Source organism: Vombatus ursinus, unplaced genomic scaffold (assembly GCF_900497805.2).
Source record: "Vombatus ursinus unplaced genomic scaffold, bare-nosed wombat genome assembly UNPS02014945.1, whole genome shotgun sequence".
Classification (NCBI taxonomy): Eukaryota; Metazoa; Chordata; class Mammalia; order Diprotodontia; family Vombatidae; genus Vombatus; species Vombatus ursinus.
Window position 1 is genome coordinate 2,250,287 of NW_020954723.1, and position 134,286 is coordinate 2,384,572.

Here is a 134,286-nt window from a genome sequence, read left to right on the forward strand (position 1 = left end):
GACAGCCCCTCCATTTCCAATTCTTTGCCAAAGTGGTCTTTTAAACCAGACCACAGGTAATGGCAGATGATTAACGCAACTGTCAATCAATTAATTTCTCACATTATTCCTGACTTATTTTGATACACAAAGAAAACCTAATGAATGTATTCTCTCTGCCCAGGGAAGTTGTAAAAATGAATCAATCCATTAATTCTGAGCCCCTGATCAGAAATATCACTCTGGCAGACACAGCAGTTTTAAATCTCTCTTCAGATTATCCCCAATGGTTCCCTTTCAATGCTGCATTCAAACAGTAGTACACACTGGTTAACAAGTCTTTTGATCAACAACTTTATCACATTTGCCAGTTTTAAATACCAAACTTTGAGGGAGGCATCAAGTTCAAAGGAAGTGCATTCACTCTTCTGAGAGTGAGAGTAAATGAAGACTACAGGCCTTAGTCAGCATCATAAACAAATCTTAAGAGAGCCGGTAGATGATGCTTCAGTAGTGCAGCAAGGACATGACTCATGCATACTCTTTCCTGACTCAGGAGAGTCCCTATGGCCACTATTGACCTACCATCTACTCCTCAGGCTGGCAGTTCCCACCATTCCTTCTGCTCCTTGTTCTCACAAGTCTGTTCAACCTCAAGGTCAGGCAAAATTCTGAGGGGTGGGGGGTGAGGAGCAGGAGAATGGAAATACTGACTCACAGGCAAACATGCAGTATTCTAGCATCCTTGGTGATGCATACTTCTTTTTATTAATTAATTGGTTGATTATTTTTTAGTTTTCATCATTCACTTTTATAGGATTTTGAGTTCTAAATTTTCCCCCTCCTTCCCTTCCACCCTCCCCAAGACAGCTTGCAATCTGATATAAGCTATACATGTACAATCATATTAAACGTATTTCCACATTAGTCATGTTGCGAAAGAAGAATCAGAACAAAAGGGAAAAGCCACAAGAAAGAAAAAGCAAAAAATTTTAAAAAGGAGAAAATAATGTGCTTTGATCTGCATTCAGATTCCATAGTTAATTCTCTGGATATGCATAATGTTTCCCATCATGAATCTTTTGGAATTGTTCTAGATCATTACATTGCTAAGAGGAGCTAAGTCTATCAAAGTTGGTCATCGTACAATGTTTCTGTTACTATGTACAATGTTCTTCTGGTCCTGTGATGCATACTTGTTCTCCTTCCCTCACCAGTGAGAGAAGATGTCCTAAACTTCACCAGAAATAATAAAAACAGCTTAGGTACGGTTTTCAGGGTCAGAAAGTACGTTTGCCCACAACAACACTATAAAGTAAGGAGTACGAGTATTATTTTACAGATGAAACAATTGAAGGTCATAAAGGTAAAGTAACTTGACCAACCACATAGTTTAAGTGGCACAGTCTGATTTTGAATCTGGATCTTTCAATTCTAAGTGCAATGTGACGCCACATAGGACTCAAATGAAGGAACTGGCTGAGGCAAATCAATTTCCTCCGGCTCCCTGCTGAAATCTGAGAGTAGCAATGTTGAGGTTTAGAGTTGGGACAGCTGGCACAGGTGTGAAAAAATTCACTTAGATCTTCTCTGTAACCATCGGGAGCTTTATTGATGCAAAAGCAGCAGGCTAGCCTGGAAGGAGGACTAGCAACTTAAAGGGGGATGGGGGCTTGTTTTATAAGGACAGGATGAGGAACATAGTTGCTTATAAGATAGTTTTAGAAGACAGGTCAAGAAAGGATTTTATGACATTGGATGAAAGAGACAAAGGGAATTATTTATGGTTTGAGGATTTAAGGACAGGGCATGAGGGCGCAGGTTAAAAATTAAAGGACAGAGGGAACAAAGGCTAAGGGACACGAAAGCAGTTCTTTTGGTACCAGTTCAAGATAAGGGGGAAAGGACTTTAGGACACCTTTCAAGTTATAGAATAAGCTGGGGTTTCACAAAGTACTGGAAAAGCAACGTTAATATTCTCTAACCCCTTGGGGCACTATTTGTATCCACATCAGCAAGAGAATGATAGGAAAATGATCTATGTCCATCAAGCTATAGCATCACCCACTTTGCTGCCTCAAATTCTAACTTGTCCTCCTCCAACCTCCCCCCATCTCTTATTGGAGAGGAAGCAATAGGTCAATTGCCCCTGATTCTTCACTTTCTGAGACCCTAATGGTACTAGCAGTGCCCTTTAATAATGGCTTTGATGCTCTTGAGCTGAAAATGGGGGAAAAAAAGGGACCTAAAATAGGGTTTCCAGAGCAGCAGGGACATGGGAAGGAAGCTGACAGAAGAAGCAAGAAAGCCATTTTTCCCACTTTGAGTATTCCCTTGGAGGATCAGAACAGGGTTGGGAACCATTATTCCAATGCAGACAAACATGGCTGGTAGGGCTGCTAAGCTTCTTTGTATTTCCTGTTCTCTTCAGGCACAAATAGCACCAAGCAGAGTTTCAGCCTCAGTGAGCCTGGTAATGCTCTGGAAAGTGTTAAAAAAAAAGAATCTCAAAGACAGCTCTTGGCAGATTTAGCTCAGTAATTTTTCTTCCTAATGAACCAACCTAAAACTGGTTCCATGGGGTATATTAGTCACCCCTTACCCAGCAGGCAATTCATCAATTCCAGGGCAGTGTGGTTCCCCCTGAGGCTTCAGGAACCAGCAGTTTGCAAGAATGCTGTTCCTGGATTGGCCAGTCACAACTTGTTCGTCAGGAAGGGAGCAGCCTCTCACAGCTCCAATCAGTGGCCCCCAGCAATGGTTGTTCCTAGCCATGTCTGAACTCCACAATATCTCCTCTTCTTTTTTCCCTTTTGGTTGATGAAATGGAGCTGGGATTCATTAGGGAGGCATGGGAAGAGGAATTTTTCATTGGGTTTGTGCCCGTATCTTGCCCTTTAACTTGAGAGTTTAGGGAGGGTAGCTTATCAGACTTCCTTGGGTGGCTGCAGGGCTGATGGTATAATGGACAATGAGTAGACAGCATGACTTAGTGGAAAGATCACTGGACTGAGAGTAAAGAGAATTAAGTTTTAATCCTAGCTCTGTCATTGACCAGTTATGTTACCATGGGTCAGTCCCTTGACTTCTCTGGGCCACATTTTCTTCACCTGTAAAATTGAAGGTGTTGAACTCAACCTCTAAACTGCATTCTAGTATTAAAATTCTGTGATTCAGGGGCGTGGCGGGGTGGGGGAAGTAAAATAAAGGAGAACTAGGAATCAGTGCTTCCTTCTGAGTAAGTGTCTTCTTAAAGGAGTGATTTCTAAAACCTTGGAAAGGAGAACCCCATCTCGGGTGCTCAGAGTTGAAAGATATCTTAGAAGTCATTTAGGCTAACTCTTATCTAAATAGGAAATCCCTTTTCTAGAGTCTTAATCAGGCAACAAGAATTTATAAGTACCTACTATGTCCCAGGCACTATGGTAAGTGCTGGGGTTACAAGAACAAAGAATAAAATCATCCTTACTTGCAAGAAGTACATTGTAATTGGGGAGAAAATAAGAACATACATGTTACCAAAGGCTCAAAGTTCATTTGCATGAGACTCTTCTCATTGGTGGAGATTGATTACTCAGTGTTCCAAGCCTGCATGAGAGTGATAGAGTTGGTAAGAGCTTGGGAGAGGAGTGATCTTGGTTTCTAGGTGCCAGATTTGGGAGAATACATGCAGTTTCAGACTCTCTTCAAGGAAAAGTCTCTGAAGAGAAAGATTCTGGGAAGAAGGTACCATGTAGAAGGCCAAGCAGCTCAATCATGACTCTATTCCCAGCCAAAGATTTTTCAGAATTATCACTTGGGGTGAGATCAGGCACCCTCTCTCTTAGCTGAGCAGAGCTATCTCACTCCCAGTGGGACAGCTCATTCACTCTGTATTGTCCACTATATTCTCATCTGTGCAACTTCTCTGATTTCTCTTTGCTATTTGCTTTGATGTTATTTGCTGTTTACTATGTGTGGTCTTTGTGTAACTGGCATTTAGTGAGAAGGGAGTCAAAACTTGACTATCTAGCTTGAGGTACTCTTTCTCCATCAAAAGATAGTGACCAAGGACTTAGCTTAAACCTCATAATTATTTCACCTAGACTAAAAACATATGGGGGAGTGGATAGATATAATGCTAGTCCAATACTTCCTCTCTGAGGAGAGCAGAATGGCCAGGTTTGTGGCCCCAATATCTAGCTTCCCTCTTGGCAAGAATCAAAGTCTCCCTTGAAGAAGGGTAGATGGAGGAAACTCTAGAGATATCTGTTCATACTTCCCTACTAGTCACCTATAAGATAGACCCAAGTGGATACCTATATTGGCAACACACATGAGACCCTCCATGTACATATATGTACACATGCACACACATTTATGTGTATGTGTGTATATATATGTTTATATGTACATATATACAATATGTGTATTGTGTGTATGTATATATATATACATACATATATATATATATACATATGCATGTATAGAGAGACAGAGAGACCGAAACAGAGAGAGACACACATAAAGAATATACATAAAGTCAACACACACACAAACATATCCATCTACAAAGCAGTTAATTACAAGGTTCTTCAGAAAGGAGGGCACTAGCAGTTGAGAAGAATCAAGAAAGACTTAGTGTAGAAGACAGTGATTGAGTTATATGTTAAAGGAAGAGAGGAACTCTGGGAGGCATAGGTTAAAGAGGGAGTGCATTTCAGGAATATGAGAGAGCCAACACAAAGTCACAGAAATAAGAGATCACCCAGCTGCTACTTACCACCTGTGTGATCCTGGACAAATGATTTAACATCTTTGGACCTCAGTTTTCTCATCTGTAAAATGAGGGATTGGAGAAGGGATATATAAGGTCTCTTCTAGTGCTAAATCCTATGATACTTTGCTCAAAGTCTTGCAGTGAGGAGGAACTCACTATCTTCCAAAGCAGTCCATTCTCTTTACGGATAGCTTTCATAATTAACAAGTTTTTCCTTTGAAAATCTGCCTTTCTACAACTTTGATTCATTAATATTTATCTTCTGGGACCAAGAAGAACAATTCTAGAAAGGGATCTTTTGTTAAATAGAGTTGGTATAGATAGGGGTCCACTGGAGTGAATACCTGGATTTCTGAAAAAGAGTCAAGTCATCACTTTTAGGTTGTTAGCATAGGAAGGAGGGGACAAGGGCAAGATATCTCCAAGAGATCTAACCTAAGTTCAAACCCCAATCAATATTTTCACTAATGACTTGAAAGATGGAGTACAGAATATGCTAATTAAATTGGTAAAGTGTCTAAACCTGGGAAGGACAGCAAACATTTAGGAAGACAGCATTAGAATGCAAGCCCCGCTTGACAAATTGGATTTGTCAAAATGCTATCTAATCAATCAAGTAATAAATCAAATCAGTGAAACGAAATTGAGCAGCAATGGGTTTCAGGTGGTCCACTGTTCTTGAGCAATTGTCTGGGTTGACCCTTCTTTTCTCTGGGTTTCATAGGATACAATTGCAGTTTGTATAGGATTGAGTGCTAATACAGCATAGGAACTTTCATTTGACATTTATCAATCATTTGGACCTTCATTTGGGGTTAGTAGCCCCAGGGTAGAGTCATTTACTAGCTATGCGATCTTGGGAAAGTCGCTTCATTTTTCTGAGTCTCAGTTTCTTCACCTATAAAATGGAGATAATAATACTTGCACCATGAAATCATCATTATGGATCTAGGTCTCAGTGAATGAAAGAAGATGGAAGGAATGAGAAAGGAAAAGGTTTAAGATGAAAGAACAACCTTTCTCTCACCCCCACAGAAAGTGCAGAAGACATAAAGGACTCAGAGGAACCCAAGAATAAATATAGAAAGCACAAATAATCCATTAGACTTGCTTGGAATATTAATTACACACTAGGATAAACAACCCCACCTTCACCTTGGACTTGGATGGTGCCCTTATTAAAATGTGGCACCTGGAAGGGAGCACAGTTATGTACCAAACTCCAGATGTGGTCTGATCATGGAAGAATCTAGCAGGATATCACTTTGCTCATCCTGGCTACTATCCTCTGATTAGCCCAGACTTAATTCTCATGAGACTTTTGACTACAACCTGACATCAGACTATTGATTCACACTGGATCTTGAAATCCATTAAAATTCCCAGGTATTTTTCATATAGTCAATTTTCTAACCTAGTGTCTCCACCCACATCATTAATCTTTTGAGCTCAAAATGCAGGATTTCACATGTATCCAACTAAATTCCTATTTATTAATTTCAGCCCATTAAGTCTAGCCTGCTGAGCTCTTACTAGATACTGAGTCCATCATCTGTTGGCTTAGCTATGCTTCTGAAAAGCTGATCAGTTCAACCTTGCCCCCAACCCATTTTACAGATGAGAAAACTGAGGCTGGAGAAAGTTAAGTGACTTGCCCAACATCATATAGATGGCAGGATGGCAAAGCAGGGATTCAAACTCAGTAAATCTGGTGATACTAAGTTTAGCCCTCCAAGTTTAGGCCTTCTCAAACTGTACAGTGCTGCACCATTCTCCAGTAAACAGATATCCACTTTGTTTCCAGTTCCTTGCTATCACAAAAAGTGCTGCTATGACTATTTTTATTCTGTTGAAGCATGGGACATTAATGCTGAAAGGGATCTGAGAGATCATCTCGTCCAAGACCCACATGTTACGACTGAGGAAACTGAGTCTCAGAGAAGTGAACTGATTTTTCTTTGAACCTATATCAGTGGTAGAGAACAGGTTAGACTGTGAGTTTCTTGATACAAGTCTAAGGTTGTTTGTTTCTACCCTCTTATCATGCTGTCCTGTTATATTCCAGTTGGCATTTGGCTCTCCTCTGTCTGTGTGTGCATTTTTAAAAGGATTTTAATTTTTTTTACATTATTAAAAATCATTATTTAGGTTTAGTCTGTTTTCTTATTCAATTGTTTGGGGTTTTCTTGGAAAAGATACTGGAGTGGTCTGCCATTTCCTTCTCCAGTTCATCTTACAGATGAGGAAACTGAGGCAAACAGGGTTAAGTGACTTGCCCAGGGTCACCCATCTAGTCAGTGTCTGATGCTATATCTGAATTCATGAAGATGAGTCTTCCTGACTCCAGGCCCAGCTACCCACTGTGCCACCTAACTGTCCAGTTTGGTCAGCAGAGCCAAGATATTTTGCAGTCACAGAGCAATTTGCATTAACAGAATACGACAGTTCATTAAAAGTGAATAACTATGCACACAATTCTTAAACATTCAGTCACCTAAGGAGAAAATTCACAGGTGTATGGTAGAAAAAAAACCTGTAATTGACACTGAAACTACTGTGGGACTCATCAATAATCCACCTTTCAATGATTAAAAAAAAAAAAACTACTGTGCTGGTCAAACTGGGCAGTCAAAAATCCACAACTACTATGACAAGTCTAAATGTTGCATAAGGAAAGAACAATATGAGTAAAAATCCCCTTACACAATATGGATTTGTACACACACCACTGTGTTATTACAGAAATTATTTCCATTTTCAATTTCATATTAATTCATGTAAAAATAACTTGAGCCCACACAAACAACCTTTTAAAAGTAATTAACTGTTACAATTTCTAAAGTATCAGATGTATTGAAGCAAAACAAACAAAAAAGGCAAATTGTAACAGGAGGGTATGCATAAAATATATTTTTTTCTGGACAGCAGCCTCTCCCAAATTACATGATACTGTATAAAAATGTTGCTGGAAGAATGTTACAAAATTGAGCCCTCTACATTTCACATGAGTCAAAACCATTCTGACCATGACAGGAACCCAGAGTTCTGTTATCTTTCCCGGTCTCTGCTTTCTCCCCTTGAGGATCATGATTGGAGTCTGTGTCAGCTGGGCTGCGTGTGCAAGTTTTCAATGCCTGGGGGAGAATCATCTCTTTCATCTGCCATGCTGAGTTGATTTATGTAATTACTACCTCTTCTGCCAGTCCTTTCTTCAGAGTTGTTGGAGACCTTATTACCATTCCCTGAAGATGTAGAAAGTCACATCGATTGTGTTACCTTCCCTAAAAAACCCAGGCTCAGATGTCCTCTGATGCAAGGAGCTGTTGTTACTTGGTCTGTTAGCCAGCTGGCTGCAGTCTTTACCCATGATCTCTCTCTGGTCTAAAGAGTAAGAAAATGGAGTCCTGCTGATACCTAGGGCTAATGCCTTAGATGGGTACTGCCTCTATTTAGCTAACTGATGGTGAGTCTCCTTCATTTGTGGCTAAAAAACCTAGAATGGTCCTCTACATTCCCTCTACCTCTTCATCAAGCTGAATAATGAAGTCATTGAGTTTATCCGGACTGCTCTTAAGTCCTCCACTGTATTTCTTCTGTAAAGCCAACTCTCCTTCAAGCTCTGCAGTTCATCTCTGAGACAGTTTCCCTCCAAGCTCTTGATTCTCCTGATTTAGCATTTGATATTTCGTCATTGACTTCTTGCCTATTGGGTAAATTTCCAGGCACTTGGGTCATTGTAGAGTTGTTCCTGTTTTTAGTTCAGTTCCAGTTCACCTTTCATTTTTAGGAAAAAACACGTCGATTGCTGATTCACCAATACTGATCTCATTTGGGCAACACTAGGCTGCTGTTCAAGGTCCTGGATTTCTCTTCCCTCTCTTGTTCCTGAGTTGCCAGTCTCATATGAATAGTTTCTCTTCTTGCAGACTCTTGTTGCTGTTTTAGCTTTCCTTCAGACTTGCTCAAGCCAGTTACATCATTAGCGTCAAGTGTATGTCCTTCCTTTCCAACATTTATTCATATTGCTTCCATCCTAGGATTACTTCATCTTTTGCCAGAGCTTTGAAGCTTGTTTCACTGAGTCAAAATGTTTTGGGGAGAGGGTCTTCATCCATCATTTTGCTTTTTCTCCACATTGAGGCTGCTGCTGCTGCTGCTGCTGCTACTGCCAGTTTATCACATAGACTGACCAAGGTGCTGATCTCCTCATGGACCAGTTTTGGTTGACCCCACCACTCCAAACCACCTATATCCCTTCAACCTTATGGAGACATGCTCTCCCCTTTATTTATGGGACTCACTGCTACAAAATAGCTCTGGAAGAAGAAATCAAAGATTTCAGTTTTTAAAAAATTATACACATAAAAGCCATTCCTCTCCTACCCTGTCCTTCAGTTCATTATGATTTATTCTCCATTTTTATCTCAGGTCTTTTGAAAAAGTTGTATTACCACCTTTTGTTTTCACATCACTTTCATTTCCCAATATATTTCCTTCCCCTCCTTCAATCTCTCCCCAACTATGAGAGGTCTTCTGAAAGAATAAAATCCAATTTTGAGCCACTTTTCCTCCCTCTTCTCTTCTTCTCTGTTTGGGATAAAATATATGTTACTTGAGGACTAGTCTAGATAATTAAGCTCATAAATGTCCATCATCTGGTTGCTTGTAGGGTAAAAAGAAATTGGGGGTCATGTCAACTCTTTTTTTGGGGGGGATAGATAAAGCCCTTAACAAAGCATTTTACAGGGGTGGGGAACCTGCAACCTCAAGGCCACATGTGGCCTTCTAGGTCCTTGGGTGAGGCCTTTTGATTGAGACCAAGTTTACAGAATAAATCCTTTTATTAAAGGGAGGCTGCAGGTTCCCCACCACTGATTTAGGAGATCTGCTTCTGACTAACACTGTTTCCCTTTTCCTAGATTCAGCACAATATACACAAACTCATGTTACCACATTTAGTGGAGTCCGTGGGTACCAGAAGGGAATCCTGGTTAATATTGCAAGCCTTAATTTCAGTTCTTTTCCTCAACTGGTGGCAGTTCTGTGATAATCTTGTAGCCTTCAGGGGTTTCCTTCTTTAGGTCCATTCCTAACCTTAATCTTAACTGGCTGCCATGCAATATGTTCCTTGGCCATAACAACTCTTAGTAAGTTGTAGAAGGATTGTGATGTACGTTGGGGAGACAAAATCATGGATCCTTGAAATATTGAATTACTCTCTCCTCTTAGTGTTAATCAGATGCCCTTTATCGGTGTCTTACATTTTCCCTGTGCCATCATCTTCTGTTGAGGAAACTTAAAAGGAAAGGGGTCTTGGAGAGAAGAGACCTCAATGTGCACATGAATTGACATTCAAAGAGGATGGATGTTGCATTCTAGCTGGCAGGGTCCAGCAGGTCACTGGAAGCCCAGGAGACTGAGGCAGCTAATGTTACGTGGATCAGTGAACTAAGTCAGAAATGTATGATTCATGGGTCAGGAGTAATGGATGGGAAAGGGCTGTGGCCAGTGAACAATGCTGAATGTCAGGAACCAAAAACTCACCCCCGGAGAGGAAGAAGAAATTATGAGTGCTGAGGTGAGCTGATGTGGATCAATCAGACAGAACCGGGAGCTGAAAACAGAAAGCCAAATCCCAGAATCATCATCACAAGAGGAGGGGTCATTGAAACTAAAAGTACATAAAGCATCTAAGTGGAGAGCAGCCAAAAATGGATAGACATTTTCAGTGTGTTCTATGCACACACTGGCAGTATGGCCTCTAGAGATTAGCTTGCTCGTGCCCATCATGTTATGAAATGCTGGTGCTTGAATATGGGAGAACAGTCCAAAACCTGGCCTTCACAAATAGTAATAGCTGATATTTATAGAGTGCTTAAAATTTGAACAGCACATTACACATATTATCTAGTCTGATCTTTACAACAGCCTTGTAAAGTAGGTGCTATTATTATCTTCATTGTAACAAGGTTAAATGAGTGGCCCAGAGACACAAAGCTAGCTAGTGGCTGAGGCAGAATTTAGACTCAGGTCTTCCTGACCCCAGATCCAGTGTTCTATCACTCTCCAATACTTCTAACTTTCTTCCCAACCCCAGGAAGAAAGCCCAAGTAAGCCAACAAGCAAATAAGGAGCATTTTTAGGCACCCACTATATACTGGCCACTTTGCTTGGTGGTGGGGATACAATGACATAAATGAAATAGTCCCTACCTCAAAGGGACTTACCTTCTATAGAGAAGGTAACATATACTCATTTACTATGAACAAAATCTGTACCATTGGTTGAGAGCTGATTTTTCCCCTCCTCATCATCTCACATCACTCAGACATCTTCCCCTACCATCTCTTCCTTCATTCCCATCTGACATGAAGAAGTGGCTTTTTTCTTTTACGTGCACCCTTGATCCCACCCCCACCATCTTTTCTAGGAGATTGTTTCCACAATCATTCCCTCTAATCTTCAATTTCTCTCTAGCCATGAGCCCCTTCCTTAATATCTATAAATATGTTCACGTCCTTAAAGAAAAACTTCTTATTTGATCTGACTATCCCTACTAGCTATTGTCCTATATCTTTCTCCTCCTCTTTTTGGCTGAACTCCTTGAGAAAGTCATATACAACTGATGCCTCCTCTTCATCTCTTCTCACTTGATTCTAAACCCTTTGCAATCTGTCTTCCAATCTCATCATTCCACTGAAACCGCTCTTTCAAAGTTACCAGGGATTTCCTATGACAAATAGAAGGGCCTCTTCTCAATCCTCAACTTCTTGACCTCTCTGTAACCTCTGCTACTGTTGTACATTCTCTTTTCCTCTTTCGGTTTTCATGACACTGCTCCTTCCTGATTCTTCTTCTACCTGTTTGATCCTTCCTTGGTCTCCTTTTCTGGATCTTCAACCAGGGAAAGCTCACTAACTGGTTTAGCTAGCTGCCCTTGGCCATCTTCTCTTTTCCTTCTATACCATTTCTCTTGGTGATCTCATCAGCTCCCATGATTTCAATTATCATCTTTATGTAGATGATCCCAAATCTACATATCCAGCCTTAACCTCTTGGACATCTCAAACTGGATCACCCACAGACATCTCAAATTCAACATGTCCAGAAAAGAACTCATTGTCTTTCTGCCCAAACCCTCCCCTCTTCTGAAACTTCTCTATTACTGGGTGTATAGGGTGTTCAGGGAGAACTAATATTTTTGGTGAGGGCTTGCCAAGTCCTTTTCAAGGCTGCTCATTCACCTTTGGTGTCCACCTGATTCACCTGTCTCTCACCCGTGGCTCCAAGAAACTGTAGCATGTGCAGTGGCCACACCCCAGTACACTGTCTTGGCAGATGGGCTAAACCAGGTTGAGGGTAACTGACAGGCCTCAAACCTGTGGGTGAATTAAGGGGATGTCTATCTCAAGCAAATGAAGACTTTCCCTAGTGGAAAGGGTAGATGAGAACAATTTGTTCCAGTGGCTATGAAGGTGCTTTGGGGTGCTTAGAGCTTGGTCAGACATCAAAGATGACAAGATCATCTGCTACATCCCAGGCCATCTCCAGTTGTCTTGAATTTTGTCTTGTCACTGGACTTTAATGACTGAGGAAGAGAGAGTGAGGCTGATGGTTTGTGCCACTCTGCTTCATTTAAATTCAATTCAAGCACAAGTCAAGACATTACCTGTGATGTTACTGGTCCTCTTTGAAAATGAAGGACAAACAACAATTACTGTTGAGGCTACTACCATCTTCCCATTCATCCAGGTTTGAAACATCAGTATCATCCTCACCCCCTTATTCACAATCACTTCACATATCCAAACTATTGCCAAGTCTTGTTATTTCTATCCTTATGGCATTTCTCGTATATCTCCCCTTCTCTCTATCAATTGTCACCAACTTGTTTCAGGCCCTCCATTAGCTCTCATCTGGGCTATTGTAATAGTTTTCAAATTGGTCTGCCTGCTTTGAGTCTCCCCTTACTCCAATCCATCCCCCACTTAGCTTCCAAAGTAATTTTCCTAAAGCACACATCTTACCAAACCTTTCTCCCTTATCAATAAACCTTAGTGGCTCCCTATTACCTCCAGGATCAAATACAAATTCCACTGTTTGGCTTTTAAGGCTCTTTGCAATTTGATTCCTTCCTACTTTTACAATTTTTTAATAGTTTACTCCCCTCTGTGCTTTCTACAATCCTACAAAATCTACAACCTACAATTCTACAAAACTTTGCTGTTTTTCAGTCTTTTCCAACTATTTGTGATTTTCTTGGCAAAGATATTGAAGTGGTTGACCATTTCCTTATCCAGCTCATTTTACAGAAACTGAGACAAACAGGGTTAAGTGGCTTGCCCAGGATCACGCAACTAGTGAGTGCCTTGAAACCAGATTTAAATCAGGCAGATGAGTCTTCCTGGCTCCAGGCCCAGCACTCTATCCACTGTACCACCTAGCAGCTCCACAATTCAACTACACTGGCCCATTCACTACTTTTCACACATTACCCTCCACCATTTGTCTCTGTGCCTTTTTATTGGTCTCTCATATCTGGATTGCTCTCTTGTCTCACTTCCAACTCTTAGTTGCCCTGGCTTCTTTCAAGAATCAACTCAAATTCCTTCTGCATGAAGCCTTTCCCGGTCCCACTAATTGCTAGTGCCTTCCCTCTGAGATTATCTTCCATTTATGCTGCGTATATCTACTATGTACAATGTTTTACTTGTTGTCTCCCCCATTAAAATGTAAACTCCTTGAGTATAAGGACCGTGTTTTTGCCTTTCTTCATATCCCCAGCACTGTGGCTGGCACTTAGTAGCTACTCAATAAATGTTGTTGACTGACTAAAATTTAGTTGGATTGTAGAGTGCAAGAAGGGAAGTAATGTATAATTCTAGAATGAAAGGTTGAGGTCAGGTTGGGAAGAGCTTTAAGTGCCAATCAGAGAATTTTGTATTTGATTCTAGAGACAATGGGAAGCTGCTGAGGTTTATTGAGTGATATGGTCAGATCTCTCTTTAGGGATATAACTTCGGCAGCTATGTGAAGGATAGATTCCACAGGGAATCAACTCGAGAAAGGGAGGTCTACTAGGAGGTTATTGAGATAGTCCAAATGAGTGGTGATCAAGGTCTGAACTAATGAGGTAGCTATGTGAATGGAGATACCAAGAGACAATTGCTAGGTTGCATTGGGAAACCTGCAATTCCAGTATTTGAGAAACTTTGCAAATTGAGGATAATTGCTTACCTGAAGATAGAGATCATATTCTAAGATTCCGGAACATTGTCCCACCACCATTGGAATTGTAAGCTCCTCATGAGATTGTTTCATTCTTCCTACAAGCTCTTCATCACCTTTCATAGTGCCTGGCACATAGTAGGCACTTGACAAATACTTGCTGATTGATTGATCAGATATAGTTTTAAATGATTTCTCTTGGCACCTTTGAGTAACCTATATTCTATTCCTGGTCAGAGACTACAAAGGTATAAGTAGACTGGACAGAGAATGGTTGTATATTTGTGTGTGAGTGCTTATGTGTGTGTGTGTGTGTGTGTGTATGTGTGTTATGTGCCAATAGAATTATCTGCATGTTAATAGAAAGCTTAAATTAGGAACAATACTGAAGGTACCTTATACCTAGTTGATACATCATAAATATTTGATAGATAAAGGAACAAGTAAGTGAATCAAAGTGATTGATCAAAGTAATAAAGTAAGTTTAAAAACGGATCTCATTTAGGACAATAGGGCAACTTCTGTATGATCTATCTATACCCAAACCATTTCACCACTTCATTTTGGAAAGCTGTTCTGCATCTATCATACCTGATTCTTGGGCATCGACTCAAACTTAAAGGGGCGTTTTTACATGATTCAGATTAAGGGCATGGGAGACAAATGTATAAATGAACTTTTAAAATTATGTACTTTATTTGCTTTCACTATTTTAGGAATTTGTCAAATCTCTGGTTTGGAAGGTCATGCCTGGAGCTCAGGGACTAATACCTGAGAACTTGTTGTTGTTGTTCAGTTGTGTTCAACCCTTCATGACCCCATTTGGGGTTTTCTTGGTAGAGATACTGGAGTGGTTTGCCAGCTCATTTTACAGATGAAGAACTGAGGCAAATAGGGTTAAATGACTTGCCCAGAGTCACACAGCTAATAAATGTTTGAGGCCGCATTTGAACTCATGGAGACGAGTCTTCCTGATCCCAAGCCCAGTGCTCTATCCACTGTGCCACCTACCCGCCCAACCCATCATTAAAGAGGAATGCAAATACTAGAACTAAGATGTGGAGGAAATTGACCCTCACAGAGTTTCATTTCCTTGTTTCAACCAGAGCTCAGTGTTCTTATCTTCACATTTCTATTGAATCTTTGTTTTGTCTTTTTTTTTTCTAGAGCAAATGAGCCTTTTTTATTTCATTCAAGACAGGTGCCAAAGCAGAGAATCATTTCTACTCTTGACACAGATATAGCTATTTGCTTTGTGCTCACTGGGTCACTCTTCCACAATCATTTCACCTCAATTCAATTCAACAGGCTACTATTCAAGCACTTAATTCTTAAGTGCTACTATGTGTAAAGCACTGTGTTAAGTACTAGGTGACAAAGAAACAAATAAAATAGTCCCTTAAAGAGCTTACATTCTGCTTTTCTCTGTAGCAGCCCTGTCTGTGTGAGAATATAAACAAATAAAAGCAAAAAAAAAAAAGGCAGATAGGAAGGGGCATTGCTATCTTTGCAGTGTGGCCACCAAGTCAGGGTCCAGAAAAGACTCAGCTCTTTTTGTTGGCATTTGATTAGGCAAGGTTAACTCTGCCTGTAGGCCAATGTGACAAAGAAGAATGAATAGCTATATCTGACTTCTCTTGCCACTAATTACTTGATGTCCATTGGACCCTCAAAGCTTCTTCAGCCTTTCCTTCTCTCTTCTACTGCTACCAATCTTTGCCAGTCCTCTAAAGATTTCTAATTCATGACAGCATGGCATGTAGTCTTTGCCAGGAGATTTTCCGATGGTCTTGGGGGGTCACTGCTAGGTGTCTGTTTCATGAGTATAGATCTTCTCTCCGCTATAGAATGTAGGCTTTAGCTGTAGTCCTCAGAACTACCTACTGACTACCTTACCTCCCGTTTGCTAGGCTGTAGTGACTAGGAAGCTTCTCCTCGATGAAGGATATGTGGTAACTCTTGGTCACAACCAAAGACTATGAGCCACTATACCAGGCAAAGAGGGATGCTGAACAAGGGCTGGATGAGTACTCCTACTCTAAGATTAAGTCTATTAATTTCCTATGTCTAGGACTGAATGGTAGTCCTTTGTCCCAGACAACTCTCTGACTTAGGGTTTGAAATTCCCAAGATCTTCACCAGCTTGGTTATGCAAATGAATTTGAGCTATAAAAAGGTGACAAAGTCATTGTCCTTTACCTACCTGGCCCACATTCCTCCTTTTACATGTATATGTCCTGACAACAAGCTCCCAGGTTTTTTTGCTATCCTACATATTTATTAAAATTTGCTTACTATGTACAAGGCTATGGACCAGGTACTTGCGACATAAAGACAATTTTAAAAAAGTTCTTGTTCTCAGGGAGCTTACATTCCACTGGTTGTACATAATGGATAAAATAAATATAAGACAATTTGATTAAGAGAAAGAGTACTAAAAATGAGGGGCATCAGAGAATCAAGAGAGAACCTTGGAGAAATATCTACGTAAGGGGCTTTTGCAATAGTTCATGTCAGAAGTAATGAAGGCCTGAACTAGGATGTTTGCTATGTGAGTAGAAAAAAAGGGACAGATGAGACAGATGTGGAGATAGAATCAACTGGACTTGGCAATTGATTAAAAGTGTAGGATGAATGAAGAGTGGAAAACCTAAGTTTTGAACCTAAATGACTAGAAGAACCTTCAATGGAAGTAAGCAAGTTTAAAGGAAGGATGTGTTTGGAAGGGAAGGGGAGAAGATGAGGTGAAGATGTTCTGGACGTGTTGAGTTTGATATGGGGGAAAACAACAACAAAAGGAAGCTGAAAAGTGTGGAGGTTGGTGCAGAAGAAGGTATCCTGAGTGGGAAGATGATGGAAAAGTCCAAAGGAATGCAGTTAGATAGGAATAAAGAGATGGCCGGACTGGCCTCACTCCTTAAATGGAGAGAGGAAAAAAGAGAATAAAGAGCGTAAATTTTTATTTCCTTTAAAGTCCACTGAGTGGGAGGCTTTTCCTCCTCAGTAACTTTTCTTCTATACAGCCCTGTTTCCAGAGGCGAGAGGCACTCTTTAGCAAGAAGCCAGGGCATATGTGTCATCTCAAGTGGCTTCACCATGGCATCACAGGACAGGGTCAGGGAGCATTCTCTGCTCCATGGGAAGCAACCAAGACAGAACAGACTGGCCAGGTTACTTCTATTACTCCTGTTACACGATTGCAGTTAGTGTGCACTTGATTCCACCTTTTAAAAATTTGCATTTCACAAAAGTCCTTCCAGATTTCTTTATATTTCTCATCCTTGTCTCTTAATTGCACTATAGTATTCCATTACATTAATATACCACAATTTATGTAAGCATTTCATTGTTCTTGGACATCTTAGGTTGTCTTGTTTTTCTTTTCAATTACAAACAGCACTAGTTCTGCTATGATAGTTTTTGAACAGTTAGCCCCTTTTTTTGTTTGGTTTTGATAACACTTTCAAAACAAAGGAAATCTGGGGTCAAAGGTCATGTTTTCATTAACTTTCATTGTTTATACTGCCAGATTACTTTCCAAAAACATTTTCCAGTCTATAATTCCACTGGCATTGAGTGAGCATACCAGTTTCTCTGCAACCCTGCCAACATTGTTTCATGGGTTTCCATTATTTTTGCCAATTTGAGGGAGGGAAGTGGTATTTCAGCTGTTTTAGTTTTTATCCCTTTGACTATTAATGAGGTTGAGCATTTTTCAACTGATCATGAATAATTTTTTAAAAAAAATTATGCTGTCTTCCAATTTTGCCAAGGCTAGAAATGAAGAGGTTATTCATAGTCCTAATCCTTTGGGTGATCAATATGGGAACTTTAACTTGTTCCATTTTTGACCTGGACCAGTTCATCTTCTCTTCGACAACCTGGTTCCTTACTGCTAACCCTTTCCAGGCATTGACCATGACACTAGACATAATAAAAGACATTGAAGTGACTTGTAGGATCTGAACTTGGGGTCTGAAAGATCTTTGTTCGAATTCTACTTTAGATATTTAATAGCTATGCAATCCTGGACAAATCACTTGACTTCTATCTGCCTCAATTTCCTCATCTGTAAAATGGGGATAATAATAGCACTTACCTCATAGGGTGGTTATGAGGATCAAATGAGATAATAAATATCTAAAACACTTTATAAAGTTTTAAGCACTATATAAATGGTAGTTATTGTTTCTAGTTCTTTGATATAACACCTATATTTTAATGTCAAACATATCTTTGCCATAAATATTTCCCAGTCTTTTCTTTTTATATTCATATTTTTTATTCTGTAGAACATTTTCCTTTTAACGTAACCAAGCACACCTCTCTTTTCCTAATAATCTTTCTATTTCTTGAATGAGAAAAAAAATTCTCTGTCCTCCATGATCCACATAAATACCCTATTCTTTATTAACTCATTTTTCAATTGTTTTTTTTTTTTAAAATGTTTAAATCTGTCATCTCACTGGAATTCGTTGAGGTATACAGCTTAAGATGTGGATCTAAATCCATGTCACTCCAAGTTGCTGTCAATTCTTTCAACATACATTTGTTAAGTAATAAATCCTTTCCCCAGTTTTTATTTTCCTACAGTTTAAGAGTAATTTTTTGTGTAGATTTATGGTTAGATGTTTCATGTATCTTATTTGTTTCTCTCTTTTTCCCCATTACCATATTGTTTTGTTGATAACTGCTTTGTATATGTTTTAAAATCTTGGAGTGAAAGATCACCTTTATCAGCACTGTCTGTATTTGGCGCCTAATATATGCCTGTTATTCTTCTCTGGTTGTTTTTCATTTAAGTTTTGCTATCATTTTATCCAGTTTGATAAAGAAATCTCTTGATAGCTTGCTTGGTATTGCATTAAATATATACACTGGGTGGGGGAATATTCTCATTTAATTAATACGCTATTATTCTAACCCATCCACGCACACTGAATGCCCCTGCTTCATTTCCTTCTGTCATTATAGTCTTACAGGTTTACCGTTATCGTGTGTATTTTAGGTAAGTTAATTTATAAATAAACATCTGGTGTTTTTTAGTATTGTTTTCAATGGGCTCTCCTTTGAATATTTTCTTGAAATTGATTGCTGGTAAATAAGAATGCCTTCCCACAAAGATAGACCCAGAGCATACAAAAAATTAAAACCTTGGATGAATCCCTCAAGAAGCTTTTGATTCTCATAATGAAAGAACCTAGTCACCTCTGCCTACTTCTCAATACTGGAAAGAGGTGACAGAAAAACAGAGAAATACTCTCTCTGTGAAGTATTGGAAAAAACTGAGAAATCACATTTGAACAAAAGGACAGTTAAATAGCCCACTTAAAAGGAGAGAATAAAAGACTGCCAGAAACAGCAGGACATATGCACTATGTAGCACATGTGATAGGAAGGCATCTGTCATAGAGATAAAGGCTGCCTGGGCAGTCAGCCTTCAGATAGCTTTGAACCATTGATCTAGCCTTTGAGGAAACTGATTCTGGTGAGGAGGAATCGGGCAGAGAAATGCTTCTTCAACAACAAAGGGATGACTCTGTGTGTGTGTGTGTGTGTGTGTGTATGTGTATATATACATGTGTGTGTATGTATATGTGTATGTGTGTATATATGTATGCTATAAATAATGTATTTAATTATAGATTCAATATATTCCATAGAATATATGTAATTATATATTGTACATAATATATATTTAGTTATATGTTATATATCATTTTTTTTTAGGCAGTTGGGGTTAAGTGACTTGCCCAGGGGTTACACAGCTAGTAAGTGTCAAGTGTTTGGTCTGAGGCCGGATTTGAACTCAGGTCCTCCTGACTTCAGGGCTGGTGCTCTATCCACTGTGCCATCTAGCTGCCCCTATGTTATATATCATATATTTAATTACATGTTATATATTTATTATACATAATATATATTTTAAATTATATGTTATTTAATTTTTGGCTGTTGGGAAATACACTACCAAAGTTTACTCTGACTTTAGTTATTTGTCTTTGGGTTTCTTTCCTTTTCTTAAATTATATTTTTTTTTTTTTCAATGAGCAAAAATCCAAGCCCACCACCCTCCTCTACCCCATCCCATTGAGAACAAAAGAAAAATCAAACTTTGGATTCCTTTTAACCATTGGTGAAAGCCTGGAACATCAGACATTTTTTTTTAAACTGGTACTTGGTGGCAGTTTGCTTTTGGACATTTGCATTAAAATACAAATGTAGTAGAAGCAATCCTATTGCAGAATGTGCTTTGGCCCAGCACTCAGCACAACGCCTCAGTGCTTAGCTATTTCAGGCACACAGCAGGCACTTCATACAGTTTTGTTTGTTGACTGATTGGCTCTGTAAGGGATGGAATAGAAGTTTCTGCCCCTTGCTAAAGAACACGCTCAACCAGAGGCTTCTGGTTGCTCATTCAGTTGCTCCCTACCTTGCCCTCCCTCTCCCCCTCCCCCTGCAGTGGGGAGGAGGGAGGAACTACAGAACTAGGATTGACCGTGGAGTCAAGTAGCAGTGAGTGAATATACCCGCTGTGGAATTCCACAAGCAACCTCTCTTTCTGTTTTGGGAGCCTCTCTCTTGAACTTTTCATGGGTAATGAGTACACGTGCTGCCCAGGTGAGCCTCAGTCTATATCTTAGGCCTCTAACTGTTTCTTCATCAAACAATTCATCTTGTCCCAGTTAGATGTCTGCCAGCTCTGTAGATGGCCTGCTGTGTACCCGACCCACACCTCCACGGTCGTCCTCAGGACAGCAAGAATAATCTCCTGAGAAAGTTCCCATCTTGGACTTATTGTGTGAACACAGATTTAGAATTGGAAGGGACCTTAGAGGTCACTGAGTCCAATCCCCCCATTTTATAGATGAAATAGTTGAGGCACATAGAGAGGTTAAAGTGATTTGGCCGGTGTCACAGAGCTAGTAAGCGCTCGAGGCAGGATTTGAACGCAGTGCTCTACTCACTGTGTGGTCCTAGCTGTCTTACATCCGTTAGTGGGGAAGGAGTGCCCCAAACTATTTTTCCAGGGCTTGACGCCCATTCGGCTAAAAGCTACTTACACAAAGACCACGTGTAGAGAACGACAAATGAACTCATTTATCCAAACTAGCAGTAAATAGAAATCAAAGAAGCTAAACAGATGAGAATGTAGGGACAATGCACAGAGTGAATGAATTCTCCCACTGGGAGTGTGTGTGTGTGTGTGTGTGTGTGTATGTGTGTGTGTGTGTGTGTGTGTGTGTGTGTGTGTGAGAGAGACAGAGACAGAGACAGAGAGAGACAGAGACAGAGACAGAGGCAGAGACAGAAACAGAAACAAAAATAGAGACAGAGACAATGACAAAGGGACAGAGATAGAGAGACAGAGAGAGACAGACAGAGAGACACACACACACAGAGGGACAGATATACATATATATATATATAGAGAGAGAGAGAGAGAGAGAGAGAGAGAGAGAGAAAGAAAGAGAGAGAGAGACAAAGAGAGAGAGAGGGAGAGAGGGAATTTCCAGTTCTCACCCAAGGGGAAATTCCCAGAAGTCTTTAGTGTGGGACACTAAGGATAGTGGTATGATGGAAATGCAGGTTTTTCTACACGTTAGCTTCTTCCTGGAGTCTTTCTTTCCTCTCAGAGATCTCTCCATGAAGAAAATTTGGAACTGTGTGTCTTCTTTCTCAGAGGGGAAGCCGGAAGACAAGAATCTTTCTTCTCTCAAGCTTGCCAACTCCACACCTCATGCTGGTTTGGAGCACTGAGTAATCAATCTCTACCAACAAGGAGAGTCTTATCGAAGCCCCTGGTTACATATACTTAAGTATATGTGCTTAAGCCCCTGGTTACAAATATACAGTTCAGCACTCTTCGAGGACTTCTTGTCATTTGTAGGATCTATAGCACCATCGCCCCTCTTCCTCTCTTCTTTCTTATTATTCTCCACATCTCCACTCATTTTGCTACCTTTGAGCACTAGAGGAAAGAAGAAATAGAATTCAAACAGGCCCAAATTCAAACTGACCTAGAGTTGAACAAATGCATACCCTTTGAGGGCATTTTCATATTTTTATTTGTATGCCTAATATCTAGCAGAGTACTTAGTGGGCGATTTTTAAATGTTGACTGAAGATGAGTTGAATTCATAGGATCATATATTTAGAGCTAAAAGGGACCTCAGAGGCCATTGGGCAGCTAGGTGGTACAGTTGGATAGAGTGCTGGGCTGGGAGTCAGGAAGGCTCATCTTCCTGAGTTCAAATCCAGCTTCATACACGTACTAGCTGTGCGACCCTGGGCACACTTAAACCTTTTTGCCTCAGTTTCCTCATCTGCAAAATGATCTGGAGAAGGAAATGGCAAACCACTCCAGTATCTTTGCCAAGAAAACCCCAAATGGGGTCATGAAGAGTTGGACACAATTGAACAACAATAACACTCCATCTAGACCAGCCCCCTCTTCTAAAAATGAGGAAACTGAAGTACACAGAGTGACATGTAACATCCCACACATGGTAAATATCAGAGGTAAAATCTGAACCTCATTTGAGAACAAAAGTTTTTTTCCCCCTTACCGAACCACATTTCTCTGATGAATATGAGATGTTCACAGAAGCGTGGGAAGACATACTAATTGATCCTGCGTACTAAAAACAACCAGGAAAATGAGAAAGCCAATGATTGCAATAATATAAATGGACAGCATAACAAAAAAATGGAATTGAATGTTGAATAATTATAATGAGCCATTTTTATAATGTCTCTGAATAAGAAATGAGAAAACGGAATCCCTCCTTTCACTAGAGAGATGGGGGACAATGCGTATAAAACATTGTTTGTACTGTCAGACTCAGTTGATATGTTGGTTAATTTTGCTGAACTGCCTTCTCCTCTTCTCTTTATTAATTTTTTTGTTACAAAGGATGCTTACTGGGGAGGGGGAACGGAAGAGAGGGGAGAAAGATATATTTGGAAATGAAAGTGATGTAAGAATCAAAGGTATCAAGAAAAAATATTTTTTTAACAAGAGAAAAGATTTTACTTCTCTTCAAAGGCCATGTACAAACAATATGAGAAGAGCCAAATCAAAAATATTTATAGAATACTTATCCTGCATCTGACACAGTGACAGACACCACGGGGCTTGGGGTAGGTGGTAAGAAGTAGTAGAACATATGTCTCTGCACTCAAGGAGAAGCTTATAATGCTTTTGGTCAAGCAAGATTTACTTGTAACAACCAATTAGAGAATAAGTACATGGTAATAAGTAATTTCAAGCTGACACCTGTTGTGCATTCTTGCAGCGCTGGAAGAGTACAAGATAAGGGGGTTAGCACTCTGTACTAACTGCTAAGTTCAGGCTAACTCAAGTGCTCTGGGCTGTTAAAAACAGGTGCAAGGATTTTTTTCCCCTTCACAATCCCTGGTAACTATTTAGAAATGCCCCTGGCCTCTTGAAGGGGACTAAGTAGCAAGGATAAGAGGCTGTGTGGTGTATTGTAGAGGTGTCAAACAGAGTTTGAACCTGATTAAAATGTAATTGGGAAATATTTAATAAAATACATAAAAATACAATAGATTATGGATAATGTTAGTAGGCAGTTTTCTAAATCAATATGCCACCCTTAGAGATCCTGAGGTACAGTTTAGGGGCCTCCATTTCTATTGGAGTTTGACACCATTGGATCATTGGACCATTGGAAAGTCAAAAGGCCTGGGTTACAGAAACGAGACTGTCCGGGTTGGAAGAGGATTTGTTCTGTGAAGTTTGGATTCAGTCAAAGGGCCATACTTGAGGACCTAGAAGGCCACATGTGGCCTCGAGGCCGCAGTCTCCCCATCCTTGAATCAACTTATTTCTGAACAAGGATTCCTGCTACAAAATGACCAACAAATAGGCCTCTAGCTTTTGATTGAGTTTGATTTGCCCTCCAGGGATGCGGGAAGAAATTCTTCCAGGTCCAAATCTAACGCTTTGCATGACCTTTAGCATCCTTCCTATTCTAAATCCTATGGTGCTATGAAATATTATCTGGCCATAGGTCAGGAAGAGATCAAGTCCGATTCAGCTTCCAGTCTCCAAACATCTAGATGGCTTCCTTTGACATTCCCTTTGGTCAACTTGCCCTGAAGCATCCTGGGAGCTTACTCCTTTTGAGCAGGAGCCATGACAGTGTGAAATGAGGGTCTCCACTGTAGTGTGAAGGTGGGGGCTCCATTTTTCTACCCTTTACAATCACACAGCAGGACCCCAGATCTAGGGTCAAAGTCCTGCTGGCTATTGGTGTGTTGATGACAGAAAATGCAAGATCCTACTGGACTTCTTATTTTTTGATTGTTGAAAAAGCATCCAACTTGGTAATGATAATAATGGCTATCATAAGTTTAGTGCTTTAAGGTTTATAAAATACTTTATATACATTATCTCATTGGATTCCCCACAATAACCCTGTGAGATAGGTGCTATTGCTATCCACATTTTATAGAGAAGTTAACTGAGGCAGACAGAGAGGTTAAATAACTTGCTCAGGGTCATACAGCTAGCAAATTTCTCAGGCAAGATTTGAACTCATGCCTTGTTGATTCCAATTCCAGCACTCTATCCATTGTGCCACTTAGCTGCCTCATAATAGCTAGCATTTATATAACACATTAAGGTTTGCAAAGTACTTTACCAATATTGTCTCATTCTATGCTCACAACAACCCTGGGAAGTAAATGCTATTATTATCTCCATTTTACACGTGAGATAATTGAGGAACAGAGAGATCAAGCAATTTGACCAGGGTCACACAATGATCTTGAGTCAGAGGCTGGATTTGAATTCAGGACTATACCACCTAGCTGCAGAGCAAAACCCCCCCTAAAAGTTTCTCTTCCAAAAAGGTTCCATATGTATGTCAAAGTTATTCAAGATTCCTTGAAAGAAGCAGAGATAATCTTGCTAAACAACTCTCTGATATAAATAACAGGTGAGATATAAAACAGAGACATGTGTTGCCAAAAGTTTTCAACACTGCTAAGGTGATGACATGATCCAGCACAGACTCCAAAGTTATCATGTATTTTCTAGGGATGGTGATTTCCTCCAGATCCTTCCCTTTCTGGATGATCATGCTAGCTGCATCAAGCCCTACTAGAAAAGATCTGTAACCATTCAAAAGAATTTGGCCTAACCATCCACACATGAAAAAAAACAAGTGTACGGGGAATGTATCTATTGTGCAGATAATGGCATGTAGTTAATTGGACAACATATAGAGTTTGTCTATGAGTGGGCACACATTAAAAAATAGATAGTAAATTGAGTTCAGGACTAAACAGGAGCAGGAAATCAGGCTGGATTGCCTTCAGGAAATACCAAAGTTACTTTAATGATCCCAAACTTCTCCCAGAAACTTAAGTCCATCTTCTTAATACCAATATTCTACTGCTATTGTACTATAACTGAGGATCATGGAAAATTATGATCTCTTAGGAATTGTAAATGAATATCACACAGAGCAACGGAGAAGCATGTGATAAGTGTGAGCAGGCTGCAATATGTAACAAAAAAGGAACTCGGAGGAGGAAAGGATGTCATCAGGGAATTATATGACTGAAAAATATGGGCAAGAGTGGTTTCATGGAGAAAAAGGAAGGTGATGTTCTGCTTACATACCTGTAGTATCAGGAAAAGGTGAATAAAGCCCCGAGGAAACTCGGTTGGGGTAGAAAGGAGGGGGAAACCTGTGGCAAAAGTGATGGAAAACATAGTCAAGAGTCACACTGGATGGGCAGGCGAGTATGGGTTATGATAAGCATCACAGTGAAAGAGTATCCAAATAGGGGAGGTCTCAGATCCACTTGAATACCTATGGCACGGTCTCAGTTCATCAAATCCAACTCTAAAACAGAGGTGTAATATAGAGGCAGCTGTATTCTGGACAGGAACTCTGATCTAAACCCTATAATATGCCTGGAAGAGCTCTCCAGTCTAAATAAATCTGTGGCTTCTCGCTGTGCCTGGAATCCTCACCATTAGAATGACTTTTTTGGACTATACTGTCCATAGACAGCCATTGTTAAGATGCATGTAATTCATTTCCTGGATCATTAAACTTTCAACAGCAATTATTAATTTTTTAGGTCTCTGAGGGAATGGGACATAGGACAGGTATGTTTTAATACAGGCTGAAGGGTGCAGAAGAGTGTATGGAAAAGTACAAAGGAAAAATCAATTATTTGTCATAATTGTGTGTGCTGCCTAAAGTGTTGCATAATCAGGGATCCTAGGGACAACTTTACCTCAAATTGCCAAGGAATTGGGCATAGAAACACATAGAGAAATGAGAAAATCTTTCCGAAAGATATAAAGAGGCTACAGTTAAAAAACATTTTGTACTTTTAAGAAAAGATTATAGAAATTTTGAAAGAGCTATGTGTGCATTTTTCACATAGTTGTAATGAGTAATTTCAGAGTAGGTAATGTTTATCTACTGGGTCCATTTGTCATTTCACCCATGGTTAATGAAGTCTATTGGTCTTTCTTCCTGTCTAGATTAATGGAGTTCCAGACTAAGCAAAATTCATAGATATTAAACTATTATTTTTTTCTGACTTGTTTTGGAAGGTTACCTACTTTTCCTCAGAGCCAACTCTTCATCAGATTAATTTTTTTTTCATTTATGTAGAGTTTCAGGCTAGGTGAAACCCATAAATTTTAATATGGATAGTCTATGTGGGAATGAAAATGCCCACTTGAGAGGAAGAGTGCTGTAGCAGGCTGGAATCTTCCTTAAAGTAGGGAAGATCAAGATTCATGTCTTGTCTCTGCTATAAACTAATTGTGTGACCATGATCAAGTCACTTAACTTCCCACTGTCCAAGGCATCTTTCTAAGACTGTAAGTTACAGACAAATTGCTGATTTGCCTTGGGGGTGGGAGTTTCCACACCATACTTCCTCATATAATGATATCACAAGTCTAGAGGGAAAAAAAAGGCACTCATTCCTTCAGAATGCAACTGAGCACGAAGGCATGATATGGACAAAACAGAAGGAGCTGGTTGAACCACCAGACCCAACATTATTCAACCAGATCAACGCTGTTACCACAATCAGGTATTAAAGCAATTGATCTGTGATGCAGGAACATAGCAATTACTGCCAATAACTTTAACAAGGGAATTAGCGTTTCTTGCTCTCTGAGACACCTAGGCAGCCAGATGGCAGATAGAATGCTGAATGTGGAATCAGGAAAACCTGAGTTCATATCTGGACTCAGATGTTGTTGAGTCTTTTCAGTGGTGTCCAACTCTTCCTGAACCCATTTGAAGTGTCTTGGCAAAAATACTGGAGTTGTTTGCCATTTCCTCCCACAGCTCATTTGTCAGGTGAGGAAACTGAGGCAAATAGGGTTAAGTGATTTGCCCAGGGTCACACAGCTAGGAAATGTCTGAGGCTGAATTTGAACTCACGTCCTCCTGACTCCAGGGCTGGTGCTCTATCCACTGCACCACCTAGCCGCCCCTTTACAACCTTTTTTATTTTCCAGCCTCATGATACATTAGTAAATTACCTCTCCTTCTCTTCCCTTCAGAACTATGACCAAAATGGCCTTCTCTCAACTTCTCACACTTGGCACCCCATCTGCTATCTCTGTGCCTTTCCAGTGGCTGTTCCCCATGCCTGGTATACCCTCCCTCCTAATCCTTGCCTCATAGAATCCCTCTTTTTCACCAAGATGAAGCTTAAGCACTATGTTCTCCATGAAGTCTTTCCTGATTCCCTCAATTGTTAGTGCCTTCCCTCTCAAATCACCTAGTAATAAACTACTTTGTTTTTAACCCTTTTTAATATATTCTCTCTATATAATACATATATTTGTATTTGTTCTGTGTCTTTATATTAATCTTGTTGCCTTTCCCATTAGAAAACAAATTCTTTGCATATAGGGTTTATTTCACTTACTGTATTAGTGTCCTTAGTACCTAACACAGATCCTAGCTCAGAATAGGAGCTTAATCAATGCTTGTTCTTGATTGATTGATCATGAGGGCGTCCCCAGAAAGCTACCCTAGATTCAAGATACTTTGCGAACCAATAACCACTCAAAATCCTAGCTCAAAGTCTCTTTCTGATGTGTTTACTTTTTACCAACCAAACAGAATACACATTAGTTCAAAGCAAAAGACAATCAAACAGTAGATCAAATAAAAGACCAGAAAAGTTGCTCCCATGCCCACATGAGGTGTACTTTCCCATAGGTTATTGCACACCAGTTAAGGAGACCATGCTTGAAAAGAACAGTTGTTACCATGGAGCATGCAGGGCGAGCACACACGTCAGGGACTCATGTGGCCAGGGCACATATGGAAGGACATATATAACCATAGCACACATGTGGCTGGGACATCACACACTTCAGACTTGGCAAAGCTGCTGATGTCCTCTGGTGATATCATTATACTAATTTCTGCAGCTTTCTGATGGTTATAGTATCTTATTCTATTGCATAATCTGTGTGGCACATCTCCTCTGGTCTTATGGCCACCAAACTGCTCTCTATTATCATTGGCTGGGCCTACCTCATATATTTAGTTTTTTTAGGGCTATCTTCTGCTCTCTCAGGTACCATCTGCCAGGACACATTGGATGTAAAGCTTCTCTCTGGGAGGGAGAGCTATGACTCTTTTTCTTTTAAATAATTTTTTTTCCAGTTACATGTAAAGATAATTTTTAACATTCATTTTTAATAGAGTTTTGAGTTTCAAATTTTCTCCCCCCTCTCTCCCCTCCCTCCTCCCTAAGACAGTAAGCAACTTGACATAGGTTATGTATGTGCAATGGCGTCAAACATATTTCCGCATTAGTCACATTGTAAAAGAAGAAATAGAATAAAAGGAAAAAAAAAACTACAAAAAAGTGAAAATAGTATGCATGGTCTATCTGCATTCAGACTCCATTAGTTCTTTCTCTGGATGTGGATAGCACTTTCCATCATGAGTCTTTTGGAATTGTCTTGGATCACTGTATTGCTGAAAAGAGCTAGGTCAGTCATAGCTGATCATTACATGATGTTACTGTTATTGTGCAATGTTCTAGTTCTGCTCATTTCACTTTGCATCAGTTCATGTAAGTTTTTCCAGGTTTTTCTAAAATCTACCTGCTCGTCATTTCTTATAGCACAATAATATTCCATCACAATCATATACTTGTTCAGCCATTCCCTAATCAATGGGTATTCCCTCAATTTCCAATTCTTTGCCACCACAAAAAGAAGAGCTATGACTTTTTTCAGTGTATTACTGAGAGCTGTGATCTACTACTCACCCAGCAAAAACCAACGGAATAGCCCATGCCAAGATTAAGTCCATTCTTTTGCCTGCCTTTGTATGGTGCTGATTCAAGGTCATTGGTTCCAGACAACGATCTGATTTATGGTTAAGAAAGTCCTCTTAACTCCTATTAATTCCCTGTTTGTGAGTCTTTGTCGCTGAAACAATGTTTTGTGTTCTTGAAACCTCATAGGAGAAGTATGGGGCCTTGGACACTGAGATAAAACCTGTTCCTAAGATCCTCCCTGTTTGGCATACAGATGAACTTAGAGGCAAGAAAGCAAGCAGAGTCAGTCATGATTCTCGACTACTTGGTACATGTTCTTGCCTTTACCACGCCTACTTGCTAGCAACAAGCACCCTGCCTGCCACAAAAACTTCCTTGGTCTTCCTAGATCCAAGTAGTAAATGCCTGGCTTCAAACCCAGGTTTTCTCACTCCATATCAAGCACTTTTTCAACTATACTACAATGCTTATCATAGTCTGCAAAAATGGATAAGGATGGGAAAGGATAAGACAAGATACAAAGGGGGAAAATAATGTGAAATGTAAATGTGAAGTAAGATTGGCAAGGTAAGTTGGGAACATATTATGAGAGACTTTGGATGCCAGGATGAATTGAATTTTATCCCGTAGGTAACGGAGAGTCACTTAAGGTTATTGATCAAGGAAAAGAATGATGTGATCAGACTTATGCATTAGGGTAATTGCTTTTGGAGCAGTGTGAAGAGCATATGGACAAGGGATTGGAGGCTGAGAACCCAGTTAGTTCATCCTGATAGCTCAGGTGAATAGCCTAACCTGGGCAGGAGACAAGGGATTGCAAGGGGAGGGAAAAGAAGGGGGTCAATATAAACAATATTGTGGAAGAGGAAGAGAGAACGTATCACTTATTGAATGTAGGGAAGGAGGAAGAGGGAAGTATCAGCGATGACTCTATGAGTCTATGTAAGTGGGATGATGGTAGTACTATCAATAGGAATCCAGAAGTTATGAGAAAGAGCAGCTTTGGGTAGGAAGATGATGAATTCACTTATGATAAATTTGGAGTATCAGCAGAACATCCAGGAAGATATGTACAGCAGTCAGTTAGAAATGAAGAATTGAGGCTCTGAGGAAGGAAAGAAGGAAACAAGCATCTTAAAAGTGCCTACTATGTGTCAGGCACTGTGCTAAGTGCTTTACAAACATTATCTCATTTGATTCTTATAACAATCCTGGTAGGTAGGTGCTATTATTATGCCTACTTTAATAGCTGAAGAAACTGAGGTACAGAGCAGTTAAGTGATTTGCCCAGGGTCACGCAGATAATAAATGTTTGAGGTCAGAGTTGAACCCAGTTCTTCCTGGATCTAGGCCCAGCATTCTATCCACTGTGCCACTTAACTGCCTCCTGCTTCTGTACATTTTTGAGTTTACCAGATAGAAATGATCATCAAATTTATGGGAGTAGGTGAAGTTACCAAGAGAGAGACTACAAAGGCAGAAAAAAGGGGGTCAAAAATGGAGCAAGAACACCCACACTTAGGGTGGGTAGGAAGTAGGAAGAAAGAAGGAGTGGTTAATAATGCCGAAGGACAAAAAGGAGGAAGAATGAGAAAAGGCCATTATAAACAGTATAGTATAGTGGTTACAGTACTGAACTCAGAGTCAGGAGAACCTAGGTCTGAATCTTGCCCAAGAATATGAATTAGCTAATTGATCCAGAGTAAGTCACCTAACCTCTCAGGCTTAGTTTCTTAATTTGTAAGATGGGGATAATACTTACATCTTAGGGTTGTTGTTGAGGATGAAATGTGTGTAAAATGTTTTGCAAACCTTTAAACACGATATAAATTTGATCTTTAAATATTATATAAATTTAGTAGTTAGGTGGCACAGTAGATAGAGTGACAGCCCTAGTGTCAGGAAGACTCATCTTCTTGAGTTCAAATCTAGCCTCAGGCACTTACTAGTTGTGTGACCCTGGGTAAATCACTTAACCCTGTTTGCCTCAGTTTCCTCATCTGTAAAATGAACTGGAGAAGGAAATGACAAGAAAAGTCCAAATGAGGTCATGAAGAGTGGGACACAACTCAAATGGCTGAACAACCACAAAATTTGATCTATTATTATTAATTAAGAGATTGCTGGAAAGAGAAGTTCAACAGAATGATAGAAACAAACAACACTGCAAAAGGTTTAAGAGTAAGTGGGTGGTGAGGGTGTAGAAATAGCAAGTATAAACTGCTTTTTCTGAAACTTTGGCAGGGAGAGAAGAGGATTATAACTTGAGATGTTAGCTTGGTGAAAGGAATGATCTTCTCTTAAGGAAGAGGTGGAGAGGGGAGACTTACTTGTAGGCTAAGTGGAAAAAACCAGTAGCGAGGGAGAGATGGAAGAATAAACAAAAAATAAATAAATAAGCAAGTTTTTTTTTGTTTTTTTTTTTTTTTTTTAGTGGATGTGAGGAGAGGAAATCAAGGACACCAGTAAAAGGATTAGCTTGGGCAAAGAGGGAGGCCACATCATCCTCTGAGATGGAAAAGAATGAAGACAGAATAAAGATGGAATGAGTCACAACAGAGAGGCTTTGAGGCATGTGTGTGTGGGAGTGGAATATGAGAGAATTTAAGATGGATGTCATCAGTCTTCTTTATAAAGTAGGAGACCGGGTCAGCTGCTAAGAGAGAAGGGTGGATGGTTATAGAATTGGGGGCTTAAAGAGAAGAAGATCGCTTTGGACAGCTGCTGTAAACAGTGTTCTGGTAAGTGAAACAGATGACTGAAAAGATTTCCTGCAGCCACGAGGGCTTAGTTGAAGCCAGCAAGAACAAATTCGTAGTAGACTCAGTCTACACATTTCTTGACTTTTTCTAGAAGCATCTGATTTGGGAGTAAGAAGGGAAGAGGTAGATGGTGGAGATTAGCAAGGGTTGATGTTTATCAGGGAAAGGAAAATAGGAAGAAGAAGGGGTTTGATGGTTGAAAAAATGTGTGCATATATATTATATATATACATACATACATACATATTTGTATCTAATGGTAGCCTTCTCTAGGGTGGAGAAGGGGAAGAGAGGGAAGAAAAAAAGAAATTTACATGATAACTTTGTTGTATATTTGGAGAGAATAGCAGGTTGTATATGGTAGATTAGCAGTTTCATGTGCAATCATCTTTTTTATTGTACTTTATTATGGAAATGCTTGTTTCGTTCCATGAATTGAAAATAAAATAATTTTTAAAAAAATAAATGGTTAACTCTAATATTGACATGGTGAATAGAGGAAGTGAAGTCAGAATGAGGATGATCGATTAGGAAAACAGAGAGAGATGAAAAGACCAGAGGTTCTGAATGGGGCAAAGAACAAGTTTGGGAGAAGTGGGGTCATGGAAGAGGTGGAAAGATTGTAGTGAAAAAAAGGAGAATTTGTTACTTCTTAAAGGAAGTCTTTTCTGATACTCCCAATTGCTAGTGTTCTCTTTGTTCTCAAATTATCTGGCACTTACATATATGTGTGTGTGTTATGTATATACACATATGGCATCCTCCCAGAAAAATGACGGGGACCCTTGGTCAGGGACTGATTCGTTTTTGCCTTTCTATACCTAACTCCTAGCCCAATGCCTTATATTTGGTGGGTGATTAAATGTTTCGACTGAGTAGAATTTCACAGTTCAAGATTTGGAGGTGGAATAGTTTCGATGTTTAAAATGTGATCACCCCATGAATGACTGCGGTAGAGATAGAGATGATGGGAGTTGAAGAGATTGAAGAACCAAGAGACCAAAGTGTTAGAAGGGTTTATCATAAATATTGAAGTCAAGTCCATAAACATTTATTAAATGTACCTACTGTGCACCAGGCACCATGCTAAGTGTTGGAGATACAAAGAAAAGAGAGTCCATGCCTTCGAGGAGCTTACAATCTAATGGGACAAACAACTGTGCATAAACTATATATGGACATATACACATATATACAAACTATATGCACACATATAAACTATATATACACACAAACTATCTATAGAATATATATAGTACATATATATTTACAGATTACATATGTGTAGAAATGTGTGTTTATATATACATATGTGTATGTATATTGGGAGAGAGATTATAAAATGAAGTCAGATATGACTAAACATCAATAACAAGTGGAAAGGGTGAGGTGGTAAAGGGAAGAAGAAAGGAATCAAGAGCAGAGGGCTGAGCTCGAACAGGGTTTGTACCAAGGACAAGAGATTGTTTGGGATTACAGGGATTAGGAGATAGGGAATAGACCCCGGAGAGTACCCAAAAATATTAATCTTGTTCTATTTCAAGGGTTGTATCCCACATATGTAATACATATATATGTATGTATGTATGTATGTATGTATGTATGCACATATGTATGTACAGCACTGGAGCCAAATTTGCAACCCTCGTTAACCATTAATGACCATTAACATTGTTACTGTTTGCTGGAGTCAGAAAGGAGCAATCTCGTGTGACGGGGATTTGGCACATGCCTAGGCTATCTTCGACAACATCATCCACGTGGAAGGGACTGGGGACCAGTCTTCCAGAAATGGGTCCCCAGTGCCTTCCATGTGGATGATGTCATTTAAGGTTTTTTTCCCCTGCATTTAAGTCTGAGGGTGAAAATGACTTTTTCATTCAAGGCCCATGAGAGTATGGAGTAAATGGGAAGGACCCTCATTCTCTACCTTCCCACTTAGGCCATGTGCCCATGAGAAACAGTCCTGGGATTTTGGCTTTTTTCTTTCATTATTTTCTATTCTAAGTCCAGGGAGTGGGGTCTCTGATCCAGCTCAGGAGCACCAACTTCCATGATACATGAGTCCAGAGATTCAGGTGGGGTGTTGTAAAAAACCTAGCAGTGAAACTCTGAGAAACAAATGTCCTGGCTTTGGAATTGAATTTGGTGGGATTAATGGTCTTTAGGAATTGAACTGAAACTGTGAGCTTAATCCCCCACCCCTTCCACAAGATTGAGGTTGGATGTGGGGGATTATGCCCTTTAAGTACTGGGGAGGGAGAAATGTTTGAAATGGGAGACATGTTTAAATGTTTTTTTTGCTATGTCTTTGAAGTAAATATCCCCATGTAAAAGCTAATCCAATGTCTAGTGATTAAATGGAACTAGGGTGCTAGTCACTGGACCCCTAAGAATGAGGGGGACATAAAAGAACAATTCCTCCACCTCTTCAAGATATCAGAGAATCCTTGGGATAGAAGTGGAGGAGACAGGAAGTAGAAGGAGAGAGTGAGGCCAGAGTCAAACACCGTATTCAGGTAACTGGTCTTTCTTTTCTGCTTTTCCATCTCCACTCTTGTTCACCGTTTCTTATACCTAGGATGCTTTCTCTACTATTTCCACTTATTGAAATGGAGTAGAGGGAGATCTTGCAGGCACTAGGTTCTGACATCCCAGGGCAGGGAGGTGGGGCTTTCGGTCCCTTACCCCCTCTCAGATCCAGCCACCCAGACTCTGGCTCATTCCCTTTCCTCAGGGTTACTGTTATTTCAGGCACGCTCCCAGTATGGAAGGGCAGTCTGCTTGATCAGATTCAACACCTAAGACTTACTAAGTGAAAAATGACACTATCCCTACCTTTAAGAAGCTTCCATTGTACTGAGGACATAACAGGTACACAAAGTTAAGTACATACCTTCAAGGCTGAAGGTGATTGGAACAAAGGAAGGGTCAGACAAAATGCTTCAGGAAAATGTATGGAGGGAGAAATAATTTTTACCTGCCAGGAGGAACAGATGTGTTACCTGTTGGGTCCCCATGTACTCACCACCCTCATCCCCACCACCCCACCCCCAAAGCTGCTAGAGACAGTTAGTTGGCACAGGGCTTTGGGCTTGCAGTCAGAAAGACCTGAGTTCAAATCCAGTCCATACTAGCTATGTAACCCTGGCCAAGTCACTTAAACTCTGTCTACTTCAGTTTTCTCAACTGTAAAATGGGGATAATAACAACTTTTACCTCACAGGGCTGTTGTGAGAATCAAATGAGATAATATCTGCAAAGTATTTAGCACAGTGCCTCAGGACCTTCTTTCCTTCCCTTCCCATGTCTGTCTATCTGTCTGTCTCTGCCTTTGTCTCTCTGTCTCTCTCCTTACCCCTCCCTTCTTCCCCTCCTTCACTCTTTTTCTCATTTCCCTCTCCCTCCCCACTTGTGGTTTCACTTATATATGGAACATATGGAACATGGAACAGTCTCTCTCTTCTAATGTCAATTTGCATCTCCTCTGTAACTTCTAGTCTCAAAGACTTTCCTACCAGCATTAGAAATGACTTACTCTAAATCCTGATTCCAATATGTGCCCAAGGCAGGACTTTAACCCAAGAGTTTAGAGCTATCTATTACTCTAACTCTCTAACTACAGTAGTAGTAGCAAAAGCAAAATGACCCAGGGCCAAGGGTCATATAAATCAGTCAAAAGGCTCATGCTGACTTCCACAAACCTATTTCAACTTAGTAGGAAAGGGGCATTTTTATTAACATTTTCTGCTTTGCCTTAGTTTCTCCTGGCCTCAAACTGATCATGCTCTGACACTGTCAAGAAATATATATATATATATATTTTAAAGCAAAAGCACATATAGCAAGGGAAGTTTTCAAATTTGGGTTCGCCCCCAACAGAACAATTCAGCCCCAGCTGCTGGAGGTCTCCAGTCTTTGGCAAGGGTCTCTCCCTTTTTCTCCCTGTAGCAAATATTAATAGCTATGGGCCTCGATGAGTGTGGTTTTTAATAGAATCCAATTCCATTCCATTTAGAGAGGGGGAATATTTTTCTTGCTGACTCTGTATTTTGAGACTGGTCATGCCTGATGGACCAAATGCATTTTCTCTTCCTCTGCTGTCTGGCCTGTGTTTGGGCATGAGTATGGGTTTCAGGGAAGGCTGCCTCAGCTAAATCAAAGCTGTCTGCCAGCCAACTCTTCAGACCCCTTTGTCGTTCTTGATTCTCTGGCACTCAAGGACATTTTTAAGAAAAGCAGAGGGCAATGAAATGTAAGTCTATTTCTAGAATGTGTGATTTTCTTTAGGGGTAAAAACACAAACTGATAGCCTGGAATAAGTGGTTTCTTTAGTGTCGAGAGGAAACATAACACCCTTATGGGATCTAGGCACCTATGTGAGGAGACACAGTGAATAGAGCTCTAACCTTAGGAAAGACCTGAGTTTGAATCCTGCCTCAGGTGCTTACTATCTGTGTGGCCCTGGACAAATTAATTTACCTCTTCATCCTGTTTCCTCATATAAAAAATTGGGATAACAATAACACCTAAATCAAAGGGGTATGAGAAGGATCAAAAGAGGTAGCACGTGTCTAAAACATTTTAAAGCAACTTTCCTCTCTTCTCCTCTCTTTTCTTCTCCTTCTCTTTTCTCCTTCTTCTCTTCTCTCCTCCTCTCTCATCTTTCTCCTTTTCTCCTCTCCTCTCCCCCTCCTGTCCTCCTCTCCTCTTCTCATCTCTGTCTCCTCCTCTCCCCATCCTTCTCCTCTCTTCCTCTCCTCCCCTTCCCTCCTCTTCCTTCTCTTCTCTTCTCCTGTCCTTTCTTCCTGTTTCTTTCTTAGGATGAGCCTAAGCTGTGCCCTGGCTTAGCAGAGGACACAATCCTCGAAGGAGTAGTTCTGCTAATGCATTGCTGAGATGAATGTGAAAGGGCTGGTTAGCAATCCCAGCAAGTAACAATTGACATCTGCTGACCCTGGGAGCTAGGGCACCCTTTCCTACTAGGGATGTCCAGCTTCTGGACTCAATCCTGGAGTAATTTGGCCTCTAAAAACAATGGTCAAGATCTTTTATGTACCGGCCGCGCCGACTTTATGCCGGCCGTGCCGAACACTCCTCCTATAAGGAGCAGGCTGCCAGAGTCATACTTACTCATCAGTCTTCGGTCCTCAACCAGATAAACACACAGACAAGCCATCAGGAGGCGCCAACACCAGAGCTTTATTCAGAGGCCATCACAGCAAGCCATCACAGCAAGGCCAAGCAGGAAGGCCAGAGCAACAGAGCAGGAGCCAAGAGAGCGCAGTGATCTGACCACCTCGTTCCTTAAGTACCTACTTAGCCCCTCCTCCCCAGCCTGCTTACTAGCCAATGATTGTAGGGTCAGATACTGGAAGGGGCTGTCTGAGTTTAGCACACCAAGGGAGAGGGAGTGACGTAGGAGGCTAGGACCGGATACTGGAAGGAGGCGTCTGGGATTAGTGCATAGACAGAGTACATGACCTAGGAAGTCAGGAAGGACACAGGAAGGAGGCTCTGGGGTCAGTGCTACACAAAGGGACCCAGGAAGTCAGGAAGGTCACAGGAAGGAGGCGTCTGGGGTTGACGTTGCATATAGGGAGGGGACTAAGCAAAGGGAACTCGTCCTCTGCCGTCCCACTCCCACGTGGCACCGCCCCTTGCCTCAGGAGCACAAGCTCCGGCTACTTCCTTGCACCCAGCTTATCTCACATAGCACTGCCCACTGCCTCAGGGCTTCTCCGTACCCAGCCCATCCCAGTCCACCACGACTCCGCCTACCACAGCCCCTGCCTCGACTTCCAAATACCCAGATTCTACCCCAATCTTGCCACAACGCCCACCTGGTAGTTGCCAACATCAGACAGTCCCTCACACTTTTACGTTATCTTTTGCTCTTTATGTTCCTTCATAGAGCCCTAGGGAAAAATCACTTAAAAGTTTAGGGTTGGCTTATGTCTAGGGTATCCCCAAAATGGAGTAGAAAGGCACTCAGTGTACAATGTAGATTAGGTATAGTACAGTTATTTATTTCTTCCACACAAAAGAAATGCTTAAAACACAAAAGACTGACTAGCACATATTAACAAAAAGACTTAAATCATGAAATGTTAACCCACAACTACTATTATACTCTCCCTGGAAGCTGCTACTTTAAATACCTGCCTCAGTATCCCAAAGTCCTCCAGGTCTTAACTTATGTATACCTGGAAGTGTCTGGGAAGCCTGGCCATGTGCCAGAGCAGATGGTATGTGTGTGTGAGTGTGTGTGTGTGTGTGGGGGGGATAGGTCTTGATTACCCCCATTATAATACACAAATCAATCAACCAACAATCACTGATTAAGTGTCTACTCTGTGCTAGTTGCTGGGAATGAAAAGAACTGCTAGTCTTCATGGGGTGATGGGACCTGAACCCCTAAAAAGAAAAGACAGATGTCTTTGAAAGCAGCCCAGTCCCTGAATTTTGCCACACATTTTAGCAGCCCAGATAACTGGCGTCTTGCGAGGCATCTGGCCCATCCCAGCCCACCTAGATACTTAACAGTGCTTTCACAGTGGCTCTTGACCCATCCCAGATCACTTGCCTGCTTTCACTGTTGCACCTGGCCCACCCCAGGCTATTTACCACTCCTTAATCCCATCATCAAGAACTTCTCACTGCTTTTTTTAAAAATATAAGTATCAATCTCACTGCTATCAAGTTACAGATTCACTAGGAATCTCAAGTCAGCTCTACTGGCATTACAATAAACCTTGCTACTTTGACTGGAAGAAGGCTTCCAAGGCACTCAAGTGCTTGAATTCTTTCCAGCAGACCTCCCTGTACCTTGACATTTTGGGGTTCCCAGCAACCCCAAACCACATCAGTCTGAGAAAAGTATCATTCCAAAACTATTATATACGTGGTACATAATGCCAGGGTGACCTATCTTGTTAAAATTAAAATTAAGCTTGTTATTCAAAATTCACAAAAGGGAATAAGTGTAAAATAATATTTTAATGATGGTTTTTTGGAATAAATTTGTACTATTTATACTTCTAAAGTTTAATTAAAGCTTAAAATTGCACTACAACTTTTGGGACACCCTGTATAGTTATTTCAGATTTGTAAAAAACTTTCCTCAGGACAACCCCATGAAGTTGGTAGTATGTCTTATTATCTCCATTTTACAGAAAAAGAAACAAAGGTTCTGAGGAATTAAATGACTATAAGTTTCCTGAACTGGGAAACAAATTCATTTGTCTTCTGGGCCTGGAGTTAGGAAGAAATGAGTTCAAATGTGGCCTTAGACACTTATTAACTGGAAGAATTACCCATTCACATCTAAGAGCTCTTTGTTAACAAATTACTCTTCATTCTAGATCTCTTCTTCTCTTATTCCTGCCATTTTCTAGTTCTCATGGAAACCTAGCTTTCCATGTGTTGACAACAACACATTTCTTGGCATCCTCTCTAAGGCTGGCTGCTCCTTAAAACTCAGGGCCAGGAGGAGGAGCTGGCAAGCCGGCATGCCTCTTGGTCTCTATTGTCACTATTACTGGGTCAGAAAAGCTCTTTTTTCCTTCAAGGGGCTGGTCTGAAGGTACCCTGTGAAGGGAGCCTGGGGTTCCTGCAATGCTTGTCAGAAGGTCTAGCCCTTCTCCATCCAGTTCCCAGCTCACAGCTTGTAACCAGCAATTCCCTCTGCTACCATCACTCGGCATGTAAGATCCCTTTGTGATTATTGTTTGTTGATTACAAAAAAGCATTTGGTTCAGGAGAACAAAACCACTGCACAAGACCTGTTACAGCTAGGAGGTCCAGTGGACAGAGTACCAAAATTGGATAAAAGGCATGAATTCAGATCTGACCTCAGACACTTATTAGCTGTGTGACCCTGGACAAGTCACTTAACCTCTGTCTGCCTCAGCTTCCTCATCTTCAAAATGAAGGTGATAATAGCCTGCCTCCCAGGATTGTTATGAGCATAAAATAAGATATTTGTAGACTGCCTTAATATACTCTATAAATTCAATTATTATTATTATTATTAATTATTACATCAAGGTGATCCCTTGGAAGATATAACACTGCTCCTCCTTTAAAGTTCATTTCAGTCCTTGCAACTATCATTAATGAACCTTCAGATAATTCTCCTTCTTCCCCAATAAGTACAATGTCTGTATCAGTCTTCTTTCCATTCATCCCCGACTATATTACCATAATAATTCCTTTTAAGGAAATTCTATCAGAGATCTTTATAGTAAGATTTAGCTCCAAACACCTTGGCTTCCTAGTTTCCCAGCTTCCTAATTAGCCATGATTTCTCTTCATCTCAACCATGCACAGTAATGGTCATCATCTCTTAGACACAATCCTTATTCCCTCCTCCCTCTTCCATTACCTCCAACTCAAATGGATTTTCATCAGGTACCAGAATTCCTCATTACAACTGTGAGCTGAGGACTGTGTGGAGGAGGGCTAGACCTTCTGACAGGTATTGTAGAACCCCAGGTACCTCTTGGAAGGTTGGACCGACCACCCTCTGAATGAAAAAAGAGATTTTCTGGCCCGGCAACAGTGCCTCAAGCTTTCATCTCCTCTTCTTGCCTGTTAAGGTATACGACACAGGCTACCAAGTCACTACCACTCTGGGCCAGACTAGCAAGATAGATAGTGGGAGAATGTACCTGCTAATGTTATTCCTGAATAAAGACTGAGAGAAAGATGCGGGTGAGAATGGGGCCAGAGCATTATCCTTGATCTTGGCTAAGAGCCAGTACATTCCTCTGAACGGGAAGAGTTTAAAGGCAACTTTCCTGGTGGAGCTTTCTGCTTGGAGAAACTGACAGTCAGGATTGTGGAGGGATGTCTTCCTTCTTATATTCCATAATATGTAACTAGGAAACACTCCCATCTGACTCCTGTGGAATCTGGAAGAGGCCTTTTCTAAACGAATCGGTAGGGCAAGAAGGGGAGAGACTTGAAATCAGTACAAATGAAGAACATGCCCAGGAAATAAATTCACAGCTGGTATACTTGTCTAGTGGCTTATCTATTCTTACAGAATCTCTTCTCCTCAATGCTTTTACCTTGCTCCCCCACCCTGTCTAATTCACCCAACCTCAATGTCATGGGACCCTAGAGCAAACACATGAATCATGCCTTGAATCAATGGTTGCTCTCTAAATTTTGGCACCTTGAGAAAAGTCGCATTTTACTTCACCCTAGTTACAATTACTTGGTGATGAGAGTTGAATTTAGGTCTCTCCTGATCTGAGTTTCCAGAGTAGTGCTGATCTGTCTATGTAGATGGTATATCAGAAAATTCAGGGATAAGTTATGCAGTACCCGGTGGGTTCAACTTATCCACCCCACTTTTGTTTCTCTTTTCTCCCCTCCCAAACTCAGGGAGTCATTAATAAACTACAAACAAAGTCCCATAGTTTGTTTGCAGGTGGTAATGAATGAATGCAATGTGAAAAGAGGACAGAGGGACATAGAGTTAGCTTCCATTTTAGGTGGGTTTAGACTTTAGACTGTGATAGAGAACTTTGCAATGGGGAACATGATCAAGATTTAGCTGCAAATGATATTTGAGATAAATTCTGTTTGGCTTGTGTCCAGGCCAGTGCTGATGGGGCCAGGATACTAAGCAGGAATTTGTAGTTGTTATTTGTCCTTCATTCTTGAAGAGGACCGATGACATCACTTTCATGATGCCTCGACTAGTGAGTGAATTGGATTTAAGTGAGGCAGAACTGCCTCACTCTCTTCTTCAGTCATCAAAGTCCAACGGCAAGACAAAAGTCAAGATGACGGGTGATGGTTGGGATGCAATGGATGATCTTGGGTCTTTCTAAATTAAGGTTTTCCCTAGGGCTCAGTTTGTTTGAGGCAATGTTCATTCAATGACTAAGGGCTGGGTAAGAATTGAGACAAAAGATGGCCTAATTTGCCATCACAAAAATATCGTTTGTTGTTGTTTGTCCTTCATTTTCAAAGAGAACTATGATATCTGGGAGGTGATGCCATGACATGTAAGTGAATTGAATTTAAGTAAGGGAGGGCTATGCAAAGTCATCAACCTCACTTTCTCCTCCAAAGTCCTTTGGGTCCAGTGGTGAGATATAGATCAGGACAACTGGAGATGGCCCTCACAGGGTTGGAGTAGAAAGCCAAACAGGTCCCTTCAGATTGAGCGATTCTGCCTGTAATTCCTCTCCCCAGCAAGCCTGTCACTAGAGGCAGGGCTCAGTGGATTGGTCAGGCTGAAGGCATTGGTGGAAGCCAACTTAGACTACATCTTCCAGCTGGCCTGCTTTAGGCTATCAGTTCAAAGAATGTATAAGCCACCCAAGCTTTGAATTGATCACAAAAATATTCAGGGAGGGGAAGGCCCTCAAAGTTTCTGGCCAGAACAGAAAACAATTGCTATTTTCACCCACTCTAAGCCATCAAAACCTAAACAATGAACCACTGAGGTTTGGGCTGGGGGCTATTATTGGCCAAAATCACTCTGGCTTTCAAGCAGGAATTTGGAGCCATTTGAGAGGCTGTGAGATATGGGACTTGGGAGGAGCACTGAGCCTTGAATTAAAGGACTCGAGCTCTTGTTTCAGCTCCATCCTTTGTAATAGGTGACTAAATGTCATCACTTGGCCAAGTCTTGTTTGTAAGTACTCAAAGACACAAATGATCCGTGGTCTTAGCAATTTGGGTAATTGGTCCAATTCCCATATAGGTTGAAACCCATCCATATCTATCCATCCTGGGTTATTATTAACCACATTCTGCCATAAATTCTCCACAGTGGATCCACCTAAAATGCTCAGAGGACTTCCTTGTTTTCTTTTGACATCAGGTGGAGTGGAGCACATGGTCTGTCCAATTATTGTACCTTATCCTCACCAAGTGACCAGCACATCTTCCTTTTTTATCCTACATTCCCTAATGACATATATTAGTCCTGTTTTTCAAAGTCACTCATTGGTTCTACCTTGCAGCCTGCTCACAACTTGTCTATAAAATGGAGTTAATCCTGCTTCTCCTACCTCACAAGTTGCTTTGAAAATCATATAAATGTGTGTGAAAGTCCCTTGATGTGGGAAAGGATTAGAAGTTAGACTTCTACAACAGAACAAGGGAATTCTGAGGACTTCCATGATCTTGTGGATAGTCCCTCAACCAATCAGAAAGTGCCCCAAACATTCTGCAAACAACTAGTTCCCTAAGAAAGTGCCTTGGAGGCTAAACCAGTTGCAACCTGTTGGGGTCAAGGATGGGGCAAAGGCTTTTCTCCACTGTGCTTGCTTAATAAGCTTACTGAATATTAACTGACACACCCTGAGGGCGGAGATAGCCACCATTTTTGAACATGGGATGCATGAACTGGGAGGAGTTAACAGAACATGGAGGAACATGGGATGGGTGGTTCAGGAAGAGTGTAACTCAGATGAGCTGGTCCAATCCCAGGCTCAGATGGGAGGAGTATGGATTATACTAACCATTTCGAAGTTGATTCTACCTCTGTACCAGTGCGCAAGTGCCATTAGGGTGAAGTGTGCCCGCTTCTCATGAGAAGCGTAATAAAGGCTTTCCTTCTCTCACTCCTGTAGTAGACTTTTGTTTCAGATTTTTCTAACACTGAGAACTCTAATGTCTTATTTAAAAGTAATAACATGCACAAAATATCATTAATATCTCTCTGACTCAATTATAACCTCCTTCCTTCCCTCCTCTTCTATTCACCTTGGGCCAGGAGCCAGCATCTCTGGGGATTCTAAGATTGCTGCCTTTCTTCCACAATCAAAAATGATTAAAAACTTCATATTATCACCTTATTTTGGTGACGCAGAGTAGCTTTAAATGGATTTGGGGCACTGAATATGCAAGCCCATATGACTTAGCCCTCATTCTTTGTGCTCCATCCTCCCCTTCCCCCCACTTCACATTCCCCTTCCCCCAAAGGAACAATTACTACTTGGATCCCAAGATTTTTTTGTGGCTGGGAAAGTGGGACTAACAAAAAAAGGGAAGTGGTAGAGAGAAGGGAAGGAGGAGAGAAGGGAAGGAGGAGAGAAGGGAGGAAGGCAAGAAGAGAGGGAGAAATCATCAGCATCATTCCATCTTCTACTGGACTCGTCTCAAAGATGCTTTCAGTGAGTCTACAGAAGATGAATTTGCATCTCAACACTTTAATTTAATTACAAAAAAAATCAATCATTTTATCTACTTGCACAATAGTAGGTTGAACATGAAACATAAAAGCACAATAGTAGCAAGATAGTGTGACTTGTTCTAGGACTGTTTCTATCCGTACTTCATTGAACATAAAGATGAAAACATCATCGTCATCATCATCATCCATCATCATCATCAATAAGATCCATAATTATTGGCTCAGATGTCCCATAGTAGAGCATGAATTATTAGCAAGGCACTTTACCAGCTCAACAGAAAGCATCACATATCTATTACCAGAAGATGAGAACACCAATGACTCCTTCAAATATAAGTGAATTACACATTTAAGTACTTTATAAAATGCATTTACAGTATCATGAAAAAAAAAAATCTAGAAACACATAAGAAAACAACATATTGGCTGAGCAAAAATGTGTGCCAGAAAGTCCTAGGATCGTAAAAAGAAACTTATTTGTGATTCGGTAATTGTTGAACAAACCACATGAAAGTGCTGTAACATTTATACTGCCTTTTGTTGATAGATATTTTTAGAGCACATAATTTACAGGTCAAAAACGTACAGAAATACTTTTAGAACAAGCAGACATCACTTTGCTGAGTAAAGGCTGATAACAGGTAAATGCTATTGGATCTGTTGAATGTAATTTAAAGTGATTTACCATCAGATGGAGTCTATGAAACAGCTAATATCTAAAATGGAATAAGAAAGTGCTTCATGGATGACGTGTCAATTCCAATGTCACCAAGGAAGCATTAAATAAATGGTTGTTGTGTAGATATTTAGGGGGTGGGGTGGGGCAATGAAGGGGTTTAAGATAGCAATTCAGAAAAAGAACATTGCCACCAGAAATTACAGAATGGTTATTCTACAGAAGCTCAGACTCAGTGATCAGTGTAAATGATACAGGGAAATGGCATAGAAACTATGCCACACAACTATATAGACTGTAAAAATGTAGCACCTACTGAATACTTAGCAAGGCTTGATCTGGTGGCTAGAATTATGCATCAGAAGCTTGCTCAGTCTTTTGTAGCTTGGTAGATGACAAATTCTCATACTATAAATACAGGACCCGCACCCCTTCCTCCCCCCTCCCCGCACCAAAAAAAAAAGATCTTGGCAATCTAAGCCAATAACCTATTGGACATACCATTTTCACAGACCGAACTGTGGCCCACAATCACACGGACATAACAGCGATCCATAAAAACTTTAGACCAATTTTTAAACATAAATATCCTAATCTTCAATCTACATGGAACAACATGCTTTCAAAATTTAGAAATGCAGCAGATGAAATAAAATTCATGTGGGAACGGAATGGGGTATATAGCCTTCATCTTGTCTGCTACTGGAGTTGTCTCAAAGACACTTTCAGCGAGCCCATAGAAGATAAGCTTACCTTCCAATATTTTTATTCAATTACAAAGAACAAATATTTTATCCACCTGTGCAAGATTTCACAAAACATTAGATTTAAAAATACAGTAGCAGGCTAGTGGCTTGTCCCAGGACCCTTTCTCTCTGAACTGTATCCAAAAAGATGAGAATGAAATTCTTATTAGTAGTAATAATATTAATAATGATAGCTGGCATTTATGTAAAGCTTTAAGATTTGCAAAGCACTTTTTACATATATGTTATCTCAGTGGATTCTCACAGCAACCTCATGAGTTAAGTACTGTAGGTATTATTATCCCTATTTTTCAAACGAAGAAACTGAGGTTCGGAGAAGTTGAATGATTTACGCATGGTCACACAGCTAGTGAGTTTCAGGATTCTTAACTAGTTTCTGTGTCTGGGGCAAGTGGAGATGGGGAGAGCTCACTGGGGGTACAGCTTCCACAAGGGAACAAGAAGCATGCCTCTGGGACCATGTTATTTGCACTCTTTAAATTTTAGCCCACTGGAAAAAGTCCCAGTCACCTTGCCTTAGATATAGCTTTGAGCTATAATGTGATTTAAGTCCAGCTGTCTCCAGACTCCAAATCCTACATTCTTACCACTGCATTAAATTGCCTGGATTGGTTGCAAAGCTTGGTAATCCCACTGGCCCATGGGATTCATGACTCCTGAATCTCTCCTGTACCTAAGTACGGTGTGGTAAAAATAACTGATTGTCAACAGTCACTTCACACACTAAGAGTGCTGGATGAGAGAAACATGGATTTAGATTCCTGTCTCTGCCATTTACTGCCTGTGTGTCCTTGGACAAATCACTCAGACTATCTGGGCCTTGGTGTCCTCATCTCTTAAATAAAGGTGTTAGGTTAGATCAACTAATCCAAGTGTCTTCCAACTCCAAGTCTATGATACTACAAAACCTGGGATCATGCTGGATACTTTTTTTTGTTATCAGCAAGCACTCATTCAGGACTTGACTGTGTTCCTGTGCCACACATCTTCAACTAATCAAGTTCTGAATGAGCATTTAGTGATAGGAAGAAGTATCAGCAGAAAGAAGTCAGGAGAACTGGGCTCTAATTAGGTTTTGCGCTGAGCTAGCTGTGACCTTAGACAAGTCCACCCTCTCTGAGTTTCCCTTGTGAAATGAAGCAACTGGGTTAAGATGATCTTTGAGGTCACTTCCATTTTTATGACTTTTCAACATGCCCAGAAAATGGGCTGGAACTTTCTACCTGACTTAGTTCTCTTCAGGTGATTCACACATAGGTCCTAATATACTTAATAGAGAAGGGGGGGGTATGCAATTGAGGACATCATATGGATTTTGGCAGATTTTTTCCAGTGATATGTGGTGGTCTTAGAACTAGTGGGCCAGGTATAGTGAATGCTCACCCCTGAGAGCAACCCAGGCATTTGCTTAGAGACCATGGTTCTATCCTTTGTGCAGATGGAGAATAGAAATGACAGCAGACCACTCCCTCTTTTAGCAGAGGGCTAATATCTTGGGACTTTGCTTTGAACTGGGTCCTTTCTTTTTGAGGCTGTCCACCAGGATAGCGAGTGGGAAGAAGAAGCAGTGGGGTGTGATGGAAAGAGGCTGCACCTCAAATCAGAAGGCAATGAATCAGTCAACAGCCATTTATTAAGTACTTCCTGGCTAAGTGCTTAGGAACCAAAGAAAAAGCTGGCTGTGACACTTCTTAGTTATGTGACCTTCCCCCACCCCATCTCTTAGAATCCTTTTCTATTGCTGCTGTTGTTGTTGTTAGGTCATATCAGACTCTTCGTGACCACGTTTTGGGGTTTTCTTGGCAAAGATAATGGAACGGTCTGCCATTTCCTTGTCCAGCTCATTTTACAGATGAGGAAACTAAGGCAAAAAGAGTTAAGTAATTTGCCCAGGGTCACACAGCTAGTAAGTGTCTGAGGCCAAATTTGAACTCAGGAAGATGAGCCTTCTTGACTCTGGGGTTGTCACTCTATCCACTGCACTACTCAGCCACCCCTCTTAGAATCCTAGCCTTCTTCAAAGCTCAGCCCAAGTACCCCCTCCTCCTACATGTGATCTTTCCAGATTCCCTCTACTGCTAGGACCTACCCTACCAAAATTTCCTTGCATTTGAGGATGGGAAAAGTTTTATAAGTGTCTCTGTATCCCCAACAGCACTTAGCAAATGCTTACTGATTGATTTACCTCACAGATATTTCATCTTGATGATTCCCAATTTTCTCATCTGTCAAACAGAGATAACAGTCCTTGCACTACCTATCTTACAGGATCTTTGTGAGGAAAGTGCTTTGTAAACTGTAAAGTGCAGTATAACCATGAACTACTGTTAAGCTTGAGCTAAGGAGAATCAAAGATGAGACTCAATCTCCATGCCTTTGTTTGGCTTGATCATGGCTTAACGTAATGGTTCTCAAAGTATGTTCCATGGACCCATGAGGGGCCCCATGATCCTTTCAGGACTTCCTTGAGGGCAAAATTACTTTCATACTAATACTAAAATGTTATTTGCCTACTAAAATACTCCTTCCTTTTCCAACTACATATCTGTGTGAGGCCAGATTTCCTTCATAAACCTCAACCAAAACAACCTATCACAATAGATTGAATGCAAAAGCCGATGTGAAAACCTAGTAGTTTTCTATTAAGTTAGACATTAAAGAGATTTGTAAAAACATGTAATACAATGCCACTCTTCTCAGTTAATTTTTTTTTGTTTTGGAAAATAGTATTTTTCATAAAAATCTGTCATTTATGTTACTGTATAATGGGTTTATTACTATTTTTAATGAATAAATATTTTAAAATTTTATCTATTTGTACTCTTCTAATACAGTAAATTATGATAGCTATAACCCACATAAACAAAAGCTCTTTGGGGTCTTCAATAATTTTTAAGAAGGTAAAGGTGTCCTGAGGCCAAAATGTTTGAGAATCGGTGGGCTATAAAGATGATTAGGAAAGACAGAACTGATATCAGTGTCAATGGAAAAACATATCATATAGCAGGTTTTATGAAATGGTTGTCCTTGAGATGGGCAGGATCAATAATACAATGGAATCTAAGATGTGGGATCCAAAGAGATTTCAGCTGGATAGAATGTTGGGCTGAAGCTAAGATGTAATTTAATAAGGGTAAGCGTAATGTCCTGACATTGGGCTCAGAAAAACCAACTGTGCAACTACAAGGTGAGGAAGATAAGCCCAGAAAGCAATCCATGTGACAAAGACCTGGCAATTTTTAGTAGACTACGAGTGATGGAGAAGTCAGCAGTGTGCTTGGCTGCCAGAAAAGCTAACACAATCCGAGGGTGTGATGTCCAGATGTAAGAAGGGAGAACGACGTTGTGTTGAGTCCTGTTCAGAACACATCTGGAACAGTGAGCCCAGCTCTGAACACCCTAGTTTAAGGAAAGCACGGTCAAAGTGTAAAATGCTTTGAGGAGGGTGACCAGGATGATGAGGATACTTAGAAACCCTGCCAGGGGATATTTAGCCTAGAGAAGACACAACTTGGTGGTAGACATTGAAGGGTTATTATATGAGAGAGAGATTCAATTTGCTTTATTTGGCCTATGATCAAGCCCCATGGACAGAAGTAGGAAGGAGACAGATTTTTGTCTCAAAATAAGAGAAAATTTCCTAACAATTATAGCTATCCAAAAATGGACTCATCGCTCCACTGAAGTCTATCTACCCAACCTTGACTAGGTTATACTTAGGTTAAGGCAGGGAAGAATGCAAGCTCCTTGAGGGCAGGGACTATTTTTATTTTGTCTTTGTGTCTCCAGCACCTAAAACAGTCCTAGAACACAGGAGGTACTTTACATAAATGCTTGTTGGATTGGATTGGGAGTATACATGCTGGGGGTAGACACCTCTGCAGAGGACACACAGTACAGAGTACAAGCAACTGCACAGGGCACTAAGCAAATGGTCAGCTGCTCTGAAGGTCATCCAATGCTATGTGAGTACATCCTTCACTCCACGTATGGGGTGAGGGGTGGGAAAACGGTTAGGGGGGCTATTTCAAAAAGAAATGACAGGAATTATCACCTATTAATTTATTTTTATTTGCACTTCATTAGTCCATAGTTTTATCCCCTGATTTATACAAAGCCTTTTCAGCTTTTGCATCACTGTCCCCCTTCCCTCACCGTTTCCCTTGCCCTGATCTTCCCATACCTGCTCCTGTCTGCCATCAAAGTTACTATGTGGAAATAGGATGTAAGTTCACTGAGAAGGCATTTAGTAGGGGCTTCAGTGGTGGATGAGCTTGTAACCGAGTCCTAGAACCCCAAATGGAGATTTGGGATTGGGGGCACACAGAATGCAACAGGAGCCAAGAATAGGAGTGTGGGAGGGGGAGGGAAGTTGATGTGCACATCTATGTCCCTCTAGGAGGGGGTTGGGGTCACCAGCTCTTTCTGTGGCCATCTTCCAGATGTGTCTGTTAGGACTGGGTTGGGATGGCTTAGTCCATCAGGGAGGTGATTAGAAGGGACAAGCTTACAGACTCAAGGTGAAGACTCAAGACTTTAAGATGAATTGCCTTCCAGGCATGATCCCGGCAGTGGAAACCACCAGCTAAGCCTTTTCCAACTCTGACACAAATCTCCTCTTCAGGCTTCTTCTCATCAAGGGAACTTTGACCATTTTCTGGCAACTGGCCAGGTTCTAAGCTGGCTTCTCTTGCTCTCTCTCTTTCTCTTCATACTGGGAGTAAACAAAGAGTTAAGGGGGCTTTCGAAGGAAGATGGGAGAGGGGCAGGAAAGGGACCAAACCCAGGAAGGGGAAATCCACCTGCTGGGCCCCTGGAAGCACAATGTCCACCATGGGTCCATCTCTGAAGGAAGCTTCCTGGTTACAAGGCTTCTTTCTCTCTCTGGGAACATCTGCTGAGTTTCATCTCTGTCAGTTGGATATATCGTATCACATTGGTATCTGTAGGAAAAGGAAAGACACGTGTGAGCTAATACCAGATAAGGGAAAATTGTTGGCCTTTTCCCAGGCCCAAACAAACTGGGTCTATACAAAGTGGACAGACTAGAACCAACCAGTTTTGCTGATCCAAGACTGATTATTCTGTGACCATCTGGCTAATGTTTTGTGAAGGGAGCCAGAAGGTTTTTTCTGAACTGGGGCCTGATGTACTTGGCTGTAGACCTAGGTGAGGACAGACGACAGAGAGAGAGAGAGAGAGAGAGAGAGAGAGAGAGAGAGAGAGAGAGAGCAGCTTTTCTCCATAATGAGACTCAGTCCCTGGCCAATAAGCCTATAAGGAGCAGAAGGAAAGGTGAGGAATGAAGGCGAGGGGCACAAAACTTTCATCTCTAGCATTACTTTATCCTTATAACCAGGGCTGGCCTGACAAATTCCATGAAGCAGGCTGGACAGATTCCTACAATGCCGGACCACTGGGCAGAGTTTCCTATAGACAGCTGGCAAGACATCCCACTGGGTAACAAAAGGAACTAGGACACATTCAAATACACCCTTTACATGTAGACTATCAGCTATAGCCAGTATGACAAAATAAGTACACAAGGTACACAACACATACTGGACTGAGGGTCCAGCACTGTGTTAGAAGCATAGGCAGTCCCTGCCCTCAGGGAGGTTATGGTCTGACTGGAAAACAAGGTACAGATAAATGAAGCTGTTATAATGCAAAACAATATGTGATTCTGTTGATGTAACTGTGAATTAATTGATGCAAGCATTTTAGAAAGCAATTTGGAATTATATCCTATTGTTAGGCATATATGCCAAGGAAGGGTGTGTGTATACACATGCATGTGAGAAAGAACATGAAAGGAAGAGAGAGAGGGAGAGGGAGATAGGGAGGGAGAGAAGAAGAGGGAGAGAAGGAAAGAGAGAGAGAGGGAGAGAGGGAAGGAGGAAGGGAGGGGGAGAGAGAGAGAGTGAGAGAGAGAGAGAGGTAGGCAGGTAACTAGGGGGTACAGTGGATAGAGTATTGGTCCTGGAGTCAGAAAGACTCACCTTTCTAAGTTCAAATCCAGTCTCAGACACTTACTAGCTGTGTGACCCTGGGCAAGTCACTTAACCCTGTTTGACTAAGTTTCCTCATCTGTAAAATGAGCTGGAGAAGGAAATGTCAAAACAGTATAGTTTCTTTGCAAGAAAACTCCAAAATGGGGTCACAAAGAGTTGGACATGAGTAAAAATGACATATATGTATATATGTATGTATGTGTATACATATATACACACACATATATGTGTGTGTGTGTATATATATATCCTTCATTTCCTCTGAATGTCTAGCCCATGAGTTAATGCAGCAGTTCTCAAAGTATGTTCCATAGACTCATGGGAGTCCCTGTGACCCTTTCAGCAGGTCCTGAAGAGATTCAATACATTTTATGACTATATCTGGGAGAGATATATCTTTTGTTTTATCATCACCTATATTACCCAATGTATTTCCCCCTCCTCTTTCCAGAGAATCATCCCTTGTAACAAAGAGAAAAAGAAAGAGGAAAAAAAGTTTAGCAAAACAAATCAATATACTGGCCAAATCTGACAAGTATTCTACGTGCAAAGTACTGTCATACATATACAGATAAATATACAAACACACTAATATATTTATAGCAATGTTTTTGCAGTAACAAAGAACTGGAAACAAAGGATCACAGAATCCCAGAATTGGAGAGTTGGCAGGGGTTTCAAGCAGAGGTTTGGTTCAACACAAACCCTAAAGAAATTCCCACTCCAATATAGCTAACAACTACTCACTCAGCCTCTGGTGACTGAGCTTCTGACTTTCCAGACCTCAGCAAGCACCATGGATGGCTCAGCTGCAATCTTCCCCTGGGACTTCCCTCAGCACTCAGGGCCTCCTCATCCTGAAATATCCATCTACCCCTGAGACCTTCTCACCCTAGAACATTCCTCTGCCATGCTCCCCCCCTCTCTCATTAGTAAATTCCTCCATTTTGGGGAGAGGCCGAGGACAGCCAAACTTCATTCCCCTCTCGGCTCTGATTCTGACTTTCTGGACTCCCAAGACAAAACTCTTGTGGGAAGGTATCTATCTACTCTACCCTCTTTTCAACTCTTTTTTGTGTGTTGTCTTTCCCAGTTGTAAGCTCCTTGAGGGCAGGGGTTGTCTTTTTACTTGTATTTGTATCCCCAGCATTTAGCACAGGGCTTGGCACATAGCACACAGTAAGTGCTTAACAAGTGGTTATTGCCTTGCAGACCTCCAAGAAGGCAGAACCCACTACCTCTTGAGGTAACCCTTTTTATTTTTGGATGTCTCTGTTAGGAAGTTTTTCTGGACAGCATACTATGTCTGTATTTTTGTCATTTCCATCTGTTGCTCCTGATTCTTCTTCCTGGAGATAAGCAGAATAAGTCTGTGCCCTCTGCCACATAACAGGCCTTCTTTAACTCAAACCCCAAAACAGCTTGCATGAAATGTTTTATAGAAACTGCCTAAAGACGAAAGTAACCTGGGAGAATGTGGCTCAAGCTGTTGGGGGGCGTGGGTGGGGAAGTAACGTTTGTGCTTTTGTTCTTGCACTTTCTTCTAATATCTTGCAATATCTTACAACACCTATGTAAAAGCTTAAAATATATATGTGCACGTACACACATATTACTATATCTAGTTAACTAGCTATGGAGGGAGGGAAGAGGAGGGAAGGCATACCTTCCACATGCTATTTGTCTTTTCCAGGTCAAATATGCCCAGTTCTTTTAACTAGCCCTCATGGGCAACAAGGAGGTAGAGTGGTTAGACCACCAGCCCTGGAGTCAGGAGGACTTGAGGTCAAATCTGGCCTCAGACACTTACTAGCTGTGTGACCCTGAGCAAGTCACTTAGCTCTGTTGGCCTCAGTTTCCTCATCGGTAAAATGAGCTGAAGAAGGAAATGGCAAATGACTCCAAAATCTCTGCCAAGGAAACTCCAAATGGGGTCACAGAGAGCCAGACACAACTGAAATCACTCAACAACAACAACAAAAATCCTTATGTGATAAGGACTTAGGTCCCTTCACCATCTTGAATGTGCTCCAACTTAGCAATGCCCTTATTACCCCGTGGAATCCAGAATTGAAATACCATACCCTAGCTGTGCTCTTACTAGGACAAAGCATAAAGGGACGATCGCCTACCTCTTCATTCCTGGGAGTGGGATGTCTCTCTAAATAAGGTCCAGAATCACATTAGGTTTTTTTGGCTGCCATATTACATTGCTGACTCAGACTGAGTTTGCAGTCCACTAAATCCCCCAAATCTTTTCCAGACAAACTGCTGTCTAACTATGCCTTCCCCATCTTGGACTTGTTAAGTTGGTTTTAATGCACACAAGCATAAGACCACACTTATTTCTACTGAATTCTTCTTATTAGATTCAGCTCAAACACTTGTTGATATTTTTTTGGAGACCCTTACTCTTATCCAATGTGCCAGTTATCCCTCTTAACTTTGTGATAGCTTTGATAAGCACTCCATCTATACACCTTTATCCAAGGCACTGATAAAAATGTTAAAAACAATATAGGGTCAAGAGCAAATCTCACTGGAGATCAACAGCTCTGCTGACATTAAACTACCTACTGTGTGCCAGGCACTGTGCTAAGTGATTTACAAGTACTATCTCATTTGTTCCTCACAACAACTCTGAGAGGTGGGTGCTATTATTATCATTCCCATTTTACGGTTGAGAAAACTGAGGCAAACATAAGTTAAGTGATTTGCCCAGGGTCACACAATGTCAGAAGCCAGATCTGAACTCAAGTCTTTCTGACTCCAGGTCTGATGCTCTATCTATTGCACCATCTATATGTCTCAAGGGAAACCTCAGAGTTGTTTTGACTTGTATTTCACTTATTATTAGTGATTTGAAGCAAATTTCATAGTTTGAAAATCTTCTTTTGAAAAGTGGTCATATTCTTTGACCACTTATCCATTGGGAATGACTCTTAGTCACATTTTTGTGCTAATTTATTTTATATTCTGGATATCTAAGCCCTGTCAGAAATGCAAAACTATTTTTCCTCCAGTTGACAATTTCTCTTTCTATCTAACTTCATTGATTTTCTTCGTTTAAAAGTTTTTCAATTCACATAATCAAAATTATTTATTTTCTCTTTTGTGATCTCCTCTATCCTTTTTTTTTTTTGGTTTAGAATTTCTCCCCATAACTCTGACTATAATAACATAAGTGGAAAGAATAATAGTGACATAATAATAAAAAATTACTGTTGTGCAACCATATTGACCAAGTTTGGTCCCAAAAAGGAAAAATAAGAATATGCCTCTCTACCTCTCCCTTATTTGCAGGGGGCGGTGGGGAAAGTATTATGTGTGTGGAATACTTGTCAGACTTAGCTGTTATGTCCATTTGTTTTACTGAACTATTTTTTTTCTGTCTCTTTTTTTGTTACAAGGGGTGAATGTTTGAGAAGAGGAGGGGAAATTACATTGGGAAATGTAGGTGATAAAAAAGCAAAAGCTATCAATACAAATTTTAAAATATTCTTCTCCAGGTATAGTCATAAAAGGTACTGGATCTCATTATTTTCTATATTGTTCTTTAGTATTCAGATCATGTATCTTTTTTGAGTTTGTTTAGTGTATATGGTATAAAGGCTGGTCTAAACCCCAAAAGCTTCCTAGTTTCCCCAGAAGCATTTGCTAAATAGGGATTTTATTCCCAAACAGTTTATGTTCTCAGGTTTATTGAAGATAAAGTTGTTGAATTTTATTGTTTTTATTCTTGCCCATCTAGTCTGTCCTATTGATCTACTTTTGTAATTTTTAACCAGTACCAAATAATTTTGCTATTATTGCTTTATAATGTAATTTGAGGTCTGGGAGTACTTTTTATTCTTCTTTCTCTTCAAAAAAATTACTCACCTTGAGCTTCTCAACCTCTTGCTCTACCAAATTAATTTTGTTTTCATTTTGTCTAGTTTTAAAAATATACCCTTGGGTAGTTTATGTGACCTATCATTCAGTTTGCAATTAATTTAGGTAGCATCATAAATTGTATTATATTGGTGTAGCCCAACCATGGACAGTTAATATAGCTCCAATTATCTATATCATTATTTCTTTAAAGAGTGTATTTCTATATCTTCATAGATTGATTCCAAGATATTTTGTGAATTTTTTAGTTATCCTGAATTGGACTTTTCTCTCTGTTATTTCCTCCTGGTGACTTTGTTATTGCCATATGGAAATGCTGATGGTTTTTGTGGATTTCTTTTGTATATATATATCAATATAACTATTAAAGCTATTAATTTTTTTCAGTCAGTTTCTTTGCTGATTCTCCAGGGTTTTCTAAACAAAACACCGTGTTACCTGCAAATAGGGTTATAATTTTTTTCTCCTCTTCATCAATATTTGTGCCTCTTAATTTCTTTTCATTGTGTTCTTTCTATCATTAGGATTTCTAGAATGATATCAAATAATAATGGGAAAAGGAAGCATTCTTGCTTTATTTCTATACTTATTAGAAAATCTTTTAGTGTTTCCCATTATAAATAATTCTAAGTTATAATTTTATATACACATGTTTGTATAATAGTTTAAATAGCCCTTCTATGATTTTTTTTAGGGTTTTTAGTAAAAATGAATGTTGTAGAGGCAGTTAGGTGGATAGAGTGGCTAGAATACTGCACCTAGAAAGAGGAAGATGTGAGTTCAAATCTGACCTCAGACACTTACTGGCAGAGTGACCCTGGGCAAGTCACTTAACCTCTATTTGACTCAGTTTCCTCCATTGTAAAATGAGTATAATAACAATACCTACTTTGCAGGGTTGTTGTGAGAATCAAATGAGATACTTGGTAAAGCACTTGGCATGATGCCTGGCTAGTAGTTGGTGCTATATAAATCCTAATTCTCTTCCCCTTTTATGAAAAGCCTTTCTTCATTTATTGATATAATCATGTTTTGGGGGGGATGGTTTTATTTTTATTGTGATTAATTATGTTAATTGTTCTCTTAAAGTTGAACCATCTCTGGTATAAACTTGTTATAATGAATGCTTTCCTTCCCCTTTGGCTATATTGCTGTATATGATTTTATTTAAAATTTTTACTCTAACATCCACTAGGGAAAAAAGGCAGTATGGCATATTGGATATAGAGCTGGCCTTAAAGTCAGGAAGATTTGGGTTCAAGTCTTGTCTCTAACACATACTGGCTGTGTGAACTTGGACAATTCATTTACTCTTTCAGTTTCCCCAGGCAACTCTCTAACACTTTTAAGTTGAAGATAAGAAGCTGATCCTGCTTTGATTACTTGGAGCTATCTACAACAATTAATTAGTGAGACTGGCCTAAATTTTTCTTTTTTTGCTTTGTCCTTCCCTGGTTTAGGTAAGAGGACTATATTAAAAATATCAAGTGTTTTCTCTCTCAAGGTGGAAAATAATTTGTATAGCATGGGTATTAATTACTCTTTAATTGTTTGCTCTAAGTTGTCTCTAAATTCATCTGGACTAGGATTTTATTTTATTTTTCTTTTAGGTCCTTTGTGTCTTGTTCAATGTCACTTTTTTGATTGGGTTACATAAGATCCATATTTCATGCTCTGTTAATTTTGGCATTTTATATTTCTGTAGGTAATCCTCCATTTCTTTTAAATTCTGTTTGGCTAATATATAATTGTGAAAAGTAGGTTCTGATCATTTTCTTTATTTCTTCTCTGTTGTGATTTCACTGTGTTCTTTTTGACTTGGGTAATTTGTTTTTCTTCTTTCTTTTAAAATTAGGTTAGCAAAAAGTTTATCAGTTCTGTTAGTCTTCAAAGAATCAGGTTTTAGCTTTGCTTATCATTTTTATAGTCTTTTTGTTTACTGTGTACTTACTCTAATTTTTAAGATTTTCTTTCCTGTGCTAATTTTGGATTTTTTATTGTTGATGTTCTAGTTTAAACAAATTAAAATGTACTTTATTTGATATATTTTATTTTTGTATACCATTTTCCCTTATATACCTCTTCCTGACCCACTCTTAGCAACATCCCATTAGTTTTGCTTTAATTACACACTCAGTTCATTAATTCTCTTTTTTTCCTATTTTTAATGTATATTTTCAGAGAAATAACTCTTTCCTCTAAGGTCTGTTGTGGTGGCCTCTTGGAGATTTTGTTATTTTGTCTAATTGCTTTCATTCTCTTTCACGGTTATTAATTTTTTATGTTTTGTTCTTTGGTCTAATCATTATGTATGATGTCATTATCAAGTCTACATTTTGATCTACCTCTGTTTTCTCCATTCTATTCCAACAATCTTGGCACAGTTTTAAGCTTTTGTCACCTACAGTTTATACTAATATGATAAATATTACATCAATATGGTGAAATTTATGATATTACCTAAATTACCAAGAGGGTAGTTTATAAAGCTAAACAAAACAAAGTTACTAAAGCTTAAAACTGCACTAAGATCTTTTGGGATACCCTGTATTTCATTGCATTATAGTATATGAAAGATGTGCTTAGTATTTCTGTTTCTTTTATATTTATTTATAATTTCTCTGCCCTAGCATTCTTCAATGCTCCCATCCAAAAGATGGCATAAGTTTTTCGACTCCAACTTCTCTAAAATTCTGTATTTTCCTTTTTGTTTATCTTTCTGTTAGATTATTACAGTTCCAAGAAAAGCACTAAAATCTCTTACAATTATTATGTTATTGCCTATGGCTTTTTCAAATTCAGCTAACTTCCTTTATGAATTTAGATGTAATACCATTTGATGCCCACATATTTAGTACTGATATTGTTTTATTTTCTATGGTTCTTTTAAACATGATGTAGTTACTATATTTGCCTTGGCATTTGACATGAAATTTTACTTCTATTCTGTCTAATGTGATTGTTACTCATGGGTTTTTGTTTTTGGAACCATATGATGCATAGAAAATTTCGTTCCAGTCTCTTAATTTTATTTTGTATATTTATTTTGATGTGAATTTCTTGTGTACAGAAGAATGTTGGATTTTGTTTTCTTATCCATTCTGCCATTCTCGTTTTATTGGATTAATCTATTTACATTGAGGGTTATGATTATTAGGCTTGTGTTTTTCTCCAATTATTTCTTTTGTACTGGTCTCTCTTTTAAATTCAGTACTTGACCTCATGACTAGTTTTGCTTATATTACCTTGATGTTATTCTGTTCCCACAGGCTGTCTCCCAGTTTTCATTTACTTGAGGTAACTCCAATTCCTTGAATTTACTTAAATTGATAATTTCGTCAACTTTATTTTTATTTACTTCTCATATTTCGTGCTTTTTCTTTCTCCACCTAATTAAATATGAGGTAGAAAATTAAATCTTTTCTCTTTTCCCTTCGACTTATCTCCAATCTCTTATTTAAGTAGCATCCTTTTACTCCACCCTCTTTTAAAAGGTTTTCCTTTGTTTCATCCTTATTTCCTTTCCTTTCTTTTCTAGTCTAAATTTTGTCATTCTATTTTTTCTATATTCTGTGTCCATAATGAGTATGGACCTTCTGATTGATCAAATTTTAGCTCTCTCATAGCTTACTTCTATTTTATTATATTCATGTATCTTACCCCCATTCTTCCTATTTTCTGTCACACTTCACTCTTAAATGGTCAGCTCCTTAAGGAGGCAGTATCCAATGAAAGTGGTGATATTTGTTGAGATTCACTCTCTGTTCCAGACTGAAGTCCTTGCCTTTACATGATCAACTCATCTCTCCTAGGGCCTGATTATCTCACATCTAGTTCTATGTTAGTACTCTGGGAACTGGTTGCCAGTGGGAACTCAAAAATCCCTTCTCCTGGGGTTGGGGATGCAGTCCTGTACAACTTTTTATGAGATAAGGTTGTTTTGTAATATGCAAATTCTCCTAAGATGAAACATTATAAGGTTCCGTCCCCTTCCCAGCTTTATTCATGAAAAGCCTCCTCACTCTACAACTCACCTTGCTCTCTTCTAGAAGGACAAGTGGGGTCTTTGTATTGAGAGGATGGGAGAGAAATTGTCTGAGAAGAAGCTGAGGCAAAGATGGGGGCCCATGTGTTCAATGTCATAAAGAAATGACACTGAAAGGAAAAATAATGCCAAGGATTCTGGCTAGCAATCAACCAGCCAATGCCAGGGGAAGTATGAGCCCTTCTGACTTTCTATTCATTTCAGATCCTAAATTATACTCCTTGGCCTAAATTGAGCTCTTGATGTCATCTGTACCCAGAATCTACTTTCTATGCCTTGGATCTGGCAGGATTAGAGTACTTTCAGGGGGGTCCGCCTCTTTATTTTGTGAGGCAAAATTCAAATGGACACTGCTTTGCCGGCTGAAACAATGGCTGTGGGGAACTAAGCGGGATTTCCAGTATCTGAGGAAGCATAGTGTTTGGGCTTGCTGTGCGCTTGGTAGCTGTTTTATATGCTTACTATGACTATTCTATTTGCATACTATGGTTATTATTTAATGTTTATTTTCTTAGTGATTCTTTGCCAAGAGGAAATGCCACTTACATTAACCATGTATGCCTGTCTGTTCCTGCATGAAGCCCATTCCATTATGCCAAGGTCACATGACTAATGGCAAGTGAAGTAAGTCAGCTCAAACGGTGGAATGGTTTCCCATGGATGAACGGAATGATGACAAAATAGAGATGTCCATGGAGAGGACGACAGTCAAAAGTTAATTTTTATCCGCTAGACCCACACATTCACAGATCCCTTGATAAACAGGCACCATGTTATCAAGAGAAATGAGAGTCTGGCTAATTCATACCATAGAAAACATTGCTTTTACTGGGCATTTCCACCCCAGCTGGGCATGAAGTGAGCATATGCAAATTACTATCAATGCCACCTGGTAGTTAAACTCAAAAATCTTCAGGAGGTTCCCCATCATCTAAAAAATATAGTCCAATCTTCTTTGCCCAGCATTCACGGCCCTTCTCAATCTGGTGCTGCCTTTATTTTCCAGCCTCATGTCTTATTACAGGAGTACCCAGGTGATGCAGTGGGTAAAGATCTTGACCTGGGGTCAGAAAGACCTGAGTTCAAACATAGCCTCAGATACTTCAGTAGCTGTGTGATCCTGGGTAAGTCATTTAACCTCTGCCTGCCTCAGTTTCCTCATCTATAACATGGGAACAATAATAGCAGCTATCTCCCAGGATTTTTGTGAGAATCAAATGAGATATCTGTAGACAGCTTTATAAATCTTAAAGCGCTATATAAATGCTATCTGTCATCATCATCATCATTACATTACTCCTCTCCACGTACTCCAACCAAATGGGAAAACTCCTTTTCTACCCCCTGAAAATACAATGCATTTCCTTGACTCTGTGCCCTCAGTCCACTGTAACCCCTATGCCCTCTCCCCCTTTGCTTGTTGAATTCCTACCCATCCTTTAAAGTCTAACTCAAATGCTACTTCCTTCATAAAACCTTGCATAATACTTTTCATCTGTAATAACCTTTTCCTTCCAACCTCACAAGCATTTTGTCTCACAATTCTCCATTGTACTTTTCACAAGTTCTTTATGATTGAATGAGATGATACATGTTAAATGGTTTGTAAACCTTGAAGCATTATACATGTTAACTATTATTATTGCTGTTGTTTTATTATTTCTCCCAATTTAGACTAGAAACTCCATGAGAGCAAGGACCACAGCTCATCTAATAATAACAATGACAACAACAATGATAACAACAACAACAACAACGATGATGATACCTAGCATTTACTTTGTACCAATTGCGTGCCAGGCACTGGGCTAAGCACTTCACAAATATGATTTCATTTTATCCTCAGAACAACCCTGGAAGGTAGATGCTATTATCATCCTCATTTTACAGTTGGGGAAACTGAAGGAAACAGAGTTTGTTTATTTTTTTTTACTTGTCCAATATCACACAGCTAGTAAGTGTCTGAGGTCGCATTTGAACTCGGGTTTTCTTGATTCTAAGCTCAAATCTAAACTTTGTATGTCCTCTAGCATCTAACTCAGTGCTATTCCACACACAGCAATTACCAAATAAATGCTTACTGAATTAAATTTAATTGTCCAATACTTGCTGCCTCCTACCCTTGTCAAGAGGACAACCTCTCAGGATTGCAGAGATCCCCCTTTTCAACTGCAGCATTCATTCTAACAAGAGTTATATAAAATTCTTGTGTCTCCTGATCTTTGTTCTCTGTGCTGGAGAAGGGAGGAGGCGAGCAATGCAGCTGGCCTGCCCTTGCCCCTGACCCCTGATCTCTCTTTGGCAGCTGTCTGCAGAGTCCACTTCTGTGAGATGAGGGGGTTGGACTATAGCTCTCCTAGGTCTCTTCCCATCTCTGACATTCAATGGCTCCACTAGGCACCCCTTTCAGAACAGAGGGAGCCTGTGTGAAGGAATTCCTGCATGCCCTTTACAAAAGTACTCACTCAGAACTGCAGCTGGGCTCTGATGACGTATTCCTGGAGCATGAGGAAGACTGGAATGGCCAGTAGTGGATGGCATGAGACCATACTGAAGCAGCCGGGGCCTGGATGAAGACAACTGAGGCCCTTGGAGATTTCATGAAATTGATGACTTTTTTTAAACCCTTTAATTTAGTTCTACCTTCCTTTCCTTTGGAAAAAAAGTTGTTTGGATATACAGAAACTTTCTACCAGACCCCACTACAAAACACATTTTGTGCTATATAGTATATTAACTGAAAAGAGCACTGTGTCCTTTGATTTCGATTTTTGTTAGTGTAAGGAACTCCCATTGTGTAATTCCATCCATCAATGCAGATGTCAACTTTCCTGCAAATTATAGTCTTAAAGAGGTATTTTAGACATTAAGAGGGTAAATGATTTATTTGCCCATGATCATCAAGCTAATATTGCTCAAGTCAGAGCATCTGCATTCAAATCCTACCTTTGACACTATCTATAACACTTTGTCACTTAATCTCTCTGAGTATCCGTTTCCTTATCTGCAAAATGAGGGGTTTAGAATACAAAGACTCTGAGGTCTCTCCCATTCTTAGGTCTATGAGCTGTATCAAAGGCAGGACTTGAACCCAGGTTTTCCTGACTGCATGACCATCTCTCTATCCACTACTCTACATTGCCTATCTAACTTTGATAGTATGATACTAACATGGATGGTTTTATTCAACCAGAACTTTGTGGCCCATCAATATTTCCTTTATTTATGTAGTGAGCATTGACAAGGAGATTAGGATGTAGGTGAATGCCCAATCATCTCTAGCATCCCAATCTTCTTGAAAATGCCAACACAGTGCTACATTTATACTACCATAGACACTGCATCTATTGTTCTTTCGACTCCGCTTTCTTCCCTCTGCATCACTTCATACAAGTTTTCACATTTGAGAAAGGGGAGAGAGTCATCTAAGGGAAAAGCAGGACCCAGGCCTGGCGATTAAGAACTGAGTTGTAGATAGAAGGAACTCCTGAAAGCTCAGCTAAGCAACCCACCCAACAGAGATGCTCCACTCCAGAAAGAGCTATCTGAGGACTCTACAAAGAGAGAAAGGATATCCAGGCCCTTCAGTACCAGAATTTGTGAGTTGCCTTTGCCATATGTGTATCCTACATGTATGCTTAAATAACACTCTAAGCCAACTCTCCCTGAGGATAACGTGCTTAATTTGTGGAAGAGTATAACTCAGGTTTACAGGGAGGATATTTTATAACTGTTGTTCTTGCAGTACTATCTGAGTAAATGCCTTTGTTAAGAGTTAATTAAGTCTTTTGGCTGATCATAAATGGAAAGCACATTAGTGAGGGCTTAAAGGCTAAAGTAATAAGATTACCTCTAGAACTTGAGGTAACTGTCATTCTCTGGTCACCCAATCTATGAGGAAGTGCAAGTTTGGGGAGTCATCAGAGCAGGTGCTACATTTACATACTATAGTTTATCCTCCTCAGGTGAGAAGACTTCAGACCACACGTGTGCTAGCATCCTGAGGCTTCTACCTTCTGCTAGGTGTAGCATGTTCCCTAAGGAAAGGCTGCTTGGGGCCAGGCCAAGGTATCTTCCAGATGTCTGCCCCAAAACAACCACTTCCATTTGTACCAACAGAAAGTATCTTCCACTTGCTGCTGCCAGCCCGATTTTTCAATTGGGATGTGGAAAACCTCCAGTGCAGAGAGCAAACCTCCCTTCGACTTCAGGCTGCATCTCTTGCTGCACCAGTACTTTATGGGTAGAAAAGTGGTACTCTCAAAAACTACTTGGTACTGGCTAAGAAACAGAGTGGTGGATAGTGGAATAGATTAGGTATGCAACAGACAAAGTCAATGACTATAGTAATCTACTATTTGATAAATCCAAAGACTCTAGGTTCTGGGATAAGAACTCACTTTTCAATAAAAACTGCTGGGAAAACTGGAAAATAGTATGGCAGAAACTAGCCACCATGTCACCATGTGACATCCTATACCAAGATAAAGTCAAAACGGGTACATGATTTAGATATAAAGACTGATACTATAAGCAAACTAGGAGATCAAGGAATAGTTTACCTATCAGATCTATGGAGAAGGGAAGAATTTATGACCAAAAGAGATAGAGAACAGTATGAAATGCAAAATGGATGACTTTGATTACATTAAATTTAAAAGTTTTTGCACAAAGCCCATGCAACCAAGATTAGAAGGGAAACAGAAAACTGGGAAACAATTTTGACAGCCAATGTCTCTGATAAAGGCCTCATTTCTAAAATACATAGAGAACTGAGTCAAATTTATAAGCATATAAGTCATTCCCAAATTGATAAAAGGTCAAACAATATGAATAGGCAGTTTTCAGAGGAAGAAATTAAAGCCATTTATAGTCATATAAAAATACTCTAAATTACTATTGATTAGAGAAATGCAAATCAAAACAACTCTGAGGTACATCGCATCTATCAGATTGGTCAACATGACAAAACAGGACAATGATAAATGTTGGAGAATATGTGGGAAAACTGGAACACTAATGCATTGTTGGTGGAGTTGTAAACTGATCCAACCATTCTGGAGAGCAATTTTGAACTATGCCCAAAAGGCTATGAAATTATGCATACCCACTTCTAGGGCTGTATCCCAAAGAGATCATAAAAATGGGGAAAGGACCCACATGTACAAAAATATTTGTAGCAGCTCTTTTTATGGTGGCAAGGAATTGGAAATTGAGGGAATGCCCATCAGTTGAGGAATGGCTGAACAAGTCGAGGTATATGTATGTAATGGAATACTATTGTGCTGTAAGAAATGATGAGCAAGCAGACTTCAGAAAAACCTAGAAAGACTGAGTGAAATGAGCAGAACCAGGAGATCATTGTACACAGCCACATTTTGTGATGACTGACTTTGATAGACTTAGCTCTTCTTAGCAATTCAAGGATCTAAGACAACTCCAAAAGACTCATGATGGAAAATGCTATCCACATCCAGAGAAAGAACTATGGAGTCTGGACGCAGATGGAAACATACTATTTGCTCTCCTTTTTTTTTTGATGTTTTGTTTTATTTCTTCTTTCTTGTGGTTCTTCACATTAATTTGAATTCTTATTTACCTCATGACTAATGTGAAAATATGCTTAATATGAATGTATAAGTAGAGCCTCTATCAGATTGCATGCTGTCTTGGGGAGGGGGGAGGAGAGAGAGGGGGAGAAAATTTAAAACTCAAAATCTTATGGAAGTGAATGTTGAAAACTAAAAATCAATTAATTAATTATTTAAAAGATTAATTAATTATATTAGTTAATTATTTAAAAATAAATTTTAAAAAAAGGAAAGTGGTACTCTCCACTTAGCAATGAACATTCTCGTATCTGGTAATATTCTTCACATTCCAGTGATTCTGAACCCCTGTAGATCATAATTCTAACTCCACTTCACACCCCCTTCTACCAGATTTCTCATTACCATCCTCCTCAACCCTCCCACTCCAAAGCCTCCTCCTAAATTCCACCTAGTGCTTCCACTGTGCCCTCTGGAATGCCTGTTCCATATGAAACAAACTTCCCTTCATCTTAAATCGATTCCTTTCCCACTCCTTCCATCTACTAACTCTTACTAAAACCTGGCTTTCCCCTGATGACACAGCTTCCCTGGCCACCCTCTCCAGCACTAGTTTCATCTTCACTTATTCTCTTCGGCTCACTGATCAAGACACTGCTCCCTATTTCTACTTCCAGGTTTTTTTTTCTCCCTTCCTTCATCACTCAGTAACCTCTCTTCTTTTGAGGTTTACCTTATTTATATCTACCACCCAATCAAAATCCTAGTAGCTACTATTTACAGGTCAGGTAATTCCCAAGATCACACCCCTTCCTTCCTCCATAAGTCTGATGCCTGGCTTGCAATTTTTCTCTCCACTCCAACACCTGCCCTCATACTAGTGGACTTTGATGTACATGTTAATTCTTCCTCAAATACTTTAACCACTCAATTTCTCTACCTGCTCACCTCCCATAAGCTACTCTTCCTCCCCACCTCAGTCACACATAAAAATGGTCATACCTTTGATGTTGCCATCACCTATAAATGTACCATCTCCATGTTCAAGAATTCTGAAATTTATCATTTAGCCAACCACAATCTATTAGCTTTTCTCCTCTCCCTCTGACCTTCTTTATATAACCCCACTCTTTCTTCACACTGTGACCTACAATCCCTTGAGTCCTCAGTTCTCTCCTAGACCACCTTCTCTCTACTAGCCACTCTCTCCTCTTCTCCCCATCCTGACTCCTTGGTAAACCAATTCAATTCTTCACTGTTCCCCTTTCTTGCACCTCTAGCCACCTTATCCTATGGCTGAATACTCTCAGACAAGTTTCAGCCTTGGATCACTCCTCCTTGACACTCTTTATCTTTCTAGGTTTTTGAAATACTACTCTCTCCTGGTTCTCCTCCATCTTATTTGACAACTTCTCAGTCTTCCTTCCTGGATCCTCCTCCAGATCATGACTTCTAAATGTAGGTGTCCCTCAGGGTTCTGTCCTGGATCCTCTTCTCCTCTCTCTCTATACGACTTCACTTGGTGATCTCATCAGCTCCCATGGATTTAATTACCATCTCTATGCTAATGATTCTCAAATCTGTCTTTCCTGCCCCTAACTCTCTTCTGATCTCCAGTCTTGCATCTCCAACTGCATTTCAGACATCTTAAAGCAGATGTCCACTAGACATCTTAAACTCAATCTGTCCAAAATGAAACTCATTATTTCCCCCCTTAAGCTTTTCACCCCTCTTACCTTTCCTGTTACTGTAGAGGATAACACCATCCTCCCAGACCCTCAGGCTTACAACCTAGTCATCAGGGACTCCTCACTATTTCTCATCCCCCGTATCCAAACCGTTGCCAAAGTTGGTTGATTTCACCTCTGCAACATCTCCTGAATACAACTCTTTCTCTCCTCTGACAGTACCCTGACTGTAGTGCAGGTGCTTAGTACCTCATGCCTTGATTACTGCAATAGCCTGCTGATGGGTCTACCTGCCTCAAATTTCTCCCTTCTTTAATCCATTCTCCATTCAGCCACTAAGGTGATTTTCCTAAAATGAAGGTCTGATCATATCACACACACACACACACACACACACACACACCCTCCCCTCCCCTACCCCACTCAATAAACTCCAATAACTTTCTATTGCCTCCAGGAACAAATACAAAATGCTCTGTTTGGGATTCAAAACCATTTCTACCCTAGCCCCCTCCTACTTTTCCAGTCTTCTTATACCTTATTTCCTAACACAGACTCTTTGATCTAGGGCAGCTAGGTGGTGCAGTGGATAGAGTGCTAGACGTGACGTTAGAAAGATCTGACTTCAAATCTGGCCTCAAACGCTTACTAGCTGTGTGGCTCTGGGCAAGACACTTAACCCTGTTTGCCTCAGTTTCTTCATCTGTAAAATAAGCTGGAGAAGGAAATGGCAAACCACTCCTGTATCTTTCCCAAGAAAACTCCAAATGGAGCTATGAAGAGTTGGACACAAGTAATTGACTAAATGACAACAACTCTTTGACCTGGTGGCACTGGCCTCCTGGTTGTTCCACAAACAAGACATCCCATCTCTCAGCTCTGGGCATATTCTCTCTGGCTGTTCCCCATGCCTGGAATGTTCTCTCTCCTTCGCTCTGACAACTGACTTTCTTGGCTTCCTTTAAGTCCTAACTAAAATTCCACCTTCTATAAGAATCTTTCCCTGATCCCTCTTAATTCCAGTGCCTTCCTCTTTTAATTATTTCCTATTTGTACTGAATATAGCTTGCTTTGTACATATTTGCTTGCATGTTGTCTTCCCCACTAGATTGTAATTTATTTGAGGCCAGCACTTAGCATAGTGTGTGGCAGAAAGTTGGTACTTATTAAATGTTGACTGTTTGATTTACTCAGCCATTCTCCAATTGTTGGGCACACATTTTGCTTCCAGTTAATTGGTATCCTAAATAACATTGGTGTGTACATTTTCCCAGCCTACTTTTTCAGGGCCCCCTTCTCACCTGTAAGACAAGGAAAGAAGGCTATGAGTCAGCCCTGTTCTGGGTTCATGGTGTTCTCTTTTCTTGCCTCCCACATCTGTGACCTATCTGCTTGTCATATTGACATTTTCTTTTTTGGGCTGGGTCTGTTTGGATTGTTCTGTGTAATTGTCTTTAAATATAAACTCACAGAGGGCAGGGACCATGACAGCTTTATTGACTATGCAGGTCTATGTACAATTAATTAGGGATCCTAGTTGTAGTGACTTAAAATGGACACATTTTGTCCCTTTAACTTCTCTTCCCTTTCATTCCTTTGCCACAGCCCTTGCCACAGCTAGTGATTACTGACCACCACCCAACCCAACCATGTTGATTACTATTCCTCTTAGCCATAGTCTTGGCCCCTGTCATGTAGTTTACTAATTCACAGCAGGTTTGAAGGACCAGCAGGACCGGTATGTTGGGATTTTTATCCTATGCAAATACTGACTTGGCCAAATTCTGTTCCTTCTAGATCTCTTAGAACTAATTCTGATCCTAAGCCACCCATCTTCATTCTGTCCCACCTCTCTTTATTCTTTTTCTAAAAATGTTTTATTGATGCCTTTCATTTTAAAATCACAGTCATTTCACCCCTCACTCCAAAGAAAAACAGCAAAGTAAAACATCTGAATCAGAGACCATGTCTTATAATTTTATAAATTATTATAACATTTTAAAATATATGTATATGAAACATACATATATTTAAATATTTAACTAAATAAAATATATTTAAAATAAAAATACAAAATTATAAAATATAAAATATTTATAAAATATTCTCTTCCACATCCCTATTGTAAGAGAGAAATATCCTTCATTATCACTTCTCCATTCTCTTCATTTGGACTTTTTCATTACTCAGAATCCAACTTCCTTCTTGCTATAACAGTCATTGTTGTCTATTTGTCTGCTCCCCATCAGGTCATACAAATCTTCCCACTTTTCTCAGAATTCTTTGTCCCCATTTCTTACCACATAATATTATTTTATTACAATCATACATTTGTCTTCATTTCTTATTGCATATATTATTCTAGGACATTCATACATTCATTACTAAGTTATTTTCCAGTCATTCTCCAAATTATGGGTACCCACTTTGTCTCCAATTCTTTGCTACCGGAGTGCAACTATGCATCTTTTGGTATCCACTGGAGCTCTTTTTTTGCCTTTAGCTTCCTTGAAGTATATGCTCAAGAGTGGGATTGCTGGGGTAAGTGGTATGGCCTGCTTAGTCACTTTTCTTGCACAATTCTGCAAACTGAAATCAAGAACAAGCAGACCATTTCACAGCTTCATCAACTGTGAATCAGTGTGCTTACATCTTCATATCTTCCCCAGCACTGACTGTTTCTATCTTTTTTCTTCTCTGCCAATTTGAATAATGAAATCAGAGTTGTTTTCATTTGTATTAATCAGACTATTAGTCATTTGGAGCATATATTTTTCTTATTTATAGTTTGCAACTCTTATTTAGAAAACTGTTGATAGCCTTTGGCCACTTACCTATTTGTAAATGGCTCCTGGTTTTATATATCTGTGTTATATAGTATGCATCATTTTGTGTGATATTTATATATTAATCCTGTATTGGTTATATTTGATGAAATTTTTCCCCATTCAACCACTGGCTCTTTTAGTTATAGATTCATTAATTTTATTTATTCAAAAATTTTTAAATTTTATATACTCAAAATTTACCTATTTTGTTTTTTATGAGTACCTCTATTACTTGTTTGGTTAAGAATTCATACCCTTGCCATAGTTGATCTTGATCTCTTCTGATTTTTTGAAATGATATGACCTTTTATTTTCAGGATATGTATCAAATTGGGTTTACTATGGTATATGGCACAAGCTTTTGGTCTAAATCTAATTTCTGCCAAATGGCTTTCCATTTTTCCCAGAAGTCATAGTCAAAAAGAGAATCTTTCGGGAATTCATGTTCTTGGATTTATCCAATAAAACTCTTTTTAATTGCTGTTGTCTCTTGCTTATCTAGTTTGTTCCTATTATTTACTTATATATTTTAAAAACCTTTATCAAATAATTTTGATGACTACTGCTTTATAATATAGCTTGAGGTCTTGTAATGCTATGTTCCTTCACTTCATATTTCTTTTTCTTATTTCCCTTGGCATTCCAGATCTTTTGTTCTTCTAAATGAATTCTGTTATTTTTCCCCTAGTTCTAAAAATTATCACTTCAATAATTTGATTGGTATGGCACTAAATCTATAAATTAATTAGTTAGTATTGTCACTTTGAACTCAGGTTTTCCTGGCTCAGTTTTCACATGTATTGAATGAGATGGAGAAGGAAAAGGCAAATCACTCTTGTATCTTTGCCTCCGAATGGGGTCACAAATAGTCAGACATGACTCAAAATGACTGAACAAATTGTCATTGTAATTACATTGACAAAGCCCATTCATAAGCAGTGAGTGTCATTATATAAATGCTAACTATTATTATCTCTCTCCAATTATTTAAGTCTCCTACTATTTCTGTAAAGAGTATTTTGAGTTTGTATGGATAGCAATCTTGGGTGCTTCTTAATAGGTTATTTCCCTGACATTTTGTGTCCTTTGTCCTTATCTCCTAAATTTTGCTATTGTGCTATAGAAATGAAGATGATCTTTTGTGGGGTTATTTTGTATGCTGCCATCTTGTTGACATTACTAATCATCTCAATTAGGTTTCTTCACTGATTCTCTGGGATTTTCCAAATATACTATCATGTCATCTGAAAACAGAGATAGTTTTGTCTCCTCTTTGATGATGTTTATATCTTTGATTTTAGTCTTATTGCTATAGTTAGCTTTTCTAGAATTATTTTAATTAATAATGAGGGGGGGTCACCTCTCATTTTTCAGGGGTCAAGGGTCAAGGATGCTTAGGCGCTGGTCTGTTATGTTGGGAGGGGTGTACAGTGGATATGGAACACTGAACCCTCTTTAAGGGCTAAATAGTTGCTTTCTCTATCCCTAATATGGCACCCAAACTTCTATCCACCCTTTATAAATATACATACCACAAAGTTCTAAAGGTACAACCTAGTCCTTGTTATCATTCCATTATCTAGTCCTGAAAACAGGCCACCTAATGTAAGAAGAGTCCAGAAAAATCTGCTATGCTAGCCAATAAGAAACAAGTTGCTACTGCCTTACCTGTTGGTTGCCGGGACCTCGCTTCTTTCAGGTAGTAGAGGGCCTTGTCATAGTCCCCCAGGTGGTAGAAAGCCACACCTGATCGGTAGAGGGCTTTGAAATTTTCCCCTTCTTTCTTCAGAACTTTGAGACAATACTCCTTGACTCGCTCATAATTCACCAGTTCAGCTTGGAGCAGACAGGCTATAAAGGTTGGGAGGGGAGAAGAGAGAAGGCTATGAACTCAGAATAGAGTAATTGATGAGCTTCCTTCACAGAATCACAGAATTGGAGTGTTGGAAAGGACTTGAGTGGTACCCTCGTCTAACTCACACACAAAGGAGATCCCTACGGTGTTATATCTAATAAGTGGTTTTCCAGTCTCTGCTTAAAGTGCTCCAAAGAGGGGGGACCCACCACCTCCTGAGCCAGCCCACCTGACTTTCACTCAGTTCTATTTATTGGGAAGTTTTTCCTGACATAAAATCAAAACTGATCTCTTTGTAAAAGACTGATTCTGCTATGGATCAACCCAAGCATGGAAAGGTTCATGACTCGGCCATGAGATTTTGAGTTCTTTGGCCACAGTAATCTATGAAACGAAGAAAAAAAAATTGGTTCTCTGCTCTATGTGCCTCTCCCCACCTTGTTCTCCTTCTGTAGTAATAGTGTTAAAATGCTAGAAAAAGCACCTGAGGACATTACAAATGACAGATTTTAGACCATCTATAAACTTTAACTTGTAGAAGCAGCATACTCTAATAGATAAAGAGCTGACTAGCTGACAGAGCTAGGAAGAACATCTGACACATACTGACTGTGTGACCCTGGGCAAGTAATTTCTTGACTATCTAGGCAATTCTGTAATATTAAAAGTTACAGAGAAGGTGCTAACCTGCATTGGTAAAGAGGGAGTTTCCTTATCTGGAAGTTCCCCATACCAATGAAATCACAACATTAACTTAACTGCTGCTACATTAAATATGAGATCTTTAACTAAGGGCCAATAAATTGAGAAATTATTAGCAAAACTGAATCACATGAATATGCAACACCATGACTCAACATCGTGAATATAAAACATACATATTCAATATCAGAAATATTCAACACCAGAAGACAAAAAGTTTCAGCTATATTTTAGGATAGTTCGGAGGTCTTTTAGAGAAACAAAGTGATTGGTGGTACTGGTTTCAATACATACATACCTATATATATATTATATATATGCTAATATCTGGTGACATCAGTGCAAAGGTGGGTTCAGGGGAGAATGATGATAAGCATGTTGGAAAATATGGCTAACATTGGAGAAATGAAAGAGGTAGATATCTTACAGACTACTAAAAAGTCTCAGCTTTATGCATTATGATCACATTCCAGAATGGAATTGGAAGTTAGACAAGTTACTTAACGCTTCTGGGCCTCAGTTTTCTTGTCTGTAAAGTGAGGCTATATATTCTTGCTCTAAATCTAGTAATGTTCTAGGAAAAGTAGTGGGTCATGTAAAGAGAAGAAGAAACTTTTTTTCTTAAAAAGATACAGACCTAGTTTCCTATAGTTATACTTGCATATTAGGACTAAATTAAAAGTGGCTATAAAGGCGCTAGACTTGGTAAGCACTGATAAATAGCACAAAAAAATGAAAGTGATCCTATTAAGACACTATAAATGATTACTGATATGGAAGTCATATGAGAATCTGTGTGGTCAGATCATTGCTGAATTAAAACAAATGGCAAAATCAGCATCCAATTAGAAGAAAAACTAAAGATGACAAGAAAACACTATATAATTGCAACAGCTTCAACAGGATCTATTCAAATAAGTCATTGACGCTGAAAAATGAGAATGTAAAAGGCAGATATTGACCTTGATCATCATCATTTCTAGCAAAAGCTTAACTGTTATAAAGCAGTCACCATGTCAAAGAAGTAAAAAAAAAACCTAGAAAGTGATTCAGCCAGCAAATGCCGTGGATGAAAGGGCCCACAGGCAAGGCTCAGGGGAGAAGATGCCCAGGAAGTCAAGTGAGTCATAACTGGAACTTGTTTAGATATAGTGGGCCACCAAAGGCACTCACCGATCCATTCAGTTTTTTCCTAGTCCTCATCCTCCTTGCTCTCTCTGTAGCTTTTGATACTGGTGACCATTCCCTCCATCTGGGCATTTACTCCTCCTTTGGCATCTGGTTCTCCTATGAAACTGACCACTCTTTCTCAGCCTCCTTTGCTATAGAGTATTATCATCCATTTTCCATGACCTTAGTATGGATATCAACCACAACTCTGTTCTGAACCCTATTTTTTTCCCTCCTCACAAAGAAATCTCATTAAATTTTCCATCTAGCTGCCCCTTTTGCTACTGTTACTCCACTTTCTAAGATGAATCAACAGAAACCATGCCTGGGAGGAATTAGACCACTCATTTTGGCACTTTCTGGGACAATGCAGCCTCCTCTTGACCCCTGCTATTTTCTGCTCTGTCATTATACCCCACTTTTCCACCTCATGTTCTGAAAACCATCATCATATCGACATTTTTATTGCCTCTGAAAAGGACGTGTTAACTGACTGCCAAATTGTTCCATTTACCGTCTTTGGGACTTCCCTGATCACAACTCCTTTTGCTGGGCCATCACTGTCCCACATGTGTTGTCTCCCCCATTAGAGTGTAAGGTCTTGGAGGGAAGGGACTCTTTTGTTTTTGGGTTTTTTTTTTCTGCATTTGGATCTGCAGCATAACACAGTGCTTGGCATACAGTAAGCTCTTAATAAATGCTTTTCATTCATTCATTTCAAAGATAATTTCTACTTAGATAACTCACAAATCTCTATACTTCTTACTGAACTCTAGTCACACATCACCAAGTGTCCATTGGATATCTCCTCCTCGATGTCCTATAAGGCATCTCAAATTCAGCATATCCAAAAACAGAATTCACCATCACCATCCCCACTCCCCAACATACTCCTCCTCCAAATTTCCTTATTTCTTTTGAGGGCTCCAATATCCTCCCAGGCACACATATTCGTAACCTCAGAGTTTTCTTCTAATTGTTCTAATTCAATCTAATTCTTGACGCTTTAGTTTTTCTTCAAATTGAATGTTGATTTTGTCATTTGTTTTTCTTCTCTCTCACCCCCATATATGATCACATCTTGTCAGTTCCCACATCTTGTCAGTTCTCATGCTATAGCACCTCTCCTCATCATATCCTTCTCGCCACTCACAGAGCTCCCGATCTAGGCTTTTACCAACTCTTGCTTAAACTATCAAATAGTCTAATAGGATTCCCTGCTTCTAATTTCCTCTTTTCCAATCCATTCTCCAAAATAATCTTTTTAAGGCACAAATCTAACTGTGTTACTCTCTTACTCAGAAACCTTCAGTGATGCCTCAGTACCAATAAGATAAAATACAAAATCCTTAGCCTGGCATTTAAGACCCTCCTCAATCTGGTTCTCATATACCTTTGAAACCTTATTTCATACTACTTCCTTTCCTAGACAGTACATTCCTATCAAAATGCTATATTAGCCATTCCCAGATCTTGTTCAATCTCACATTTCCTGATGTTTATACAAGCCATTCACCAGGTCTGGAATGTATGCCCTTCTCTTCTCCACCTCTAAGCACTTTCATCTTCCTTCAAAGTTCAGTTCAGGGGGCAGCTAGGTGGTGCAGTGGATACAGCTTTGGCCTCGGAGTCAGGAGGACCTGAGTTCGAATCTGGCCTCAGACACTTACTAGCAGTGTGGCCCTGGGCAAGTCACTTAACCCCGATTGCCTCACCAAAAAAAAATCAGATAACCATGAAGCCTTCCCTCATATCCCTAACTGTTAGGGTATACAGAGCACTGTGCTTTGAAAGGAGGGAAAATAAATAAAGGACATAATTCTCAGTTCTTGAGAAATGGATGGGGAAAATAAGGGACTGATATAGGAAATTATGGCCCATGCATGTTAGCCATGGCTCTCTCTTCTCTGACCTTGCTTCAGGCCCACACTGTCTGGGAAATTGTGACTTTTGAGACAGTAACAATTGTTAAACTAGATTCTAAAGAAGTCCTTTTAAAGTCCTACGCAGCCTGGTCCAACCTTCCTTCCTGTCTTCCTTAGATGTTACTCCTCTCTTGTACATCGTGATGCAGCCAAATTGGCCTTCTCTGTTTTTCACATAGAACCCCCCATCTCCCCTTTTTGCCTTTGCACTAGCCATGCCCCACGTTTGGAATTCACTCCTTCCTTACCTCAACCTGAGTCCTTCTCTCCCTTTAGGATACAGCTCAGGCATTATCTTCTGCCCACACCCACCCCTTGAAGCCTTGCCTGATTCCCCCTCCCCCAAATGCTAGTATCCCTCCTCCCAATCTACCTTGAATATATTTATATTTATTCACTGTATATTTATGCTGTATATGTGTGTGTATACACACACATACACAATACACACACGCACACATACTTGTCTTCTCCATTAGAATGTAAGTAACCCCTCCTTTTTATTCTTTGAACTTGTATCCCCTCAGTGCTTGGCACATAAGGAGTCTTTAACATTTGAGGAAGCGAGGCAGCTCAGTAGATGGAGCACTGGGCTTGGTGTCAGGAAAACCTGAATTAAAATATGGCCTCAGACATTTACCACCTATGTGAGCCTGTGCAAGTCATTTAACCTCTGTCTGCCTTACTCCACTGGAGAAAGAAATGACAGACCACTCCAGTATCTTAGTCAAGAAAACCCCACGGACAATATGGTCCATGGGGTCACAAAGAGTCCCACACAACTGAGCAACTGAACAACAGTAAGTAAATACTTGTTGATTGACTGATGTCTCCTGGAAAGGTCTAACTTCAATCCTGCCAATTCAGATACCTCCCGAGTCATCAGGAATGTGGAAATACATTCATTCAGAAAGAACAAACCTTTCATTGAGTGGTTTGTAACTGACAAGTTTTGGATGAAAGAAAACCATCCCTTGCAATATTAGGGAGGCATAAACCAAGATCTCTGAAGTTGAGGACCTGAGGGCAAGAAAACCAGGAAGTGAAAGAGAATGGGAAAGGATACTGGAACTGGATAGTCAAGTTCACTGGAAGGGAAGCCAGGTAAGTCAACCGAAAGAAGCAAAATGGTTGCCAAGAGGTTAACTTAATGCTTTCCTTTTTTTCTGCTTTCTGCTCATCTCTTTTCATTTGTGCCAGGAAAGTGCCTCTAGGGGGATCAGTTTAATTTCGGGAGCAAATTGTAAATGTTGTGGGTGGCCTGTTAGTCATTACCACAAACCTCTTGCCAGTCAAGGGGACAACATTCCAAGGAGCCTGTTAAGGAGATGGCAGAATCCTTTCCTCTCTGGCTCAGTGACTAGTCCTCTGTGGGGCTACCAAAGCTCAGTCCCCTTTTTATTCCCTAGGAACTGGGGAAATTCATTCTTAGGGAGATCAAAGCAGGGTTAAAATCTTAGAGCTAGTATTTTAGCAACAGAGTGGCTGAGTGGAAATAGCATCAGCGGTCAAATCTCCTTGAGAGGAGGAGTTGTTTCATTTTAGTGTACTGTGGGGGTTGGTCAATTGATTTCTCTCCAAGGGGTGTTTGAATGGATTTAAGGGGGTCCCTGAATGTGGATGAGGGAAAATTACAACTTTATTTCAATATAATTGGTTTCTTTGGTAATTCTATGTATTTTATTTTCTGCATTTAAAAATATTATTCTGAGACAGGGTTCTCATAGGGCTATGAAAAGGTTCCATGGTATGAAACAAAAGTTAAGAACCCCAGTCGTAAAGAAAGGGGTTAAGAGGTAGCTAGGTGGTATATAGATAGGGTGCTGGACTTGGGAGTCTGGAAGACCTGAGTCCAAATTCTTCATCAGATATCTGCTAGCTGTGTTACCCCGAAAGAAGTCACTTAACCTTGATCAGCCTCATTTTCCTCATCTGGAAAGATAGATTTAATGGCCTCTAAGGTTTCTTCCAGCTCTAAATCTGTCATCTTGGGAAGTATAAAGAAGTTATCTCTTTATGATATGCGAGAGACAAGGGGTAGGTAGTTCTGGAGAGGATTCTCTGAGGTTTTGCATTCATTTGTAGGGACCCACTGGAGAAAAAAAAATTGTGTGTATTTTTAGACTATGACTGGTCAGTGTTCTGATGCATTTCCTTCTACCAGTTAGACCATTTTCTTTGAAATAATTTTTTAATGTTTATGTACTGGTATCTATTGATATCAGTATGTCCATTACAAGTATGGAAGCTAACAGGAGGAATATGAACATTAAATATCCCTAGAAAACTGTAAAGGATCATCCATGTTAATATTTCAAAATTTTGCTTTGCAGATCTGCACTGTTGCCTCACTGAGGTATACATCTAGACAGCTTGTCTGAATGCCTTATGTACTACTTGTACATAGAGTAAAGTTTTCCTGATGGCCTATAAATCATAAATAGTCAACTTCAAATGCTTAATCTCTTCCTTTGGGTCCCACACCTTTTGGGGACTTTTCTGAGTTTGTTTGGTTTGTTTTTAAGCTAGCCTGCTCATCTTGTGGGCTAAAGGAGGATATCCTCTTGGAATGTCCTATGTGTTGCAAGGATCCATTGGAAAAATGTGAGGTGCCCTAATACGTTGCAAAGACCCCAAGGAATTTTCACCTAGGAAGGTAAGAAGGTGACTTCCAGTCAACTGTAAGTCTCCTTGTTGGGAGCTCTGTTGGGATCAAACTTTCCCTAGGGGTGGGTGGAGGTGGGGAGGGGAGCTTAATTTTCTTTCCTTTATTGTCTTTGGATTGGGCAGACCTTTGAAAGCATGAAGACAAGTGGAAACCTACAAGAATTTTGTAAAATGGTGTTTATTGAGTGGTATAACCATATATTTAGGAGTGAGTGTGTGTGTGTGTGTGTGTGTGTGTGTGTGTGTGTGATCTCCAGTCCCACCAGCTCTCATGGAGGAATGTCAATTTTTGGACCTTCCAAAAGCGGTGATACATGGACCTTGATGGGTCTTGTTTTTAGCACAAGACAATGGTGGGGACACTCCTCCCCCAAAAGTTCACCCTCTAATCTGTAAGGAAGCACTCCCAGTATATCCTATGAACTATAACTTATGTATCCCTACCAATGAATAGTCAGAGGACACTATTAGCTCAAAGCAAAGACATTTACTCAACATTACTGTTTCCTCACCTTTAAATGGCATAAATGAGCATTGATGCTCATCATTTTCTGATATTTATATATTACTTTATACTTCTGGTATCTCAAAGGCGGTATCATCCTTCCTATTAATTATGCTGAGGTGGTCTGTAATTGCAGAGACACTCACTAGTGCTGGGGCAAGTGACCAAAGGGATCACTTATGAGTTTATATACAGTATATCATGCATATAGCCAAAGCTACAACCAATTCAAATTAAATTTTTAATAGTAAGTCAGATATAAATACAAGAAGGACATTGACAAGAGGGAACCACACATGTTGTAAAGGGACTTGATATTATGGTATGTGAAGAACAGCTGAAGAATATTTAGCCTGGAAAAGAGAGAAAGTTTTTTGGGTTAAGGGTATGGGGAAGGACCATCAATGTGAACTTCAGATATTTCAAGGGTTGCCATTTCTAGGGAGGGGGGTGGGGTGGGGAGGGAAGAAAAAAAAATTACATGATAATTTTATTATATATTAAAATGAGTAGCAAGTTGTACATAATCGATTTGCAGTTTCATATGCAATCATCTTTTCATTATTCTGTTATGTTATGGAAATGCATGTTTTATTTCAAAAATTTTAAATAAAATAATTAAAAAAAAAAAGATTAAAGTTATTCCATCTATCTCCAAAGGCTAGTACTAGGGTGAGAAGAAGGCAGATTTTGGCTCATTAGGAGGCAAAACTGGTTAACAATTAGAGCTGCTCAACAGCAGAACAGGTTGATGAGGGGTAGGTAGAAGAAAGGAGTGGAGTGAGTTGGTCATCACTGGAGACCTTCATAGGTTGTTGTTGTTATTTGTCCTTCATTCTCAAGGAGGACCATGACATCAGGAAGGTGATGCCATGACTTGCAAGTGAATTGGATTTAAGTGAGGGAGGGCTGTGCAAAGTCACCAGCCTCACTCTCCTCTGGAGCCTCTGGGATCAGTGGCAAGATATAAATCAGGATGACTGGGGATGGCCTCCAGAGTCCTTCAAGTTAAAGTTGGAAGATCAGTTTTCGTGAATGTTATAAAGAAGATCCTAGTTCAGGTAGGCTGGACTACTCAGGAGTCAGCAAACTACAGACTGGGACTGCCACCTGTTTTTGTAAAGCTAAGAATGGTTTTTACATTTTAAAATACTATACAACAAAACTTTATTAACAAATGTAAAAGTCATTCTTTGCTTATTGGTCTTATAAAAATAGGCAGCAGGCCATATTTGGCTAGCTGGATGCCAATCCCTGGGCTAAAGACTGCTGAGATCCCTTCCATTTCTGTGATTCTATATAACAGGCGTGTTTAATACATAATAATGAATGGATTTTGAGGGGCCATAGAGAGTTCACACTATATAGGATCCATAGGGCATATGGCAACTGGGAAAGGGTTGGGGAGAGAGGAGGAAATGATGGTGATTGAAGAAAAAGCCCTGAATCAGAATTATTTGCCCTGTTTCTTCATCCTCAGCAAATCCTGATTTACCATTTACCTTTTGAACAAATCTCTACAGCAATGAACCAGTCCATTTATATGATGCTTTGACTCCAAAGAACCTTCTAGACAAATTATCCAAGCAATGACACAAACTATTTTCCTAGGAGTCACATAAATTCATATTATTTGCCTGAAACAAGTCTAGAATAGATGTTTGGCAAGGTGGGTGGTATTATCTCCAATTTACAGATGAGGAAACTGAGATAGACACAGAGAGGTTAAATGACTTGGGGGCGGCAGGGGAGTCACACAGTAGATCATTGCTGAGACCTATTTAAACAATCCTCTTATCTAGGTGGATGTTTGTTTTTTTCTAATTAGGTTTTGGTTTTTCCCCGTCCTTTCAAAAGGGAGTTATCTCTATGGGAGCCAGGAGGCAGCAGGGAGGGAGAAGAGAAATTACTGAATGCTCAGCAGGTAGAAAGAGGTGATGGGGATCGGGGCCAATTCCTTCCAAGTCATATCCAGATCAAACTTAGCCTGTGAGTCAACAGTTGGGGGAAAGGGAGAGGGAACTTTCTAGCTGATAGCTCCACTCAGTTTCCCTGCAATCTCACCACCCTTCTGGGGTCTTTTATCTCCTTACATCACCAGCTACAGATTCTGATCAGAACTCAGCTGTCAGGCTGAGAGCCTTCTGGATGGTGCCTGAGGCCAGCCAGAGGTCCCCTGGGCTCCTCTCCACTCTTTCCCCTCCACCTCCCTCTTCCTCACCTGCCACCAGTTTTATTGACTGAGCAGAGCTTGGAGCTTGTAAAAGTCAGTCTGTGTCAGGAGAATGAGCAGCCCTGGCTCCAGACTCCTTAGCACGAGCCCTTAAGGAAGAAGAAAGGATTTTTAGTGGCACTCTTTTCTAACCCCTTTAAGAAAATCCGGGCTAGTATTTAGGAAGTATCTCCTCCAGCTCTGCCACATATTGCTTGGGGTTCTTAGGATAAGTGAATCAGATTTAAGGCTAAGGCAAGGGGCCTTGGAAATCAGCTGGTCTAGGCCTCTCATTTTACAAATGGAGAAACTGAGGCCCAAGAATGAGAAAAACTTACCCAAGGCTTCACAGGTGATGAGTGGAAGAACTATAATTTTCAATTCAATTCAAAAGCCCCTACTAAGTGCCAGGTACTGTACTAAGCGCTGGGGATACAGATAAGGGAGGGAAAAGACAATCCCTACCCCCAAGAAACTTACAATCCAATGGGGGAAGACAATACCTCAAAAGAAAACTGGAGCAGGGGGTGGAACACCAGATGGTACCCAGAGGAGTGGGGTATCCTGTTCCACGAAGTTGAAATCAGAAAGATGGAAAGTGGAGTCTGTTGGAACTCCAATTTTAAATGGTTCCTCTGTGTTTTGGCTCTGGTTCTCAACTTTATGTCTATAAAATGATGATAAACATGCTTAAAGCCCTGACACGTCCCTGAAGTGGGGCTTAGAAGATTCCTTACTTGCCAAATGCATGCAGCTCTGTGTATGGAACCCAAAAGCCATGTGTATGCACCAGATGTAGTGGCAGCTGTCTTGCTAAGGTGCGGCCCTCAACTGATAGTTGACTGTTTTCTCCTTTTCCCCCTATGAAGCATGCACAGGTTTTTCCCTTCTGCACCAAATGATAGGTTCAACATTGTTTGGGATGAGATAAAATCACAGGGTGACTCTTGAAGAGGACTAGAATTCAGTTTATAAAAGCACAAACCCATGTCTTCTACCTTGAGCCTTTTCATGAATACATTTGGCCATAGTGTTTAAAGGCCTGGAGAATTCATTTCCAGAACCCTCGCTAGAGAACCAAATTCCAATCTGCTCCAGAGCTTCTAACCCACTGTAGGTCATGGATTCCCCAACCCTGCCTTAGACTATCTGGTGAAACCTATGGCTTCCCCCGCCACAGGCAATCAGGGTTAAGGGATTTTCCCAGGGTCACACAGCTAGTAAGTGTTTGAGGTAAATAACTGAAGAAAATACTAAATTTCAGTTAGATGAAAATAAAGATGCACTTTTTTCCCCTAAGTTCACAGATCTCAGATAAAGAAACCCTGTTTCAACTGGCTCCAAAACTGTCCCAGGCAGCTAGGTAGTCTACTAGATGGAGCAGGCCTGAAGTCAGGAAGACCTGAGGTCAAATCCAGCCTCTGATACTCACTAGCCGGGTGACCCTGGGCAAGTCACTTAACCCTATTGGCCTCAATTTCCTCATCTGTAAAATGAGTTAGAGAAGGAAATGGCAAACCTGATTTCTTTGCCAAGAAAGCCCCACATGGGGTCATGGAGAGTCAGACATGATGTAACAAGGGAAGAAGAAGAGATATGAGAAGATACTCTCACCCCACTCCTTTGCAGAAGTGGAAGGACCACAGGTGTGGAACATAACAGATATTTTCAAACTTTTTCACTGTATGGATCAGTTCTGTTGATTTTTCCCTCTTCTTTTTCTCGAAAAAGTATTTGTTATGTGAGATGGCTCTCTGGGAAGGAAAAGGGAGGAAAGATAATGGGAGAAATTCTGTTGATGTGAAAAACAGATGACATCAATAAAAAAAATTTCTTTAAAAGACCCCCGCTTTAGATGATTACTTCCTGATGTCAGGCACTCTGTGTGTGTGTGTGTGTGTGTGTGTGTGTGTGTGTGTGTGTATTGGTGGGAGAGGGAGGCTGAATCTATTTTCCTGGATGCTCACTCCTGCATTTATTTGGTTGGTCTACACTAAGAGAAGTTTAATCAAATAAAGGGGAGACTGTGTTATTAAGTCGTGGCTGTCAGCCTAGTCCTCCAATTTTCCCTTGATCTCCCAATTCAATGCAATTTAACAGTTATGAAGCACAATCAATCAACAAGCACTCATTAAATGCCTACTCTTTCCCAGGCACTGGGCTAGGTGCTGAAGATACAACCATGAAACAATCTGGGCCCTACAGGAGCAATGTACATTCCACAGGCACTGTGACAGGCACCCAGGATACCAAAAGTACAAAATGACACAGGCTTTGCCCTTAGGAGCTTCTAATCTAATAAGGGATAAGGCCTAGCCACAAAGAACTGAAAATGTGGGACAAGTGGATCAGAAATGTAGAGCCACAAGAGGCCTCAGAGGTCACTGAGTGCAAGAGTTCTTAACCTGGGGGTCTGGGAACTTTAAAATCATATGTGTATATATGTGTATGTGTATGTGTATAAAACATATGTAAATATATACATCAAATATATATGTGTATATACCTAATATGTGTGTATGTTTAATATATGTATGTACATATATAATATGTGATAACATATGTGATACATCATATATATAATTGTATTTAAATATAATTGGTTTCCTTAGTAATCCTATGGTGTTTTTTTTAAATTTTAAAGCATTGGATTGAGATGAAGTCCATTAAGTTTCACCAGACTGCCAAAGATACACAAAAAACCAAGAACCCCTGGTCTTTTCCAACTCCCTCATTTTACAGATGGGAAGAAGAAGCCCAAAGAGGGTGACTTATTTAAGGTCCCACTGATAGTAAATGTCAAAGGCTGAATATGTATCCAGATCCTCTGACTCTAGAGATGGAGCACTTTACTGTCCTGGTCACCACCCAACTGCTTGGGCCATTAACATCTACAAAGGCCTCTCTGCCCCTCTGCAATCCCTCCCTGGACAAAAACCTTGGAGCTGGCCCAGTGAGTAAGTTCATTGCAGCCCCTGGGAACTAGATCAGTAAATACTTAGTGATCCAGAGCTCTTTGCAGTCTCCAGCCCCCACCTCTGCTATTTGGAGAAAAGACATGCTGGGGAGGCCATTGCCTCTCCCTTGCCTCTTTACCTTTCTCTCCTCACTTAATCATCAAGGGGCCCAGGTCTCCCCATCTACCAGTCTCCTTAGTTATCATGACTTCCTTCAACCACAACTTTAAATCTCATCACTCCCCAAACCAGGATCTTAGGCTCTGAAATTCTTCCTTCTCATCATTCTCTCTTCTTCTTCCATCTCTCTCTGTGCATCATTCCTAGGTTTTATTCTTACCACGGTCTCCGGTCTCTCCATTGTTCCCTCTTCTCCCAGTCTATTACCTCACATGGTCCTTCCTTTCCTCCCAGTAGCTAACTTGTTCAATTCTGTCTTCCACTTAAATTCCTTGGCCCTTTGTTCTATGCCCATTCATACCCTCCAGTTCTCAACCCTAAGGTCAAACTGACTATCTGCCTTCTCCATTTGTGTTCTCATGCCGCCTAAAGTCACTTAAAATATGCCAACTAAATCCACTCCTAATTCATATTTTCTAATTTCAACTGGGTCCTCACTGCTGCACAGCTTTGATTCCCCCTAATCAACTCTCTCAAATTCTAAGCAGGCTTTTCCAACCCTGCTTTCTTTCCTCAAGGTTGGGTTTCCTCCATCCTTAAAAAACTTCCATTCCTTCAACCTATAGCACCCTTCAACATCTTTCCTCCTTTTTTCACTGTCAGTTCCTGGATTAAGGATCTACATTTGCTGCCTTTTATATTCTTATCACTCATTTGTCAAGCTTTTACAATCAGGCTTCCAGCCTCACTGCTCACTATAACCGCTCAATCCAAAGGTCTTCTCTAGTCCTTTTCTTCCCTCACCTCTGGGCAACTTCTGAAAGATAGGTATTAATTCCCTCTTAATTGGCAGCAATTCTAGGGTGTTGTGTGGTTTTTCTGAAGCATTCAGGGGATCCCTAGGTGGGATCAGTGGTGACCATTAGCCCCTGGAAGGTTCCCTTTTCAAGGAGGTGCACCCACATAGCCTACTGTGATATAACAGGAAAGCCTACTCAGATTGGAAGTGAGGGACCTCGATTCCAGTTCTGGCTTTTTTTTTTAACTTACTCATCCTTAGGCGAGGGCACTTATCCCCTCCAAGCTCAATTTCCTCATCTGTAAAATGATGATAGTAATGAAGGTTGAACTCGTATCTCCCAGAGAGTTGCTAGAAGCATTGAATGAGACAATGTATATGAACAATGGCTTTGTAACCTGGAAAGCCTAACAGAATTGCCTACTATTGTTACTATTTATTCCATGAAGTATACCTACTCTCCTAAACCACAATGGCACAGTAGCTCTGGCTACCAATTGTATGCATAGTTCCTAACTTTCAGGGACTGAGTGAGGCCATGCCACAGACTATGAGAGAAGGCGCTAGCTGCTTTTAAAATGTGGGCAAAGGATTTATTTGTGAGCAAAGGTTGGTTTGTCACTTTGGCAAATTTCACATTCCCATAGTCCCTGGCCTTTAGAGGCCTGGTGTGGGGATGGGAAGGAAGGCTAAGCACTGGGCTGGGGGCAAAGAAAATATACAGGAAATGAGGGGATCTCAGGGCTAACGCCTCTGGAGTCAAGCTTTGACCAGGCCTCAGAAGCAGACAGACGGCTATTCCTTTGACAGCTAGTTAGTGTCAAAGGTGGAACTTGAACCCTAATTTTCCCTGCTTCCCATTATAGCACACTGTCCTCCTTTTTCTTCAAATCTTTCATTTTACAGATGAGAATCTGGTGCCCAGATTTTGGCCAAGTAACCTGGCCAAACTAAGTCAAGATAGCTAAGTGGTGTAGTAGAGAGAACCCTGGAGTCAGGAAGAATTGAGTTCAAATTCAGCCTCACACTAACTGTGTGACCTTAGAAAAGTTACTTCATCTCTATTTGTCTCAGAGTTCTCAACTGTAAAATGGAAATAATAATAGCACCTACCTCACAGGGTTATTGTGAGTATCAAATGAGTTCATTTTTGTAAAGCACTTAGCACAGTAGCTTAGCATATGATGTTGTTGTCGAGTGGTTTTTTTAGTCCTGTCCAGTTCTCCATGACCTCATTTGGTGTTTTCTTGGCAGAGATACTGGAGTGGTTTGCCATTTCCTTCTCCAGCTCATTTTACAGATGAGACAACTGAAGCAAACAGGATTAAGTGACTTGCCCAGGGTCACCCATCTAGGAAGTATCTGAGGCCAGATTTGAACTTATGAAGATGAGTCTTCCTAACTCCAGGCCCAGTACTCTATCCACTGCTCCACCTAGCTGCCCCTAGTATGTAACAGGCACTTAATAAATGCTCGTTTCCTTCCATTTCACCAAGTATTTCAAGTCATTCTATGACTTGAAAGATATGAAGAGGCAAAGGAAAGGCAGTGGCCTCCCTAGCATGTCTCCAAATAGCAGAGGTGGGGCGGGGAAAAGAGGCGGCAGAGAGCTCTGGATCAATAAGTACTTAGTGATCTGGTCCTCAGGGGCTGCAATGAGTTTACTCACAGTGCCAGCTCCATAGTTTTTGTCCTCTTACAGGGAAAGACTGTAGACAGAGAGGCAGCGGAGCCTTTGTAGATGTTAATGGCCCAAGCTGTTGGGTGGTGAGCAAGAGAGTGTGGAATAGTGGAAAGAGCCCCGTCTCCAGAGTCAGAGGACTTTTGACATTTACGACCAGGGGATCTTTCTGTTTTCTCCCTGAAACAATCCCTCTTACAGCTGGTATTTATATGACCAACTACAGATTTTTGCTTTTTGAATCCTGAGAATTATATTGCATATTTACATAAGAACAGCACTTAAAGCATGTCTCAACCAGTTGGCTCAGTCATTTACAGTGTTGTGCTTAACTAAGAACATTGTTGAGTTCAGTCCTCACATGGACATTTAACTTTGTGTACAAAGTAAGATTTTGTATACCACAGCCACCAAGTAGACCTCAAATCCTCATCAGTTGTTTTACAAATAGAGAATGAGGGGAACCAAATTAGGATGACTCTGTAACAAACTCATCACCTGTTAGAACAGGTATCTCAGCAGCATTGAGGTAACATTCAATTCAATATTTATAAAACATCTACTGTGTTTGAAGTGAGATGGATGTCAATATTAAAATGAGCTGGATCAGAAAGAAATAGCATGAATGCTGAGTTCAGAAGTGAGCTAAAAGTTCAGACAACTAGGTTCACCCTCTACCCAGCTTTGCCACAGACTTTCTAAAGGACCATAGACAGATTACTTTCTCATTTTTGAACCTTAATTCATCTGTGACTCTGGTAATGAAATGTCCTCACAAGGCACATTGTGAGGACTGCTAGGCAGAATTGCTTTGAGATCACCTTTGGTCCAAATCGTTGTATAATTAGACAGTTACAGGAAGGATTTATAAGACCCTTGAGGTTTGTAGTTCTTAAGCCCCATTTGATCAGTAGCTAAATGGAGGGGAAAGAAAGAAGCTTTTTCTGGATCCTGTGAACCACCTCCTTAAAAATGAAGGATTATGTTTGGTTTTTTTTTTTAAAGACTAGGTTTCCCCAACTCACCCAGGCTGGAAATACAAAAGCTATTCACCAGACAATCCCACTAACTGAATGGCATGGAAACTTTGATTTGCTCTGTCTTAAACCTAGGCCAGTTTGCCCCCTCCTTAGGTAACCCTGTGGCCCCTTAACATAGACATCTGATCAGCATAGCCCACTGCAGCTCAGAACTCCTGAACTCAAGGGATCCATCAGTCTCAACTGGGATTATAAGTACAGATCACCACACCTGGCTGGAAATTTTCTTCCAAAAACAATGGTAGCTTCTCACTTGGATGCTTCTGGTACAGACACTTTGGCAAAGTTTCTGCCCCCTTAATCTAAGTCTGTACCTTACAGTGGGCTCTACCCTTTGGAATCAAAGATCCTAAACCCTTTAGGAAGGTGGAGTCCACACTGGGGAACCAATAAGAAAGGAAAGGTCAAGTAAGGTGAAGGTGGGGTTAATGCAATAGATTACAGAGTCAGAGACTACCAGAATCACCAAAGGCTAAAAATAACAAGATGAAGTTTAATAGGAATAAACATAAAGTCTTATCTTTAGACTAAAAAACCAATCAGCTGTACAAATACTGGGTAGGGGAGACATGGCTTAATAATAATCTATGTGAAAAGGCCTATATAAAAGGGTTTTCTTTTTGTTGGGGTTTTTTTTTTTGGTCAACAAGCCAAGTCAGCAGTGTGACTTGGCGGCCAAAAAAACCATATGTATTAACTTAGGCTACATTAATAGAAAAATAATGCTTAGAACTTGGGGCAGCTAGATGGCACAGTATATAGAGCACTGGGCTTGGAATCAGGAAGATGAGTTTCCTGAGTTCAAATCTGGTCTTAGACACTTACTGGTCAAGTCACTTAATCTTGTCTGCCTCAGTTTCCTTATCTGTAAAACAGGCTGGAGAAGGAGATAGCAAACCACTTCAGTATCTTTGCCAAGAAAACCCCAAATGGGGTCATGAAGTCAGAATCGACTGAAAAACAGACTGAACAACAACAACTCTGTTTAGAGCAAGGCGGTAGGAAGCAGCCACAGTAATATTGTCCTCCGCATTGGTCAGACCACATCTGTTCTGGGCACCCACTCTCTTAAGAAGGATATCGATAAACTGGAATGCATCCAGAGAAAGATCAGGATGAAGAAGAATCTGGAAATCGTGTGATATGTATAATGGTCAGAAGAGCAAAGTCTGTTTAACCTAAAAACGAGATGATTTAATGGGGATGTGAGAGCTGTCTTCAAAGAGCTACATCTGGAAGAAGGATTAGATTTATTCTATATGGTCCTAGATGGAAGAACTAGGACCAATAAGCAGCATCCATAGGGAGTCAGATTTCAGCTCAATTCAAGAAAGAACTCTGTAAAAGTCAGAGCTGCCTAGAGGCAGAATGGGCAGTCTCCGCTGTGAACTCCCTCTTGTGGGCTCCCTCCATCTTCCTCTCTGACTTCATTTGTAATTATCCTACAATTGGGTGTTTCACTTTAGGCCTTGAGTACCCCATTGTGTGAGATAAAACATCATAATAAAACACCTTATTGCTTTATGCATTACTAATCTGATTGATTTTTTGTGGGAAACTTTTAGTTCCCATAACTGCTGGTTTGGACTTGAGATACTCTCCTCCACTCACCTTCTCTGTACCCTAATATTCTAAAGCTAGAAGGGACCCTAAAAGATTAGTCTATTCTTTCTCCGATTCTAGCCTCCTGCCACCTTCATTCTTTGGGGAAGGTCAAGTTGAGCTCATCCTGGAAAGCTGAGAGTCCACTGCATTTTGACTGACCTTCAGAGAAAAGCTTTGAGTTCTAGTCTTGCCTTCTTTTCCTGACATGACAACAATGGCAACTTCATTCCATCACCCATAATGATGTCCAAAGCTGACCTCTAAGAATAGATCTACCTTAGAGAATCACAGCTAGGTGACTCAGTAGATGGAGTGCTAGGCCTGGAGTCAGGAAGAACTGAGTTCAAATATGACCTCAGACTATGTGACCCTTGGCAAATCTAACCAGTTTGACTGGTTTGACTCAGTTTCTTCATCTGTAAAATGAGCTGGAGAAGGAAACGGCAAAGCACTCCAACATTTTTGCTAAGAAAATCCCAAATGGAATCACGAAGAGTCGAACACAACTGAAAAGTGTGAACAACAAAAGGGAATCACAAAATCTTCCCTACTCAAGTCAACAAGCATCTATTAAGTGCCTACGATTGTGCCAGGCACTGTGCTAAGCACCAGACTTCCTCTACTGTGCCCTCCAGAATCCCTATTTTATTATTCTCAAACTGTCTTTTGTATTAGGCTTGTGCCCTGGTAATTAATTTGTGCCTATTTTGTTCTTACTATGTGTTTACATGTTGTTTTCTCCTAATAGAATGTAAGCTCCTTCAGGCCTGGGAATGTTTCATTCAATCTCTGCCTTCTTGATCCCTGATATACAATGCTTAGCACATACCTATAGTGTGGGCCTCAGCAATGCTGACTGAATCTCAGAGTGGGTCGAACCTTGGGGACCAACCCATATATTCCTGCTATATTTCTCACACAAAGAGTTAAGAAGTCTGCTAGCAGACTTCCAGTGAGGAACAACTGACTATCTCCTGATTTCAGCTGATTACACTTCTGAAGAGCTCTAATTGTTAGGAAGCTTCTTCTTACAGCAAGCCTAAATTTGCCTCTCTTTATCTTTCATCCAACAACAAATTACATGATCTAATTACAGAGGAGATTGCCCACCTGACCAAAAAATCTTCTTTCCCACACCACCCCAAATGGTCTATCCAATGCTTAAAATTCATACCTTTCCAGCACATTCAAAATGCTAAGGAATTCATAGAATCATATAGATTTAGAGCTGGAAAGGGATGATAGATGTCATGGAGTCCAATCCCATCATTTTATGGTATATTATCAGTGAAGTCAGGAATTCTGTCAGCTAGTCAATATATTAGCAGGGCTGCTACCCCCTGTTCCTTGAGAAAAGGGTCCAGAGGAACCAGGTTGCAGAATGGCACTTGGGAAGGGGAAATGGTCAAGAAAGATATGAAACTTGACATTACTAGGAAGCAAGAGAGAATTAGGTACTGGGAGAGGAGAAGGACCTATAAGGGAACACGAAAGGCCTAAAGATGATCAATGAATTTAAATTATCTACCTCTGATTTTGCTGTGGACCACAATGCTTGTCCTAATATCTCAGGAATCAGCCTAGGGTCCTATGCTGTTTAACATTTTTAATCAATGACTTCAGCGAAGTTGTAGATAGCATTTGCATCAAGTCCACAGATGAAGAGAAACTTGGAGGAATAATTAATATATTAGATGCTAGGCCCCAAAAAATCACTGGTTTTCTAAGCTTAGTATTTCTTGAAATAGGCTCTCTCTTCCTTAGAAATGATGATGATAACAACAATATTAATAGATAGCCTTTGTATGTACTTTAAGGCTTTTGCTGTTGTTCAGTCGTTTCAGTTGTGTCTGCATCTTCTTGACCCCATTTGGGGTTTTTTTGACAAAGATACTGGAGTGGTTTACCATTTCCTTCTCCAGATCATTTTACAGATGAAGAAACTGAGGCAAACAGGTGCGCAAAGTACTTTACCTATGTTATTTCATTTGACCCTTACAGCAGATCTGAGAAGTAGGTATTATTATCCCCTTTTACAGATGAGGAAACTAAGACTGAAAGAAATTAAGTAACTTGCCGAAGGTCACAAGTATATGAAGCAGGATTCCAACTCAGGTCTTCCTGACTCTAAGCCTTACACTCTATGAACTTCCCCACCTAGATCCCTGTAGATGGCCCTTTCTTCAGTATGTTTACCCTATCCCTTTTCTGGAATCCCTCTTATGGGGAAGTAGCCTTGCTGGAAATTTCTAGCATCTTAGTTAACTGATGCCTGCCTTCCTGACCACTTGTGACATCAGAGATGAGAAACCAATCAGCCAAACCTGAGCAATGCCTCTCTCAACCCTACAAAACACCTAACCTTCTTCAGTATCTCGAAAACACAAATTAACAATCCTGTTTTGTGGGAATGAACCCTCCTACACTGTACCCACATTGGGTGTGGTGTGATACCCTGGTGTACCCACACTAAACTAAGGAGATCTAGAGGGCACACTCTTTGACTATTTCCTTTTACTGCCCTATCCTCAAGATCGGTGATACCAAACTCAAATAGAATCAGGGGCCACTCAACAGCACACGTGGCAGGCTTCTTGTTGATTTTATTGTCCGTGTTTTTGTTGTTGTTGAGTCATTTCAGTCATGCCTGGCTCATGACCCCACTTGGGATTTTCTTCACAAAGATACTGGAGTGGTTTGCCGTTTTCTTCTCTAGGTCATTTTACAGAAGAGGAGACTAAGGCAAATAGGGGTAAGTGACTTGCCCAAGGTCATCCAGTTAGTAAATGTCTGAGGCCAGATTTGAACTTAGGAAGAGTCTTCTTGACTCCAGGCCAGGCACTTTATACACTGTGCCACCTAGTTTTATTATATATTTATTTCTGTTGTTAAACATTTCCCAATTTTAATCTAGTTTGGACAGTCTTTGGGAGTGTTCTGGGCCATCATCAAAAGGGCGTGTTTGACATCTCTGCTCAAGATCACCTCACCCACAGGCGAAGTTGAGCATTTTATCTAGGCTTGTATCGAAATCCCTCTCAGGTAACTGTGAACCCAATGCATGCTTGCCTTTTCTTCCCTTGCCCTCCCTGCTTCTGTCCCTCTCCAGGTGTCTCAAGTTAAACCCTCCCTTCCTTGAGGTAAAATGCCTTTTTTTTTTTTAAAGGCCCACTTTATTTCTCTGAGTTCCGCCAGCCCTAAGACTCTCTGACTCCAGGTCCAGTTCTCTATTCACTTTGCCACCTTCTTATACTGATGTTTCCTCATTCCCTTGAGTCTCAGTGCTCTATGGTGTAAGTATCAGTTCTCACTCCAGCCAGCTATCTGGTTTGCTAAGCTCCATAATTGATCACAGGATATTTAACTCTCTTCCATGTAGATATTTAGCACCTGATGACAGGATGCTGTACTAGACAGACCAGTTCAAGAGCCAAGTGGCTTCACCCACCCCTACAGGTAGGGCGGGGGCTCTATCTGGGCTGGAGCTCAGCTACCCTGGGGAAGGAGCCTCTTGGGTTTCCTCTGGATTTGGCCATTAAAATCACAAGAAGGTACCACTTTTAAAAATCCCTTGCAAAAGGTGATGATTCTTAGCACTTGAGGACTAATTTAGATAGTACCCTTGCCCTACCCTCACCTCAGTAAATATGCTGGAGCTAGCAAATCATATTCTTACCCTTCTTTTTCTTCTCATGCCTTTACTTTACTTTCCAGCATTTCTTCTTCTGCATCTCTTCTCTCCTCATCATTTCTTAACCACTTTCCTCTAAGAACATGCTAGAATTTGAGCTTGAGAGCTGATGTTCTGAGTTTCATAGGCCTTAATCCACCAAAAAAAATCACCCTATGGCTGCCAAAAAGATTTGCTGTGGCCTCCCTCTAAGTCTCCCCTACCTCTCCTTTCTCCCTACTCTTCTGAACCCTCTTGATGAAAGGAACAGAGCTCTGATGGTCAAAGAACCTGGAGCTGGATGGATGGGAGGCACCCAGCTGAAAAAGACCAAAGCATCAGAGGCTCCCCAGTGCTAGGACTTACTGCAGGTGGTTCCTAGGACCTTGAGCCAAGATGGATAAATACCTCTGATGCTAGTGTGGCCTTGATAACTTACACAAGGGCTAGTGCCAGACTTAATTCAGCCAACTTGCTCTTAAAAATTTGTTTTTTCTGTTGCCACCTAGAAGGGTCAATGTTACCACAGTTTCATAATTTTGGCAGATCCAGAGGGAAGGGCATTACACCTCCAGTATAGAAGTCAGAGAGTCTTAGGGTGGCTGGAAGACACTCAGAGGTCATTAGAGAAATAAAATGATCAGGTAGTGAGTACAAAACTAGTACAAGTGCTGAGGCCCTAACTATCATGCCAGGACTTGTTCTGCCATGTTTATTGTCACAGAGACCAATCAGTATTGGAAATTTTAAGATTCTCCCGTTTCACTCAGTCCACTTTCCCAAGAAACACTCTTCCTTTGATAATCTTCAGACCCTTCAGGGACTGCTTGGGCAATGGTTTTGCTGGTGACATCCTTTGAGCGATCACTTCTCAATAGATATCAATGAGACCACCCTACCACATATTAGATTGTGATGGCCAACTGCATCGGCCGGTGCCATGGTGACCTAGCCTATCACCTCCCAACCTAAAATGGGTACTCTGGATCAAAATCCATGGCCACCTAGCCATGTCAAAAAAAGCATCCTACTGTCCAGATCTCTGGTATCTTTTGAGGAGAAAAGGCTGTCTTAGTTTGATCAACAGGTTTTTATTAAGTACCTACTATATATACCATGCACTGTGCTAGGTACTGGGGATTCAAAGATAAAAATGAAACTGTCCTCAAGGAGCTTGCATTCTTATTAGGAGAAACTTGTACATACACCATATATACAAAGTAAATATAAGATTATTTCAGGAAGGAATAAGAACTTGCAGCTGGGGGGTGAGGGGGAGGGAGGAATCCAGAAAGGTCTCATGTAGAGGGTGACAGAGGAACTGAGATTTGAAGGGAACTAGGAATTCTAAGAGGCATTGAAGAGGACAGAGAGTATTCCAGTCATAGGAGAAAGTCCTTGCAAAGGGCTTCTGGGGCTAAAAAAACCAAACCCTCCCACTACTACTGTGATTTCATACACTCAGAGAAGTCTCTGGTAAGGATCTACCCACGAAGATCAACAACTTCCCTGTGATTTATGGGTCTAGAGTGTTGTCTGGGGCACTAACAAGAGAAGTGACTCGCCCAGGGTCACACAACCAATATTAGAGTCCAGCTCATGCCTACTTGGAGGCCAGGTCTCTATCTACCAAGCCACACTGCCTCTCTCAGACCTTTTCCTGAATTTATAGACGCGGAAATTAAGGCCCATAAAGCTTAAACAACTTGCTCAAGGTCACACAGCCATGAAACACAAGAACCCAGGCCTTTCTGATCTTTATCCACTCCCCCACATCGATGCCATGACTCTGAGGTCAGGGCTCTTTTCAATTCACCCTTTGGAATGGAACTGGGGCTGCCAGCTTTGCCTCCAAACAACGCTTCTTCACATACACTTATTCCTTGCTCCTACTTGACTATTCTAAATAATTCCTTCACCTGAGGTCCTCCACAGGCGATTTCATATACTGAAAGAGAAGTTAAGCTTTCAAAAGGCCTCCAGGGTTGGAAAGAGGAAGAGTATTCACCTGTCCCCTTCCTCTCTCCAAGGCATCATGCTAGTGACAAGGAAGGTTTTCCCAGAGTAGATCAAACACTGAGACTATGGCCTATTTATGGCCTTCCTCACTAGAATGTAAGCTCTTTGAGGGCAGGGATTGTTTTTTGCCTTTCTTGGTATCTCCAGTGTTTAGCACTATGCCTCACATATAGTAAATACTTAATAAGTGTTTGTTGACTGACAACTGGAGTGGGGAAAATGTCCCCGATGCTTTTTCTCAATAGGCCCTATTGAGGAGCCCAAAAGGGTTTGCTCTTTTTTTTTTTCAGCCTCACCTCTTCTGTCCTTCAGTGCAGGTGAAGATCTCCGAGGGTCCCTTTCAGCCCGGACCCTTTCTGCAGATCTTTAATTTTTTTGATGTTGTTCATTTAAAAAAAAATGTTTATTTTCAGTTCCAATTCCCTCCCTCCCCTCCACTCATTAAGAAGGCAAGAAATATGGTACCCATTATACATGTGAAGTCATCTGTAGGTCTTTCCTAAGTCTTTTCAGTAGAAAGATGGTGAAGGGGCTTGTTCCTGACCCTGTTCCACTTTGGGTTCGTTTTTTTGCTCCAGGCCAACCCTGCCTTATCACTTCTCTTCCATTACCCCTCCCCCCTAATTTATTCTTTCAACATTTATTGAATACCTAACCCTAACAGAGCACAGTGCTAGGCACATTGCCAAGAGAGGGGACTTTTGCTTCCTCTTCAAGAAACTTAGGGAATTATCCCTTCTGGGTTTTGTTAGAAGAGGCAGTTTTCCAGGAGGCTAAGGGTGTGTGTGTGTGTGGAGGGTGAGTATCTAGGAATGTACGTATGCGTGAAAAAACAGATTTTTTCAACAGCTAATAGATTCTTTGTGATTCTGTGGACTAAAAGATTAAATAAATCATTAGAATGGCCTAAACTCAAAATTCCCTCATTCTTCTCTTCTGTAACCTTATTCTGATTGAAATATGCTTGAAAATCTTAAAATCTGATGTCATCATCCTTCATACCTTAAGACTTGGCAGCTGCCGGGATTGCTATCTGTGGCTATGATTATATGCTATCAACTATTTGGATGAAAATGGAAAGTCGGCCTACTCAAAGCTAACAGCTGGGCATTTGGAGACACCAGGATAACTCATTGAAGATTGTGGTTTTAAACATGGTTATTTGGCACCATGGAGATACCTCCAGGATGAAATACAGCAGTTGCACAGATCTGTATGTGTGATCTGACCACCTAGAGTCTCTTCACATTGTGCAAATATTTCCAACATCCTGGCATGTGAAGACAACCCCCATCTTGTTCCCTAACCTTATCTCCTACTATTCTCCTTTCACATGTATTTCAGTCAAACTGGCCTAAACACATTTTCCTATCTTAATGCCTGGCTCATGTAATTCCTAAGTCCCGGAATGCCTTCCCTTAATTTATCCCTTCCCAACCCTCCCCCGCCCCCAACCTAACAGTTTACCTATTTATCCTTCAAGGCCTAGCTCAAATACCACTTTTTTTTTTTAACGAAGCCACTCTAGACTTCCTAAGCTAGAGATTATCTCTTTCTCATCTGACTTCATAGCATTTTATATTCTTCCCATTCACTTACATTCTAAGTAGCATTACACTCATCTTCTTTCTCCTGCTTGACTGCAATCTCCCTGTTAGAGACCCCATCTTATATCTCTATATGCCCCCTACCCCAGCACCCAGCCCATACATTGAACACAGGTATTTAGAAACATCTGCAGAACAAATGACAAACATGACTTGTTGTTTCTGGTTGTTCGGCCTCTTGGCCTCTGGGCTGCACTGGCTTTGTGTCATCTGACATTTGTGGTCCATACCTAGATGATTCTTCAGTTACAAAAGCTTTCCAGGATATACCAGAGGCTGGAGGGAGGGGGTGTATATCAAGCAGTCTTCTGCTCTGCTTGCAAACTGTAAGTAAGATGTGCATTCCATTTCTCTAAGACTTCACAGCTAATTACCCTTACAGTCAAAAAGTTCTGACTGATGTCTAACCTCATTTCATCAGGTGTCTTTTCTATAAATGCTTGACCAATGTTAATTCTCACACCATTCCTTGGAAACTTCTAAACATTATCAGTTCTATTGGTGGTGGTGGTGAAAAGAATTGATTTCAACACCTAGAGAAGCCAAGGTAAGTGACAAGATTTCTCTAAGGTCACACAGTGACTCCAGGACAAAAGCCTTAGACTCCTGGTTCCATGGTCTAATCTCATGACTATCCTTCTGTATTCTTGACATTTGATCCTCAAACCTCATTTGAAGACATTAAAAAAAAAATCAGCGTGTTTTGTGCCAGCTCCTGAATTCACCCTAGCCATCTCTTTAATAGCAGCAGGCCAGCAGCAAGGGATTGACTATTTATCCACAAGATCACCTAAATTTATGACAATTGAACTATAAGGGACCTTAGAGACCAATCCCCTTAATTTACAAATGAGGAAACTGATGCAAAGAGGGTAAGGTGACTTGCCCAGGGTCACAGAAGTAGTAAGGGGTGGAGGCAGGATTCAAACCCAGGACCTTTGGTTGAGAAACCAGCACTTTCTACTGGATCTAACTGTCTTCACTGGGCTGACTGAGAGCAAAAAGGGGTGCCTCACTCAAGGTCAGAGACAGTTGCAATCTAGCGATCTGTCTAGTGAAATATACTTCCTCTGAGGCCTCTACTGCCTAGAGATTCCTCAGGGTACCTGTGTAGGGCTTGAGGCTTTTTGTCAAGATTTCTTTCCTGATCATTATAGGCTAGTCATTGAAATTCCTTCCTCTTTCCCTGCAGGGATTACTATAAAAGAAATGCACTTCAAGTCCAGGGAAATCACAACATCCCTCCAAAAATGGATGGGTTCAGTGCAGGTCACCCATTTACACTTTGCAATTCACCTGTGCACTGTAGCATGCAGGCCTGACATTCCCCAGCCCAGACAACACTCACTCAGTGCTGGCTTGATTTAGCACGTCGGGCAGTGCCTCCTTGCTGTTCCTTTGGTGAGGAGTCCCCAGAGCTGAGGGAAGCGGGTCCAATCAGCCTGTGCTGCTTCACAAATTCTTGGAGCAGCACCTCTTATTTGGAGCAGAGATTCCCCCTTAGCAACATCCTAATTGCCATGGCACTTCTGGCCCAGTTTGGGCTCCCTCCTCAACCCCTGCATTGCTCCACCCACTATGGACTTATGCAGCCCAGGCAAAGGGAGGGAAGATCAGAGAAAATCTTCAGAGACTTTGATGCCTTGAACCTGCCTGGTTACTAATAGCTGCAGCCCAGCTGGAGGCAGACTACAATCTTTTTATTTGACTCTGCCATTGTTTGGGCTCTCAGTTTTTCCGTGGGTGAATGGGAGAGAGTAAAGTCTCACAAGCGGCCAAATCTATCCCTGGAAAAATGCTTCTTTCTCTTCCTTTGTATGCTTTCCAGCTCTTTCCATCTAGACATAATATTAAAAAAAAATTCATTCTCCTATCATCCAGGAACCGCAAGCCAGTAGAAGCGAATTTTACCTATATCCACCTCTTCAGACTTAACTGATGCCAGGGCCCTGGGAAGAGAGCCCCAGCACAAATGTTACCCAAGTGACTAAGGTGATCTATTATGCAGCTGTCCACAGCTGCCTCTTCTGCTCAACATTCTAAGCCTAAGGAATCTGTTTTTGGTTCCTGATTCTAAAAGCACTGTTCTGCCTGCAGTGAACCTCCTTTCCCTTTTCTTCCATATGTGAAAATGAACGATGTTGAGAAATGACCCTTATTTCAAATTTTTTAAAGAAGACGTTGATTTGCCTAGCAACAGTGCCAGGCACCCCCCAGAGGTGCTCATGAAGCACAAAGCCTTGTGTTTGGAAGTGCAGGGCACAGGTGAGACTGCATCCCGGGAGTGATGGGTGCCAGGTAGTATATCAGGAAGGAGAGGAGGATGTAAGAGAATTTAAGGGTCTAAGTGTCCCATTACTTCTTTCTCACCTTCTGACCTAGTTGTGTAACTCTATACAGTTGCTATGGCAAGCAGAGCTTGCCCAAGTGCCAGCCCCTTGCCTCACCCTAAGAATGGCCTAGCTCTGACCAAGGACATGCCTCTGGTTTTGCTACAGAGATGCAGCTAGCTACAGGGAAGAGGGTAAGAGTAGCTCCCTGGCACACAGACAAAAGTCTAGGGGAAGAGAAGGGGTAAGAATGCTGGTCACCAAGACTGAAACTTTTGAGAAGGCTCTATAACCATTTAGAATTGACTGCATTATCAATCCAACTTTTCCACCTCACACCGCTTCCCCCTTCCCCAATTCCTCTGCATCCTTTAAATATTAATTGGGGAACATGTGTACCAAGGTGTTATGGGAAATAAAGGGAAACAAATCTTTAGATGGGTTTAGACATTCCACCTTGGAGACAGATCTTAATTTTGCTTAGTACTGCAAAGCACACAAGCAGCAATCAGCCTTTCCCAGGGATCTATCTAGTCTGGCTAAAACTGCTACTTAAGATAGCTTGGAGGCAGGGGTCAGGCTGCTTTGACAGAACCATGGGATAAGGAACAGGTCTGCACTTAGAAAAGGACAGGAAGAGTCCTGGGAAACATTTACTTTCAAAACCAGACTCCCCCAGCCTCAACCATAGCACAACCACACAGCCACACCCAAGAGTGTACACATACACACACACACACACACACACACACACACAAGACCATTTACATGTAATTTTGGAAACCCTTCAAGGGTTAAGGAAAATGGTTTCTTCTAACCCAAATAGGATAGATCAACCCTGCCAGGATTGTACCAAAAAGGAGAGTATGAGAGACCAGGGGCAAACCCAATTCAAGGCCACTACCTTCCACTTTCCAACAGGCAGTCTCTAGAAAGACCCAGTTTCTTCCTCCACTACTGATTTTAAATCCTCTTCCTAAGTTAAAAAGAAAATGGGGGAGGTAGGAAGGAAGGAAGGAAGAAATTGATGTTGACCTCAATCATCAAAATCAACCTGTAATCACCATCATCATCATCATCATCATCATCATCATCATCACCTCTTGTCCTAGGGGCCCACTCCACCTCCCTGTAATAGTGGTTGCACCTAGTGTACAGAATTGATGCCCTGAACTCCAAAGATAGAAGGCAGGAGATTTCTATTTGGAGGTTAGTCGGAGAGCATGGAACACATATGGTGCAAGCCCAGACCTGATCTCCAGTCCCTGTGAGGTCTTCCTCCTCACCTGACACAGAGAAGTCAGAAGAATAGGGAACAGCTAAGCAAAAGTGGTCTTTGGGGAATCTGCTTGCCTCCTACGGTGTAGATATTGGTGGCAGCCTGCCTTTGTAGAGGAAAGGAATACAACTTTATGGAAGGGTATTTCACTTATTAGCTTCCAACTGGAGGGTCATCACCCTAGATTTTTAATAGGATTTTCATTGGTGAGGGAGGGGACAGGCTTGCAGCAGTTAACATAGGAGAGTATCAATGTTCCTGGGAAATTCAGCAGATCCATGAATGGCATGCCCTGGTCCTCTGCCTTTCCCTAAAAGAGCCTTGCAAATGAAGGAAACAGAGCATGCTGTGTGAGTGACCCCGACCCTTTCCTATCTTCTTCATGCATTCGGACCTCGGTCCTCTGATTAGCAGCAGCCGTGTCTCCCTTTAGGTCTGCCCCAGTTATCTGGGGGAGGGGAATGTAGAAAAGAGTGAAACTGACCGAGCCTTACAGCAGGGAAGATTTAAAAAAAAAAAAAAAAAGTCATACTTCTTCTCCAGAGCCCTATTCTCGGTCCCCCAGAAGAGGTGGTCATATCGTGGGGTGGTTTCAAAACCTGGACACACGGTTAACGATCAAGGTTAATGATCAAAAGATGAACTGGAAAAGTGGGAGGGCTTGGGGTAGATCGGGGTGGCGGTGGAAGAGGATGGCTAATGATCAAAAGATTAACTGGAAAGTAGGAGGGCATTGGGGCGGATGGCCTCGGGTAAATAAAGGGGAAGGAGAGGTTAGGAGAGCACGGGAGAAAAGCCGCATTTTACCTGCCAGGCTGTTGTAACAGTCGATCTCTACGGCTTCCACCGTCTTGCTCTGCTCCTCAGTTAAGTGGCCCAGCTTGGCCCCGTGGGCGGTGGACGGTGCCTGGGTGTCCTTGTCCCGCTCCTCCAGGGCTGGCAGCAGCCCCTTGAGCTCCAGAAGCGCCCGGTGGTATTTGCCGATGGCTTCGCGGAATTTCTTGTCCTTGTAGCACTGCGCTCCTTGGTTCTTGAAATCCTGGGCTCTCTGGAGGAGCTCCCCGAGATCCGCCGCCGCCCCAGCCTGGCCCCGAGGGGCGCTACCGGTACCAGCGCCGCCACCGCCGCCGCCGCTGCCTGCGCTGCCCAGGGCACAGGACTTCAGGGGCTGCTGCTGCTGCCCATCCCCTGCCAGGCGGTGGCTGGCGCTCAGCTTCGCTCCGCCCGAGCTGTTCCTCTCCATGCCCCAGTCTCTGCAGTTACCGTGCCCAGTCTCGCCAGCTCACTGCGATCTTGCCAAGCCCTCCGGGATTCAGAAGCCCCAGGAGCGAGTCTCAGAGCGCCCAGTCTTTCTAGAAGCCGTGACCCTTCTTGGCTCTCTTTTGCCCCTTACTCCCATTCTTCTCTCCTGCGGTCAGAGGCTGGCTCCTTCTCTTTTTCCTCGCCCTCCTCCTCCTCCTCCTCCTCCTCCTCCTCCTACGCCCTTCTCCTCTACTCTCCCCTCCCCGCCCCCAGATCCCCCTGCCCCTCCCCCTTTCCTCCACCCCTCCAGCAACCTGCGGGGCTGTGGTCGGCTTCCACTGCCTTTATTGCCGTGGTGCTGGGGATCGCGGGTGTGATTAGAAGGATGATAATTATTGTTGACCCGGAAGGAGCTTGCACACCGTTGGGAGGGAAGACAAATGACAAAGAGAGCCGAACTCTCTCCCATTCAATCCAACCTTCAAAGCAAGGTCTGGAAAAGAGGGAAGAAAGGAGTGGGAGGGGGCAGAGGAGGAGGAGGAGGAGGATGGAAAAAAAATTAAAAACAAAACACGGGGGAGGGGAAGATGGCAACGCAATGTCTACGTGTGCACACGGTGAATCATAATTTTTTTAAGGTAGTTGAGGCTAGGGTGGGTGGGGATGAAGGCAACAGAAGCAAGATCCATCACCTTGCTCTTTGCAGTATTTTTTAAGGGGAAGTTTCCCGTTTAGGGGTTCCGAGTTGTGGCTAGGGTGAGTTTGCGTATGTCTCTATGAAGTGGCTACCCAAGTGAGCATGAAATGGGTCTAGGCGCCTCTGGGTGCCCCCACTTCCTTTTGTGGGCAACTGTCTCTAGAGGTTTTCTCAGAGTCCTTGACCGTTAATGTTGCTTATCAAAGGCTCTGCTTTTGAAGGTGTTTTGGTTTCCCACCTCCACAGACACTATCCAGGATTACATCCATATCAGAGAGTATCCCCCTTCACATACACACACACACACACACACACACACACACACACACACACACACACGGTCCTTACTCTCTTGGGAAAGCTTTAAATTAATTAGGATGCTCCCCGATATGGATGTAACAACCACAATAATAACCATCATTTATATGGAGGTTCAGACTTTTCAAAGGGCTTTTATATTTATTGCCCATTTTGATCTCATAACAACCCTGGGTAGGACTAAAGGGTTACAGGCAGAGTACAGGCAGAGAGGAAATGGGGGCACAGCTGAGTTCAGCAGCAGAGCACATAGTAGGCATCATAAATAATCTGTTAATTGCTCAAGGTCATATAGTTAATGTATGCCAGGACAGCCCTAGAATGAAGGCTGCAGGTGGGAACTGGCTTTTTTTTTTTCATTAAAGGAAGATGTCATGTTAGCATTATTATTAACACCATTATGTTAATTGTTACTAGTAATAGTAATAACAGCCTACATTTATATAGCACTTTCCCCTACTAAAATCCTATTCCAGTGTCTCATCATGGCTTGGAGGTAAACCTGGGTTCTCAAAGGCTATTTCATTAGAGCACAGGCTTTGGCAAGTCCAACTGAACCAGAAAGGCTTCAATTATGGGCAGTGATGGATTGGATGTCTTTTGTCCCAGTACCAGGAGCCCAGCTAAGTTTGGAGAGATTCATTACCAGGTTGGCTGCAAAGCAATGAATTTTTCAATCATAATAGCGCCAGAAGACCTCTTAGGTCAGGGCAACTTGGCAGCTCATTATACTTGGAATCAGGAGTCATTGATATACTTGGGAAATTAGGAGTTTATATCCTGCCTCAGATGCTTACTGTGTGTCTCTTGGAATGCCATTTAATCCCTCTCAACCTTAGCATCTGCATATGTAAAAGGAGGATGATAATAGTAGCATCAGGGTTACTATGAGGATTAAACAATATAATATATGTAAATCATTTTGCAAACCTTAAAGGGATATATACTTGCTAGCCATTATTGTTTTGTTATTATTATTATTATCATCCACTAAGTGATAAAGAGATTGGAATTTGCATCCAGATGGGTAGAGAGTAGTCATACCAACAGTCTCACAGATCCCTGAAGTATTCAACCATATTTGCACTTTACAGTTACAAAACACTTTACTATTTCCCTATTTTCATTTTATCTTCACAAGACCTTTTGAGGCAGGTAATACGACAGTGTTATCTTTCTATTGTATAAGTAGTACAGTCTCAGAGAAGTTAAGTGACTTATTTGAAGTCACACAAGTACTCATCTCCAGTCCTTTGAGATCTTTTGACTCCAAGCCCAACACTCTTTCTACAACTTCTAGTTAAGAACAAAGGTGGGAACTTGGAGGCTGAGGAGTAAGGGCTTTGAATTTTCACTGCAAAAAGAGATTATGGCTACAGGAAGAAATATTGAGGCATAATATTGGAAAATCCAGGCCTGGGGCTTGGCTAGTGACAGAGCCAAAAGATGAATTAGGTCTGCCAGATCATAGACATTTTAACGGCAAGAAGCCCAGGAAAGAAAAAGGAGGGGGAAAGAAAAGCTTTTTGTTTCCCACAATGCTCTCACCTAATGGTCTAGAAGTTAATTCTCAGGCTTTGAGTTTGGGAGAAAGACAGTAGGACATAAAACCTATTATGATTCTGTACATTAAACACAATGATAATAGCTCAGATTTTCATATGGTGCTCTACAGTTTAGAAACTGCTTTCCTTTGATCAACCTGTGAGGTGATAGTGTTAACTTTCCTGTTTTTTTTTTTTAATAGACAAAGAAATTAAAGTTCAGGGAGCTGGATGTTGCACCTGTGCTATTGGAAGTTATAGAAACAAGACTAGAATCAAAGTTTTCTGATTCCAAATTCAGCCCTCCATCCATCAGACCAGGCTGCCTGGAAAATGGTTTATTAGATGGATGTGAGTCATGGCATCCATACCACATCTCCCTATGGTACATATCTTTATTGTACCTTTATTTAACAGAATGATTTTTCTTCTCCATTTTGTCACCTCTTCATAATGATAACTGATACTTACATCAGGATTTAAATTTTGCAAAACATTTTATATGAATTACTTCACTGATCCTGGCAACCCCTTGAGGTAGGCATCATACCTATTTTACAGATAAGGAAACTGAGGCTGAGAGGCAACATGACTTACCCATACTCACACAGCTAGCAAGTGTCAGAAACAAGATTTAAACCCAGGTCTTCCCAACTCCAGGGGATAGTACACTATCCACTAAGCTACTATTGACTGTGTGGGATTCTCAAAAATGACCTCCAAACCCCATGCATGAATGAAAGTAGGTGTTGATAAGAATTCATCAAACCTGTCAATGACAGTAACCCTTATTGTCTGATATAAAGGTTGCAGAAGGGTTGAGAAGAAAAAAGGCAGAGAAAAGGGTATTGGGTCTGACATTTGGGATGCCATTATTGACCTTCCAGGAGACCATTTCCATAGAGTGATGTGGATGTAAGCCACATGACAAGGGCAGATGTGATCATATCTACTATAAGCAAAGCAATATTCTAGGCACTTTGTAAAATTGTAAAAGGTATAGAAGACACAGCCCCTGCCTCTTAATCAGGGGTGTGGGTGAGGGGACAGAAATATCTTCTATGTCTTTTACTTTCATGAGAAAATCAGGGCAGGCTCAAGGGTCATAAAAAAAGATTACAGAAACTTCACTAATTATTACCAGTTACAGCCAATTCAACTAGAATAGCTAGATTCAGGTGAAGTTAGTGTGGGAAGTCTTCTTAGAGGGATATTTGGAACAGAATTTTACAGGAGAAGTGAAACATGGTATAATGACAAAGGCAGCTGCCTATTTCTTACTGTCCTGATTTGGACTGAGGATGTTTATCTACTTGTCAACTTTGAATTCATATTAATATTTCTCTGGTCATGTTGTTATTGTTTAGTTGTTTTTCAGTAGTGTCTGACTCCTTGTGACCCCATTTGGAATTTTCTTGGCAACAATACTGAAGTGGTTTTGCCATTTCTTTCTCCAGTTCATTTTACAGAAGAGGAAATGGAGGCAAACAGGGTTACGTGGCTTGCCGGGGTCACACAACTATCAAGTGTCTCGAAGCCAGATTTGAACTCCGGAAGATGAATCTTCCTGACTCCAGACCTAGTACTCTATTCACTACACCACCTAGCTGCCATCTGGGCATGTTATTTCATGCTTCGCTTACAATTTCCCTGAGGAAAAATCATGACTTTTACCCAATAGAATTCAAATGAAGACCCCTCAAGTACAAGAAGGTTATATAGATCACTTACCTCTCTTGTAGGTTACCCTTCTGCCTGCTACTTGATCAATTTCCATACTTAAATTTATCACCCTGAACTCTAGTGCAATCTAGGGTTATGTTTGGATATTTCCTCGTTAATTAATAAAATTTTAACATATCTCTCCATCAACTAAGCTCAAAGCCTCTATCCAAATCCATCAAATGTTATTTATTTAATAAACTGAAAAACTTCCTTTCCCAAAAGTAGTTTTATCTTTCTGCATTTTAAATCCCTTAATCTTCTAGGATTAAACAAATGTGAAAATTACTGAATATAAAATTAACAATTAAATAAATAATAACACAAATCTATAGATAATTGTTTTGGATATGAAAATGATCATAGCCGGAATGACCTCAGACCCTCACTAGTATTCACAAAAGACTTTACTTCTGGGGCAGCTAGGTGGCACAGTGGATAGGGCACCAGTTCTGGAGTCAGGAGGACCTGAGGTCAAATCTGACCTCAGACACTTGACACCAGCTGTGTAACCCTAGGAAAGTCACTTAACCCCAACTGCCTCACCAAAAAAAAAAAAAAAACCAAAAAACCAACAACTTCATTTCTGAAAATATAATTCCACACCATTCAGTTCATTCAGAGTAATAAGGTCTCTTTGTAAGAATCATGATAAAGATTATCACAGTTTCAGAAAGAAAGATCATACCTCCATCTTCTTTTTCTCTGTCTTCTCCAGCTTTTCTCCAGCCATGACAGGAAAACAGCACCTTCACCTTCTGTCATGTCATTACACTTAATGTTCTTTCTTCAGCTCACTCATCATAAAAATTTCTTTGTGATATCACTTGATATAAGTTGACAGTTCCTACAAGAAAGAAGTTTCTCCTCACTTTCTTTCCCTCTGTCCTCTCTATGGTTTATCTCATAGATTCTCATAGATTAAAGGTAATAACCCACGTTCCTCCTGCCTTTGCAGGTAGAAGCAGTAACAATTATAATTTTCATAGCTTCTTCTCTTCTTAAAGTAATAATAACAATTTTTATAGCTTCTGTAGAAGTTTTTGAAATCGGGGCTACACCTATGTCCCATGTTTGTGTCAATAAAATAACTCATGAGATATTTAACTATTTTATTCCTGGTTTTAGCTCATGGGGAAAATGAGTTATATTCTCATTCATCCCACTTCCTTTCATTTTCTTTATGATAAAGGTAAGAACCACTCTTCCTAGCTCTGCCAATTGTAATCTTCCGCATTCTCTCTCCTGCCTTGTCTACCAGCTCCACAATGGTATCTTTCATCTAGATTTTCTCTTCTTCCAGAAGAGAAGGACCTGCCAAAATAGGTCCATGTCACAGTGACATCTATCTTTATAACCCTGAAAATACTAATTATTCATTAGAGAAAAGGAAATTCTTATTGGACACCTCCTGCATGTAGATGGGACACACTGGAGACTAGTGATGGGGCTCAAGGCTGAGGTCCGTTTCTTGGACTCGCCACCTGTATATCCCTCTGTCACCTCAAATGAACATGTTCCAAACTAAACCAATGTTCTTTTGCCAAACCAGCACCTTTTTCTGACTTGCCTATTTCCAGTGCAGTAACTGGGAATGTTTTCACTTGAGTTGAGTGGAGAAAGGACAGACTTAGCAGTTTGTTGTTGTTTAGTCATTTCAGTCATTTCTATACTCTTCATGATCCCATTTGGGGTTTTCTTGGCAAACCAGAGTGTTTGCCATTTCCTTCTCTGGCTCATTTTCCAGATGAGGAAACTGAGGCAAACAGGGTTAAGTAACTTGCCCAGGGTCATACAGCTAGGAAGTATCTGAGTTCAGATTTGAACTCAGGAAGATGACCCTTCCTGACTCTAGGCCTGGCACTCTATGCCCTATGGTGTCCTCTTAGCAGGTGGTGATGCAGAAAAGAGTCCCATTGTAGATGCAGTCACACTAAAAGAAAGGGTTGTACAATGCTTGCTGCAGTGGAGATTTTGGTAAAAGGCAGGCTCCCCAAGAAAAGTACCACAGCGACAGAGCTGTGGAGGTGGGACGTAACCTGGAGGCAGTTCTGCTTCAGGACTATCTAGACCAATGGTGTCAAACTCAAATAGAAATTTGAGTTACCAAACCATACACCAGGATCCCTGCTACCATATTGACTTTGAAAACCACATATTAACATTATCTATGTTCCACTGTATTTTTATTTTGTTAAATGTTTCCCAATTATATTTTAATCTGGTTTGGGCTGCACTTTGGAAGTGTTGGGGCCATGGTGGGTGGTGTTGAACACATATAGACCACCAGCATACCAGGAAGTAAGGTACAGGGATGGTAGCCACAGTGAAAAGGAAGTAGTGCCCCACCCCAACCTCATAATGGTACTCTGGGGTAAATCCCATTTGTTCCATGATTGTTACAACTCCCCCTATTTCTATCATCAGCACCGCCATCTCATCAGTCACCCAGGTTAGAATCAAGATCTTTCTTGATCTTTCTCCTCCCTTTCTTCATCAAGTCAATGATAAAAATGGATTCATTTTGCCATTCATTCAAATATTGGTTAAGACTGTGAAAGACATTGTGCTAGGAAGAAAAATATAAAGAGTATATAGGAAGGCTCTCATTTATAAGAAATGCAAAGAGATTGTTTTCTCCCCATTTATTAAAGACTGCTATTGATCATGGGTTTGAGGGCTCCCTTCCACTATAGGGTCTCAATTCTGGATTTCTGTGGGTACCAGATTGGGTTTCTACAGATGGTAAATGACAGGTGTTCCAATGGGTAGGCAATCACCCTCTTCCAAACCTGGCTTATTTTTGCCTCGAGAATTTATCTCTACTAGGTCTAAGGGTACACATACATATACACATATATGCATAATACATTAATTATACATGTATATATAATAAGATTATTATACATACACATGTGTGTATACTTGCCTTTGCCTATAGACTTTCTTGTTTAGGAGTATTAACTCAATATGTCTTCATTGTATTTGGAATTTTCAAATGGAGTTATTGTCTTCTCTTCCTCCCTTCATGCCTCAGCCATGCTGAAGTAAAGTTGAGTCTGTGACTCTGAAGGCAGTTCACTGCCATCATTAATCACAACACCGAGGAAAAAAATAGATTCAATGGTTACTGGATTTTCTTTTAGATCAAAGAGACGGAACAGATACATAAGCAATAACAATAATAATGAACAATTAAAGAACAAATTGTTTAAGGAAACAGCTGCCTAAGCTGCTGGCAATGGGAAAGAGAATTAACTTCTTTCCCTGAGTACAACCTTCTCTCAAAGAGAGGAAAAATTGCCCAGCATCTTAACAAAGATATGAACTTTGAGGTGACTTTCTTTGACAAGGAAGTGAGGGGAAAAGCAAAAGCAAACCCTGTCAGTTCTCCATTGGGATGGGAAGGGTCACTCATTAGTTTCTGATCTTTACCATCTCTCATGGAACCTTGTCCAATCTAAGAGGAAGAGGAAGGGAGCTGGACGTCAGGGAAGGGGAGCCAGAGATTGGGCATCTCACTATATCTTATCCACAGTTCTTCACCCATAGTATGGAACAAGACTGACTTCACCATGGCTTCAGGCTTGTCTCTCCCCAAAGCCTACAAAACCATAGTCCCAGATATCCAAGTTTCAAAGACATCATTCAACAGGTGAAATTTAGGATAACATTTGTTCAAATAGCAGTGCTATCTGTGCTGGGTGCTCAGGAGCACAAGGCTAAATTCCTCCTTGGGGCCAGAAATTTTGCAGTCATTGCAAAAATTAACTGGGGTATACTTAAAATCTTTAATTATATAGCACAAGCTTCAAAATAAGCATCGACCCTTTGAAGTAACAAGGGTGATTATCCCAGAATCTCAGGTAACCTCCCCATGGTATTGTTGAAGAGAAATAAGTATTAACAATACATGCAGTAGATTTAACACTACACAAAGTATCACTTGACAGGATACTTCAAGAACTAAATCTCTTAGTTACATGCAAGACATATCATGCACATCCTGAGAGAATATGTATATCCATACTACTTAAGCAAATGATCATAAACAGAAAAAAAAGCTAACTAGCTATCACAGTTATCAACAGAGCACTCTCTCTCTCTCTCTCTCTCTCTCTCTATATATATATATATATATATATAATATACAAATAAACAGTGAGTCAAACCGCATGGCTAACCTGCAAATGTTGCTATGCTGTGAACATAGCACAAGTTCATAAACAAAATAATAAAATAAAAACATAAGTCCAGCATGCAGTAATTGACATGAGTATCAATGAATATGCAATTATATACAAGGTACTAAAATTTTATGTGGGCAAGCTCTACTGCTGTCACCTGACTTTATACCAATTGACTTTTCCAGGTTCTTGATTTAATCTGGTCACAATCTGAAGTGGGCTAGCTATTTTGTGACCTGATGACTGTTCTTCTCTTGTACTCAAGCTGGTTGATGGCATGCCTGATAAATAATATCATTATAGGTTGTAACATGCTCCTGGCAACCTAGTTGGGGAAATCCCAGTCTCTGTAGAATGATTATACCCATTCATTGGTCTACCAGTGGTGCATCAGTGTGCCTGTTTTCCCACAGACCCTCCAACACTCATCATTTTCCAATTTGGTCATCTTTGCCACTCGGATGTGTGTGAGGTAGAATCTGAGAAAAAACTTTCATTTGCATATCTCTAATTAGTAGAGACTTAGAGCCTTTCCCCCCATATGGTTATAGATAGCCTGGTTTTCTTCCCTTGAGAACTGTCTGTTCATATCTTTAGACCATTTCTCAATTGGGGAATGGCTCTTTTTTCTATAAATTTGAATTTATTCCTTAAATATCTTGGAAATGAGACCCACATCAGGGAAACTTACTGGAAAGATCCCCCCCCCCCAGTTAATTGTCTCCCTTTTAATCTCATTTACATTTCCACTTGATTGTAGTCCAGCTCCCTGGATTTCACATATGGCTTTCATACCTTCTTTTGGTATCACCATAACTGGGTCATAAGGCCTTTGGGACAAAGCATCTGTGTCTATAGTAATCTTCCCTGGCCAGTAAAGTATATGCTGAATTCATGGCTACTTTGCATTGTTACCTATCCCTGGCATGAAACATCCAAAGTGGCATTGGTCAAAATATTAGGATTTGTTCTGTGAGGTTTGGATTCGGTTAAAGGGCCACACTTGAGTACCTAGAGGGCACCATGTGATCTCGAGGTCACAGGTTCCCCACCCTGGGCTAGCAGCAAAGTTCTTAACAAATTTGAGATGACTGCCAAACTCTATCGAAAGAGGTTTTGAACTTGAGTATTCTGTACGTGTGGTTAAGTCAGGAGTGCTTCTATCTTCTCTAGGATAGTGCCCATGCCTTGTGGTATGACCCATATACTTAATCAAGTTGTCCAATTCCAACTTTCTCTAGCCTATCCAATACTTTCATCAGTCACTCCTCGTGAACTCAAGAGCCTTGGGAATAGCATTGCTAACAGCCCACACCTTTCACTATCATCCTGGGAAGCAACCCCTGTGGAGCTGCAGCCTGGCAACTGCTCCTGCAGGTGCTACAGCCACATCTACTGAAGACCCAGAAAAGAAAGTCCTTGGCACTGTCAAATGGTTCAATATCAGAAAGTGATATGATTTTATCAGTGAAAATGATATTAGCATCTGCTTTACACCTGCACCCTAACAACTATGGGATCTTTACATCTGACTTGTAGTTGAAACTTTCTATATGTATCATCTCCCCTGTTAGACTGAGCTCTTTGGGAGAAGGTACTGTTTGTTTCACTTTTCTATTTATATCCCATCTCTCAGCACAATGCTTTGCACATTGTAAGTGCTTAATAAATGCTTTATTCATTTATTCAACTCATTTGTAGCTTACAGTTTTAGTGAGTTGTTGCCATTGAGAGGTTTAGTGATTTGCCTACATTATATAGTATGTATCATAGGCAGAACTTGAATTCAGGTCTTCCTAACTTCAAGGCTTTCTATCCATAACACCACACCACTTCTCAAACTATTAATATTTATAATTATATTATATAAATGATACAATATAGTATATAATTTGTAATTATATAACAAAATAATAATAATAGCTTACATTTACAATGCGCTTACTATGTGCCAGGTACTATGCTAAGTACTTTGCAATTATTATCTCATTATCCTCACAACAACCTGGGAGCTAGGTGCTATTATTAACCTTATTTTACAGTTGGGGAAACTGGGCAAACAGAGGTTAAGTGACTTGCCCTGGGTCACACAGCCGGTGAGTGACTGAGGTCACATTTGAACTCAAGTTTTCCAGACTCCAGGCCCAGTGCTCCATCTACCATACCATCTATTAAGACTTCTGAATGCAAATCACTGGATATGGTATCTCTTAGAAGCTCCAGAAGTATATTAACAGGGCAGCTAGGTGGCACAGTGGATAGAGCACCGGCCCTGGATTCAGGAGGACCTGAGTTCAAATCTGACCTCCGACACGTAACACTTACTAGCTGTGTGACCTTGGGCAAGTCACTTAACCCCATTGCCTGGCCAAAAAAAAAAAAAAAAAAAGAAGCACATTACCAGCTGTTGAAGGGTTCTTTTTACCTGTATATCCTGTCGTTACCACAAACTTAACAACTCCTTCTTTCCCTCAAAATTCCTGATATCTCTATATCTATTAATAGAAACACCATTCTCTCAGCCACCCATCCAATTAATTGGAAAATCCCATCATTTCTCCTCCTCCACATCCCTCATGTTTATCCATTCCTTTCTGTTCCCACTATAGGGGGCCATCTCCAGTCATCTTGATTTATATCTTTTCACTGGACCCAGATGGCTCTGGAGGAGAACATGAGGCTGGTGACTTTGCACAGCCGTGCCTCCTTAAATCCAATGCACTTGCAAGTCATGGCATTACCTTTATGATTCCATGGTCCTCTTCGAGAATGAAGGACAAACAATAACATTCCCACTGCAATAATTCTAATTCAGGGAAGGATCTTTGTTTATCCAGTTCATAGAATTAGAAGACACTAGGGCTTTTGCAAAAATTTCCCAACTTGTCTAATTCTGCTCTAATCCAGCCTATTTACTACTGTCAATGTAATCTTTCTAAAATATAATATAGTTCCCCTCCCAGATGGGCAGCTAGGTGGTACAGTGGATAGAGTACCTGGCCTGGAGTCAGGAAGACTCATCTTCCTGAGTTCCAATCCATCCTCAGACACTTCCTAGCTGGGTGACCCTGGGCAAGTTATTTAACCCAATTTGCCTCAGTTTCCTCATCTGAAAAATGAGCTGGAGAAGGAAATGGCAAACCATGCCAATATCTTTGCCAAGAAAACTCTAAATGGGGTCACAAAGAGTCAGACTAGAATGAACAACATCAATTCCCTCCCAGAGCCTAATGAAGATTGAGTCTGAAAGCTAGACATGACATAGGCACTTACATCCAATATATCTTCTTATTCTCACTGGCTTTAGAGAGGGTGATGAAGTTCTCCCTAAGAAAGAAATTTAGGTCAATGAGGTCATAGAGCACCAGGCCTGGAGTCAGGAAGACCTGAGTTCAAATCTGGATTGTGTGATCCCAGACAAGTCATTTAACTGCTCTTAGCCTCAGTTTCCTCTTCTGTAAAACAGGAATAATAATAGCACCCACTTCCCAAGGTTGTGGTGAGGATCAAATGAGATAATATTTGTAAAGTGCTTAATAGAGTGCCTGGTATATAGTAAGCACTATATAAATGTCAGCTATTATTATTCTTATCATCATCATTATTATTATAATATTGAAAGCCATAGACAATGGTGGTGACAGGAGATTAGTTGAAAGGCCTGACAGAAGCCAGGGTCCTTATGCTAAAGTTACCCAAAGGGGGTCAAGTTGTAGGCTGAAAGGTCACTATTCCCCTGACTAAGGTTAGAAGAGTACAAAGCACCTGGAGGTCCTACTATGTAGAAAAGAGACAGTCTAGAGACTGCTAGTGCCTATGACACAGGAAAAGGCAGCTAGGTGGCTCAGTGGATAGAGCCGGGGCCTAGAGTCAGGAAGAACTGAGCTCAAATGCAGCCTCAGACACTTAAAAGCTATGTAACCTTGGGCAAGTGACTTAACCTCTCTTTGCCTTAATCCACTGGAAGGAAATGGCAAACCACTCCATTATCTTTACCAAGAAAATCCGATATTGGTATGTTATGATCCACAGGGTCATAAAGAGTTGGATGTGATTGAACAACAACAAAATGACACATGAAGCACGGGTGTCTTTGGATGAAACTATCTTGGGATCCTGCTGGTGCAGTCCTGGGAATGAAGACCAACTCCATGCTTATTTGTCTCCATCTACTCTTATTTTTTACTCATCTTAACAGAGAATGAAGCCATCACTAGTTTTGTCCTCCCTCGCTCCCTCCCACCCACCATCCCTACTCCTTACCCCACCTCCTTTACAGGCTAAGTAACTGGCATTTGGAATTGTTATCTCATTATGTGGCATTTTGAATTTCTTGTTATGCACTTGAAATTGTATTAAAATCAGATAGCTCTTAAATCTGTGCCAGCTCTACTTAATTAAATGTATATGAGTAGATTAGAAAGGAGAGAAGGACAACCCAAAAGGGAAATGATCTAAATTATCAAGGGTTTGTAAACCAATTTGGATTTTGCTTGTACAAACTAGCTAGGGGTTTGGAGTCACACACCTAATAAAGATAAGAGTTTATTAGTTTATTTTAAAAGTTGACCAGAGAGAAAGAGAGAGAACAATCTATGTTGACTTTGAACAGCACTAGAGGTAAATGAGCAAAGGAAGGCAGCCAGTTTTTTCCTTTTCCCTAGAAAGGAAAAACATTGAATTTTAAAGAAAAATCACACCCCAGAAGGGGGGTGAGTTGCTAGGGAAGCTCTGCTCCTACAGAGAGAAGTAAAAATGAGTTCCTCTGGCAAGCCCAAACAAAGCCCTAAGCTTAGGGGTGATTGACAGCTTGGCCTGCCTTGCTCACCATCACCACCTGGTGGTTTTAATATCTCAGATTTTGTTATTCCCTTGTCCAACTCGTTACTCTTGTATCCAAGGCCCTCTACAATCCTCTTCTCATCTTCCTTACTGTTCCCCTAAACATATACTATGTTGTTGTTCAGTTATTCAGTCGTGTCTTTATGACCCCGTGGACTATAGCATGCTAATACTGTCCATGGGGTTTTCTTGGCAGAAATTCTGGAATGGTTTGATATTTTCTTCTCTAGAGGCAAACAAAGGTTAAGTGACTTGCCCAGAGTCACACAGCTAGTGTCTGAGGCTGGATTTGAACTCGGATGCGGTGAGCCTAGAGTCAGAAAGACCTGAGTTCAAATCTGGTTAACTGCTCTACTCTCTCTGCCACTAATAATATATATATATAATATTGTAATATATAATAATGACAAAGTCATTTATTACCTATGTGACCTTGGGCAAATTACTTAACTGCTCTGGGTCTCTTTTATATAATCTGAAAAGTGAATGAATAAATTAATAAAAAGGATTTTCTGTACTCTTATTCTGTGCAGATCACTGCTAAATTCTGAGTACATGAACAGAAAAGAGAGATAGGCCCTGCTTTCAAGAAGCTCACATTCCAATAGGGATTCAGTTGGTTTAAATTGAAGGGAGACTAGAAAGGCCTGGTGGTTCTTAGAGTTCAGTGGCAGGACAATTGCTAAAACTGGACAGTCCAGATGTCAAGTAATTCAGTTTGGCAGGAGTGTCAAGGAAAAATACTGTCATTTCTTCCATCATCATCACCATTATTATTAATATATTTTTATTTCATTAAATATTTCTTAATTACATATAAAATTTAACATTTTTTATTTTTAAAATTTTAATAGTATTTTATTTTTTCCAATTACACGTAAAGACAAATTTTAGCATTCACTTAAAAATTTTGAGTTCCAAATTTTCTCTCTCCCTACCTTACCTCCCCTTTCCCTAAGACAGTAAGTAATTTGGTATAAGTTATATATGTACAATCATGTAAAACATATTTCTATGTTAGTCATTAACAATCATTTTGAGTTCTCTCCCTCTCTTCCTCCCCTCTCCCTACTTGAGAAGGCAAGCAATTTAATATTGTTTATACATGTCAAGTCATGCAAAACATATTTACATATTAGCCATGTTATAAAAGAAAATACAGACCAAAAAAAAAGAGAAATAAAGAAAGTTTTTTAAAAAAGTATGCTTCAATCTGCATTCAGAGTTCATCAGTTCTCTTTCTAGAGGTGTATAGCATTTTTCATCATAGGTCCTTTGGATTTGTCTGGCATCATTGTGTTGAGCAAAGTAGCTAAGTCTTTCACAGTTGATCATCCTTATAATACTGCTGTTTCTATGTACAATGTTCTCCTCATTCTTCTCACTTCACGTTGCATGAATTCATTTGTCTCCATAGTTTTTTCTGAAGCCGTTCGGCTCATCGTTTCTTATAGCATAATATATTCCATCAGAATTGCTTCAGAATCATGTATCACAACTTGTGCAGCCTTTCCCCAATTGATGAGCATCCCCTTGATTTCCAATTCTTTGCCACCACAAAAAAGAGCTGCTATAAAAGTTTTTGTATAAATAGGCCTTTTTCCCTCTTGATGTCATTTCTCTTGATAAAACCATGCTCTTTTTCTAATGCTAAGCCATTTGAGTCTGAGAACTTGGGTGTCCAGAATTGTCTTTTCCAGGTCTTCAGTAACTGTGGCTGTTGAGCAGTTGAGGTCTGTAGCACTAGTAGAGGCAGGTGCCTAGACCCATCTCCATTAGGGATGCCCCCATGGACAATAGCAACAGGGGCCAGGCTAAAGACTGGTGGCTTAAGGGACCATATTACTTCAGGGGCAATTGAGTTCAGGGTCCTTAACCAATTCCACCAAGATTAGAGGGAGGTAGGGATCATAATGGTGCTGGTTTGGTCTACTTCCTCACTTTCCCTCAGCTTCATAGGTTGGACTGAATGAACTCTAAGGTCCCCTCAAGTTCTAAACTTACGCTCCTTTGAGAAACACATGTGTAAGAAGGGGATGATCCCTGATCAATTTGATGAATGAGAGGTGATCCCTCACTTTTCTGGGAGGTGAGATTTTGTTTAGAATATTTGATACTTCTTTCCCTATAGTGTGGCCATGCCTACTGACAGACTGTTAAGAGCACAAAAGACAACTCCAAATTAATCTTGAGGCTGCTTCCAAGATGATCTAATTGGGTTGGTCCATTGGCAGGTTGAACTCTGTTGTGAGGAGTCACTTTCTACTGACCTATAAATATGATTTTACTTCTCCCATGGCAGGATGCTTTTTACTCTCTTTTTCCTTATGTCTTTATTACAAAAATTAAGGTAAGGTGAGAGGAGGAAGGAGCAGGAATTTCTTTTTCAACACCAAGAACCATGAATGGTTACTTTGTGGCAAAAGTAAATGGCACCTGTATTTAATCACACACAGAGCTAGGGGAATTAATAAAGAATGTCATTCCTGAACCCTTGCCTTCTAATTAAGAGAAGGGCAGATTTCCTAAACGGTATCATGGTAGTATTTGGTCTTCTGGCCAGAGACGAGATTTACCTTAGGATAACTTTAGCAGGTTGTCCCATAAATAACCCCAAGTTTAAGCACTTGGGAATTTTTCCTTCTAAATTAAGTTTCTAGGTAAGTTTCTGAGCAGCATCCTTCTTTGAGAGAGAAAGATTACTCATTTGGCCCCTGTGGCTAGGGGGGAAGTAAGGAATGAATGTCAACATGTGGGAGAACATAAGGACTATATTTTGCTCTTCCCTATTACCATAAGTTATTCAAACAATGCAGATCCAATAGGAAGGGGGTTGCTTGTCTACCAGCCCCAAACCACAGGGTGGCACTACAGAAAATACTATTTTTAGGTCCTTGTGTGAGAGCTAAGGATTCTCCAGAATGTTAAGGTATTACCCTGCTATCAACCCAAAGTTTAGATTCCTTCTGAGTGGAGTTCAAGCAATGAGGTGGTTATGTCAGGACTATAAAACTCTAGAGGGAAAGTAATACCAGAAAAGAAGGATAATTGTGTTGATTTTTTAATGGACTACTGTGAATGTTTTATGTATTCATTTATGCTCATTTTTGTTTGCTATAAGTTACTTTCTATGGAGCTCTCCTTTACCCAATATTCATTTGTTACCTTGAGTACTTGTACAGGAACTAAATACCATTCTAACCACAATAGTGAACATGTAGATATGAACTATATTCAGAGATATACCTAGTGTAAACTGAGAGGGGGAACATGATCCAAAGGGATACTGATGTTTTAGAAAATGCCCTGGATTTGAAACTGATAAGTCTGGGCCCAGAGTTTGGAGGGCTATGGAGCATGGATTTCACACAGTACAGGGAATAAACAAGGTGGACAAGAAATAATAATTCAAGGCAGCAAAACAGGTAATTCTGATTCATGTGTTATATTCATTATTTTTAGTTTTAAAATATGTCTGTGTGTAATGTCATGTTTTAATATTGTACTTTGAGCATTGATATTAATATTTTCTTAATTTTGTGACCATTTCAATACTGTACTTTGAAATTTTTTCTTGAGTAAATTTTAATTGTCCTCTCTATTTGTTATCTAAACTAATCAGTTATGCCTTCATGCTTTTTATTTTTGAATAGTATATACTCTGCCTGAATATATTTATAGTATTAGCCTTAGTTTCATACAAATAATGGCAAGATGATGGAAGAAATATTTTAATTGAGCATTACTTAACAAGAGATTTCTTTGTAAGTTTGAACTCACTATTTTAGCTGTCTATACTCTGTGTAAAATACTTTTGTCTCAATGCTATTAAATAATTTTGTCTCAATGCTATTAAAAACACAACATATTTTCCCTCTAAAGACTGAAATAGCATAGAAGATCCCTTTAAATTTAAAATAAAATCTTACTTTGCCTTTTAATATTTCACTTTATTGGGGGAAATAAGGAGGAGTGATTCCATTGGAATGATTGTCTGTTGGAGAAGATTACAAGGGACTTGGGGTCATAAGGAGAGATCTAGGTTGTGGTTAAAACAAGGAGGCAGAAGGTACATGAGTTCTAACATTAATTGGAAAATTTGAAATCACAGGACTTTTTTGGCTAACACAGCAAAATGAGCTGTGAAGTGGATAAAAAAGTTAGAAGTGAGCCTGACGGAGAGTAGGACTGGAAAATTCAACTCTCTATGTTATATGAATGCAATGGAATAATGATTCTCTGTAAGAAATACTGAATATAATTCAGAGAGATTTGGGAAAGCTTATATGAAGTGATAAAACTAATCAAGATGTGAGGCTATTTTCTTGGTGCACATATCCAATGCCAGGTAGTACTCTTTCAGGGAATGCTGAGTGATGTAAACAGAACAAGGACAATTTTATACAACCACCACAAAAATGCAAGGGAAAATAACACTGAAAGACTTCAGTACTTTGATCAATAGTCATTAATTTCAATCTCAGAGGATTAATGGTGAAGCCTCTGACCCTTATTAGCTGCGTGACCTTGGGCAAGTCACTTAACCCTTGTTTGCCTCAGTTTCCTCAACTGTGAAATGTTGATAATAATAGCATCTAATTCCCAGGATTGCTGTGAGGATCATTTTAAAGTGCTTAGCACAGTGCCTAGCAAATAATAAGCACTTAATGAATGGTTCTTTTAATAAGGCAGGTAGGTGGAGCAGAGAATAGAGCCCTGGGCCTGGAGTCAAGAAGACCTGAGTTCAAATATGGATACTTACTAGCTGTATGACCCTGGTTAGGTCACTTAATCTCTTTTTGCCTCAATTTCTACAATTATAAAATGAGGTTAATTATAGCACCCACCTCTAAGGATCAAATAACATAATATTTGTAAAGAGTGCCTGGCAAACAATACTATATACATGCTTATTCCTTTCTCCTATTTTCCAGCTTCAGAGGTAAATGAGTTCCCACTTACCAGATACCTTCAAACAAATGCTGGGGGCTTTTGCAGAGGAGTCTTTATTAGTTTGGGTGAGAATGATGGTCTCTTATGGTCCCTCCTGACTCTGAGATTCTCTGATTCTCTGGTCTTCCTTCCTCTGACTTGTACTTTGTCTCTGTAAAGACACATCACATTTTGCTTCATACTATGATTCATTTAGAATCTTTTCTTTCCCTTGAATAAACTCTAAGTTATTTGAGGACAAGGACTATGTCTTATGCATCTTTGTAGCATCTACATGCTTAGTGCACGGCTGGGCATGAGGCAGGCACCACTATCTGTTGAACTGAGCCTTCATGATTGTCAGCAAAAATGTACCGAGTCTACCTTGTACTCAGCACCACACTAGATGCTAAGGATACAAGGATGAATGATAGATGGGCACTGCCCTCCAGGAGCTTGCAATCTAACTAGGGAGTCAAGACACATACATAAAAAGTTAGCTCTATCAGAACAGTATTTCCTCCCTGGGTACAAGCATTTCTAAAGTGACGTAAGTATTGCAAGGGAAAGAACTCCTAGCTATGGCTTTGAATTGATCCCGATCAACTGAACGTCTCAAGACCATGAAATTTTATTCCTATAGTTCAAGATTCAGGTTAATTGATGAGGATTAAGGAGAATGGTGAAGTTAAAGAAGACCACTGCCCTGGAAAGATCTCCTCCTTTGCTTCCTGTCTATCTCAAGGCTAATAAACCAACCAAATCCTGTCAGTTTGGACCTCTGTAATCTTTATGAACTCCATTCCTTACTCCCCATTCCAGCTGTCATCACCTTATTATGTCTCACCTGAACTATTGAAATAGCCTCCTAAACTGTTTCCCCAACTTCCAGTTTATCTCTACCCACAAAATCCCCTCCTGCACACAACTGCCAGATTAATCTTTATAAAGCACAACCCTGATATCTATCACTTCCCCCAATCTGCCTTTTGAAATCTTATCATCCTTCAAATCCCAGCTCAAAAGCCACCTCCTCCATGATAATCAATGAACTTGAACAGGAAAAATAGTACATCTTCATTTTCACTAACCTCTAGGTTCACTAACCCTAGTGTTAGGGTTGAACATTTCCTTCCATTACAAATGTAGGTGACAAAATATTATTTGGAGAAGAGATTCATAGGTTTCACCAGCCTGACAAAGGGGCTCAGGACATGCAAAAAAGTTAAGAACCGCTGCTCTAGGTTGTAGTTAAACCGAGGAGGCAGAAGGCACATGAATTCTAACATTAACTGGAAAATTTGAAATCACAGGACTTTTTTGGTTAACAGAGCAGGGATTCTATAGGGCACAGCAGAATGAGCTATGAAGTGGATAAAAAATGTTAGAAGTGAGACTGGTGAATAGTAGCCTGTGGCAGGGCTAGCAGTAGATATAGGTAAAGTAGTATAATGGGAGTTCGGTGAATGCCCAGACCACCTAAGATGGTGTCATCCAAGTAAAAGACTCTTGGGAATTGTTTCCTGTTAGATGCTCTGTTAGTCTTATCATTTTGTCTGGCTTAGGGGCCTTCTAGTGTCTCAGGCCCATTCTTGACTGTCCAATCCAAGTCTCCTGGTATTGTTTTCCTGGAGGGACATGGTTCCCATCCAGAAAAAATGCCAGTTTTGTGTTTATCTGTCTACCACCAGGGGAATGACTTCAGCTTCACTCACAGATAAAGTGATATAATTATAGCATCCGGTTTCTTTATAGCAATGCCTCCTATGATTGATTAGAAGGGCTCCTATCTCTATATGCAATTCTTCATTCTCAGAAGGTGGACTAGTATGAAATTCTCAGGAATAACTCCTTCTTGTAAATTCCTCAGGCATCAGGAAGGAGCTCTCTAGGGTTTTCTGTGTGAATGATGGCCCCCCTGAGGTGCTCTTGGCATTTGCCAAACCAACTCCACCCCTCATGCAATCATGGAGCAACAAGTAATCATTCTCCCAATGAGGAGAGTCTTATGTAAATGCCTAGGCTTGTGCCCCAGGTTACAGGCACTCCTGAGAAGCTGGAAGAGCATTTCTCCATCAGAACCTGAAGTACTTGTTCTTAAGGTCATCTCTTTGAATTAAAGTATTATTATCAGAAAGTATTTTTAGAAATCTTAACATATCAAGTGGGTGAGGTAACATGTAGTATATCCTCAATTTAGTACCATTCATTTTTTCCTTCTTTGAAGAAGGGAAGAGGCAGGGGAAAGGAAGGAGCAAGCTTCCTCAAATCTGTTATTTCATTGCTATGGAGAACTTCGAGTATAGAAACTGCCTCCATTAATATAGATCTGCAACTCATCTATAACTTTTAGTGTTAGTTTCCAAGGGTGGTACAATGACTTGTACAACATTACATATCTAGTATATTTTATGTCAGAGGTGCCATTTAAACTTAAGTCTTCTTAACTTCAAAGCTACCCTTCTATTCACTCAGCAACCCTGCCTCAATGATCCATTATTAGTAAATTGAAAACATATGTATTAGGTTCCTTGTGATTAGTGCATTCTAATGGATCTATTAGATTATCTAGGAATGGGACTCAGGACAGGTAAGTTTTGATAGAGGAGGGTTCTGAGCTTGAGGAGGAGGAGTATACATGGTCACAGACCTTGGGTAGGTACTTATAATTCAAAGGCACACTGGATGTCTGAGGAGGTGAGAGGAGGCTACCAAAAGGGGTAGTGAGAGGGCACCAAAAGAGGTGAGGCTCAATTCACATGTACTCAGTTTCCTAAATTTGTCCAGGTCTCAAAATGTGAGGCAGTGAAGTTCCACCCCATCCCACACCTGATCACACTTGTACCAATCTTTCTGCAGTATAAGAAATGAGGCACGTGAGAGAGATGCTGATACCCTGTTGGGATGAATCAGAGAGGTCCAAGATGCTCTTTTGATACTGCAAATAACACTCCATCTTTCCTTACCCCAGGAATAGCACAGGGAATGAATGGGATGCTCCTTGGGGAGGCAGAACTTCCTACTGATTAAGAGGATATTCATCACATAAGTAGGCATTGAGCCTCTGAAGTATTCTCATAAGCAGTGGAGAGGGCTCCCTGAGACTGGAGATTTGCCTTATTGTACTAAATATTAAAGAAACAAACAAACAGGACACCATAGAGCAGTGTTGGCGTAAATAGGGATATCTGGAATTAGGAGTTACGGAAAGCTAGGTTGTTAGCTAAAATCTTCACCAATGTGTCTAATTTATCTGCTTTAAAATATTCGGGTCAGCATTAGCAGTCTGCACACTGTCAAATCTGTTTTTTGCTCAATCCTCAGGCTTCTTGTCTCCTCTGAAACACCTGACACTGTTGACCATCCTCTCCTCGGAGATAATCCCCACCTCTTTGGGTTTTCCTGACACTCTTCCTTCTTGGTGCTCCAATCTCTCTCACCTACCTTTCTCAGTCTCCTTTCATTAATCATCACTGATATCTTACTCCTCCTTTCCAGGGGCCTCATTTTTTCCTCTTTTTCTAAGTTCTTTCTTTCTTGATGATCTCATCAGCTTTGATGGGTTTCCTTAACATCTCTATGCAGATGATTCCAAGGTTTTGTGAAACATCATTTCTTTGAAAAGAGTGTAAGAATTGTTGTTGTTTGGTCATTTTCAGTCCTGTCTGAGTCTTCTTGACTCCATTTGGGGTTTTCTTGGCAAAGATACTGGAACAGTTTGCCATTTCCTTCTCCAACTCATTTTCTAGATGAGGAAACTGAGGCAAACAGGGTTAAATGACTTGCCCAGGGTCACACAGCTAGTAAGTGTCTGAGGTGAGATTAGCTGTCCAGGTTTTGTAAACAGCCCTTAGTCTTTTTCTTGAAGTCCAGTCCTGCATCCCTAACTGCCTATTGGACACTTGAAACCACATGTCTCATAGACATCTCAGACTCAACAAGTCCAAATCGAATTTAGCATTTCTCCTCCAAAACCTACCCCTCTTCCAATTTCCCTGTTTCTTTTGAGAGCATTCTTCTAGTCACCCAGGTTCACAAACTTGGAGCCATCCTTGACTCCTCATTCTCTCACCCCACATATCTAATTAGTTGACAAGAGGTAGTGCTGTGATAGAACTCTGGACCTGGAGTCAAGAAGATCCAAGTTCTAATCTGAACTCAGACACTTACTAGCAGTGTGTCCCAAGGCAAGTCACTTAACTTCTGCCTACCTCAATTTCTTCTTCTGTAAAATGGGGATAATGATTAGCAACTATCTTCGGTGCTTAATAAATATTTGTTTTTTTTAAAGTTTGTTGTTTCTATCTCTGATACATCTCTGGCATTTGTCCTCTTGTCTCCACTCACACTTTATTTTAAAGCCACCACTTTATTTTAGGTTCTCATCACTTTCTTACTGGACTATTGCAATGGCCTACTAATTGGTGCTCCTACTTTACTTCTCTACTCAGTCAGTTCCCTCTAGAATCTAATATAAACTTTTATTTTGGCATTTAAAATCCTTTGCATTCTGATTCTTACCTACCTGTACAGTCTTAAATACACACACACTTTATAGTCCAGCCAGAATGGTCTTTTCGTTCCTCATACAGGACACTTCATTTCCTACCTCCATACCTTTGCCCAGACAGTCTCCTATGCCTAGAATGCACTGGCTGTTCACCTCTGTTGCTTAGGACCCTGATTTCCTTAAAGCTCAATTTTTATATAAGCCCATTCTCCCTACTTGCTAGCTCCTTTTCCCCTAGAAAATTACCTTATGTTTATGAATAGCTCAGTTGACATTCCAGTCAAGCCACTGAAACCTTGGAGTAGGCTTGCTTCTGGGCATATGTGGTAGAGAGGGTCCAAGGGGACACTATGTATATTTTTATTTTTTGTGTGTCTTTGTGCATATATGTGTGCACGCACACACACACACACACCCACAGACACACACACACACACACACACACACACACACCTCCCTTGATAGAATATAAACTCCTTGAAGTCAGGACCTATTTTATTGTTGTATTTATTTTCTTCCTCTTTTCATTGTTTGCAGCACCAGAGAAGCAGCATGACATAACAGACAGTTGGCCACAGAGTTCAGAAGATTTGGTTTTAAGTCCTGACTCCAAAATACCCCCTCGGTTGTTCGATATACCAAATCTGTAAATAAATTTAGGTAGTAATGTAAATTGTATTATGTTGTCATGACACAACTATTAGCAATGAATTTTCCTCCAATTATTTGACATTATTTCTTTAAAGAGTGTGTAAAGGTTGTTGTAGCACAGTTGTATTTTAGTCATGTCTGGCTCTTTGTGACTCCATTTGGGGTTTTCTTGGCAAGGATACTGGAGTGGTTTGCCATTTCTTTCTCCAGCTCATTTTACAGATGAGGAAATTGAGGCAAATTGGGTTAAATGACTTGCCCAGGGTCAACCAGCTAGGAAGTATCTGAGGCCAGATTTGAACTGAGGAAGATGAGTCTTCCTGACTCCAGGCCTGTCACTCTATACACTGTACACCTAGCTGCCTATATGTGTAAGGATAAGAATTACTTAAATCAACCAAAGTTACCCCACTCTACTTAAAAGTAAATGATATATTAATGTATCAATCAACTGATCAAATAATTTAGATTAAATGCAAAAAATCCTTGGATGAGTGGGAGTGATGTTGGCTGGAAGAGTAATCAGATTGGTTGAGAAAACTTGGTTATGCCCTGTGGGTCATCTATACAACATGAAGCCAGTTCTGCTGTTAGTTACCTATTTACCACATGTGTTCTTTAAATTGGAGCCCACTTTTTCCTGGACTCTATATATACTTGTGGGAGAGTGTGTCACAGACTTTTGTGGAGGGGGATGTTTATTATATCACCTTAGTAAACACCTCTTTTTTAAAAAGCTGGTTAAGTCTGGTTGACTAACTGACAGCTATATCCGGAAGCACACTGGTGGGGGCTTGTAAAGTATAGCATAATGAAGACAGCCCCCTAACTTTTTGGGGACATCTCTAGGGGGGATGTCATTCTAAGGGGAGATAAAGTAGTTATGCTCTGGGGACCCAATTCTTATTGCAAGTGAGGCTTGTGATAGTTGCCTCAAAGCACATGCTAAAAGTGTTTTGTAATTGTAGTTTTTAACTCTTGCGTTTGCTAGACATTTTATGCATTTTACAGTTATATTGAATGGGAGTTCTCTTTCTATTGTTTCCTCCTGGGTTTTACTATTGCTATATAAGAATGCTATTGATTTTTAGATATATATTCCTACTCCTTTACTAAAGCTATTACTTTTCTATTTCTTTGCTGATTAAAAAAAAAAGCAAAGCATCATTCAATAAATACTTATTGAACACCTATGTGTGCTATTTACACTTATTGCTTCATGCCTGGACTTTCTAAATGGTCTAACTCCAGACTCTACTCACACAGATCATTCAGTCATAGCCCCTGCTTAGAGAGCCTCAATAGCTCCTGATTGCCAATAGGATGGCTTTCAGGCTCCTTGGACTGGTATTCACAGTTGTCTACACTGTATTCTCCATCTGACTTTCCTATCTTATATTCTATTGTCCTTGCTAAAGCATTAGCTTCAACCGGGATGGCCTCCTTTACTGTCCTTAGAATCTACTATATGCATTTGTGGCTCTGTCAAGCTCTCCTTCTCCCTACTTTTTTTTATTCCATTTTGCTTATTGGATTCTTACCATCTTTCAAGAGCCATCGTGTATCCCCCTCCTCCCAGAAAACTTTCTTAGTCAAAATCATAGAACTGCATAATCACAGATTTAATTGAAAGGGATCTTAGAAGACACACAGCTCAATATGCAGCTGCCCAAACTTAACTCAATGAGCTGTCTGTCTAGGTGCAAGTCATGGTTTGGGTCATATGCCTTTTTCATCTGCTTTGTTTTCCCAATGTGGACTTCAGAGCAATATTTATTGCTATTGCTCTACCAATTGCTACAGACTCCACTAAGTAAGCTAATGTTCCTGAACTTGGTATGATTAGTATAATGCCATGTATAAAGAGAAGTATTTGGAAAATTTCACCATCAGTTGAAGTTCCTTTTTTGTTTTGACTCTTAAATGGCATCTTAGGGGAACATATGTCACTATGTTCTATATCTTGTTTGATTTCAGTTCTCAGTGGAATAATTGATCAAAGTTATCTCCATATTCCCATATGTCTTTTAATGCATGCATGACAAACACTTTCAATGGTACATTTCATTCAAGTCCAAAGCTCTTTTTAAAAAAATCAATTGATAAGTACAGCAGAATCTTATATTCTTCATTCCTCTCAGTCAATTGTTTTATTGTGAAGATGTGGTCTATTTTAAAACACCATTTGCAGGAGTCTGTTCCACTTTATATATCATTAATAGCTAACATTTATATAGTGCCTTAAAATTTCCAAAGTGCTTTATCTACATTCTCATTTGAGCCTCATGACAACCTTGGGAAATAGATGTCATTATTATCCACAGTTTACAAATGAGAAAATTGAGGCTGACAGAGGTTGAGTGACTTGCCCAGGGTCACATAGCTAGTAGGTGTCTGAAGCAGGTTTTGAACTCACATCTTCTTGACTTCAAGCCCAGTACCCTATCTACTACACCATCTAATCTCTTCTTATACTGTAAGTGTGAATCATTCTCATAAAGATTTTACAGTAATGAGAAAGTAAGAATGTGGACTGGTCATTGCTGATATGTCCAAAGTCACAGAATTGTAGATTTGGCACTAGAAAGGGATATTAGTAGCTCCCTAGTCTAACTTTACGGTTAAAGAATCTAAGGCCCATAGTGTTTAAATAACTTGCCTAAGGTGACCTGGATAGTAAACCGAAGAGCCAGCATTTAAAACTAATTCCTCTGACTAGAGGTCAAACTTATTTTCCATTGTATTGTATTATCTCTGTCTCCTTTTTATTGCTTTGGGTATGTGTGTGTATTGTTAAATTGTTGTTATTGTTATTATCATCTTTAGTAGCTAGAGCCTAACTTTGCATTGCATGATTGCAGAGAAAGTCTAATCTATATTATCTCAAGGGCTAGGTCCTTTAAACACTGTATTCAGCAATAAAGATGATGATAGCATATAGGGCCATTAAATTCATTCACTTCCTTTATAGGGTAATGAGTAGCATTCACCTAGTCTCATTATGCTAATTATATCAAACTCACTTCTAGCCTTCTATGATATGTTCAGTTGCTGATACATCTCTCAGGGGCATGTGACATTGTAGCAGAAAGACCTTTGTCAGCTTTAACCATCCAACTAAGACTGTTCTCATCTAATTGTGTATAGCAATTAGATGTAATTTACAGGGGGAAGCACACTGGTGGGGGCTCATTAACTACAACATTAGAAAACCACTCTCAATATCTTCATGCTATCCCAATAACCTAAGAAGAGATGTAGCTTTCTTACTAGCTCTCAGTGCCCATAAAGGTAAAAAGGAGAGAGCTGAGAAAATGAATCACATGACAGTTCATTTTCTTCTGTAGGAACAGATTGGAGTTTACATTGGGCCTGGGATGCTGCAGAAGAATTAAAGACATTAAAAAAAAAACCTTAGCTTTAATGAAATATTCAAAGGACAGTAGACTTATCAGATTTGAATATTTGAGCTCAATCAGTGGTATAAACAGGTGCAAGACTTAAAATTCCCGGTTGCCAATACAGCATTCTTGTGGCTACAAAAACAGACTCCAGTGACTGGGTCCTGGTGCTTAAGCACATCCTTTGAATATTGGTGTCAAACTTCCAATTTAATATCTATGCCCTCCTGCTCACATACAAAGGCTAACCTATGATTATATCCATGAATATTTTAGTCAGGTTTAAGATTTCAAGGAACAGAGATGGTTTCAGATTAGTTTAATTTAAGGACAGGATTTACTGAGTAACACAGAATATCCCAATAATCTTAGTGTAGTTTTAAGATAATAATTTAAAAATACATTAAGATTTTGGGAGCACCCTGTATACAAACTATGTGGACATACTTATACAAGAAGGGTAAATGAATTCATCTATGTTCTGCTTTATTGCCATATACTGGGGCTTTATTGTCATATACTGGGCCTTTATCTGGCTTAGGGAAATGAAGTCACAAGTATACCTGCTCCCAGGGAGTGAGCTCTATCAAGATGATTAGTCCCATTGTCAAATGAGTCACAGATTTTAGGTCTAGGGTGGTTTTGTGTTGACGTAGATGATAGGAACTAGACCTTTTTGCAAATGTACCATATCTTAGGGCAAGGAGACCCCAAGCACTTTTGAATACAGTAACCACAAGTAGGTCAGAGACAACTAAAAATGGTGGGGTTGGTAAAATTCCTTTGAAGTCAGGACCTCCATTAATATCCATCGTTCATTCCAGAAGGAAAACTTGGCACACCACGGACAATGCACTGGACTTGAAGTTATGAAATCTCGGATTCAAGTTCCTCTTCAGATACTTGGGGAAATCACTTACACTTTCTCAGTTTTTTTCATTTCAAAATGAGATCATCATAACTGTAGTATTTACCTCACATGGCTGTTGTAAGGGTCAAATGAGATCGTGTATCTGTAAAGGTTGGGAGCTAGGTGGCACAGTGGATAAAGTGCTGGGTCTGGAGTCAGAAAGACTCATCTTACTGAGTCCAAATCTGGCCTCAGACATTTACTAGCTGTGTGACCCTGGGTGAGTCACTTAACCTTTTTTTGCCTCAGTTCCCTCATCTGTAAAATGAACTGGAGAAGGAAATGGCAAACCTCTCCAGTATTTCTGCCAAGAAAAACCCAAATGAGGTGACAAAGAGTCAGACATGACTGAAACAACTGAACAACAACAACAACAATCTGTAAGGGTAGGGGCTGATTGAGTTAATCAATCAATCTCCCAATCCCACTTAAATAACTACTCTTGTAGTTACTAGTACTCTAGTTAGTAGTACTCTAGACCTGATATTTTGATCAAGTGAGAAGCTTGAAGATTGAATCAACCACAGGTATGAAAATGGCGTGGATATCTCCATCGAATCAACTAATTGGTCAAGACATTAGAATACGTCTGAGAATTCATGAAAGTCATTGGGTCGTTGCATGAAATGGATTGTCATTGTATAAGAGGTATATGGGGATTGCCTGAAAGTTATCCTGTGCATTTTGTATAAACTAAGACCAGTTCAGAACTTAGGAGGTTCTGGTGTCGGTCTAGGGGACAACAGTTCTAGCACAGCTCTTAAAAAGAATTGTTTGAAGGTCGGGGGGGCAGGGCAGTAGAGCCTTTGTTTCCTCTTTTTTGTCCCCTTGATCAGAGGAGGACTTTATGACCTTCAGAGGGCCAAAAAATTTAGACTTTTTCATAAGTATCCTAGCAGTGTCCCTGGAATAACAGTAACTGGAGGCAGTACCTGCTTTGGGAGCTGAGGACAAACTAGACACACTGAGAAAAGGCAATTTTAAGTTTCTACAGAGAGCACAATAGAGAAGTTATACCATACTTAAGAGCAACTTCACGAAAACCCAACCAATGGGAGAAAAGAACTTCCAGCAACCAGGAGATATGAGTTACCCTTTTGCAATATGTGTTTTCTAAACTTAAGCCTACTTACCCCTGGACTGTGTATATACAAGTGGAAGAGTGAGTCACAGACTTAGGCAGGGGTCAGAATACAGTTGGTGGGCAGTGTTTGTGCTAGCTGTTTTTATTATACTGCTTTAGTAAATACCCTTTTCTTTTTTTAAAATACCCTTTTCTATAATCTAATTAAGTCTGGTTGACAAAATGATATCAGTCAATTATCATGAAGTGAAGCACACTGATGGGGGCTCATAAATTATAGCATTAGAAAACTATTCTCAAAACCTTTAGGCTATCTCAAAAACCCTGAGGAGATATATAGCAACTGTACTTTAGGGATCCAGTCTGCCAGTGGGAGTGGGGGTTAAAAGAGCAGCTCTAGAGCATTTGCCACATTTATATTTATTCATTTTATATTGTATATGTATATAGATACAGATATAGATTTGTTTTCCCTATCAGACTGTCATCTCCTTGTGAGCAAAGATTGTTTCATTCTTTGTACTTATAAGCCCAACACCTAGCACAATGTCTGGCACATAGTAGGTACTTAATAAAATATTTATTGATTGCTTGATTGTCTGAATTATATATGCTGCTCCCATTCAATATGAAAAAGATTAGTCTTTTTGCTACAACGCTTTCAATGTTAAACAAAATGAATTTTCAAGGCAGCATGGTGTACTCTGCGCTAGACAGATCTCATTTGGAGTATCCTGTCCAATTCTGGGCATTTTAGCAAAGACTGGATAATAATCTGGAGAGTGCTCAGAAGAAGGTATCCTGCATGGTAAAGGGCCTCAAGATCATAATATATGGGGACTGAACAATTGGGGATGTTTAGCCTCTAGAAAAAGGGATTTAGTGGGACACAGTAGCTGTCTTTAATATCTAAGGGCATATCAGATAGAAGAGGGATTAGTCTTGTTTTGACTGATCCCAGAGAGCAGAGCTAGAGCAAAGGTAGAAGGCATAAAGAGATAAATTTAGCCCTGATGCTGGGGAAGATTTCTTAATGATTAGAGTTACCAAAATTAATATGAATTGCTTCAAGATCAAGTGAATCCCTCTTCATTGGAGGTCTTTGAGCAAAGACCAGAAGACCACTTGTCAGGTAGGTTGTAGAATGGATCAAATAGATCAATCATGACTTGAACTAGATGGCCCCTGAGTTCTCTTCCAATGGAGATTGTGTAATTCTGTAGAGTAGGAAAGTACTAGATTAGACATCCAGAAACCTGGTTTCTGGTCATGTCTATCACTAACAAACCGTATGATCTTGGGTGAGTCACCTGACACCAGGTTTGCTCATCTATGAAGTTTAGTGAGTTGGGTAGATGATTTCTAAGGTCTCAGCGATGAAGTGATTCTTTAATATGTGATACAGATAGGTTTCTGGGATTGAAGTGACCCTAAACTTTGCTCTGCAGTCATTTTCTCCCTAGAGTTGATGATTTGGACTTGTAGCTAATTGCTCTATGATTTAGTATCACAGAATTTTAGAATTGGAAGAAAACTCAGAGGTCATCTAGTGCAACCTCTTCATTTTACACATGAGGAAACTGAGACTCCAAATGAGGAAGTGATTCGACCAAAGTTAGACAGAAAGGTCAATAGCTATCAAGTACCTGAGCTGTTATTCAATCTCATGTCTTCTGTCTCCAAGGCCAGCTCTTTGTCGCACTGCTTCCTCATGGTGGAAGAAAGAAAGATGCCCTAGACCATTGGGTGGTGTGAGTGAGTAGCCTAGCTGTAATCTCAATCTGTGGTGAGGTGAGAACAAACGGACTGTTGGGCAACACTGTCATAGGACGCCCACCCAAACAATAATATTGTTTACAATATGACCTATGTATGAAACAGAGATACAGGGAGGGTCAAACCTGGGGGTCTTGGGACAAGTGCCCCTCTTATCATGATGTTAATCTGTTTCTGATACCAGTTCATAATGAATGCACTGCAGAATGCCATGGGAAAGGAAATGAAAGATATTGGTTTAGCTGTCACATGACTGCTTCATGTCTTGATCTATCAGACTCTCAGAAGAATTGTCACTACTGCTTGTTCACATTTTTTGGTCAATGCATACTTGCAGGTCTTGCGTGTGTTAAGCTTTTCTTTTGTGTAGAGTAATTAGATAGCTTATCTCATACCTGATCTACATTGTATATTGAGTATCTTTCTACTTTTTCTTATGGAGCCAAGGGCAGCTAGGCGGTATAGTGGATAGAGTGCCAGGCCTGGAATCTGGAAGACTCATCTTCCTGAGTTCAAATCTGGCTTCAGACACTTCCTAGCTGTGTGATCCTGGGCAAATCAATTAACCTTGTTTGCCTCAGTTTCCTCATCTGTAAAATGAACTAGAGAAGGAAATGGCAAACCACTTCAGTATCTTGGCCAAGAAAACTCCAGATGGGTTTACACAGAGTCAGATATGACCAACTGAATAAAAACAACAACAACAACAACAACAGCAACAATAACACCAACAACAATGGCAAGAAGACTTGTGCCATACCTAAGCTTTGTGTAATTTTCCTTGGTGCTCTGCGGAGAAGAATAAGAGCCAGAAACAAAGGGACAAAAGGACCTCAGGCCCCTCTTTGGAGATTACGATCTTCTGAGCTTGAATGCAGCTGTAGGCTTTCTATGAGTCCAGAGCTAAGAGAGTCTGTTAGTGAATCAGGAGAGGGCACAGTAGTACCTCAGGCCCTCTGGACCCAGCACCAGTTATTGTTGTTATACATAAATACACACACACACATATTTATATATATATATAATGTGTGTGTGTGTGTGTGTGTGTGTGTATACATTGTCTCCCTGATTTCAATGTAAGCTTCTGGAGGGATCTGGAATTGTTTTACCTTTGACTTTGCAACCTCAGCACTTAGCACAGCTCAGGGGGCATAATACTTAATAATTGATTGATATTTGATTGATTGGTTATTTTTATATGTAGTTCCCTGAAATATTTTTAACATCAACATTTTTTTCCAGTGATATATACCTGTGAGTTATAGATTATTACAATCTCCAAAGAGTTAAAATTGGTGGTCATCCGAATGGTGACAGAGAGGCATATAGTAGGGGCAAGTAGACTGCAACATATTCCTCATGGATAATTATGCAGAAGAAACAAGGATAGCATCAGAGAGACATAGAACCAGAGAAGGCTGGATAGATTCTATAATGCATATGCATTATATAGTGAGAAGAAGGGATAACTGATGGACAGTTTATATTCTCCATTGATATCCAAACAATGTGAGGAAGGCCCAAAGAACCGTCCCCCTGCCCCAAATACATTGGGTATACCCTCTGTGGATTTATGGGAAGATGTGAATGAGAGATACAGGCATAAAATGAGAAGGTGTGGTTGTATAGTAATCCTCACCATCAGAGAGAATATCCACATCAGGGAGAGCATAGGTCATAGCATTAAAGTGTAGTGGAGGTGCGGACTAATTAGGGGACTGCTGATCAATTGAATCTTCCCAACTCACTTGAAGAAATTACAGGATATAATTGTTACCTGTAAGGGACAGGTAACAAAGACAATGAGGTGTTAAGGTTTTGCTTCTTTCAGAAGCTGAGATTCACAGGTTGTAAAGTAAATGAAATCTTGAGTGGCTCATACCTTGAGTGACCTGATGTAAAGGGCATCTTCGAGATCAGCTGTGATACATGTGAGTGACATGTAAAGAAAAGATTCATCCCTTTCAGACTGATGGGGCAGTGTAAAGGAAGGTCAATAAATATAATACTTTATACCTTCAGGAAATGTGAATCAAATTTGAAGGAATTAAAGGATATTTAACCATTGGCTGACTGAAGGATCAGCCATTTCCCTAACAGCCCTTGAAAAGCAAGTTCGTCAGCTCCAGTCTAGACAAGAATAATAAATTCAGTCAGGGGAGTCATTTCTGACTAAAAGAGAAAAGAACTAGCTAAAGAGGAAGAATTCAGCTTTTGAGAGAGAATGTTCTTCAGCTTTTCCTGTTTGTTTCTTCGAAAGTCCAGGAGGGAGAGGGGATTTCTCTCTTTCCCTCTCCTTCATCAGCAACGCACCTTGCGATGGAGTGCTTTGTCCAGTAGGAGATACTTCAGCCAGCAGAGAATAAGCCCTTAGAGTTTAGCTTCAGAGTTAGACAAGAGCTTCAAGGGAGAAAAGAGAGAGACTGGCAAGAGTCAGCCCTGGAATTCTTGAATTGAACTACTGTGCCCTGTGGGCTCAGGGCTACAGGATTTAGTCTTTGAAAATGCCTAAGGCACTCAAAATATATGAGCCTCCACAGTGTAATGCCCCTCCTCCAAATAAAGTATACAACTATGCTGGGTTCAAAATATAGTTCAAAGTGTAGTTCACAACCCTCTCCCCCCCCCCCCCCCCCCCCCCCCCCCCCCCCCCCCCC

The 134,286-nt window shown here is 40.4% G+C and overlaps 1 protein-coding gene and 1 pseudogene across 1 annotated transcript; both read right to left on the reverse strand.

Moving 5' to 3' along the window:
• Positions 1 to 7,714: 7,714 nt before the first annotated feature.
• LOC114030202 lies at positions 7,715 to 8,856 on the reverse strand (annotated as a pseudogene).
• A 38,712-nt stretch (positions 8,857 to 47,568) lies between these two features.
• On the reverse strand, positions 47,569 to 101,283 carry LOC114030008 (tetratricopeptide repeat protein 9A-like). Its single transcript, XM_027844672.1, has 3 exons — positions 100,621 to 101,283; positions 71,339 to 71,521; positions 47,569 to 50,598 (listed from the first exon to the last, which is right to left on the reverse strand). Exons 1-3 carry the CDS (start codon positions 101,054 to 101,056, stop codon positions 50,519 to 50,521), a joined length of 699 nt encoding a protein of 232 aa, XP_027700473.1. The 5' UTR covers positions 101,057 to 101,283; the 3' UTR covers positions 47,569 to 50,518.
• Positions 101,284 to 134,286: the final 33,003 nt, after the last annotated feature.

What these genes read in the sequence shown, in the direction of transcription:
- LOC114030008 (XM_027844672.1), bottom strand. Translation starts at nt 101,056, where the DNA reads ATGGAGAGGAACAGCTCGGGCGGAGCGAAGCTGAGCGCCAGCCACCGC. An exon ending in CTGTTACAACAGCCTGGCAG is followed by an intron (nt 71,522 to 100,620) that starts GTAAAATGCGGC and finishes CAACCTTTATAG; the next exon opens with CCTGTCTGCTCCAAGCTGAA. An exon ending in GAGGTCCCGGCAACCAACAG is followed by an intron (nt 50,599 to 71,338) that starts GTAAGGCAGTAG and finishes CTTTTCCTACAG; the next exon opens with ATACCAATGTGATACGATAT.